Source organism: Solea solea, chromosome 18 (assembly GCF_958295425.1).
Source record: "Solea solea chromosome 18, fSolSol10.1, whole genome shotgun sequence".
Lineage (NCBI taxonomy): Eukaryota > Metazoa > Chordata > Actinopteri > Pleuronectiformes > Soleidae > Solea > Solea solea.
In genome coordinates this window covers 20,887,819-21,009,714 of record NC_081151.1, presented here as the reverse complement: position 1 = coordinate 21,009,714, position 121,896 = coordinate 20,887,819, and the positions used below count along the sequence as shown (strand labels likewise).

General features: G+C 41.1%; 9 protein-coding genes, 1 long non-coding RNA gene and 7 other non-coding genes across 24 annotated transcripts; 4 read left to right on the top strand and 13 right to left on the bottom strand.

The window, feature by feature from the left end:
• Positions 1 to 22,895: 22,895 nt before the first annotated feature.
• rpl13a (ribosomal protein L13a) lies at positions 22,896 to 26,399 on the bottom strand. Its single transcript, XM_058615610.1, has 8 exons — positions 26,373 to 26,399; positions 25,700 to 25,807; positions 25,070 to 25,142; positions 24,765 to 24,830; positions 24,449 to 24,550; positions 23,770 to 23,855; positions 23,481 to 23,540; positions 22,896 to 23,150 (listed from the first exon to the last, which is right to left on the bottom strand). The coding sequence occupies exons 1-8, from the start codon at positions 26,397 to 26,399 to the stop codon at positions 22,941 to 22,943; spliced, it is 732 nt and encodes a 243-aa protein (XP_058471593.1). The 3' UTR covers positions 22,896 to 22,940.
• On the bottom strand, positions 23,277 to 23,344 carry LOC131445370 (small nucleolar RNA SNORD50). Its single transcript, XR_009233840.1, has one exon. It is a non-coding gene; the product is annotated as a small nucleolar RNA SNORD50 (small nucleolar RNA).
• LOC131445369 (small nucleolar RNA SNORD34) lies at positions 23,615 to 23,696 on the bottom strand. Its single transcript, XR_009233839.1, has one exon. It is a non-coding gene; the product is annotated as a small nucleolar RNA SNORD34 (small nucleolar RNA).
• Positions 23,956 to 24,033, bottom strand: LOC131445371 (small nucleolar RNA SNORD50). Its single transcript, XR_009233841.1, has one exon. It is a non-coding gene; the product is annotated as a small nucleolar RNA SNORD50 (small nucleolar RNA).
• Positions 24,639 to 24,721, bottom strand: LOC131445376 (small nucleolar RNA Z195/SNORD33/SNORD32 family). Its single transcript, XR_009233844.1, has one exon. It is a non-coding gene; the product is annotated as a small nucleolar RNA Z195/SNORD33/SNORD32 family (small nucleolar RNA).
• Positions 24,902 to 24,977, bottom strand: LOC131445378 (small nucleolar RNA Z195/SNORD33/SNORD32 family). The gene has a single exon (XR_009233846.1). It is a non-coding gene; the product is annotated as a small nucleolar RNA Z195/SNORD33/SNORD32 family (small nucleolar RNA).
• A 360-nt stretch (positions 26,400 to 26,759) lies between the features above and the next one.
• On the bottom strand, positions 26,760 to 28,760 carry LOC131445194 (uncharacterized). Its single transcript, XR_009233819.1, has 6 exons — positions 28,696 to 28,760; positions 28,351 to 28,416; positions 28,052 to 28,139; positions 27,620 to 27,705; positions 27,224 to 27,393; positions 26,760 to 27,113 (listed from the first exon to the last, which is right to left on the bottom strand). It is a non-coding gene; the product is annotated as an uncharacterized LOC131445194 (long non-coding RNA).
• LOC131445368 (small nucleolar RNA SNORD34) lies at positions 27,465 to 27,546 on the bottom strand. Its single transcript, XR_009233838.1, has one exon. It is a non-coding gene; the product is annotated as a small nucleolar RNA SNORD34 (small nucleolar RNA).
• On the bottom strand, positions 28,219 to 28,301 carry LOC131445377 (small nucleolar RNA Z195/SNORD33/SNORD32 family). The gene has a single exon (XR_009233845.1). It is a non-coding gene; the product is annotated as a small nucleolar RNA Z195/SNORD33/SNORD32 family (small nucleolar RNA).
• Positions 28,761 to 29,737: 977 nt separating the features above from the next.
• atp5if1b (ATP synthase inhibitory factor subunit 1b) lies at positions 29,738 to 31,327 on the bottom strand. Its single transcript, XM_058615951.1, has 3 exons — positions 31,181 to 31,327; positions 30,374 to 30,486; positions 29,738 to 30,199 (listed from the first exon to the last, which is right to left on the bottom strand). Exons 1-3 carry the CDS (start codon positions 31,247 to 31,249, stop codon positions 30,058 to 30,060), a joined length of 324 nt encoding a protein of 107 aa, XP_058471934.1. The 5' UTR covers positions 31,250 to 31,327; the 3' UTR covers positions 29,738 to 30,057.
• Positions 31,328 to 32,080: 753 nt separating this feature from the next.
• On the bottom strand, positions 32,081 to 36,535 carry zmpste24 (zinc metallopeptidase, STE24 homolog). The gene is made up of 9 exons (XM_058615950.1): positions 36,094 to 36,535; positions 35,427 to 35,573; positions 35,126 to 35,329; positions 34,700 to 34,852; positions 34,471 to 34,612; positions 34,185 to 34,360; positions 33,982 to 34,086; positions 33,665 to 33,808; positions 32,081 to 33,567 (listed from the first exon to the last, which is right to left on the bottom strand). The coding sequence occupies exons 1-9, from the start codon at positions 36,199 to 36,201 to the stop codon at positions 33,343 to 33,345; spliced, it is 1,404 nt and encodes a 467-aa protein (XP_058471933.1). The 5' UTR covers positions 36,202 to 36,535; the 3' UTR covers positions 32,081 to 33,342.
• A 1,616-nt stretch (positions 36,536 to 38,151) lies between these two features.
• Positions 38,152 to 51,015, bottom strand: rlf (RLF zinc finger). Of its 2 annotated transcripts, none has more exons than XM_058615329.1 (8): positions 50,537 to 51,015; positions 47,490 to 47,644; positions 46,022 to 46,103; positions 44,752 to 44,890; positions 44,452 to 44,654; positions 43,766 to 43,902; positions 43,502 to 43,643; positions 38,152 to 43,203 (listed from the first exon to the last, which is right to left on the bottom strand). In XM_058615329.1, exons 1-8 carry the CDS (start codon positions 50,714 to 50,716, stop codon positions 38,644 to 38,646), a joined length of 5,598 nt encoding a protein of 1,865 aa, XP_058471312.1. In that variant the 5' UTR covers positions 50,717 to 51,015; the 3' UTR covers positions 38,152 to 38,643. The 2 variants fall into 2 exon arrangements, with proteins under 2 accessions (XP_058471312.1, XP_058471313.1); XM_058615330.1 differs by having other exon boundaries at positions 44,755 to 44,890; positions 50,537 to 51,014.
• Positions 51,016 to 52,292: 1,277 nt separating this feature from the next.
• Positions 52,293 to 54,232, top strand: znf593 (zinc finger protein 593). The gene is made up of 4 exons (XM_058615523.1): positions 52,293 to 52,383; positions 52,532 to 52,755; positions 53,554 to 53,616; positions 53,754 to 54,232. The coding sequence occupies exons 1-4, from the start codon at positions 52,318 to 52,320 to the stop codon at positions 53,878 to 53,880; spliced, it is 480 nt and encodes a 159-aa protein (XP_058471506.1). The 5' UTR covers positions 52,293 to 52,317; the 3' UTR covers positions 53,881 to 54,232.
• Positions 54,233 to 55,391: 1,159 nt separating this feature from the next.
• Positions 55,392 to 58,929, top strand: selenon (selenoprotein N). The gene is made up of 12 exons (XM_058614725.1): positions 55,392 to 55,580; positions 56,266 to 56,383; positions 56,479 to 56,609; positions 56,716 to 56,928; positions 57,016 to 57,140; positions 57,279 to 57,416; positions 57,505 to 57,586; positions 57,664 to 57,852; positions 57,950 to 58,055; positions 58,253 to 58,365; positions 58,438 to 58,539; positions 58,762 to 58,929. The coding sequence occupies exons 1-12, from the start codon at positions 55,392 to 55,394 to the stop codon at positions 58,927 to 58,929; spliced, it is 1,674 nt and encodes a 557-aa protein (XP_058470708.1).
• Positions 58,930 to 59,378: 449 nt separating this feature from the next.
• si:ch211-15d5.11 (nuclear receptor coactivator 7) lies at positions 59,379 to 74,569 on the bottom strand. Of its 4 annotated transcripts, XR_009233727.1 has the most exons (17): positions 74,413 to 74,569; positions 73,026 to 73,251; positions 71,510 to 71,691; positions 70,613 to 70,683; positions 68,724 to 68,852; positions 68,176 to 68,346; positions 67,410 to 67,541; positions 67,134 to 67,318; positions 66,192 to 66,562; positions 65,936 to 66,098; positions 64,761 to 64,962; positions 64,534 to 64,650; positions 62,728 to 62,880; positions 62,447 to 62,542; positions 61,909 to 61,982; positions 60,599 to 60,854; positions 59,379 to 59,478 (listed from the first exon to the last, which is right to left on the bottom strand). XR_009233727.1 is itself a non-coding variant. In XM_058614722.1 (16 exons), exons 2-16 carry the CDS (start codon positions 73,124 to 73,126, stop codon positions 60,719 to 60,721), a joined length of 2,283 nt encoding a protein of 760 aa, XP_058470705.1. In that variant the 5' UTR covers positions 73,127 to 73,251; positions 74,413 to 74,569; the 3' UTR covers positions 59,911 to 60,718. The 4 variants fall into 4 exon arrangements, 3 of the variants coding, with proteins under 3 accessions (XP_058470705.1, XP_058470706.1, XP_058470707.1); XM_058614722.1 differs by lacking the exon at positions 59,379 to 59,478 and having other exon boundaries at positions 59,911 to 60,854; XM_058614723.1 differs by lacking the exon at positions 59,379 to 59,478 and having other exon boundaries at positions 59,911 to 60,854; positions 68,176 to 68,343.
• A 239-nt stretch (positions 74,570 to 74,808) lies between these two features.
• mtfr1l (mitochondrial fission regulator 1-like) lies at positions 74,809 to 79,894 on the top strand. 3 transcript variants are annotated; one of them, XM_058614726.1, is made up of 8 exons: positions 74,809 to 74,946; positions 75,786 to 75,947; positions 76,043 to 76,150; positions 76,235 to 76,344; positions 76,665 to 76,876; positions 77,221 to 77,593; positions 77,833 to 77,980; positions 78,166 to 79,894. In XM_058614726.1, exons 2-7 carry the CDS (start codon positions 75,933 to 75,935, stop codon positions 77,948 to 77,950), a joined length of 936 nt encoding a protein of 311 aa, XP_058470709.1. In that variant the 5' UTR covers positions 74,809 to 74,946; positions 75,786 to 75,932; the 3' UTR covers positions 77,951 to 77,980; positions 78,166 to 79,894. The 3 variants fall into 3 exon arrangements, with proteins under 3 accessions (XP_058470709.1, XP_058470711.1, XP_058470710.1); XM_058614727.1 differs by having other exon boundaries at positions 74,810 to 74,929; XM_058614728.1 differs by lacking the exon at positions 78,166 to 79,894 and having other exon boundaries at positions 77,833 to 78,028.
• An 11,107-nt stretch (positions 79,895 to 91,001) lies between these two features.
• stac (SH3 and cysteine rich domain) lies at positions 91,002 to 116,179 on the top strand. Of its 2 annotated transcripts, XM_058616293.1 has the most exons (12): positions 91,002 to 91,446; positions 92,740 to 92,772; positions 95,207 to 95,540; positions 100,453 to 100,586; positions 103,590 to 103,671; positions 103,753 to 103,859; positions 105,313 to 105,394; positions 105,557 to 105,624; positions 108,305 to 108,393; positions 111,989 to 112,040; positions 112,928 to 113,065; positions 114,866 to 116,179. In XM_058616293.1, exons 1-12 carry the CDS (start codon positions 91,321 to 91,323, stop codon positions 114,962 to 114,964), a joined length of 1,344 nt encoding a protein of 447 aa, XP_058472276.1. In that variant the 5' UTR covers positions 91,002 to 91,320; the 3' UTR covers positions 114,965 to 116,179. The 2 variants fall into 2 exon arrangements, with proteins under 2 accessions (XP_058472276.1, XP_058472277.1); XM_058616294.1 differs by lacking the exon at positions 92,740 to 92,772.
• Positions 116,180 to 121,896: the final 5,717 nt, after the last annotated feature.

Below are 121,896 nucleotides of genomic sequence, written 5' to 3'. Positions count from 1 at the left end.
AACACAATATTCTTCCATGCAACTTTTTTTACGTCATGTGTCTGCACGCCATCCATTTCCATTCTGCTGCTTCTCCCCAAACCTCAAAGTGTGTCTTTAACAGGCGGCTGTACCACAGTTAACCCCGTGCACACACACACACACACACACACACACACACACTTTTAATGCTCAACCTTTTCACCTGGTGGAGGAAAGTAACTCACTTCTCCTGAAATTGTTTTAAATATTCTATGAAGCACTTCTCACAAAATGCTCCTCGTTGCGTTACCGTAATTACGCCGGAAAAAACGCCGTTGAATGGTTCCCGAAGGCTGAGACGTTGCACATCGCAGTGTGCCACATGTGGTTATTACGGTAATTTCGCTCATGCTGTTGCAGGGAGCACAAGTGTTATTTTAAATATGTTTTACACTGTTCAACTTTCAAATTTAACACCAAAATCTGGTGTTTTAGGGGGTTTTTTCTCAATCAAACTTCATTTTAAATTGTTAAAACAGTATTTTAACATGCAGTTAATTGTAAATAACTGCCAGATATTGAAAGTTATTCTGGAAAAAATGGGCAAAAGCACTTTTTCTGGCCCTTTTATAGTTAAAATAAGCACAAAAAAAGTGGTTAAGGTTTAAAAGGTTTAGTATATGTATCACATTTAAATAATTTAGTAAATAAAAGTAATATAGAATAGATTTCACTTTGTATTTTCTTTTTTAAATGTGTATATTTTATCTATATATGATATAAATACACAGTACATGTGTTTTCTTCAGCCCCTGTACCGCCTGGTACCCTGGAGCGTTCACCTCATTTCCCTTTAAACGCTTTCAAACGTGGACATTGATTTATTTCCTCTCCGACTCTGTTCTCCATCGTTCCTTCCCTCTTGTGATCCCCATCTCCACTGCTCAACGCTTTCTGTATATTTGTGGGTAATAGATCATATCTGGGTTTGTTTGGGTTTTTGTTTATTTAAGATAAACAATAATTGTTGTAGTGTTTGGTCAAAGTAAAGTAGTTTTTAAGTTGACATTTATTTTCTGTTTTCATTTTGGCAAGAACGAGCTGTGGATGTGACGTCACAGGAGTGTGCTTCTGCGTCCCACAGTTTGCTTCTGCTATCAAACTTAAACGATAAGGACTTTGGAAAGACTGCACTTATCGCCTTATTACACTCAGATTGCGTGCGATTGCCATTTAGCATTTCAGAGTCAGTCTTTAACTTTGAAGGCTGACACGAGCCTGATGTAACGCGGGTGTTTCTCCGCTGCTCTGCTCCCTCCGCACGTACGATCAAGATCCCTTTAATTCAGCCCGATAAAATGTGTGAATACGTTTAAAACGGAAAAAAAGAAAGAAAAGAAATGACTCTTTAAACCTTTTATATTGATCAGTGAGATTAATCACGCAGAGGATCAACAGGAGATCAAACCTCGAAACGGAATTTCCTGCTTTCGTCAGTGAATATCAATCTTTGATACCAATTCCATACATTAGATGTCAATCGTACGGTGGCCCTGAAGTGCAAATCACCGACTATTCATTCATTCATTCATACCTACATGTTCACCACCAGTGTTAAATCCCCTTCGACTGGTCAGAAGTAAAAGAAATCATCAATTTATTGCCGTTTATGTTGTTTTATCCACGTGAACAATGACGACAGAACCAAAGAAAAGTTCTTGTGTGTCTTTGTCTTTATATTTGACTCCAGGACTTTTTCTCATCTTCAGTATTTCTCAGAAAAACAAAAAAACCAAACTCTTCCAGCAAAGATAAGCGTATTATGAGTTTATTATGAGTTGCTGTCTGTCACACGTTTGTTTTGATTCTTTTTGGTTTGTGAAACGTGGCGACAGGTCACCAAAACACTCCAATTAACAAGTTCTACCTAAGTGTAGCTACGTGATGCTGTGTTTTTATTCCTCTGGGTTTGTGCGTTTGTGCGTTTGTGTGTTTGTACACACACTGAACTCTGAACAGTCTGAGACTGAACAAAAACAATGAGTCTGTTTTCTTTCAACTTGTCCTTCGAGGTCCAAACAACAGACTTCCATGTGTGGAACGTTCCGGGGGAAACCAGCGGAAAACCAGACGACGGAAACAAAACAAGAGGCAAAGATCACAATCATTAACAAACGCAAGAGACAAAGGAGACACACAAGACACACAAGATACACAAGATACAATACATGCACACAGGAAGACACCTTTACTGTCCCTCAACGGGGACATTTGGTTGCAGCAGTGGTTAAAAAGACGCAAGACAGAGGACAAAGACATAAGGACACAGGACAGAACACAAAGACTTGAGGACACAAGACAGAAGACATAAGGACACAAGACAGAGGACAAAGACAGAAGGACACAAGACAGAAGACAAAGACAGAAGGACACAAGACAAGAGGACACAAGACAAGAGGACATAAGGACAGAAGACATAAGGACACAAGACAGAGGACAAAGACAGAAGGACACAAGACAGAACACAAAGACATGAGGACACAAGACAAAGACAGAAGGACACAAGATAGAACACAAGACATGAGGACAAAAGACATAAGACAAAGACAGAAGGACACAAGACAGAACACAAGACAAAGACAGAAGGACACAAAATAGAAGGAGACAGGACAGAACACAAGACAAAGACAGAAGGACACAGGACAGAACACAAGACAAAGACATGAGGACACAAGACAGAACACAATACATGAGGACAGAAGACAAAGACAGAAGGACACAAGACAAAGACAGAAGGACACAAGATAGAACACAAGACATGAGGACAGAAGACATAAGGACACAAGAGAGAGGACAAAGACAGAAGGACACAAGACAGAACACAAAGACATGAGGACACAAGACAGAAGACAAAGACAGAAGGACACAAGATAGAACACAAGACATGAGGACACAAGACAGAAGACAAAGACAGAAGGACACAAGACAGAACACAAGACAAAGACAGAAGGACACAGGACAGAACACAAGACAAAGACATGAGGACACAAGACAGAACACAATACATGAGGACACAAGACAGAACACAAAGACAGAAGGACACAAGACAAAGACAGAAGGACACAAGATAAAACACAAGACAGAAGACAAAGACACAAGACAGAACACAAACCTGACAAAATTCAGCCAGAGGATCCAGTAAAAATATCAGCAACAATAAACAAAGAAAATGATATTCCAGTGCTGCTTGTGACCACAGATTAAATGAACACTATAAAAGGTCGTGTTGACTCAAAGAAAAAAAAAAGCAGTTACCTGTGATTTTTGCCCAGTTTTATACATATTTCTCACTATATTGTAATGTTTTGTTAAGGCTTTGCATGATGATTCATTTTAATATGTACTACATACAATTAAATGTGAATTTTGGTGAAAATATTTCAATTTATTAGTGTTTTTTCAACATTTGGAACACATTTTAACAATACAATCATCTTTATCGCTTCTGGTGTTGTATTTCTGGAGGTAAGAGGTTGAACTGAGGTTTTAAAACAGACATTTTCACACTGCACAATTCTGCTGCTCGGGCAAGATCAGCCCCGCTGGTGTGAAAATACCTGAAGGCTTGGGCAATTTAAAGTCATGACATCCTGTTTGGTTGAGCCTATGACATTATTACACGCTAGTAACCAAGGTAATTGCACTTTTTTCATTCATTCACACACTGATTATAGAAGGAATTTGTGCACTCACAGCACAAAGTTTGGGGAAATACTCGTCACACAGTCATCACACAGTCATCACACAGTCCGTAAAGGATAAACTGTTTCCACTTGTGTCGTCGCTCTTCACGTCTCCCTGCTGCCTTTCATACGCGTGGCGCGCGGTTTGATTTTTTAAGTCGTGCTCATTTTCATGTTCAGAGGAGGGATCTGAGCCGCGTGAGCTAATTGGGCCGAGAGGAAATCATTTTCTATTCACATCAGACTCAGAGTCATTCACAGAGTATTTTCTCTCTTGTTTCAAGGCTCACTGAGATTTTCACCTTCGTGGTTTTGTGGGTGTTTTTTTTCAAGTTTCTGAGCTCTGATTTGTTCTTTAAAAAAGGAAGATTATACGCATTAGAATTGGATTTTTCTGTATAGTTATGGTAAACAACTCTCCCTCCTGTGGGGCTTCTCCCCTCCGGTAGAGCGAGATAGAACGCTGACTTACATATATTGTATTGTATCTGTGTCACTGCCTCCGTCATTCAAATTGTCATGTAGGATATAAGGAGCCAATTCCCCGTGAGAGCAGCTGCTGCAGGAGGGTTAATGCAAATGGAAAGCGGTTTCACAGGTGGTGTCCATTTAGCAGGCGCGTATGTACAGTACACACAGTCTTGTGCAACATTTTGTCAAACACGGGGAGCTCAAAAAAATGTTGCCAACCTTTAGCTTTTCTGATTTATTCTCATGTGGAATCATGTTCTCTCTCAGATAAGCAAAAATAATGAGCGTCTTGCTGCTTTACTGACAAGTGCTCAGACTTTAAAAAAAATAATAATATTTACAGCAATGGCATGAGGTGACTGCGTGGAAGGCAGCAACATTATTAGTAGGTATCATTATCTTTTAACCCTTAAGAGTTCCTTTAATATCCTGACTAATTTGTCCCTAGAGGCCGAAAATGTCCCAAAAACTACTGTAAATATATGTTTATATATGTATAGGGCCAGTATGTTTACGCAACTCCACTGTTTATTTACATATATATGTATATATATATACACACATATATATATATATGTATATGTACACACACAAACAGGCCCTGAGATGGGTCAATGATTGGCAGAAACATTTATTTTTAAGCAATGATTTTGTTTTGTTTTTGTTTTTACAGTGTCAGAATGAAAATTTAAAAAAACCTGACTAATTTGTTCCTAGAGGCTGAAAATGTCACCTTCCCAAAAACTCCCAAAAAAAAAAACGGTAGTAGATAGAGAAGCAGGGAGAATGTTTGACGCTCTGACCTCTGACCTCCTAGTCAGAGGGACATATTTTCTAAGGAATCTTTTAACTTTAGTTTTTGTACTTTACTTTCTTTTTTAAAAAACTTTGTAATATAGTATAATTTCTTGCCTGTTTTTGCAAGAAAGAAAAATAAAAAAATGTCTTTCTTTTAGGCCACCAGTCAGCCCCCTGAGGTAAGATCACGCACCCACACCATAGCAGCATGACTGATATAGGGATGAGTCCTATAGTAGTAGACCCGAGTCAAGCTTTTAGTTAAACTATTTATCCTAGGATTAAGCGATGGCACATCGCTTAATCCTAGGACATCAATGCAAATAAGAATAAAGGATTATCAGCTGCAGATGTGCTGCCTCTCTCTCTTTTACCTTGGACATTACAAGTGCAGAAAAAACGAAACAACACCTGTCGTCAGTGTTGCAGCCTCCTGATGCAGCTCGAAGGCCAAGACGTCGCTGCTGAAAGAGCCGTTTTTCTGCAAAACACTCAGTTCATTTAAAAGCTTATTAAAGCTTTGTAGCAGCAACTTGCCAGGAAAAGACGCCCACAGCAACAAACACAACAACAAGAAGCTGCAGGCAGGGCCACATGATCTGTTTGCTTCACTTCAGTCGAGGGCTACTTGCCGATTACCAGGCTGATATGACTCATATCCAGTGTTTGGTTCAGAAAATGACGAGAACAGTAAGTTTAGTCTGTTTCGAGTGTGAAAAATGTTCTTAGCTACTGTTTTCTATACTGTTCTCAGGAGGGGAATCTGTGCATTTGCTTTAAACTGACTTTAAAGAAGGAGATTTTAAAGAAGGAGGGACCTGAAGTGACCCTTTATCAAACCAATCCAGACAAACTAAAGATTCAGATTCAGAAATCTTTATTTAACCCGTGGGAGGATACAGGGGACAAAGAGCGGCACACTGGGGAATAAAAAAATATATAAGATAACGAGAAGGGAAGAGTGTTTTCATGGCTGTGTGGACACAGGAATCCAAATCAAATCTCTGTAGCATGAAGTCCTGCATCAGATATATCCGATATGTGGCTGTGCACCATGAACACAAACGATCATATCAGAGTCACTGCAGCTTTTTTGCCTACATATATATATATATATATATATATATTTTTATATATACATATAAAAAACTGACTAATTTGTTCCTAGAGGCTGAAAATGTCACCTTCCCAAAAACTCTGAAAACGGTAGTAGATAGAGAAGCAGGGAGAATGTTTGACGCTCTGACCTCTGATATATATATGTATATATATATACATAGATGTATATACACACGTGTACATGTGTAGAGCTTTGTTGTCTTCTGCCAGCAGCGTATGAGACGACCGTTGACGTCATCGACCGAGTATCTGTGATGATTACGGAGGATAAACTGACTGAACCCAGATTGTTGTCGGGGGGGAAAAGAGAAGAACTAATTTATATACAAAAACAAACTAAGCCAAAGGAAAAAGCACATTTAAGGTTGCAGAGGCTTTAGGTTATTTTTGGTCGGCAGTGGTTTTCGCCTTGGAACTCTGCCGTGCCATTTTTGCCCAGTCTCTTCCTCATGGTTGAGTCATGAACACTGACCTTAACTGAGGTAAGTGTAGATGTTGTTCTTTTGGATGAGTCGTTGCTGCACTCTTGGGGGTCCGGCCACTCCTGGGAAGGTTCCCCATTCTTCCATGTTTTCTCCATTTGTGAATAAGGGCCAGAAATGAACGTAAATCCAGATTGTTTTTGGGGGGGAAAAAAGGAAGAACTAATTTGTACAACAGTAAACACAAACAAACATACAACTAAGGGGGCAGAGGCGTTGCCGGCATCAGGTGATCACCACATGGAGGAGACTGTGGGTCCAGAAAACCAGAGTCTAAAATAGCAGAAGTAAACAAAGTGATGAGTTGCAGGTGAGTGGCTCAGAAGCTCCGCCTCCACCAATCCGCCGGCCTCCTGAAACAACAAGCAGCACACAACGACACAGGAACACAGGAAACCAGGAACTTTAACAAAATAAAGGACAGGAACTGACCCCGTGACAGTATCGTCTTCGAGCGTTAAATGTGACTTCGCAAATTCACCGCAATAACTTCTTAATTAGAAGTTATCGCCCAGATTTCCCCCCAGATTTCAATAAAAGGTCAAGACAATCATGTCAGTCTCTGTTTGGAATCTTCTGCTGGCTCTTTAAAAGCTGTCAGAAGCTCTTCTAGGGCGATGAAAGGAGCTGACGTGATTTGTCCTTACTCAAGGTCGCCCATCTCCTGATTCTCTTCTTCCTCCTGCCGATAATGTATTCACGTTGTTTGACATGAACTCGCTCTCACTCGCTGAGGCTGCATTTGCGACCGCAGCCAGCTGGAAATGCATCTTCTGTCCCTCACGACGTGCGAGAACTTGTCTTCACGCGTCGAGTCTTGCCTTGATTTCACTTCCTTCCTCGTGTGTAATTGCTTGGTCTAATCTAAATCCCGTCTCGCTGCGGTTCAAATCGATCAAAGCCTCCTCAGCTGCATTTCCATCCCAAATGTTGCAAAGTGAGTGCAATTCCATTTTAAGTGCCGCGTTACCGACAGTGATTTATTGTATTTTCTATCAAGTTGTTGTTGTTTATTTCCTGCTGGAAGATGCCGGTGATCCGGCTCACCGCCCGCCACTGTGGCTGCTTTTCAAATCAAGTCACACACAAGACTAACAAGAGGGACAGAGGGAGACGGCGAGAGCGAAGGACAGACAGACAGACTGTGCTAATGAGAATGTCAGAGACAGGGAAGCAATTTGAGAGGTTTTGGTTTTGCCGTCCAGAGTCAGCTGTCGTTTTTTTTTGTTCCTGTCACTTGATCGTCCCCTAGGTTCTTGTTTACATCTTAAATAAATATCACATAAACAGCTAAAATAATTCAGTGAACAGAAAGTAAGTGCAACTACAATCTCTGTGTGATATTAATTGAGGTTTCTTGAATGCATTTCTGTTGTTCTGTGTGCAAATTTCATATACTGTATGTTATTCACGCCCTTCACATTATGGGATCAATTTTTTCACTTGTACCCAATTAATTAAAGCATGTTCAGAAGACAACGCTAGGGCTTATGCTAGCTTGCTAAATCCAGCGAGACAGTTGTAGCAACTTTATGGCAGAAAAAGCTGCCAACAGCAGGAGTTGGTCGCAAACGAAAGGTCGTTTTTTTGGGGAAAGCGACTGCCAAGAAATTCCGATGCACGGGACGTCATTCCCAAAATGGAAACAGTGTCCGCCATCTTTGCTAACAGTTACGCTAACCGTTTTTCCACGATCTCCAACCCTACCTTTACGCTCCGATTTTAAACCTGCGAAAACTACGCTTAGTTTTACTACTTTATTGTGAAAGTTCATTAACATCTTCTGATTGAACTTAGCTTTTTTTTTGTGGTTCGTTTTTAGACAATAGTACGTTTTCAGCCGATAAGCCACGCCGCCGCCTAACATCGGGTGACAGCTCTGAGGAGTAAAGAAAACTTTCTATTGTCTAAAAGAAATATATATATAAAAGGTTTTACTACCTGCTGAACGTGAGTATTCACACAGTCAGGTATTATTTACAGAAGGGGAAAAAGCTGAGGCGCCATATGTTGCTAAATAATATAAAAAAAAGTATACATTTTCCATCAGATAGGCCATGCAGACAGTTTCAGATTTATTTATTCCCCGCAGATTTCTGCACTCACCCAATTAGACTCCCGACTGCAAGGCCCCCGGTCGACCGGCTGTCAGGTTGCGAGCTCGGATTCGCCTTCTTGCTGAGAGTCAGCAGTTGCTCACCACTGCACAGCAGTCGACAGCCTTAAAGCAACGCAGTGACACGTGCTCCGACACCGTCTGAACGCTCCCTTCTATCTCGTGTTCCCGTCTCATCCCGGGCAGGTGGGTAAATAGGTTTTATAAAATATTTTTAGGATTTATTCAAAAGCCAGTAAATCTAACATGGGGGCAGAAACGAACAAAATTATCATTTTTTACCTGCAGCAGTGGCTCACAAAGCTTTCCCTCATCACTGTGTGTCAGGAGGCTGGAAGAAATAAACCGAGTGACGTGTGTCATTACCTGCACCTGTCACGTATTGTGATCCCAATATTGAATCTATTGATTCCTTACGCCGAGGTGAACAATGGATCCATTCAAGGCCGCCTCTCTGCATTCCTGACCTCACAGCTGATGATGAAAGTCTCTTCTGATGCCCACAGCTCTCTCCTCTCTCCCTTTCCCTTCCCCTGTATACACTGTATCTCCCTCCTGTTGTACTGCTTTCATCAGAGCATTTTCAGGGACCTTTTTTGACACAGAACAGAAGAAAACGACAAGATAAAAATCAGAATCAATCAGCTTTTTATGACTTATATTTCAAGGACCCATAGGAAGTTGTGCGCCTATAACTGAACACTGTATAGCTCTATCTCAGTGCTGTCACTCTCCCCTCGCTGGTTCTCCCACAGCACGACTGCCGACTGCTTTCCTCCGCCTCTTCCTCTCCGACATCTCTCTTCATTAGCTGATATCCCTTCCCTGACCCCGCTGCTGTCACAGCAACAAGGGATGAAGCTCGGAAACATTCAAAACACATTCATCACAGCACACTTTTCCTTTTCCGCTAATGCACTCACTCTTCCTCCGTCTTCTTCTGTCGAGGCCGCTCACAGTTATGTGACGTTATTAGTTTGACGGATTCACACTCACCCGCCACTTTATTAGGAACAGGAACATGCTATATCAAAACGTGAAAGAATTTCCACATACACATGAATGGAACACGGTAAAAAAAAAGTGAAATAATCCCAAAAATCTCTAAACAAACTCTTCTCCTACCCATAATTTCCAACCTACACAGACGATGTTTACATAAAACAGTTGCTATCGCTGTTGTCTAACCTTGTGTTGCAGTTTTTCTTAAAATCATCTTAAAAACGCAGAGTTCTGACCAAACTTCCCATCGACTCCCATGTTAAAACTCAGCTCTGGAGTGTTTTTAAAAACTGAAGACGAGGGTGATTTTAAAGCTGTCATTTCTCTGCCAATTCACACCCCGTTCTTCACAAATTTAAATGTGGGAGCTTCGGAAAGCCTCCTGACGCTCCCAAACCAAAAATGTATTCTGTATCATCAACCGTTCTTGAAATACAACAACTTTAAAACACTTTGCTTTCTCTGTTTTTCACCTGTGTTGGACAGTTAGAAACAGGTGTTTGGAAGGGGGAGGGGCTTGTGCAACCAGCTGCAAGTTTTAAAGATTAATGCAAGTAAAAATACTACTTTGTCTCAATACATAAAGGTTCAATCCACCCAAATCAAAAGTTCGATTGCTGCTTACTGGATAATGTATTTGGTTTATTTTTGAAAGAATTTTCTGTAAATTCTACATACGATCGATATAATCCTTCCAGGTTCAAAGCTTGGCTTGATGACGTCTACATGGCAGGTGTACCTAATATAGTGGCCCTGAGTGTTTTACTCTGACGCAGTAGCATCATCATATAAATCATCATATATATACATATATATATATAGAGAGAGAGAGAGAGAGATTCTGCATCGTTACAGTGGAAACTCTTTGAGTTCATACATCACACTTACATTCAAACGAGGGGGGGGGGGGATAAAGTATCTTTGCCTGCGTGATCTCACATATATTATTAAATGACTCACGGTCGGCTGACGCGCTTGTACTCTGCTGAGCTGTTGTCTTTTCCAAGGCTTTTTTTATTTGTCTCTGACCTCAGACGCTGCCGGGGCCTACAGGGAGCCCCGGGCCCCGGCACGCTCTCCCCATCTCCGTGCTCGTTAGAGTCGAGCGTCAGCGCGTCTCGGTAGGAAATCCAAACGGGAAAGACTGACAGCACAGGAACCCACTCATATACCGACAAGCGGGAGGAACAAAGCTGAATTATGAGCAGAGTTGGTGTTCCTGACACATGTTTCTAAGAAGAATCTGTTTTTTTTCCACATGATATTTTTAGATCTTACTCACGTGGCAACTGAGAGGGTAGAGTTACAGAGTAAAGAGATGAGACAAGGCCACATACATACATGCTTTTATCTCCTTAAAAACCCCTTTTCCTGTCTTTATTACTGTCTGTCTGTCTGTCACCTACAATCTGTGTTTAAAAAAAAGCTCCAGCTCCCTGTTCCTGTGTTGTAATTGGATCCAGCACAGGGCCCGGACAGACGAGACAGTCCCACGATGGTTTTTAACACACTTAATAATGCATTTCTTTGTTCTCCTAATTGGCTTTCAGTGGTATTTACAGAATGACAGTGATGGGTCAAGGAGAAGGGGTTCGGCCTAAGTCACTCAGACACCCTCGGAACCTTTGCACCTCCCCCCCAGGTGGAGGCGCAGAGAGCTTTGATGTGACATAAACCTTTAAATGGGCTCCTCAGTTCCCTTTGGCTTTGCATACTCTAATGAACACGGAGGGGCCCAGTGTCCAGGAATCAGTGCTGAAAGGTGGGAAATACATGAAGCGAGTTCTTTTACTTTCAAAGATTCACTCACATAATTAAAGGGAAATAACACTACAACAGTCAAATCGGTCACTGTTTACATTGCAGTAAAGTAAAGTAACAATATGGTAGAATGTATTGTTATCCTTCCATGCTTATTAGTTTATTAGATATTTCTATTAGTTTTTTAGATATTTTAGTTAATAAAATATCAGACCAATGCCTTCAAATGCAATCTCGTGATGACCGAGTTTTTTTTTAAAATGAAGACGAGGGTGATTTTAAATCTGTCATTTCTCTGTCAATTCACACCCGTTCTTCACAATTTTTAAATGCGGGAGCTCCTGAACGCCTCCTGACACTCACAAACCAAACATTTAATCTGTATCGTCAACCATTCTTGAAATAGGACAACTTTAAAACATGCTGCTTTCGCTGTTTTTCACCTGTTCGTGACAGTTAGAAACAGGTGTTTGGAAGGGGGCGGGGGATCAGGGAGGGGGGAGGAGTTCTTAAAGGGTCAATATACCCAAACGTTACTCCATTTGCAGACACAATCAAAAGTTGGCAGTAGTTTCTAATGCAATTTCGAACACCATCGATAATAGGGTGATAATAACTGTCTCTTGCTCCCCACAGCACACTTCTCACCTTCTGTATTGATTACTGTAACTCTCTCCTCATTGGTCTACGTCTCACACTCGTCCATAAACCCCAGTCGCTCCATAACCCATAAACCTGTCCTCCAACATCTGCGCTGCCTCCCCGGTAAAAAAGTCTCTCCAATAATCTCACACCTCCTCCAGCCTCCTCACGACACTTCCTGCCAGATCAACATCAGTGGGCTCCAGAGCTTTTGGACGCGGGGCCCGTCTCCCACAATTCATCTGTGACGCTGACTTTCTTCCGCTTTCAAATCCCATCTTGCATATTCACATGACTGTATTTGTAAGATAAACAGGCACCTGATAAATACAATATACTGCAATTATTCTACTGTACTATAGTAATATTATGCAGGTACTCGTTTGGTAATGAGACATGCTATGGTCTACTGTGAGTGAACATTACTATATTATACTATACTATACTACTATTACTATATTATAGGGCAGCCTGTGGCCAAGTGGAAAGGGAACTTGGCTTGTAACCTGGAAGGTCGCTGGTTCAAGTCCCCACCAGATCAAGGGCTGGGGTACCCCTGAGCAAGGTACCCAACCCCCATTGCTCCCCAGGCGCTACTCAGTGTGGCAGCCCACTGCTCCTAATTCTAGGATGGGTCAAAATGCAGAGAATAATTTCCCTAAGGGGATTAATAAAGTATCTAAAATTAAAGTTGAAATTCAACCTCCCATACAGACTAATTATTACTATAATATTACATGTTAAATATGAGAGAAATAAGAAATTATTATAACTTACAAACTCACATTTTCAAACCAAGAAATCTAGCTGAGCCATCCAAAAAAGTGCATTAAAAATATAATAAGAGAACTGGAAATACAATGATATACACCTGTTTGTTTCTCTTTGAAATAAGGGAAACACGCGTCGTACCGCACAGGCTGGGCCGCTATGAAGTTGGTTATGGGCCACACATGGCCCACGGGCCGCCATTTGAACCGTCAGCAGATCAATGACACTCTTATATTAGCTTTGATATGAACTGAAGGAAACATGATTTTATACATTTTATAGGTTCTTTGCCTTTGTTTTCTTTTTGTTTTGTGTTATGCAGCGCCTGTCAATGCACCTGCGTGCAAACCTACTGTACTTTGCACTTTAATAAGTTATTCCTCCTCCCAGCACTCATTTATTTTCTCTCCCCTGCCCCCCCCCTTTTCTCCCTCTCTCTTTCTCTCTTGCTCTGAGGTAAAACTCCAGAGAGAAATGAAGAGGGATGGGGGGGGGGGGGGCAAAAGGAGAAAAGGTTTCTGGGAAAGAAGTGATTTATTCTCAGGCACTTCCATGGGAACATCATGAATAAATTCAGACTTAGGTAAGCATTCATACACGGCTCTCTGATTGTTTCATCATGTCCCCATGGAGGGGAGAGAGGAGCGGGTGTTGCTGGTTATAGTGTCTGCATGTTTTATTATCTCAAGGCATGTATTCTTTTTTATTTTTTAGTATTTCGCAGAAACCCGATATCCAATCACAGCTGATTTTATATTATTATTATTATAATAATTATTATTATAAGGATCCATAGGCACCGCTTGAGATCTAATTTACCACATTTCAGTCACAATGGAAGAACGAAAAAAAAAAGAGAGGTCATTCCGTGTACAGACAGCCTCGTTGAATCGCTCGCGGCAGTTTATCCCTTCACACGGCTGAACTCGGCCACAGTTAAATAGCACGCGGCTAAATTACCATATCAAAAAGTAATGGAGAAGACACGTATAGGCCGTTCTAATTGTTAGATAGAGGCAGTGAAGAACTGGAGAAGACGTTAACATTTCATTTAAGTGTGGTTTTACAAATTTGATTAATTGAAAATATTAAAAACCCTTTTTAACAGGTCAGTAATAGGTGAATAAATAATGAGATCTTAGGATAACATAGTGTTAGTCGTGATCGCACACAGATATAAAACCTGTCTGTCAGTACTAGGCATTTATCGAGTTATTATATAAAATAATATGATGTAACTAGAAAATTCTTAGAGAGAGACTCTTGCAGCTGCTTGCACAAGCCCCTCCCCCTTCCAAACACCTGTTGCTAACTGTCCAATACACACTCATTATAAAATCTGAAAAAAGTAGAAAACTTAAACTGCGATTGTTTAAAAAGTGTAATAGGTATGAAAACGTTGATTTAGGAGAAAAGAGTCTCAAGTCTTGTGACCCGTTTAAAGTTTCAACCACATCTCTACGTTAAAGTGTGACGACACTGTGAGGCTCCACAGTGGGCTGTGTTGTGATGAATTTTTCGACCATATATAATTAGTGTGTATGTGGAAATTCTTTGCAGTTTTTTGGAATTTTTGTCACCATGGTTACTGGAAAAGCTTAGAAAAGTCTTAACACACCATTTGTTATATTTTTGATGTAGGGTGTGTGGGGGGGTTTCTCTGCGGGACGAGTTTTGCGGCACAATTTGCTATAGGAAAAATAAAGCAGTACAATAACAACAGATGCTTGCTCTGCATTGCTGAGCAGGCACTCTGGAAAACAAGTAAAGGATGAAGAATTAAGAAATTTATAAAAAAAAACATCACAAATGGGAATTGTTTTGATATTATTATGATATTATGAAGAAACTGTTTATTATCCATTATTAAAGCCATTCATTACAACCTATTACAATAAAGCATTCCTTATGGGAAAAGTGTTATTTTGTATTTTAAAAACTTTGGCTCTGCTGTGTAAGGCACGAACACTAGATACGAGCCAGAGGATCATTTACCAAGACGACCCACTGTGTCCTGTGTCTCTTTGCCCACCAGTGCCATGAAGACACAGACAGTACGTCGGTCCACGGATCACCCACAGGTCAGTGCTGAGGCCCACACTGGTTTTTTTGATTGAACAGTGCATGATCAAAAGAGTAGCGTTTGTTTTCAGCCTGTGGAAGGAACTACAACCCCCGGCATGAATCAGAATCAAAACTTCTAATCATTATAAAAGTAAGGTAAAGCACAATAAAAAGAACAACGAGGAGGATACGAGGGAAAAAGTGGCGGAGCTCGAAGGCCGCCGCAAGACCAACGCGGTGCTTATTGCAGGATTGATTAATGGAGCTACTGCGAGAACACAGGAAAGGTAGAAGGTCCCGACAGGGACGCGGCACAAGCAATCCGCGATTGTCAACGAGAGGCTTAAATATGACTGGAGACGAGTGCGTGCGCCATGTTACAGGAGAGGAAATCAATGGCACTCGCTGAGTTTCATTACTGCGTATCGTGATCCGTTTACAGGGAGGACTCCTTCATTCCTCCTTGTGTTTGTCAAACAAACACATGTGAACAGTACACATATATATATATATATATATATATAGTATGTGGGAGTGCAGCATGTTGGTCCAAGAAATGCAGTTTTTTTCTTTTTGAAAGCCTCATTAAAGATGTTCAGCAGAGTGTGGGCTTTTCTGTGGGCACAGATCTCTCTCTCACTGTTTTCTCAGACTCCCTGACAAGCTTTATCCGACTGAACAGGAATGAAAACCCAGATTTTCTCCAGCTTGAAGTCAGTTTAACTTTTCTCATTAAAGTGTAAAAGCCCGGCGAAGGCTCTCGGAGCTTTATTTGGTTGGCTAATGAAATGTGTCTCTGCTCCTCCGGTGCCTCGGTGTCTAGTCTAATTGAAACCCTACACAGCTTCTGCATACAAATTCATTCCACTGACTGCTGGGACTCCTTTTTAAAATACCATAAATAGGGAACAGAAAAAAAAGCTCACGTCATTTTTTTTTTTTTTTACCATACATAACATCCGAAAACATCCTTGTTATTCATGTCACTGCTGACGGAAATGAACATTAACAGGAGTTTACAGCAGCCAGTCACTCGGGGGTGATCCGGGTAATTTGAGTCATTTTGGAGCCGTCAATATTCTGTTGCTATCACTCCAACTAACGATTACTTCCACAATCGATTAATCGCTTGGTCCATTAAATATCGGTGTTTGTCAAACCAGGAAATGATGAAATGATTCACTTTGAATGATTTCTCTTTTTTTTTTTTATCCGGAGCAAAGAAATGGAGAAAATATTCACACTTAAGAAGCTTAAACAATCGTAAATCTTGATTTAATCATGAAAAAAAGCTTCAAACCGATGAATTGATTGCAGTAAATTGTAAATTACTGCCAGATATGGGAAGTTCTTCTGGAAAAAGGACATTTTTCTTTGACTTTTATGGTTAAAATAAGCAAAAATCAATTGCAATCGTTCAAAAAGAAGAAGAATCGACTCACGTTTTCTTTCAGTACGTTTAAATAGTTGAATAATCTCCGTAAGCCGAGTCACGCTCTGTGCTTTCCTGTAGTATCTCACTTCACCATCGGGGGGCGGTACCAGTCTGGATGCCAGGAATAGGACGCATTCCTACCCAAGTCCCGAAGTTTTTACTACAATCGAGGATTTTGAGAGAAAAGAAGTGAGGTTAGGGTTATAGTGCAGAAGACGAGTAACCTCAGTGTCTTACATATACACTATTACTCTGGAATCTTCACTCAATATACAGGCGAAAAAAGGAGAGACAAGAACATAATCTGGGATTATCCACGTCCGAGTTGCAGGGTTGAGATTGATTCAGCGGAGACGGCGTTGGTTCTGGGTGAGCCGGCTCATGCGTGACCGCGCTTGGACGGCGCCGCGTTCATTTGAATGGTTTACATGCGGCTGACTGACAAACACGCACCTCGGGACTTGTTCAAATGCCAGTTTTTAATCCGCGTTCAGACCGTGGAAAAAAATGCCCTCAGAGTTACATTTGGCAAACGCATTATCTCACCGTGAAATATGTTTGTTTGGGGGAGGGGTTACGGCCTTTGTGTAAATCTGCGGCTCAGCGAATAAAGGTGCAGGTTTGCAGCAACAAAACCTGGTTGTGCGTTTACAAATCAATACGCACGGTTCCCCAGAGACCCGGGTCCAAACACGGCTTCTGTCCTCTAGCTTTTGTTAATCCTGCGTAGTTACTGCTCGTTATCCTCCTGAGTAAAGTCCAGTGGCTTCACACATACAATAATAATGAATAGTACTTCAATACATCAATACTTCAATACTTCAATACTTCAATACTTCAATACTTCAATACTTCAAAAATGAAATCAAATGGACGTTGACCTTTGCGTCCTGATTTGATACGATCCCATTCTGGCTGAAACAACACAAAGTGTGTGCTTTTAATGTAGAATAAAACTGTTTAACTGTAGTAGTGGTCGTTTAAATAGTTAGTTTAATAGTTATAAACCTAAAGATAACGCATGAATGGTTGAAAAAAAATGTCAAGGTTCAAGCTGCCCCCTTTGGCTTCTTATGATCTATATTCCGCCCTGGATTATAACCCCAGTTGACTCTGAATCTAAGGTTAAAGGATGGATCTGCTCAGGAAGATAACGCATGCATTATTTATCACGTTCAACAAAGGTCAAATCCCCCTCTCTCATTAAAATCACTTTTAACTTTGACTTTAAATGATTAAAATGGTCATCTATACTTATAATAATAATGACAAAAACTACAAAAAGCATCGTTCCACCTTCTGTGCATCAAAAATCTGAGCGACTGGGCAACCAGTAACTGTATAATTACACACAAAACTGCTTGAAATGGGACTTAAATGGTTGTAAATACTGGGCTTATGTCAGCTAAACACTGAACATAATTAATCACACAAAAGACCTGAGAGATTATTGGAGGGATTCGTCAATATTTCTGTGAGAGTCAACAACAACAAAGCTGGTGAAAGCTCCCACATCCTGTATCAGCATCATCATCATTTACAGTAAAAAAAAAAGATGAATACAGATACAGTTGAGGACGAGATTAGGGATTATTGACCACCCCTGTGACTATTTCATTGCTTTAAAGGTATTTCACAAGTGCAAAGACTTTTTAACACAGCGTATTATTATTCAAACATCCTAGTGTTATTTTGGATACTTCCCTTATCTGACTTTGCAGATTCCGCCTAAAGAACTGACGTTTTTATTGAGCCGTAGCACAAACCACTGTTGTGCACTGATGTACTAACACCGAGCGTATCGCAGACGACACGAGTCGGGACGTTGCACGTAAAAGCCAACGTGTGGTTATTACGGTAATTTCCCTCGTGCTGTTGCAGGAAGCCTGCGAATCATACTGTACAACTACAGTGTTTTTCTCAATAAAACGTTTTGTTTTTCTTCATTTTAAATTGTTAATGCACCATTGAAAGTTATTGTTAAATGTCACAGGACATTTTCAGTCACACACACAAAAAGTCTGGATAGACTCTGAGGCGTAGGGGATAAGGGGTGAATTTTGTGATGCTGAAAACATTTAAAATCAACTTATTGAGGGTGATCTTCCTATTTACACACAAAAACAAATTCCGGTAAGGGTTTGAGGCTGTCTCTTGAGAAAGCATCGCGCCAAAAACCAAAGAAATCAGTTCCAGACTTGAGGAAAAGTGATTGTTGATGCTCACAAAGCAGGAGAAGGATATAAAGTTATCACAGCGTTTCCAAGTGTCAAAAACTTTCATCAAGAAAGCAAGGTCATTTCCCTTATCCTCAACACTGGTGTACCACAGGGCTGCGTGCTGGGCCCGCTCCTTTACTCCCTCTATTAACTATTAACTATACTGCTGTACATACATAACACTGCTCTTTGCACTTGTGATTGGATGCTAAACTGCATTTTGTTACCCTGTACTTGTACATGTGTAATGGCAATAAAGTAGAATGTAATCTAATCTAAAATACACAGGGAGTCTCCACTGCAACAAACCCGACGGTGACTCAACACACACGGCTAAACGAGTGGTATTTATTTATTTATGGGGGGTTTTTTGTTTCCCCAAACACTTCGTCCCATGTCCTTTTTTGTCCCGTTTTTTCAGCCGTCGTGAAGCTCCAGATTGTATTTACCGACAAATCTGGACACAGCTTGTCTTTTTTGTCATGTTTCATGTCTCTCAGAGAGAGAGAGCAGAGCATTCTGGGTCTCCTTCTCTTTACTTTACGTGTGTGTGTGTGTGTGTGTGTGTGTGTGTTTCCCGGGCCCTGACCACGTTAAATAATAGAGAAGTGGTTAACGCGCGCATGCAGCCGGCCACACAGCGTGTTATTGATTAGTCGTTATAAATAAGCACAGGAGGTATCCACAGCCAAGTCTGTGGGAATGATGTTTATTAGAAAATCTGCTCGCTGGTGGTTGCTTCCTTATACACACATTTTTTTTGCTTTTCCCAGAAGACACTTGTGCATGTTTGTCTCAGCAGAGAGAGGAAACGCTGGGTCGACCATCTGCACTTTTATTCCGCTCAAGGACACTTGACATTGGACGAGAAAGCCAAGTTGACTCGTCGTCGTGACGTGATTATAGTGCGGTCAATACAGGTTTCTGCATTTTCTAAATTCAATTTCAGGCTCTACACGCGCGGCAGTAACCTCTCACCACTCTCTCACGTCGGAAATGTGCTTGCTGCTCTTGTCAGTAAACAGATATAATGACTTCAAGTTGCGCCGCTGAATCGTCGCAATTCCACTCAGAGGTCAGTGAATATAAACAGTGGCGAGGACACGCCTCCGCCTCATGTTAATTATAATGAATCACACGCTGGAACGTAAAGCACATTTGAAAAGGTCTGTGTGATTAACAGCTTTGTAGGCGTGTTCATGTATGTTCAACCGACACAGTTATACTTGTGCATCGGAATGAAACTGATGTGTTTGCATATCTATTAAATAAAATGCGGGAAAACATTATATATACTCATTATATTATTATATATATATATACTTAAAAACATAGATAAATACTGTTGATAACTAAAAGCAATTACGTGTACAGTTAAAATACTGTAGATACAAAAAGGGTCATAAATAAACAGTTGAAAATGAATGACAAAATAATGCATCGGGTGTGTTTAATAACTAGTAAGTTTAAATTGTAATTTAAATAGTTGGTCAAACTTAACACATGTTAGTTTAATGGCCGTAGTGGTGATTTAAATAGTTATATAGCTAAAGATAATGTATGAATGGGTGAAAAAATAAAGAAAGAGATAGTTTAATAGTAGTAGTGGTGGTGGTTTAAATAGTCAGTTTAACAGTTATAAACCTAAAGATAATGCATGAATGAGTGAAAAAATATGGAACAAGTTAGTTTAATGGCAGTCGTGGTAGTTTAAATAACTATTTAGCTAAAGATAATGCATGAATGGTTGAAAAGAAATGCGGAATGAGTTATTTTAATGGTAGTAGTGGTAGTTAAAATAGTTAGTTTCACAGTTAAAAACCTAAAGATAATGCATGAATAGTTTAACAGTAGTAGTGGTAGTTTAACTAGTTAGTTTCACAGTTAAAAACCTAAAGATAATGCATGAATGGTTCAAAATATACAAAAAAAGAGTTAGTTTAACGGTAGTAGTGGTAGTTTAACTAGTTAGTTTCACAGTTAAAAACCTAAAGATAATTCATGAATGGTTCAAAAAATACAAAAAAAGAGTGAGTTTAACGGTAGTAGTGGTAGTTTAACTAGTTAGTTTCACAGTTAAAAACCTAAAGATAATGCATGAATAGTTTAACAGTAGTAGTGGTAGTTTAACTAGTTAGTTTCACAGTTAAAAACCTAAAGATAATGCATGAATGGTTCAAAAAATACAAAAAAAGAGTTAGTTTAACGGTAGTAGTGATAGTGTAATTAGTTATAAACCTAAAGATAATGCATGAATGGGTGAAAAAATATGGAAAGAGTTACTTTAATGGTAGTAGTAGTTAGTTTAATAGTTGAGCGACTCACAAAAGATAGAGTATATAGTGTGAACTATATACTCATCCTGTCACTGTATAATAGTTATTTTGGGGTTGGTTATAACATTATCACATCAAGTGGGAATCAAGAGGACACTCTGGACTGTGTGTGTGTGAAAGCACTGTGCATCAATAGCATAAATAAGTCATATAGATTTCCAGAAAGCAATTGTGAGGTGCAGAATGGGAACTATTAATCTGACTGTCAACATGGACACGTAATAACTCACATTCAATTATGGTGGCAGTTGTGTAAACGCGATAGATCTGCGGGCGCGTGGTGCTTTTTCTCCATCAGGTCCAAGTGTTTCTGATTTTTTATTTATTTTTTTATTTGGTGGGGTTGATGTTAAATGACGTACTTTTTTTTCACGCGGACTGTACAGACGTATCAAATAATAATCGGCTCCTTACTGTTGTCATTACTCAAACATTGAGACTTTTCTGAGTGAACACTGTGGTAAAAACATCTGTGTTCACCACACTGTGGTGAGACAGAAGCTGTAAGAGATGACGACTGTGGTGGAACCATTGCAGGTGTCGCCCCCTTCAGGATCAGCCAGATAAGTCTGATTCGGTTGAATATAACACAACAAAAAAATTACTTTTTAACTTCTCCAAAGAGAGTTTAAATAGTTATAGGGTAGTAGTGGTAGTTTAAATAGTTATATACCTAAAGATAATTAGAGCTGCAACTAACGATTATTTTTCATGACCGATTAATCTGTCGATTATTTTCTCGATTAATCGTTTGGTCCATATTAGAAAACCTTAAAAAAATGATGTTCTCAAATGTCTTGTTTTGTCCACAAAGCAAAATTATTCACTTTAACTGATTTATTTGTTATCCAGAGCAAAGAAATGGAGAAAATATTCACATTTAAGAAGCTTAAACAATCGGAAATCTTGTTTTAATCATGAAAAAAGCTTCAAACTGATGAAACGATTATCAAAATAGCTGTCGATTCATTTATTTTCATTTATAATTAATAGGCCAGGCCTGCAGGAGCAATTTCAGATGTTCATCGTCTTTTTTTTCAAACAGGTCTCAGATGCTGTGATTAGAGAGAAACCAACTGCAGGCAGAATAATCCAAAATGTCCTGTTTTCGAGCCGTCACAGTGATTTCTCCATCTGTTTGTTGGTGGAAGGACATCCCACCCTAACATGGGTGGACAGGCATCAGATAGGCCTCCTGCTGGATTTTCAGTTGGCCCCGGTTTCAGGGAGAAAGGGCTTCTGTGTTTACAACGCTATATAGACAGGGCGAGTGGGAAAAGACGGACAGAAAGTGTGGGGTTTCTTGGTGGTTTTTGGCATGAAGAAGTCAAATGTTTGCCTCAGTCCTAACTCATGACAAATCTGGAGTGACAAAGAGAACCCATATGTGCACAATTGATGACCTCTTAAGATTATTTCTGATAAGCATAGAAATACTGATTTATTATCTACTGTGCATGCAAACCCTTTGCCACAGTCCGATAAAATATTTGCAGTTGCAGGATTTTGATTATTTTTCCAGGTATAACTACTAAAATAAAATTAGTGACCCGAGGGCCGAGAAGTCACTGTTCCCCATATAAACCTACAGGACTATTACGGTAAGTCTTCTACAAAGTATGTTCAGTGAGCTTGAGCTAATGATGCCATTTCAAAACAACCCAACAGTAGGTGGAGCCAATACAAGTGAAGCCCAGAAGTATGGAGAGTTCCATAAGTTTCCATGTCAATCATTACCAGATATTTTCATCCTCCTCATACAAATTAAGTGTGATACTGCTCTCTGCTGGTAGAAAGCTTTAACTGCAGTATAATACAAAGGGAGATTTTTTTTTTAACATGGATCTTTGAACACCATTTAAATTGACCCATTACTGCTCAGTAACTGTATAGCACTGGAAATAACTATGCCTACTTTTCAACACAAGCACGTTTGCATCAGTAAATTGTCCTGTACCAAATAAAATAATTACACTTTCTATAAACATGTATTTATCTTTATTGGCTAGAGAAAATCAGCTCAGACAAGGACACCATATTGTTTCAGAACGTCTGTGTACTTTGCAATCTTGGCCTCGACATTCTTCTCTGCCAGCTTTGTCAGCTTGATCGTGGTCTTTTTCTTGGAGTATCGGAGCTTAGCCTTTTCCTTTCTCTTCTCCTCCAAGGTGGCTGTGATGGCCTGGTACTTCCAGCCAACCTCATGTGCCAGACGGCCCAGGAGGGCAAACTAAAGAGGGATAAATGATTCGGGGAGATGACATTCAGTTATTTTATACTCAAGATGTTGCCTTCCAGTTATCGGGGGGTTTTAATGTCCAAAGCTTTGGTTTATCACACAACTTGCTCCCGACTCAACTCAGCAATCAGATCCGTTCTGTCTCATCAGTAGATCAGTTTTGGGATAAAGGCTCATCACTGTTAAGAAGGAACTGTTGTGGTAGCAAAACCGAAACCTTTTGATTTGATTCTCATTTACCAATTTTACAGTCAAGTCAGCGCTACAATAGAAGTCAGAAGCACCTCAAATCTTAAGTTTGATCAAATATTTGGGGCTCACCTTGCGAGTGGGCTTCAGACGCACAACCTTAAGAGCAGCTGGGACAACCATGCGCTTCCTCTGTGAAAACAAAAAGTCAGTGTCAGACAAAGAATAAATCGACACTTTTGTGACCACTAAACACGTCAGTGACGGCATGTCTCAGTTGTTAGATTGTTGTTTTCAGAGGTCATTCAAACAAGGTAGGTAAGGAAGTTTATGACATCACAGACAGCCAAATTGAAACCACATGTAGGAGCTGCAGGGGAACATGGATTTGCAGCCCATTGTTAACAACCAAGATCATCACCTTGTCATAGGGTGGGGGGATGCCATCAAACACCTTCAGCCTCTCCAGCGCAGCCTGGCCTCTCTTGGTTTTATGGGGCAACATGCCTGGTTGGCAAAGAAAAGATTAAGTTCAAAACACTGCAAAACAACCACTATGGCTCACTCATTGTTTTCTTGTCCAAGCACAAGTGTCCACACGCTAATCGACTCAGCAAACAGATCCGATAAAGGTTTGTCTCATCAAAAGATGATCAGCTTCGGGATAAAGTGCTCATCACTGTCAAGTGTGGAACAAATTATGCTGGAGCAAATAAATCAACTGAACTATACAGGTGGAGCTTGCATGATGCAGTTACAAGATCACTAAACCTTTTAAAGCCTCTGAATTAAAGTCAAAAATCAAATAACCTCCAATTAAGCCGTTGGCTCTTAATACAGATCACTGGTTTCCCCCAATAACCATGGAGTAAAATAAGTGCAACCAAACAAGCATACTGTTGCCAGTAGTACGCTTTAATATTAATTTTAAGGAGCAAGTTTTAACAGCCATCAAATCCTCATATTGATGTTTATTAAGTTAATTTAAGCAGCCATGTCATTCTAAATATCTAAAATAAACCTAGACTATATGCAAGCACTTGATGAATTTTGTATTTTAGCCAGACTAGTATGTTTATCAAGAGATAAGCAACATTCACCTCTGACGGTCCTCCAGAAGATCCTGCTGGGAGCTCTGAAGTGGAACGGTCCACGAGAGGGGTTGGTGTTCATCCTTTTACGCAGGAAAGCAAGATACTTCACTGTAGACAGGGACATGACGGAAGAACGTATGAGCGAGTTGAATACCACCAAGACACTTAAGCAGTGCCCATTACTTCAGTATGTAATGATGTCTCAGATGGTAGTGCATGTACAGTATTCTCATGGTCAGTCAAACTCAAAAAAAATAGTGTGGAATCATCATTGACAACAAACCCTTTGAAATAAAAGCCACAGTGAAAACGCCATACTTACGCTTGTTGCGATAGAAGTTGCCAGAGATGTTGATACCTTCACATCTTACAACCACCACTTTGTGTCCTGCAAGTTATAAAAGAGATATATTAGTTTACACATTACAAAAGTGTTCTTATTTATGCATTCACTTGAATCTCGTCTCAGATGGTAGTGCATGTAAGTTTTCTCATGGTTGTTAAACTCAAGCATAGAAACAGCATCATAGACAAATAGCAGGCTACAGTTATGTTTCTGTATGACACTGAGCACATGTAGCCAATAGACAGTTTTACTATAGTAAAAAAGTATATACACCAACTCACCGAGGAGGACCTGTTTAGCCACAAGGGCAGCAAGCCGACCGAGTAGATGGCCCCTGCCATCAAGCAGCAGAACCTAGATAGAACATAAATGTTGCTTAAGACAAATATCCGCTTGCAAAACATCATTAGTTTATACAGAGTGGTGCAATAACAAACGTCTCGAGAGCCACCGCGTATTACGGCCGCATGGACTTCGGTAACTTACCGGTTATGCTAACACGTTAGCTTAGCTTCAACGCATGCCAACACGTTACGTGTGAGTTACAGCGGGGGTAACGCGGACAGGCTGTCAACTTACGGGACACGCGTGTTAACAACTTACAGGTACATACAATTTAAACAAATGTCACTGCGCCCGTCGGAAGTAGACTAGTGTGGGTGAGAACTAAAGCTAGTGCGCTAACAACGTTGATTTGGTGAGGAAGCTGCCATGATGAAGACATGCCTCAACAGCTAGTGTTAGCCGTCTCAAACGTCTTTAAAATCCAGCCGTAAATCAAACGACAAACAAAACGACGATAACACAACGTACACCAGTGGGTATCACCGACACAATGTGCGTTAAAACGGGCTCTTTAATCGCATTAGATAGCAAAAATGTGAATGTATGATTCCGGAGCAGTTGCCCACCTTATTGAACCGGTCCGCCATGATGCGCGAAAAGAAAGAGGCACGGGGCTGCTCGCAGTAAGAGGCAGGGGCAGGCGGAAGTGACGACACATACTCTACTTTCTTTGTCTCGCGAGATGTGTACGTAGTTTGAACAAGCAAGATGAGTCAGAATGTACAGATGTTATATTGATAATATGATGTTTATTGTGGGTAAATAAAACAATATAATTCAGAAAATTACTGTTATTTTTGGAATATAATCCCTTTATTTTCAGTGCATGTGAGATAAAACAAACAATTTGGCATCTCACTGAACAAGAACTGCATATATACACACACAAACAGATTATAAATATGTATAAACAAGTACATATATCAAACACATTGAAAGTGACATGGTGCCTGTTATTGTATTTCCATGTTGTACCCTTCTTTGATAGTATTTTATAAACACTGAAATCTTTCTAATCCAAAGGGTATATATACACACCTGTACACTTGCATTTAGTGTATGTTTCTATTTGTATGTTAGTCCTTTGTCCCAATTACAGCAACGCTGACTGTTGCGTGAAAGAAAATGGTAAGGTGCAGTTAAGGTTTTAATTTAAATATTTACACATTTACAAAATCATTGTCATTCATGTCAGCAAACAGCTCAGGACCCCAGAACATCTGTTGTATCCAACTTCACCATCAGCTCCTTATGATCCTGTGGCATGTTCAATGTGAGCTGTAGGGCAAGTTTGAGTACAACCATAGATACATTTAACCAAGGTCTGTGTGACCATTTCCTTAGGGTGCATATTTTTTGATAAAATCTCCATTTTAGGGCCACTGAGTCATATGTTGCTTTATTATTCAAGTCCATACCCATTTGATAATATAGGCATTATAACATTTGAAGTTTTACCAGGGAAAGCACAGGTGTTACTCATGACATTAACGATGCTCCAGCAAAACTCAATTACACCTGTGCTTTTACAACTGTGACCTAACAAAATGTCTGCCATGACAAGGGTGCATGGGCTATTAACAAGTACTCCAATCCATTCAAGTAATTAACAAAACACAAAAAATGTTCATTTAACAGCACTTTATTTATACAAGCAGGAAAGTATGTTGTTGACATTTAAAGCACACAAGTGTTTAGGTTATGCCACTTTGCCTGCTACATACACTTCAAATTGCCTACTACAAAATGGGATACATTTGAAATCGTTGTACAAGTTGGATCACAATGTGCAAGGGAAACCAATAGACTCATAGCTTTAATAACTTTCAAGTGCTCATAGCACAATCAGCCACATATTAAAAAACTGGAAGTTTTAACTCCGCCGTCGTGCTTCAGCTTCCTGGTCTTTCCTTTGTGCCCGTCGATCTCGCGCAGTAGACGTTCAATCTACTTGCGCCGTTCAATTTGTTCATGGTGGTGCTGTCAAGAGAGCACAAAAAGTGACGTCATGAAGTCAAACTTTACAACAGCATTCTTCAGTGATTCACACATAGTATTTCTTTTAATCAAGTTTAATGACTGCGTTTTACCTGGTCGGATGAATTTCTCATGTGGTGATGAAAGTCCTGATGTGAGGTCTCAATTGTGTCTCTCACATTAGCTGTGACTGAAGGCACGGCTGAGAATTGTCCTTGTCCTCAAGGAAAGCCCACAGGATGGACTTCAACCTTAAGGGCAGCTGGGACAACATGCCCTTCCCCTGTGAAACAAATATTCAGTGTCAGACAATAAATCGACACTTTTGTGTGACCACTAAACACTTCAGTGACGGCATGTCTCAGTTGTTAGATTGTTGTTTTCAGAGGTCATTCAAACAAGGTAGGTAAGGAAGTTTAAGACATCACAGACAGCCAAATTGAAACCACATGTAGGAGCTGCAGGGGAACATGGATTTGCAGCCCACTGTTAACAACCAAGATCATCACCTTGTCATAGGGTGGGGGGATGCCATCAAACACCTTCAGCCTCTCCAGCGCAGCCTGGCCTCTCTTGGTTTTATGGGGCAACATGCCTGGTTGGCAAAGAAAAGATTAAGTTCAAAACACTGCAAAACAACCACTACGGCTCACTCAGTTTTCTTGTCCAAGCACAAGTGTCCACACGCTAATCGACTCAGCAATCAGATCCGATGTTTGTCTCATCAAAGATGATCAGCTTTAGGATAAAGTGCTCATCACTGTCAAGTGTGGAACAAATTGTGCTGGAGCAAATAAATCAACTGAACGCCACCATTTCAATACAGGTGGAGCTTGCATGTTGCAGTTAGAAGATCACTAATTTTTTTAAAGCCTCTGAATTAAAGCCAAAAATGAAAAACAATTAAGCAGACATATGTTTAAGAGATAAGCAACATTCACCTCTGATGGTCCTCCAGAAGACCCTGCTGGGAGCTCTGAAGTGGTATGGTGGTGCTCATCCTCTTATGCAGAAAAGCATGATACTTCACTGTAAACAGGGACATGATAGACATGAGCAAGGAGGCTATCTCCAAGGCACATAGCAGTAATGCCCATTACTTCATGTTAATGTCTCAGATGGTAGTGCATGTACAGTATTCTCATGGTCAGTTAAACTCAAAAAGAAACGTGAGGAATCATCATTGACAACAAGCACTTAATAAAATAAATAAAAGGCACAGTGAAAAGGCCCTACTTACGTTTGTTGCGGTATTAGTCGGCGGAGATGTTGATACCTTCACATCTCGCAACCGCCACGTTGTGTCCTGCAAGTTATAAACAAAATTAAAGTTTCCCACATTACAAAACATTTACTTAGTTTATGCACTAATTCGTGAGGAAGTTGCTATGCTAGCCACATGCCTCCATAGCTAGTGTTAGCCGCCTCAAACGTTTTTAAAATGCAGCTGTAAATCAAACGCCGAAAAAAATGACGATTACACAACGTAGACCCGTGGGTATTACCAACACATGGGCGTTAAACGTACTCTTTACTCGCTTTAATAGCAAAAATAACAAAGTATGACTCCGGGACAGAAGCTCACCTTATTGATCCGGTCAGCCATGATGTGCGAAGGGGGAGAGAGAGAGAGACACGAGGCTGCCCTTTTTAAGAGGCAGGAGCAGGCGGAAGTGACGACACAGGCAGTGCACTACTTTCTTTGTCTCGCGAGATGTGTACGTAGCGATGCAGAAACAAATTGAGCAGAATGTAAACATTGATAGAAAAAAGATAAAAGATTGATAATATGACGTTTATTGCTGGTAAATAAAAGTATATCATTTACAAATAAGTTGTTATTTTTGGAATATTATCCATTTATTTTCATTGCCATATAACGAAAGTTGGTGTCTCACTGAACGAGAACTGCATATATTCACATGCGCACACACAAACAGTAGATTATAAATATGTATAAACAAGTAAATACAGATTAAAAGTGGCATGGTGCCTGTTATTGCATTTCCATGTTTTACCTTTTTTTGGATAATATTTTATAAACACTGAAATCATTCTAAATGATAAAAAGGTATATATACACCTGCACACTATTTGTATTTTATTACATTTTAGTGTCATTGTCCTTTTATTTTTTATTTTTCCATTCATCATTATTTCCATTATGTCAACACTCAGGCCGTGAGGGGGAAAAAAGCAAAAGGCTGTTGCTTTTGTGTGAAGGAAAATGGCAAGGTATGGCATTTTGATGCAGTTTTTTTTTTACTAAAATGTTTAGAATTAGACATTTATAAAAAGGTATATAATTTATGTTGCTTTAATATTTAAGTCCTTTATCAAAAGGGCACTGACTTGATGATTTAAAGTAATATATAGATATTTTAACAGCAGCAACACTTGAGGTTGAGGTTTTACCAGGGAAAGCACAGGTGTTCCTCATGACATTAACGTTGACTCTGTCAAAACTGAATTCATTCATTTAATTGATTGGATTGCTTACACCTGTGCTTCTACAACTATGACCTAATAAAATGTCTGCCATGACAAGGGTCCATGGGCTGTGATTAGTTTAATCAGAAATCAAATCCATTTGAGAAGTTTCATAAAGTCACTCACAAAAGACTAAATACTTTCATGCAACAACACTGAAGCACTTTATTTAAACAAGAAAGTATGCTGACATTTGAAGCATGCAAGTGTTTAGATTGTCCTACTTTTTGCCTGCTACACACAGCACACTTGCAGTTGCCTACTACAAAATGGGATAAAGTTGAAAACAGTGTACAACTTAGATCACAATGTGCAATGGAATCGTTTCATAGCTTTAATAACTTTTGAGTTGACTGTATATAGCACAATCAACCACACATTCACGAATGGCCCAAAGACACAGTGCATGCAACAATCTCAGTCGTTCTCAGAACTGTGAGGGAAAGAGAGTTTTAACTCAGTCGTCGTGCTTCAGCTTCCTGATCTTTCCCTTGTGCCGGTCGATGTCGCGCTGTAGACGTTCAATCTCCTTCTTGTGGTGTTCAATTTCATCTTGGTGGTGCTGCCTCAACGCAGCCAGCTGCTCCTGTTCTAAGCGCCTTGTGTGCAGATGAACACAAATGTCAGCAGGTGGCAACAGAAAGGACGGGAGCATAAATAGGGGGAAAGGGGACAAGTAAATGGATAAAGACACACAAGTGGAGAGAAATGGGGACAGTAAGAAAGTCAAGATACAAATAAAATCAGTTGGGGTTAGAAAAATAAATACACACTTAAAGTGCCTCTCCTCCTCGGCAGCTTGTTTTTTCCCAAAGGCTCCACCTGCCTGTCTGATGGCTCCTCCACCTCCACCACCTTTTCCTGCACCTCCACCCAGCTCACCCAGCTAAGCCATCCAAAAAAAGGAAATGTTTAGTTCAGAATATTCAGCATTAAAATCAAAGCCTACTCTGTGAAGACTTCTTAAAAAAAGGGGGCGTGCACTTCAAAGTATAACTGTAAAGTTAATAGTCGATCCCTTTTTGTTATGGAGACGTGTCTATGTGCTCCTCAAAAGGTCAAATGACCTGAATGCCACATACACATGTTTGTGATATTTGCATAGTTGGACCAGGTTAGTTGTGAAAAGCAGCAAACCCTGAAGGTCAACTGTCAAGTTTATTGTGGTGGGGACAGACAGACAGGGAGGGTTTCTTTTGTTTGTCAAGAGAGTACAGAAAAAGTCACTAGAACAGTCTGGACACAATACTACCAAACCAAACCTTTTTAATGCTAAATAGCATGACTGTTTTGGTTAAAATGACCTGAGAGGCAGCTACAGGTGAATTCATTGAGAAAGAAAAACAATGTTGTGACAAAAAAAAAAGACAATATTTCATGGACATTGTTTTAAATTCACCAGACTGACCTTTAATTACATACTGGCACAAATATCTGGCCACAAAACATTTGTTTATGTGTGCTCACAAAGTCAAACGTCACAATGACAGCATTAGCCGACACCATTCTTCAATGATTCACACGTACGCTCAATTGTGTGGATTTTAATCAAGTGACATGATAGTAGGAAGGTGTTTTACCTGGTCGGACGAGTTTCTCATGTGCGTGGTGATGAAAGTCCTGATGTGAGGTCTCAGAAGCCTCGCCATGTTCGTGTCGTGTCACGTTCGCTGTGACTGACAGCACCGCTGAGCGTCGTCCTTGTCCTCAACCAAAATACCACCGGACGGCACCATTAGCGCAACACCGGGGGGGTGACGACACGAGCAACGCAGCGGTTTTATGGGGAAACCCGAGTTGAATAATAATTCACGTCATGTTTAAGTTGCGTATTTAACACCCTGCTAATGTACCATGTACACGTAAAGTGGCATAGATTAAAATAACAATAATAATAATAACAATAATAATAATAAAGAAGCCCAGTGTCCCTTTTAAGAATGGTACAATCTCAAAAATGGCCTGACCGCGATACCGCACGATCATAACGGAAGCTCCTGACCTTGTTATTGGACGTCAACTTATTAGGTGTATTATGTTGTTTCTTTAAAAAAAAACACTTATACACCTGGAATTAAGCATCATAATAAATATAATTTAAAACACCAAACTATCACGTGTTATGGGGTATTACTAGAATTTTTCACATTACAATGAATGCCATGAAATCCACACTTTTCATACGCAACATAGTTGAGTTTCCGTTTGTGATATAATTGTATTCACTCAGGGGACAGTGCACAATAAAACATAAACCTTGTTAACCCATTAACCATGTTCTGTTGTTTTCCTCAATAAAAGAACTACTGTATGTACCATGTTTTTATCAAAACTGCCATTCTGCATTTTTAGTCTCTGGGCAGGAAATATGCATTTACATGACGTACATTATATCTCATGTATTATTTGCCCATATGGTTTTCACATGTATTCCAATTCATTTTCCCCTCTACTACAAAAACAAGTGCCTGGAATTAGAGTAATGCTTTTAAGGAATTTATTCAACGCTGCAAAGGAAGTATACAATCCCCTCTTTGAACAAACCAATCACTGCGAAAGGACCCCCCCCCCCCCAGTCTCGTTATTTATACTTTGCTTTCCAGGACACTCTGCATTCACACCGGCCCAAAATCTGAGAGAAAAAACTAAAAAAAACAAAACACCATATCAACTTAAAATGTCAATCCACAGTCAACAGTTTTTTACAATTCACTTGATACGTCAATACTCTACTAGGCAAAGTTACATATATACAGATATGGTTGCACCGTTGGTGGCAAGCAAGTGCTTTAGAAAAAGTAAAACAACCCCCCCCCCTCCCCATGCATGTAAAACTGAAGTGTAACCTAATCTCAAATAAACATTATCTGCACTGCCATTCATTAACATTTCAATTACCTGGAAAAAAAAACAGCAATATTTTGAGGCACTCACTTTTTTTTTTCCAGTGTAATAAAGCATCTACATTGCCCCTCTGGCAAAACTGGGAATTGGACGACTGACAAAACGTGTGTTCTCATGAGCTTGCCCAGGGGTAATGCATAAAAAAAGTGACAAATCAAATTTTGGCCAGTTAATCTGCAAAAAGTATTGTCAGGAGTTTTTTTTTTTAATGAGTCATCTGTCTTCCTACCCATTACGTCTGCATCTGTTTAGTGCTTCTCTTGATTCACAACATATTAAGTGTGCATTACGCTGGAGGATCCATCTAGTATGCTCTGAACAATTAGATGTCACGTCTACATCACAACAGGACTACGTAGCCGTGGTAAAGTGGCGGTTTCGTAAAGAACAAAATAGACTTACTCTTCCCTTTTAAATAAAAAAAAAAATCCATTAATTTATAGGTACTACTTAAAAACTAAATTAACCGCAAATGATCCGTGTTCTGACAATAGCTTTTTGAAAATACACAATGCCCAGATGTGTTCCCTCTCAACATGTGCATATAAAGAGTCTCCAAAGAAAGAGCAGAGACTTCAGGAAAGGCTTTTGATTTCCTCGGCTGCCTTGTGTTGATATGTTTTGGTTTTGTTAAAAAAAACAAAGTGTAAAGGTGTGTGTGTGTGGGGGGGGGGAACGATGGAAAGATCGGCAAAAGAAGAAAAGACTACAATCAAGATAAAATAATAAGAGGGGCTGCAGGTGGGTAAAGAAAGACCACGGTGCGTTACAGGGCCAGGAGCGGTTTGCGGAGGCCCTTTGGAGGAGCCGGCGATCGCTTCTGCCCCTTCCAGCGCCGTCAGTCCTGCTTGACGTTGCCAAGCGCTCTGAGGCGTTCCAGGAGGGGAGGGTGGGAATAGTGCCACATGGAGAACAACCAGTCAGCCACGGGGAAGCCAAGGTTGTCCTTGTTAAGCTTGATGAGGGCAGAGTAGAGCTCAGAGGCTTTGCCCATACGCTGAGCAAACGCGTCCGCCTGGAACTCAAACCTGCGACTCAGAACCGTTAGACAGAAGGACAGGAGCTGCAACGAAACACAGAAATAAAAGTTTGTGAGTGTAAGACACACGAGAAAACAGTGTAGTTTCTAGGATTTAGTGTTTATGGAAACTCATAGCCACCTCATTGTACGGGGAGAAGATGAACTGGAAGATAATCATCAAGCCTATTAATGTGGGTTGGCTTTCATTGAAGCCAAAAGCTACAAACAGCTCCTTGCGTCCAATCAGGACAGCAAACAGGAAGAAGCACAGGAAGGAATTCATCTGGAGAAACAAGAGTTGGCCAAAGGTTATTTGCATATAAGGAAAATACGATCGGTCAAAGGAATTACGTCTGCCTTTATTTTCCAGCAAGATCAATGTTATGCTCTCGATCCAGTCGATCAAAAGAAAAATACTCAAAAGCAAACGTTTCTGAAACGTTATGACGTCCTAACCTGACTGATGATCATATTCTTCACAGTGTGGCCAAGCTTCCAGTGGCCGAGCTCATGGCCGAGGACAGCGAGAATCTCTGGGTTGTTGCAGCCTTGTTTCTTGTTCTGTAGGAAAAATAAGATGAGAAAAAAACCTATTATTATGACACATAACACATCAGTTAAATATGAACTTCTCTGTGTTATATTCATGGCGATATGACCTTTGGCTTGGCTTTGGCCTCGTCCGACGTCTCGTCGCACTCTGGCTGCTCAGCCGGTGGCTCTCCGGCCTTGTTGAGTGGCGAGTAGTCTTCCAGCAACGTGTCAAACAGCACAATGCGCTTGTTCTTAAAGAACCCATAGAAGTATGCGTTGCTGTGCGATGAGCGCTTGGAACCTGAAAATATGGAGGACATTCAAGACGGGTTAAAGACCTGCTGTGACTACAACCATCCGATGAGAACTTAAATCCATGAACCGATGCGCTGAGGTCAGCCAATACTTTACCTTCCACAACATAAACTTTTGTGAGGGGGAAGCTTATACTCTGGGCCATAGCCTCAATGTCAGTCTTTAACTCTCCTTCAGGCAACAGGGTGAACTTGTCAAACAGTGGAGCTATGTAATCAGCATAGATGGTGACAAGTATCTGTAAGAGAAGAGGAGATGTATCGTGGTTAATGAGTACTGGATAACCACAGCATAACTATGCAGTGATGTGTAGACATGCACTAACCAGAGAGACAGCCAGAGTAAAGAGCCAGGCGTAGATAAAAAAGTAGTCTCCTCCAATCTTGATGATGTACAGGAGCAGCGAGGTCACGGGCAGCAGGATACACTGGGTCACAACAAACTTCTTGACAGCATCTCTGAGGAAGAACCCCAACGTCTGAGAGGGAGAGCAGACAATAATGTAAACAAAGACAACTGTGAACGACGGAGGGAGCGCAATCTGCCAGGAATAGGCTTTTAATAAGTATCAGATAATCACACTAGACTGCAGATGTGGCTGTGAGGGTTTAGTTTTTGCCGTGAGTCAGAACAAGTCAAAGTTACCACAGTGGAAAACATTAAATTATTTATGGAAACAAGTCACTGTATGTCCAAATTGGTCAAATTACAATATCGTCTACAGAGGGCGAGGGTTGGCGTGTGAGTGTACCTGCTGATTAAAGCCGTGCTTCTCCTCAATGACAAACGTGTTGTACAAACTCCATGGAAGTCCCGTGAAGGCACTGAACAGGGTGGCGAGTGTCAGAAACACAAGGGACTGGGTGATCTCGTAATCCGACCCAAATCCAAAGCGCGTCGTCACCGTGCCAGCGACGCCCCACAGGAACGGTATTCCACCACAGAGTAAGATCAACTGAGACGTGAGCAAAAACATTTAGAGGACGATTTTGACACAAACATGCTCAATCTATGATTTCACATGAGAAATACACACAATTACAATCACGTACCGTGCCCTCAGATTCAGAGTAGAGTCCAGACCAAAAGCTGAAGTTGCTTTTGTCCAGCTGATAGAGACGCGACTTCTCAAACGTTGTAGAATCGATGATCTTGCCCAGCTCCTGCGGTACATGACTTGTTGATCTGTATATCCTTCTCTGCACAACAGAAAAATCAGCAACAATGTTACTCGAGATTTGGTCATCAACACAGTGCAGAATTCAAAGGTCAAATCGCCACCTTTTGGATATTTATCACACATTAAGTAATATTTTTACTTTTTATATGAATATAACCAATGATATTCATTCATTCAAGTTTATACATCTTCTTACTCCTTTTCAAACATGTGACGAGACGTACATAAATGTAAATGCTGCAAATATGTTTGAAATAAAAACTATCTAGGCTTGTTTTTCAAACTTATTTCACAAATAGAATTGCAATCATAGAATAACCTAAAGTAATTATCCTCCGGAAAATGTACACTCATCTTATTCAGCAGATAAAATGATAAAAATGCACTTACATTACCATAATATCTGATAAATAAAAACAAAATATTTGTTCATGTTGTATGCGCCATTAAAGTTATTTCTACAACTGCTCTTCATCGCGTTAAAAACTGTAAATCCCTTGTACAAATCAATATATTTCGAAATGTAACGGTTGTCTTACCTGTCTGTAAGAAAGGTACGCCTCCCATACATACACTGTCCATGAAAACACCAAAACAGCATAAAAGATCTGCTTTTCCACCGGGAGATCCAATATACTTTCAATCATGTTTGCTCTGTTGTTGGTCTACGTCAACTTAAACAGGCACGGCCGGCTAACGACAACGGTAACGTTACCCTAGCCGCACTGGTAGCCTGAGGCTAGCAGCTACTTAGCTTATGCTCTACACACTTTACAGAAAACACACTGTAGATTAAATTACGGGGAAAGGTGTTAAAAGCGTTAAATCGTCGGACACGAAATTGCGTTAACTCTGAAGTCCCTGCATCCAATTTCCATTCCCGCGTCGAGGCTTTTATCGCTAATATCTTTCCATTCATGTGAGGATATGCGAGCCCTGTCGGCGCAGTGTGGCAACGAATTCCACCCCTAATGAAACATCGACTATAAAGTTAAAGTTCCGCTTTCCGGGAACTCACTCAAGTCGAAGGTCGAAGTGTACGTCATAACACACAGACCTTTAATCCCCCCCCCCCCCACAATATACACGTTTAAAAATAAATTCGGTGGCGTAAAAATAAAAGAACGAACCTACCGACAAATGCGTTTTGGTGAAAACAAATGCAGAATTGTTGCGAGCACACGAAGAGTGGTGTTAGAGAAACACTTCCTTGTTTTCAATGAATGGGGCAGTTAATGTTACACACATAAAAAAAAACAGAAGCTACAATAACAGACACTGAGCTCACACAAAGGTTATAATAGTTTGGGATTTTTCATTAGTTTTAGTTTTTAATTTTTGTTTTTAAAATTAGTTTTAATTTGTAGTTAGTTGTTTTTTTGTAAATGCTTAGTTTTAGTTTGAATTAGTTTTAGTGTTCATAAGTATTGTGTTTTGTAAAAACTCAACAAAAAATGAGTAATTTATCAGTCCCATAAGTCCCAAAAGGTGCCATATTAAAAATATATTAGAACAAATGAACATCCATCTCTTAATCAAATATTACCATCTACAAGAAATTAGCCTGACGTGCAAAATGTGCATCACACTGCTGAGGTTGGATGCAGTTAGTGTGTCAGGTGAAAATCAAATAGCCTAACAGACTACAGACCCTAATGAACATAACATTAATAATAAAAAATAAATAACCCTCATGAGACACATCACATTGCTTGTGAGTGCAGTCTCAGGGGCTCAATCTCAAAAATAACCTCAATAAAAGACTAGAGGCTTGATTCACTTAGATGAACCAACTCAACCCAATAACAAATGTTGTTTAACTTGCATAGCCTTGTGTCCCACGACTGAAAACCATCTTATTATGAATGTAATTACAACCAGAGAAAAAAGAAACACACTTCATATGAACCCAAAAGGACTAGGTATGAAATACATTTACAAAGACGAAAACTAAGCACATTTTCAACTACAATTGTAGTTAGTTTTGTAAACACACAATTCAGTTTGACTTGTTCGTTTTTACCTATAATAACCTTGGCTCACGTGTGATGAAAATGTGCCACGCTGTTTATTATCAGTATCAGTTAACTGTGTGTATACATTTGAAGTATGAGTTAAGATGATAAATCAGTCTTGGGAAAAAATCAGCTGTAGTACAAAGAGCTTCATCTGATGACGTGATGAGAAAATTATAATTTTATATACTTCATAACCTGTGCTGTCAGTAAAACTAGTGTATTTAAGTGAAAAACACATAAACCTGGAGCCTTTTGGACTTTCTTTGGAACCTGGGTAGCTATTGAATACGAGAGATCAAGTTATGCAACTTTCACTATTAATGAGTGATAATCCTCCATCATATTAAATACAAATCTTTTAACAGCAAAGTTTTAGCCCGTAAAATGACATTGATTGCACAACTTATATCACATAAATCATGTTTTATTGAGTCTACCTTTGCTCTGCCACAATGTTGTGTTTATAGAGGACATGCACCTAATATAGCGAAACATAGCCAAAAGATTTAATTTCACAGTGCCTTTATGAACATGAAAAAGAAAAAGAAAATCAATTACAGAACTCAAAAAGACAGCAGCTTTCAGAACCTAAGTTGTTTTATTAGAAAGTGTTACATACATGTCTGCCAACACATGTCTACTGCATCCCAACACTGATTAAATATAAACTGAAATGAAAAAACATCTGTACATATCCTTTTTTAAGACCTTTGCAGTGAGGGAATTGTTTTCAGTCACATTTTCACACAAGTAGTCTTGCAATATGCTGCAGTCCATTCCTAACAATGTGAAAATCTGTACATTTCAATATATACACATGCCATTTTGAGTTAAACGGGTGTTATCTGAATACCTTCATTAAAAAAACAAAACAATTATCCTCAGGGATGTGACGTGTACTTGTTTTGTGTATTAGGCTAGTTTTGATAATGTTTCAGTTTGGCAACTTAAAAAACAAACCACAACAAAACCATAATACTATCATTTTGGGACAAAGAAAAATACTGTTGCACAGTCTTTGAAAATACAGCATGATTTGTAAATGGCATGTTAAAAAGGTGCTCACTTTAACTAACTTCCAAGAAGCAGTTTGCTGTTGTCTGACGGGAAGAGTTCAGGCAAGGTGGTGGTGGCGCATACAGGTCTCCCCAGGACCACCACAGGTCTGAGGTACTGAAGCTGTTTAATGGCCAGGTCCCCACACCCAGCCAGAGCTTTGTCCAGGATGGACTTCAAGTTTTGGACCGAAGTGAAGTTTCCAGTTATCATGTGGGGCTCCAGCGGTGGAGAATGAGTGCTTCTGCTGCGTGTGTGAGAGATCCCGAGCTGGTTGTTCTCCTTAACCGAACAACTGTGTCTGTAAGTGTCTCTCCGCTTAGCTACCTCAGTGCTTTTGTCTTTTGGAGTTGTGTCTTGGATGAACTTGAGAAACGAGGACTCAAATCCCATAGGCTTATAACCCCCAATGTCAAAAGAGCGTGGCGAGGGGTTACAAGGCTGTGGGTCTTTGACGTTTGACGGCTGCTCAGAGAGTTCGTTTTTCCGTTTCAGTGGCTGGCGAAAAGAAGGAGCGGGTGTTGTTGCGGACCCTTTTAAATTCTTGCCGCCGTCCTTGTTACTCGACGCGTCTTGGAAGCCCTCTTCAGCGGTAAAGCGCAGCGAGCATGGTGGCGAGAGGTCAACGGTGACAGTACGAAGCAGAGGTTTGATTTTATCTAAGCTTAGTCTCTCCTCCGGTTTGTGATTGACGTGTGTTGCTGCAGCGGCGTCTCCGGCGTGTCCACCTGTGTTCAGTTCACCGTACAGAACCTCATCTGCGCCAACAAGGACGCCGTTTCTCTCAACCAGTGGCAGCTCCTCCTCTGGAAATCCCAGGGGATCCCGAGTATCCTCGTCCTGTGTTTCAGATTTGATAGAGTGCAGGCTCACAGGTGCAGACTGTCCCCCCGTGTTGTCTGGCTCGGCCTGATACTCCATCTTTCTAACCCCATTAGGATTAGATGCTCCTGCCACAGTTGGTCTGGTGGACTTCCTCTGTATCAGTTCCTCTAGCTGCTCAGCATTAAAAACAAGGTTTTTCTTAAAAATGTCCTCCTGACGCATGCGATGAACTGTCTTATAGTGGCGCTGCAGACTCTTAATGTAAGAGACAACAGAATCGCAGTCCTGAATCATACATGGGTAGGCCTCTGGGAGGCTGCGATCTTGGCACATCTGTAGCGCTTCTTCATGAGATCTGAAGACAAAATGGCTATAACTATATCTTTTCGGTTGCTTTTCTTCTTCCACCGACGTGTTCTTTTCCTCCGGGTTTTCTTCTGACTGGGGGGTCAGATCAGACTCAGACCCCGACCCCTCAGCCTCTGCAGTGGGTGAACCAGGTTCTTCTTTCTCGGGACTCTGTGGTGTAACGATTAGCTTCTTTTGGCATCCAGTCGGGGACTTCTTGTGAGTGCTCTGCAGCCGTACCACCAGTGAATCGTAGTAATCGCTGTGACTGTAGAGTGTGTGTTTTTTTAACGCATCGTCATGGCTAAATACTTTTGTGCATCCTTCATACCTGCACTTTACTAGCTCTGGTGGCTGAGAGTGGTGGTCTCGTGTGTGACGCACTAAGCTGCTCTTAAGGTGGTATGAAGCCAAACAGTGTGCAAAGTGACATTTGTACTGGGGCTGAGGCTCATCGGAGTTTGGGAGAGGCCTTTTCTTGGCAGGCTCTTTCTTCACTTCTGGACTGTGATGCACCTCGATTTCTTTTTCTAACAAGAGCTGAGAGCGATTGTAATGATGCACCAACTGGAGATGGCGCACAAGGCCTCCCTGGGTTGAAAAAGCTGCATCACAGCTTTTTGCTACACAATGAAAGGGCTTACTGAATTTATCCAATATATAGCAGAGATTACCTTTGGCTACCAGGCGTCTTGTTCTGACCTGTTGCGTTGACTTATCCACACCTTGTTCTTCTTTCAGCTCGCCCTCTTCTTTTTTACATTCTGCTTTGTCTTCTCTTTTCTCTTGATTATCACAGTTTTGTCCATTTTCACTGATCGTCGTCGTTTTTTTTCTTCCCGGTTGGCGTAGGAAATTAGGCCTCACTTTCTTCCAAATGTTTCCCGCAGACCGACAGCCTAATTTGTCGACTAAACTCTTAGACAAACTATGTACTTGAAGATAGTGTGCCCGCAACACATTTTTTTGCCTATGACTCTTGGAACAAAGGTGGCAAACGTAGGGCTTAAAAGACGTCGTTTTCAAAGACGTCATTCTTTTGGCCTGTTCCATGGTGCGGCCGTGTTTGGTGCTGTAGTGCCGCTGTAAGCTGTAACTCTGAGCAGTTCTGAAGTCACAGCCCTTTAACTCGCAGACATATGGCTTTGCATTGGCTAATGATTCCAAACTAACGTCTTCGTCACCTGCTGACACTTGTTCGGCTTTGACGGTGACTTTTTCATCAGGCAGATGTAGAGGTCTCTTATGAATCAACACAACGGGAGTCTTTGACATGATTGCCTGATGAAGAGATGTTTGCGACGTATTAGCCTCCGAGGTGGACTGAGGGGACTCGTTCAGGGGTTCAGGGTCACCGTTAGGGGATGAGGAATTAAGGTTCAGTTTACTGAGTCCAATAAGAATCTCCTTTAAAGCATCATTTTTTGTTTGAAGACTCGAAGAGTTTGCTTCATCGTTTGTGGGAGGAGTGGATGCTTCCTCTTCGTCACCAGCCTCTGTAGGTGTAGACGGGGTTGAGAGTTGACTCTCCTCCTTCTCCTCGTTGTCCGGCTCAGGTTCCGTCTTGAATCCTTTGGGCTTTGTGCCCTGCTCTTTGTCGTGTTTGTGTTCTTTGTTCTCCAGTTTAAGATGTTCTGCGTGGGCACACTTGAGATGCCTCTGAACATCCCTGGCTCTGGAGAAAGTCATGCCACATCTCTCAAACCCACAGGTGAACTTACTGCCGTCAAAACACACAGCCACCAAGGTCATCGTTCCTTTTGGTTCTTTGCCATCAGATGCTTGAGAAAGAGAGGCATCGGCCACTGCTGAAGCTTTTAGGACACTTCCATTCACGACCTCTTCAGAAGTAACGCACTTACTAAGGCGGACTGGCCCTTCAGTCGAAGTCTTAAGAAGCTTACGCTTTGCCTTCCTCTGAGCCTCAAAGTCCTTTTCAGAGAAGGTTACGTTGTGTGTGGCTAAATGCTTAATGAATTCCTTTTTGGATAAATAAAACTTCCTACATTCAGCGGTGCAGCAGGTATACGCCGCGTCTCTGAAATGCTGCGCTTCGTGGTGATAGACTTGTCCCAAGTCGGAGCACGTGACGTAACAGTCTTTGAGCTCACACTGGAAGCTGAGCTGATAGCCGTGCGTCTGTTTGTGTGTGACGAGTTCATTGGAAGTTCTAAACTGAGCGCCGCAGCCCATCACTACACACATGTACGGCAGATCACCGTAGTGAATCTTCCGATGTTTGCGGTGATGGTAATTTGAGGCAAAATGGCGCCGACAGAACAGACATTTCTCACGCTTGTCCCTCATCTGGTGAAAATGTTTGACATTGTCGTCCCCTTTATGCTCGGACTTTAAGTGGACATACAAGTACTTGGAATGTTTAAAGATTCGTTTACACCCAGTTCCCGGACAAGGATACTCGTCCCGGTTCTGGAGCTTGAAGTGTTGGTTGATGTAATCGAACGTTATGTGTTCGTCATCATCCACGTGCTTCTCCTTCACAGTCGTGGCTTGCTGTACAATGTGTTGCAGCACATCGGGGTCGTTTGTGGATTTGTAATAGAGCATTAGAGAAGGGTCAACCGTGATCTCGCCCGGTTCAACTTCGTCGTCCTCGTCTATCGGATTCTGCACGTTCTCTTTCTTCACGTCAACGACGGGAAGATGCGTTTCGCTGTGCACATGTTCTTTCAAATGAGGAACGAGCTTCTTTCTGCTGTCAAACTTCTCCGAGCACAACGGGCAGGGGTGGCGTTCGTCCGTTGCGTGTCGCTTGGAGTGGTGAACAATCTGGGAGTCGGAGAAAGACCTCTTACAAATGCGACAGCGAAACTTGCGGTTCTCTGCCTCCGATTCCCCTTGAGGTTCCGACACGTTAGAAAGCTGCTCTTTATTCTGCCTCTCAAGACCATCCACACTTCCATTTATCTTCTCCTGATGCTCAACTTCTACTTTCATTGCCACCTCCTGCTGTTCAAGTTTAACAGTTTCTTGCTTGCTTGCCACCTCATTGTCTTCCCCTTCTGACTCTGGCATTAGTCCAAGAAAGGAGGCGCAGTGATACTTCAGAGTTTTCCAGTCCCAGAATTCAGGGTCAAAAGGCCAATATGCTTTCAGTGCTAGTAACAACTCACAGCGTAGTGAGTTGGGAATTACTTCATTTTCTTGGTCATTCTTTTGGTCTGGACGTGAATAGAGCTCCTCGAGACTGGCAAAGACCTCCTGACTGGGGCCGAGCAGGAACTCGGTGAGTTGGCAGGCACGCAAAACTTCAAGGTCATTGGGTAGAAGACAGGACACCGTCTTACAGACAGACGTCCTAGTGTCCGAGTCTTCCTGCTTTGGAAGTTGAAGAGCTTTTACGCACAGTTCCACTGAGGCAGGTACGCTCAGGTCCTCTGCCTAAAGAGAGAATAACATGTCATTACCCATGTGTTAGATCTCCAAGATGTATTTACATAAGATCATTTTTATCTTATTTTATTCTATATTGTATGGTGTTTGGTACCTGGGGTGATTCTCTTTCCGGTCTCCTGTAAAGTGTGACTCTAATTTTAACAGTGCTGTGTGTGGATGTTGGAGCTGTTAATTTCCCCGAGGGAACCTCCCAAAGGGTTTAATAAAGTTGTCTGTCTGTCTGTCTGTACAAAAATCACAAATACAGCACCACAAGTTGGAGAGTAAGGCCGTTGACACTCACCTCTGCCTGAATCACGCGGACCAGGTAAAGCAAATGGTGGACAGTTTTGGCAATGGCACCGAGCTGAAGGCATCGTTCCAGAAGAGAGAGCAACGAGGGGTCGAGCCTCCTCTGGAGTTTACTCCACAACAGAGTCAACTCCCTTTAATGAGAGAGAGAGAGAGAGAGAGAGAGAAAAAAAATAAAATAAAATTGAACAGTACTAACAATGTGTTAGCATCCATCATTTACATTTGACTGTAGTTTCACATGGGGACAACTCACCAGGAGGAGTGAAGACTCTGCTGCTGAAGCTGATGAGTCAGGAAGGTTGTGCACAAGATGAAGGCCGTATTCTCCTCGCCCTCCGTCTCCAAGTTAGATGTGATCTCCAATACGTCTTTGCAGTCAAGTCTGGATATCTGTTTGGACAGATGATCAAAATGATCAAAGAAACCAGTAAAACATCGTTTAATGTGAGAAAGAGAAGGTGTGGGGTCGTATTCTTCCATTCCTGTGACATTTGAAAGATGGATCGTTCCAAATGAATCATCAGGATTATGTCATCGGCAACAAAATTATATTCCTGATATGGATGGATTCTGTCTCTTCGCTAAACCTAAAAAATAATGATGCATATGAAACTGAAAGGTGTGATATATGTACTTTATCGAATACTAGAGAGGGTAACAGCTTCTTTTAATGTTTACTTAATAGATGAACCGTTAAAGTGGGTCGAAATTCATAGGTATGTGCTCCTTTTTTAAGATTGTGTTTTGTTTCTTTATATTTTATATGCTGATGTGTTTTCCCATATGTTCAAAATAAAGTCATTCATTCATGTGCATCTAGATCTATGGCCTACTGACAACATAAGATGTGATCTGATAAACAATTTTAAATTGTACCACTGTACCAACAGCTTGACCAACGGGACACAAAAATATCATAAATAACCAGGGTTGTAATACCTCCATGATGGCTTCTTCACTGGGCAGCAGGTGACAAAGCAGGGAAACGTATGTTTGTCGAAATGTAGCTTGGTTGGAGATGGCGCTGCATTCGCAGCAAGCTTTGGCCAGCACCACAGCCTTGGCAACTTCGCCCATCTTTTCCAGATGTTTCACTCGCATCTCCATGAAGCCCTCTCCTTCCAGGATGATGTAAGCATTTACTGGAGACATTAATCAAACAATTAGCAATCAATGACATGGAACATCAATGTGGAGGTAAGCGCTTTAATGAAAGTCGGATAAGTTAAGTGGACTCACAACCTTCATCTGGGTTGGTAAGCTGACCAGTGAGAAGGGACGTAAGGACCGGGTTGCTCCATGCACCTCCCTCTCCTGTGATCTGGAGTAAAGCTTGGAGGTCTGTGCTTCCATACTGTAACAAGGTATCATGGGCATTCTGCAACAAACGCATATAATAAAACACATAAGCATGGCATCAAAAAAAAAACCATGTAGACACCAAATATCTATTTGTTTAAATAGATGAAAATGTAATTAGGCCATGTTTTTCCTTAAAGGAGGCAGCAGTGGTAAACGACACGATTATTCACATTGTTTTACAGAAGAGCAACTCAAAAAAAAGAAATTTGGTTCATTCGACCTCATTCACAACTTTAACTTTTCTCTCACTTCCTGTGCGGAGCAACTTCCAAAAGGACGACAGACTGTATAAGCAGCATTTGTGCAGGAATAATGCCAAACAATTCAGTCTGGGTTTTATCAGACCGGCAAAGCTTCTCTTTTCATGTGGTTTCTGCAGGGCCACGCTGCCACTCGGCTCAGAACAATACCGAAATGCTGGTTGATCATTAGCCAGTTGTTAATTATTACACTGGTCATCGCCTTGGTACTGAGTGTGGCTAGATGAACAAATTATACCCATAGGCCTGCAACATAACAAAACCTGATAAGATTTTGAAGGGGTGTAAATATTTTCTATTAAAAAAAAAAAAAGCATTGTATTGTATATCCCAGTTCTGCTGAGCTTGGACATTTATGAACCTTTGACAACTTGACATCTGCAGCGTGTGTTAAACAATAATTAAAATAGAACTGTATACAGTCAACTGTATACAACATTAAAAAAGATGACTTTCTAAGATGCATTAGATCTACACATATACATACGTGTGTGTGTGTGTGTGTGTATATACACACACATATATATATATATATATATATATATATATATATATATATATATATATATATATATATATACATATACATACACACACATATATACACACATACATACACACATACATATATACACACATACATATATAAAAATACTGGGGGTTTAGACTCAAAGTGCAAATAGAAACACAACACAAGACAACCTCCTATCATAAAATACACACACACACACACACACACAACATAACCTTAATAATCCAATCAAATACCTATCACAAACCTGAATCAAAATGTGTCCAAACATATCATAATTGTTAAGTCCAGATCACCTTATTTTACCCTCTTAAACGTGAACCCCGTCAGAACCTGGTATGTAGCCCCTCCTCACCTGAACAGAGTCGTGGAACTGAACCCAGGCTTCATATGGGATTTCATTCTCAGGCACTGACAACAGCAGCTCAAAACAGCTCCTTTGGAAAAAAAATGAAAACAACAACAACGCCCTCTGTTAATTGCGACAATAACACTGACATTAAAACATCTAAAACTTGAGCAGACTAAGATACGTCCTAAACACATTATGTAGTAGTGATTGTTGCGATGGTGAGAAAAAATCTCTCTGAAGCTCTACATTGTTTTTTTACTTTTTTTGGAGTCGACCTACATCTTGATACATTAAACATGTCAAACATTCTTGTTTGAAAATGAAACGTGGTGAAATGTGCATGTATTTTAAAATTTTTTTAGATAGAGCCTATCACATGTGCCAGTGGTTAATTTTAAACACTAGTGTCACTATTTATAGACACCTCACGTTAGATTTTCTGCTTGTTGAATACACGGCTTCCTTTTCTTGGGAGCACAGCTAAAGAATAATAATGTGTAATAATAACAACACCAGGATATTTTCATACTGTGAAAATACCCTTTGACACATTTTGTGGATGTATCCTAACAAGGATCCCTTTTGGTGATACAGAAATCAAAGCCAAGAAAATACCATCCGAAAAGGGTCACGTTCTTGTCAAATAAGGACAGTGTCACTCATGACCCTCGGTCAACTCTTGGTTGGTGTTATTAAATAAAATAGAATTGTATTTAAATAGGGACAACACAGTTAGCATAGTACCAAAACAAATAATGCAACTGAGGTGTTGTATGTAGAGTTTATAGCTATTGCTAGTTTGCAACTCTTGTTCCAAGTTGGGCTTTTACATGAACAGTGTAATAACATAAAATAACACATAAACGAACATAATCAGTACAATAAAGTATGATAAACTTGCTAAAACTACACTGGGTAGGGCACTAAAACACATTCCAGAGTTGACAGCCCTTAATGGAGAATGAGGATTATCCAAATGTGGTCTTCACGATATGGTACGTTACAGTTACGATTCACCTGACTCTGTTCATCATATCATAAACATAAAGCTGTTGCTAATTGTAGTCCGGTGGTTACAGGCCACAGGTTTTTCAACAGCTCTCAGTACGACAGTGATAGTGATAGTTCATGGCTCAGCGTTGGCAGGGGGTGAATTAGACAAAACACTCATTAACTAATCCAAGGTTGAAGCCAGGGCTAAATCGTTGTGTTCATTCCTTGCCAGGAAGGAGCAAATCAGTGCCTGGCACCACCCCTATGCATAAATGATATAACTAAGAGAGGATTATTCCAAACAGGATTTATGTCTTCCTAACACGTGTCAATCTTTGAGGAATAATCTTCACACTACGTCTCCTCTAGAGTCTTCTTCATTGTCCTTCAAAAACCTTGATACCATAGATGTTTGGATTTGTCTTGAACTTATGTCTCTCGTGTTTATCTCCTCACAGATAGACGTTGGGTTACTTACAAAGCTAGTCTCTTCAAAACAAGGGCCACTTTGTCCGAATCTGCGGTGAGGTGGGATCGCGCAGCAGCAAAGCAGTTGATGGACAGGCAGTAGACCTCCAGAAGAGGTAGACCATGCTCCATGGAGTTCCTGTTCCCCGCATAGTGAATCAGTGCCTGGAAACATAGAAATTTCACAATGTAAAAAAAAAAAATGAAGATTAAAAAATAGGCTGTGAGTATAAAAACTTGTGATCAGAGAAGATCAGATGAAAACATTTGTCTGGAGAAAAAGGGGTTTTCCACCTGGGAAAGACCAAAAGTCTAGACCTGACTGTCCCAGCTGACACTCCATCTGGTGTGAGAAACTCTTGATTGGGCCCGAGGGGACGTCATTGTACTACATATGACAACCGTGAACCTTTAATAGCGAGTCAACACAGATTTAAAGCAAAGAGGACGACAAGATCCAAATATGTTCTCATGACGGCAAGTTTGAGTCGGTTCTTTCATTCAACAAATGACACCACCATTAAGTAAAAGATGTATCTAATTCCCAGTCTTTCATGCATCTAATATTGTCTTAATGTCAAACCATTTTAAAACAGCGTGTCACCTGTGTGCAACTAGATGGTGCACATGCACAACAGTTTAGGGCGATCAACATCCCAGGAGTCTTATTTGTCAGGCAGGAGGAGCCTTGCTGCTTTGTGCTCGTGTCTACAAACGGCACTAAATTAATTCCCCGCAGTCCTAAAAATAAGGTATACTCTCAGAGGAAGTCAAGAATAAGACCTAAACCCTAGAGTCTCCTATCAGTGCACTAATTACAACTGAACTACTTCCGATTGATTGAAACAGAAAGTCAAAGCCTAGCCCATACAGGTTTTTTAAATTTTTTATATCATCCAAAAAATAAATTACCCAGAGAGGACTTGGACTGGTTTACATTTTTCAGCACGTATGCTGCTGAGGTGTATAATATTCAGTTCACAGTCCTGTGTGTGTACAAGTAAATGACCCATAAGAAGGCTAAAATCAGGATGGTTAAAAAAAACTCCACAAACAACAAAAAAAAGGAATTCTAGACTAGACATAAAGAAAAAAAGAGATTAATTTACGGCCATGTGACTAGTGCCTTAAGAAAATTGGGGTTATTTTAAGAGGTGAATTATTGTAAGAACAACTATATGTTAGACTTTGCTAATGAAATACTCTCCTCTACAATCCACTTTGGTCTTTGGTGTACGAAGACTTAAAGGAGACATATTATACCCTATTTCCCCAAGTTAAAATAGTCCCCTGGTGTCCTAATGAACATGTCTGTGACATGCTTTGGTCAAAATACCATAAGGATGAAGCACCATAGCAGTTCAATAACCCTGCCAAAACCGCCCCTTTCAGGAGGGTGGAGCTAAGGTGGAGCTCCCAAGTAAACTTACTGGGGGGGTGGTAACATTCGCGGTGAAATGCGCATGCTGCCGTCATAATGCGCAGGGAATTCAACATTGCGTGTTTTATCGCCTATACTTACACTAAGGGGGACCACGAAAAAAGGACTGAGTATTCTTTTTCCACACTTTGGCGACTGGTAGGGCCTCCAGAGTCCCAAATATAAGTATTAAAATGACTAAAAAGTTGATTTTGCATAATATGTCCCCTTTAAGTATTTTCATTCAAAGCTTTATTTAGTAAGTTATTTTTTATTTCCCTGTTCATGCATTTATTTTGAGTTTAAGCTTCTTTTTTTATTCGGGGGAAAGTGTAAGTGCACAGCGGCACAGACATAAAATGCTGTTTGGGGAGATACACCAACAGCGCTGTTCTGTAAATTCTAATTAGATTATGCAAATACATTTGTAATTATTAAAATGGCACATTTTATCAGATGTAGGCCCAAGACTACATATACACCAAACATGTCCCAAAGAATTTGGCATCACATAATCAGCGCAATTTCTAATAATTCTACGTGTCTTTCGATATTTGGTTTTATTTTGGAGTTGAAGATTTGCTCATTTGGTGCACATTTGCACATCTGTTCCAAGTTTCAAAAACCAAAGCCATTAAACTGGTTTACTTGGTTAATTCAAGTTCAGTATCACCGCACTTAGCAAATGAATAGTTTGGTGCAAATAACACAACTGTAATTAATGCAATTGTTAGTGTTAACACAGCACGGCTCGACTCGGTTAATCAGTTAATTTAAAAGATTTTCTCAGTATTTCCTGTATGACTCGGGACCATGTAGTGGAAAAGCGCCAATAGTCTACTCTGAGGTGGTGGGAGTGGGGACTCTGCTTAGGGCCCCATAAAGGTTTGGGCCAACCCTGGGTGGAACTCGGCTGGAAAGTCCAGTGGAAAGCTCCCCTGACAGTTTAATGCGGTTTGGTACAGGAAAAAAATGAAAAAGTTGAAGTGAAATCTACAATACTTGCACCATTGTGATTCCTTGATACACTCACTGTATTTGTTTATTTCATATCCACTTAAGTCTGCACCTACACCAATAGTGACAGATACTACAATAAAAAAAATACATAGTTTGAAAGGTACAACACATGCATCTATATGCAAATGCACATGACAGTTTATAGTCGCACCAGCTGGGGCCAACAACCCAAGGTAAACACACAGCGAAGCCGCCCCGCCCCACACACATGCAATCCTGCATGATATGCAAAATGTGGCACAGTCGTGGGCATGTAATCACAGTATGGGTCATTTGGCATTTTTTAAATTTAAACAGAAGATTTGGATCTAATAATTACAGCAACGGCGACGCGAGATTACTGTGCAACTTCAGGCAATAAAGGGTGGACATTTCACTCAGCCAGTGTAATAAATACAGACTCTGACACAAAATAATGTGCATACGCTCATAATAAGAGATACACAACAAACTTGGGCAGGTACGACGCGGGGCCGACAGCAACAGCTGCGTTTTATCTCATCGGGGAAAAACAATTTTGGGGTTGGCTAAGGCTGGGTAAGCTAACATTAGCTTCGATGTGTCATGTACACATACACACGCGCGCGCGCGCGCGCACGCACACACGTACACATTACCTGACAGAAGTTGTCGCAGTACTCCGCGGAAGACGTTAGGGATATTTGTTGTTGCTTCAGCACGTCCTCGAAGGCTCTCAGTGTGGCAAGCAGGGTTTCGATTGCCACCAGAGTGTCCTCGGCTGTGTCCAGGGCCCGGTCGCTCCATTCGTGCTCTGGTTCGACATCGTTCGCCGCCATCTTCGCTCTCCACCACGGCGCGTATGCACTGTAGCCTGTAACGCTGCCTTATAGTGACGTGCCGTTCGCGAACGAGCCGACTCGGAGAAACCGATTCTTTGTGGTGAGCGTACGAGAAGAGTCGACTCCCGTAGCGGAGAGCCGAATCTTCTGACTGCCGCTCCTGATCAGCTTCGCTAAGACTCCATGTAGGCAGGGGGCGGGACTTAATTTTGATGGACACACCATGCGGCCAATGACATGACAGGGGTCTGCTACCTGCAGCTCAAGAGCCACTCTTTGGCCCCTCTGCAGTGGCTCCTTGTAGCTTTGAATAAAAAAACTTTACTTGGGCCTTTGATATTATCTTTAAAGGCCACCGTTGACTTTTGTACCTTTGATGATTATCATAGCTATGATAGTATATTGTATGTTATTTGACTCCAGATGTGGAAAGAAAGGCAATTTTTGGTTACATTTCCATTTAAAAAAGATAATTGTGACAATGAAAATTAATTTTTTTTATAAAACAGTGCATTTGTATGTAAATGTTACTGTTAAAAAAAAAGAGGACCATTAGTAAGGGTCTCTGGGATGGGTGGAGTGGGTGTGGGTTGTACAGAAAAATGAAAATGTGACTCTAGATGTATTATTTACTACAACTGTGAATCAATTAAAAATATATACAAAATAAATAAAAAAGGACCATTGGCACCTGGAAATCTTCACATTATCAAATATGGCCCTTGTGGGGCCATATATGGTCTCTTGCTTCGTGGATCCAAGTTACTACATTTAGAGGTGAAGGTGATAAATAAAAGTGTTTTAATATTTTGTGTCACATCCAATGTCTACGTCAAACGTGATATTGAAAACCAACCCAAATCCCAATAAAACTTGTGTTTGAAAGCCAATTTGGAGTCCTGTCCATCTTTGCATCCACATACTTATGCCAGGCAGGTTTTCTCAAGCATTGTGTTACTTTTAATTTCATTAATTTTCCTCAAACAAAGGAAGGACTAGGTTCGCATAATGCTGTGTGGGTTTGTTTTTCTATTCTTCTTTGTAAGAGGTTGGGTATAAACAGCAATGAAATGACCACAGTTATCTTTTTGTATTTCTTAAATTTCATTAATGCAACAAACCATCGTCATTGTTGTATATACAGTATATGTATGTATAGTATATCTGTGCATATAAAAAACCTTAACATGTAATATTATCTTAATGTTATGGGTCAAATGGGTTTTGTGGCTCCAGGTTAATTTTATTTGGGTGGAGAGGGGACAAAAATGGCTCTTCTCATTCAAGGTTGCAGACCTCTGGACTAGGATCATACCATTATATAAAATAATTTAAGAAATGAGCAAAAACCGAAAAAGAAGCAGCATCTGGCTGCATTTCAAAGACAGGGTTAGGTCGGTTGGTTAGTTTCGGTGCAGGTTCTGTGTTCAGTTTTATTTGTATTTGTACTTCGTTACATTACAACACTGTGTAAAAACACGGAACATCCCAGAAATATAATGAAGTGAGGGTGAAAAGAGGGTTCAGTGCCGCTTATACACTGACAGATGAGTGTACCCTTTTTGTAAACACAGATATTTGGCGCCCTCTATAGGTGAATGGGTGTATGTAATGTTTGGTTTTTGACCCGGAAATACATTCTTTTCTCTCGGCTACACGTGAAGGTAAGCAGCAGCATCCTAAAACGGACCTTGTTTGGGGTTTTTTTATGCTGTAAAACTGTAAATAGAAAGACTATAAAAGCTCCTGTCAACGACTTATTTCTGTATATGTTCGCTAACTCATAACTTTACACGGTGGTGACCCCTGCAGTCCAGCTTCGTCCGGTTCCGTGGTGTCAAAAACATGGGGAAGTCCAAGCAGACAGGGAGCCACAAGAAGAAGAATCCCGGGAAGCTGTGGAAGACAAAGCGCAGGACTAAAGACCTGGACCAGATCCACACAGACATGAAGGCTGAGACCGCGTCCAAGCTGCTGAACCAGGAGGTGGATTTCGACGTGACAGGATGTGCGCAACACTATTGTTTACACTGCGCGTAAGTTTGTCCCTGGACACTGGACCACTGGACCACATGAATACATTTGAGACACAGTTTTGTGTAACAGCAAAACTTACTTATATTTTCTCTTACCTTTTTATAATTAATTTAAATTGGTTTATTTGGCATTACTGTGTGCATTCATAAGCATTTATGTAAATGTATCAGAGTTAGCCAGATATATATCATGAAATATCAGATGTATACAAACAACAATGTAGATAAGATAAGTTTACACACAAAAAGACAGGTGATGAATATACAGAATAAAATATGATACATTTTAAAAATATTCAAACATCTAACCATTGAGACAGCAAGATACATACTGATGATATTAATGTTTATCACTTGTAATTGTTTATCAGGCATGTGGGTGTGTCAGGTTTAGAACCACTGACCACTTTCGTTATTATAGTTAACGAAAACTAACGAAAATTTAAATAGTAAAAATAAAAACTAGAGTTTAAAGTAAAATGATAACTAACTGAATTGTGTTTATCAAACAAACTAAAAGTGTAGTTTTAATCTTTGTAAATGAATTTCATACATAATCCTTTTTTGGGTTCATATGAAGTGTGTTTTATTTTCTCTGCCAGCAATTTTAAAAGGTTGTATTTGAGACACAATACTTAATTATCACCTTTTTGAATCTTGCACCTGGCAAATACTAAAACTAAGCCTTTACAAAAACCAAAAACTAATAACAACGAGCAAACCCGCTCTAAAAAAAATGGAAAAATCCAAAACTATTATAACCACTGACCAAATGCTTGTTCACTCTCTGTCTTGCAGGAGATATTTCGTGGACATGAAAGCCTTGAAGGAGCACTTTAAAACTAAAGTGCACAAGAAACGGTAAGGCACCGGCAAATCTGTTTATTCTGTGATGTATAAAACACGCATTGTACATTAATTCCATAGGATTTTGTCGTTTCATTAAGGCATCGTTATGATGTTATGTTTCATAGCTCATCTCTTCTTTCTCTGTCCAGGCTGAAAGAGCTCAGAGAGGAGCCTTACTCCCAGGCAGAGGCAGACAGAGCAGCCGGAATGGGATCCTACATCGCTCCAAAAGTTGTTGAAGTGAAGACCCAGCAGGTGGAAGAGGACATGGTTTGACGAGCTGTGCACACAACATATTATGAACCGATTATCTCCGAGTCACGGAATCCAAATCCCCCGCTGTCTCAGTCTTCAGGCGCATTTTTAAATGCGTCCTTTTTGTGACGAGACACGTTTCTTTCTGGAACTGGCTGTGAAACCTCTGGGTATCACCAGTATCAGGAAAACGTTACTCTACCTACACTGGGTGCTGCGACGCAAACAAAACACCTGTGTAAATAGTAATTGTCTATGTCACCGTGTGGATTTAGTCAGATTGTATTTATACAACACACCACACAGTGGTTGGAGAGATGTTTTGAGGAGGTTATGATTAATAAAAGTGCAACAAAATGGCTTTCACAGAAAATCATGTGCATTTTCTTCTCTTTTTACCCTTTTAAAACACTTCATATGTTCTTTACCTTTTACTTTGTCTGTGAGTAGCATAGCAAAACATTTCAAGGGCAGGTTTTTAATTAAATAAAAATCTGGGGATGTAGGTTATGGCCTCGGGAAGAAACAATTACATTACATTCGGGATATTTTAAAAATCCGTTTTTTGCTATCAACACCAAACTGTAAAACACAGTAAGTGGTTCACATTAATGACGAGCCATCAAAATAAAATGAAAATGTGTGTCTTCTCAGCAAAACAAACATGTGAGCTACATATTATCTTTGCAGGCATAAAAACTAAAGATGATGTGTTTATAAGCAGCCTCCCTTAAGGTCTAGAGATAATTAAATAATTGTGAATTTAACATCCTGAAATCCTACGGTGCAGTCCAGCAGAAACAACCTTCACTATCACATGAAAAGTTAGAAAAAAGAAAAAAAAAAAAACACTTTTAATGAGACGCCTCTGGCAAGGAAACGTATAATTGAAGGTTGTTAGCAGACATTCCTGGGATGAACAATAACGACCCTGCCCCTTTAAATGTGAATCCTGAGCCAAGTTCTGACCCCTGCCAAGCTGGAAATAGTGTTACGAAGGTTATCCGGTCAGGATTTTCATAATAAAGGCCCTGACAGCAAACTATGGGGATTTGAATGTGCTGTGTGTGGCATTCAGGGATTTTTAAAATCTCGTAAAAGCAGGGCCTTTGAAAAGTGATTTTAGATTAATGCTTCTGTATGGAACAGAAAAAATGTCTCGTCGTTTCATACAGGTACATACCACCAGAGAACACTTTTATTTTGACACTATAAACTCTCCACATCCTGTTTTTGTCGCGTCTCTAATTCGCTAACTTTGACGCTTATTAACCACATCCTTATGGCTCCAGACTGGATGTGGGAAATAAGAAATCTGTTGCCTCAGCCAATCTTCCACATCTGTCGCCAGCGATCGTCACGGCCGAAAAAAATACACGCGGTCCCGGCCACCGGACAGCAAAACGCCTCGGTACATCTTTGGGACTTAAAAGAGGAAGTTTCCACTTACGTTACGTGTTCTGTAGCTCTGTGGTTGTCACGCACGACCACCATGTCCTCGTCATAAATAGCCGCCGCGGTGGAGAGCGAGGATGGCCGCAGACGTGAATAACAGAATCCCCGAGGATGAGAGCAGAGTCTCCCCGCAGAACGGACACCAGGCTCCGGGCTCCGGGCGCTGGATGTACCGGGGCGTGTGGACCCTGCTGATGGTCGCTGCTGTCCCTCTCCTCGCCTTTGGGATCAAGTATTATCAGGACAGCCGGCTCTTCAGGCGTCACGTAAGACCCACATCTGCAACACTGTGACACACATTCCCAGAAATGAGTTTTACTTTTATTTCTTTTTTAATTATGAACACAGAAAATGTGTAAAAATGTACAGTATCATTCATAAACCCAGTATATTTAAGACTTTAATGATTGATGTAACATTGTTGTGTTCATGGTGATTATTTGTCACATTTGCAGGGTTTTTTTTCCAGCACATACTGTTTTATTAGGGGAGGTTGCTGTTTGGTTCCAGCTGTTTAAACCTCGACCTCCTGTGTAAATTCACACTTGTGATTAGGCTACAGAGGGTCTCTGAGTTGTTCCTGTGCCTCCTCCCCTTTGTACCTCCATTGTGCACAGGCTTGTAAGCACGCATCTGTCTGGCAGAGACAGGGAGAGGGTGGTCTGGGTCTGACATTCACAAACACTTGCCAGGAATCTGTGGCCTCTGGGCTGATGTCTGTCCAGACCAGGCCTGCTGAGGCTGAAGAGAAATGCTTTCACTTACTCTCTTGTGCTGTTGTCATAAGGGAACGTAAAACACATCTGCAGGAGTGATTATTATGTCTGTACAGTATTTCCATGTGTGTTTTTTGCTGCATGTAGACTCCCTGCCCTCATTTTGCATTGAAAATTCCTGAAGCGTGAGAAATGACGTGGAAAAATCTCTCCAATTCTTTTGGCCTCCTAACAGGAGGAGAGTGTTCGTGCTCTGGGCGCAGAGGGACTCTTCCTCTTCTCCTCCCTAGACACCGATCATGACCTCTATCTCAGTCCGGAGGAGTTTAAACCGATTGCTGAGAAACTCACAGGTAAATCATATATTTATTTTGTCTCTCTCTCTCTCTCTCACACACACATATACCCAACTGTATGATAAAATACTAGATTCATTCTAATCTCACAGGCATTTCACCTCCTGTGGACTTTGAGGAAGAAGTGATCCATGACCCTAATGGAGAGACTCTGACATTGGCGGCCACAATGCAGCCTCTGCTGCTCAACTCTATGACAAAAAGCAAGGATGGTTTCCTGGGGGTAAGACATGACACGACACGACAAGACACGGCTGCATTTTCTAGGCTTGTTTTTGTTTTGATCAGATCTGACATTAACGTAAACCCCTGCGTCGCATCACTCACAGGTCTCTCACGGCTCCCTGAGTGGACTGCGGTCCTGGAAGAGCCCAGTGGCGCCTTCCTCCTCCTTCTCTGCCAGCCAGTTCAGGGTCTTCCTGCCGCCAAAGAACAAGGGGGAAGTGGGAGACGCGTGGTGGCTGATTCCGAGCGAGCTCAACATTTTTACTGGATACCTGCCCAACAACCGTTACCACCCGCCCACCCCGAAAGGCAAAGAGGTATCCTCAGAAATGCCACTCGCGTGCAGTAATGTTTGAGGGTGTATTTTTGTTTGAAAACTGACTCCTCCTCCTCGCCTTTCACAGGTGCTCATCCACTCCCTGCTCGGTATGTTTCATCCTCGACCCTTCGTCAAATCCCGTTTCGCTCCTCAGGGCACGGTCGCCTGCATCCGTGCCAGCAACGACTTTTACTACGACATTGTCTTCAGGTGAGGAAGTGATGCTGAATTATGTCTTTTATATTTTTATATATATATATATATATATATATATATATATATATATATATATATATACAGAGACCTCTGTGTTCGCTTTCCCGGAGACTCACTCGCCTTCCTCTGCAGGATCCACGCCGAGTTCCAGCTGAACGACGTCCCAGACTTTCCCTTCTGGTTCACGCCGGGTCAGTTCGCGGGCAACGTCGTCCTCTCCAAAGACGCGTCTCACGTGCGCCACTTCCACCTCTACGTCCCTAACGACAGGTGAGGCGTTTGAACTGTCCCCACTGCTGCTGCTGCTTTAATGAGCTCGCCGTTGCACCGATGTGACGTGTCGCTGCTGTGCCCCCAGGTCTCTGAATGTCGACATGGAGTGGCTGTACGGTGCCAGCGAGAGCAGCAACATGGAGGTGGACATCGGATACCTGCCGCAGGTAACGGCTGCAGTGATTAAAAGAGCAGTACCCTTCACACCACCATAAAACTGACTTCAAAGTGTTTTCCTGCACAGTTAGAGCTGCAATCCACAGGCCCGTCCACTCCGTCTATCATCACGGACGAGGAGGGGAACATCATCGACAGCAGAGACGGCGCCACTGAGCCCATCCAGTTCATCTTTGAGGACATCCACTGGACGTCGGAGATCAGTCGGCAGGAAGCTGCCCGGCGTATGGAGGTCACACTGTACCCGTTCAAGAAGGTAAACGTCCACACGACTGATGTTTCTTTCCCCTGTATTTAAACGTGAAGAATCATCAGCAGCACACCCAGTTGTCTCTCGCTGTGCACGACCCCAGGTGCCCTACCTGAAGTTTTCGGAGGCCTTTGAACGAGCCGAAGTGGAGAAGAAGCTGGTGCATTCCATACTGCTGTGGGGAGCATTAGACGACCAGTCCTGCTGAGGTATAATTCATCATAAATGAAAATGTGTCTTAACGTAGGGGAAATTCTTACCTTCAAAAGTGGAATAAAATCAAGATTTTACACTGAAGCTGAACTGTAACTTATAGCCACGGTGGGCAGTTTATCCAAAGTATTGTTTTAAAAGGCAAACTTTTACATTATTGTGTGTTTTTATGGCGTCTCAATCTCCCCTGTAGGTTCCGGGCGGACTCTCCGGGAGACAGTCCTGGAAAGTTCGCCCGTCCTGGCCCTGCTCAACCAGAGCTTCATCAGCAGCTGGTCTCTGGTCAAAGAGCTGGAGAACATGCAGGTGAGCTGACACACTTTTACATTGTGCTGCTCCTGTTGCCGCGGTTACTGTGATGAGCGTCTTCTTTCACAGGCTGACGAGCAGAACTCTGTGCTGAGTGAGAAGGCTCGCCTACATCTGGAGAATTACAACTTCCCCGTGGAGATGATGGTGGCTCTGCCAAATGGAACCATTGTGAGTCACCAAATGAGGCATAAAATCCTTGAATTAAATCCATAATATTAATTAAATCATTCACAGCTTGTATTTGCTTAACTGCTATTGAACGGAGCCTCAAACATGGGGGAAAAAAACTCTTAGATTTGAATTAATCCCACGAAATGAATAATATTAATAACATAATAACTCCCTCTTTTTTCATGTCTGTCATGTCATTTACCTTGTGTGTGGTTTCAGGTCCACCACATCAATGCCAACTACTTCCTGGACATGACAGCCATGAAGCCGGAGGAGGAAGGAGCAGCGTTTAGCTTCTCTTCAGGGTTCGAGGACCCGTCCACGTCCACGTACATCAACTTCCTGAAAGAAGGGTTGGAGAAAGCAAAGGAGTACCTGGCACAGTAGTGCGTGTGTGTGTGTGTGTGTGTGTCGGAGTCAGAGACTAAACTCAGTGTCGACAGCTGAGAAACATCTTTGCCTTAACTCCCGTTTGTTACCGTTCCCTCTCATGGTCACACATGAGGTTTTTATGATAGTATTTGTATACTGCACTGTTCTTTTAATGAAACACAAAGGCCTTGCACTGAGCAGTAACAAGTACAATTTAAACGTACTCCGTCTGCTTGTAGCTGCTGATGAATGTCGGTATGAAATAGAGGCAAAAGGTCTGCCAAGTTGTTATTGAGCGCAACAGTGGCCAGTGTCCTGCTAAATGTAAATCAGGAGTGCATCACAACACGGCAGATCGTTAAATATTCTCTTAAATGCAATATTTAACAGCAGAGGGCGTTGTTTTTTTTGTTGTTGTTGTTTTTTTCACTGCTGCCGAGTGAACCAGAGACGGCGCCGCCAGTTGTGTTTTCGACAGTTTGTGAAGTCTTTGCTTGAAAGCTCCGTCTGGGCCGGGTAACGTCTGATGTTCCTGCCGAGGGCCGCTGGAGGGAACACGCCTCTCTGACTCACGGGACAAAAGGCAGCAGGGAAAAACAAATAACAAACTCTGTTATTTTTTGTGTACTTTTGAGTTTGAAACCAAATGTTTAAAACATTGTGCACATTCTGCGTTTGATTTTGAAGATGTGACCGCACCAAAGAACCTTGTTTTGTAACGGGCCTGCAGGTTGAACACAACGTTATTCAATATGCCAACTTCACACTTCCTATTTAAGTCCTTGATGAAAAATGCTGGAAAACCTTGAAATAATGTCCTCAAATGTCAAAGATATTCTTATATCAATTATCAAAGTCATGGGTGGTCAATTATGGGTGGTCGCAATCCTAATCAGAATCCTGTTTCAAACTGAAATTGAAGGTCCCATCAACGAGTGATGCATTTGAAATTCTGTTGAAATAAATGTGTTTTTTAAACAAATCAAATGGCAAATGTTCTGTCCCGACCTTTTCACATTGTGCTGATATTTATTTAGTAATCTACAGTGTGATACTGTCCAATTATTAGAGCATGTCACAGATACAGTTAAATGACAGCACTGACTGCAGGTGTTTTGACAGCAGTGGCGTATGAGTCAAGTATATAGGCGTTAATGAGATTTTCAAGACTGATTGCAAGTACAAATGTGTTATTTTTCCCCCCCCCCTCAAACTCAAAAGCTTTTCGTGAAGCTTCCTGTTCTCATGATTATGTTCAGCGTCATGACAAACACCCATAGAAACTAATCGGTGAGTCTGCCGTCTGTACACACGTGCGGCATTTCAATCTAGTCACATGGCGATAAATGTGTGTTTGCATGCAAGAACCTATGGAGAAGTCGGAAGTCGGACGTGCCCGTCATGTTCACGTCGGAAACAACAGCATCTCAAAGTTACCTATTCACATTAAGAGCAAAGTGCATATTCTGAGATGTGTTCACTATTCAACCACACACGGTTTCAGAGAATCCTCGCAGTTAAGCTCTACACACACACACTTCAGTGTGGTTACTGAAACCACAGGAATGAGTCGGCATGAAACACTGTCCTCAGGTCAGTTCATGAGAATCCACAGCACTCCATCCCACGGACACATCCAGTTTCCAGATGTAATTGCTTTTTCTTTTAAATAAATGGATGCTACCGTGAAATGCGCGCAGCAGCGGATTGTCTCCTTGCCCGGTGATAAACGTCGTCTTGGTAAAGCTGATTGGCGGCGACATGGTGACTCTCAAGCGGAAGCGAAACGTTCTACCCAGCTCGCTCAGTTAAATGTCCACACCTCCAGTTCCATGATGCGGAAGTCGTCCGTTTCGGAGAGGCAACAGTTATTAAACGTGTAGCAGGGGCTGCTGCGGCCCAGGTACAGATTCTCATCCACCCACAGCCCAAAGTGACCGCTGCAGAAAAACAAACAGACAAGGCGGAAAAGACAAATTCAAAATCACACCGCACATGATTTTATCTGTCGTTGTTGTTCTTTCCTACTTTATTGTTTTTATTTTGTGAGTGTGAAAGTGCCTTAAGAGTGTTGAATGTGTTGTATTTTATTGTTTTGCTTTGAGAGTGTTGAATGTTCTGTATTTTATTGTTGCAGCCGTGTCAAAGAAAATATCTATCTATCTATCTATCTATCTATGCTAAAAAGCCATCTCTATCTATCTATGCTAAATAGCTAACTAGCCATCTCTATCTATGCTAAATAGCTAACTATCTATGCTAAATTGCCAACTAGCCAGCTAACTAACTAGCTAACTAATTTAGCCAGCTAATAATAATTTCCTTCGATATCAAAATAACAATAGTTAAATACGTAAATACAGTGCTTAGAAATGTATTAGACCACCACCTCATGTAAGGCTCATGCCACAGTTATGTCCTAAATTAACAGCATTGATAATTATCAAAATCATTTTTTATGTTTCTGTAATGGTTAATACACCACTATGTAGAAGCTCTTTAACTGAAACCATACTTTTGATTATTATTTTTAATCAATTCATTTTCAAATGTATTGTTTTACATAAGAAAGAAGAACAATTTACTTGCATTTCCTGAATTGAAAATGTTATGTTTGATTAATTTCTGACTTCTCACAGAATTAGTCCAGTGAGCTGGCTCAAATGTGGGTATAAAAAGGTGAATTCAGTTTGTTATTTGCCATATAAATAACAATTAAATAACATTTTTATTTTTAAACAAAATGTTCCCTGAGTTTTATGACAGGTGGTCTAATAAATGTATTAAGCACTGTACACGTACAGTATAATGTTCATGAACTGACCAGAGGCACAAAACATAACTGCTATTGAACATTTTACTTCAAATTTCTGAGATGTTTCTGTTTCCGTCCATAAATAAAACCAGAATTATTATTATATATTATTAATATTTATTTACCTGGCATTTTAATGTGCTAATTTATGATGTTAAGGAATTAAAAAATGACATTACCTGCCTCCACCAATGGCAAAGGAGTCCATGTCTCCTTTAATGAAGAAAGAGTTTTCTCCTGTCCATCTGAAGCACTGTGAGACAGAGCACACGCACAAACATCACAAATACTGCAAATGTGGAAAATACTGCATCTCCTCCATTCTTTCGAGTATGAATTTACTTTTTTAAAACATTAGTGAGTATTTTATTGTATTGTATTTTTATTTGTAACGTTGCATCTTCAAAATGCCTCTTGTGGTGTTATATAAGGCATTTTACAGCATAAATTAGGTTGATTATTCTTTAAATTGTTATTTAATGCATGCAATTCACAGGACTGTTTCACCCATTTTTTCCCTACTTGGTCAAATGAAGAATAAACTTAAAATCTTAACAGAAACACAGTAGAGCAGTGCAGTGCAACACATCCATCTCTGGAAATTAGTAAAAAACTGTATATGTTTGGGGTGAAGTGGCCCTTTAAGTTAAATATGGCTCTCTGACGTCTCCCGTTTTGACTGCACACAAAATGCAAATGCTCGAGATACAGACTCACCTTGAAGCGAGGGTGCAACATGAAGAGAAATGTCTCTCCTGTGCCATAAAATGTCTCACTGGGCCTCAGAGGATGAGAGAGGAACGCCCCGAATATCTGACGAAAGAAAAGTCACATCAGACATCAACAAAAGCATACAATAAATAAAAAAGAAATCACTTTAAAATAGACATTTCAAAGTGTTTTACAGGCAAAAGCAAAAGGGGCAGCAGTCCTTTTCCTTTCAAGGATGTTTTGGGACACGTGTTAGTGACATGAGGGATGCATGAGTGTGTTTGTACCTCGTCGAGAGCGTCCTTTATGACGATAAGCACGGGGGAGTCTGTCCTGCTGAGTTTTCTGTAGAGAGACTTAAGGCTGGCGCCGTGACGGGACACGCTGAAAGCCAGCTGCCAGGTGCGGCTGACTGTCCGAGCGGGAAGTTCCTTACATAACTGTAACAAAAAAATGAAATCATATTTTCCCACGTCAGACTCTACGCACCATAAGAATAACACAAAAATGAAACGATTAAACTGGAAAATATGAAACAGGACCATGTCATTAACTTTCTCCTGTACTCTGGATATAGGGCTATCTATGCTAAATAGCCAACTAGCCAGCTAACTAGCTAGCTAATGATCTAATATCAAAATAACAATAGTTAAATACATAGATACATAAAAAAATAGGGAAAAAAAAATTAAATAACATTATTATTTATTGATTAACACGCCAAATTATAGTTATTTACTTGAATTCTTGAACAGAAAAATTAGTTTTAGTGTTTGAATGTTATGCCTGATTCATTTCTGACTCAAATGTGTCAAAATTCAGTTTGTTATTAGCCAAATAAATAAAGCAATACAAGTTTTTTATGACAGTTGGTCATAAAAATAAATGTATTCAGCACTGTACATGTATCATGTTTCTGCACTGACCAAACACACTTTCTAGAGGCACTAGATTATTTATTAATGATCTATTGAGGGGAGTTAACTTTCCCTAAAGTAAAAACAGGCTGCACTGCACTAACTGACAATCTGACTGATAACATCCCACCATTAAATGACTTATGGTATATATATATATAACCTGCTGCTTTAGCACTTTTAGCACCGCAATGTATTATATTATTGCTATCTCACTGTTTGCATATTTCAAGTAGACCGTCCCTGGGTGTGCCGCTCTCTGCCCTCTCAGTTGCCCCACGGGGATAAATTAGGTTTCCTGAATCTGAATACCACTTGTCCTTTGAGGGAGCGAGACGAGACTGGGACCCATGCCCAACATTTATCCACATGTTTTTGGACTGAGAGAGGGAGCGGGAGTATGCAGAGCAAATCCATGCACACATGCAAAGAACATGCAAATGCATAAAAGGCTCTGGACAGAGAGTCGAGCCACTAAACTTCTTTTGCTGCAAGTCACCAGTGCTGAACACAACAACGCCAAGTAATTAACTCTGTATCTCGGCCATGTTGTGTAAGCATCAGGAAGTACAGGACGTACTTGAGTAAAAAAAAAGTGGCTGTAGTCTCCCGATTTGTTGGTTTAAACTTGTTTTTGTTTAAACCCAAATTTGGTTTAAACAAATTTTAAACCAAACTTGTTTTAAACAAACAAATTTTAAATTGTTTGTTTGGTTTTTGAAATTTTTGAAAAACCAAAATCTGTTTTTCAAAGGTCTATGGGAAAATAGTGTCGTCACAGCATATCCGTTTTGTAAATTATGTTCCAATGTTGAGGAAAATAAGATGATAAAACGTGGCATGTGAGTGAACAGTGTGATGCTCTGGTTGCAGACGGTGGACGTCTGTGAACTCCTGGCTGCAAAACGTCAACATGGAGCCAGTCAAATTGCAAATCTCAAGGCTTAAAAATGTGAGATTAGACTCTTATGAGGGGACGTCACCACCAGTTGCCACTTGGTTCAGGCCCAGTAAGGAAATAGTTACATTTTAGTGCTGGAATGGAAACTTTTAATTTCCTTCTGTCAGCTTGTAAACAAAGCCTGTGTCCTTCATCTCACCCTTAACCGAAACCAACTAAGACCCACTTTAATTGTACTTTGATTTGAAGCCTTAAAATGCCCCAGAGTTGCTCACCTCTCTCACATGTGAGGCTTCCAGTATGTGGCTGCTCTCTACTATACCACTGAGTCCTTCAGGGTCCCTGTCAATGACCAGGGTCGCCTTGTCCATGTTCTCTTCCATCAAAACCATCTGCGAACGAAACGCGCATATATCAGTTTGTTCTGGGACAGCAGAGCATGTTGTTTCACTTCAGCCTCTTCACTCACTGCTCTCCTGTTAAGACCACAAAACCCACTCACCTCCCAGTCCTCCCCAGAGCCGCGGTGCCTCTGGAACACTTCCTCCTCCTCATCCACGTCATCCTCCCTTTCCTCTTTGTCCTCGATCAGCACAAACTCCTCTTCTTCACGGTCTGCCTCCCCCTGCTCCTCCTCCTTTTCTCCCTCAAGAACACACAGGTCTGGCCGACAGTGTGTCAGGTAGGCATGCAGCTCATCAGCACTGCGGGAGGAGGAGACTTTTAATGTGCTGCTATTAACATGATCATGTTGATAATATGTTGATGATGCTGATGATGAATTCAGTTTTTTTTTTCTTTAATCTCAGAATTCTTAATTTAATCTCAGAATTCTAATTTTCTTTTCTTTAATCTGAGAATTCTGATTTAAATATCAAAACTCAGACCTTTTTCTTTAATCTGGGAATTCTCACTGTAATCTCATAATATGATTTTTTTTCTTTAATCACAGAATTCCAAGAAAAAAACGCAAAGGTCAGAATTCTGACTTTAATCCCAGAATTCATGCTGGTTTATTTTATTTTATTTTTTTCTTTCAATTATTATTATTATTATTTATATATGTGGCCCTAATACTCTTTCATATTTTAACAATAATATTTTGATTTGAAGTAAAATCTGTTCCTATCAATAACAGTTAAGTAGGAAACAGATACTGAAATGCCTAAAATTGTACAGTACTACAGTAGAGTAGCTGAATGTTGATACTTCCCCCACCACTGTTTAAAGGTTCCTAACTAACTAACTCACACAATTACATGACTGTCAGGATGATGTTAATGTTTTCATAATGTTGAGGAAAGAGTGGATGTGTGGGTTAATGAACAACAACGGCTCAGTCTGTAGGTTACAGTGTCGGACAAGAGAATTGTTTATTTCCCAGTTTTGTTCTTTCTTACACGTATGTTATCATTTTCTTCACCGTTATATAATAACAGGACATAAATAACGACGACAGAGACCAATTTTCAAGCATCGCATGTAGAAAACGTCATGTACGGACGTTGTTTTTAAGTTTGCCATTATTTACATGCACAAAAGCTGAAGCTAAACAAATAGAGGTTCACTCCATCTGTTTACTCAGAGTGCGGCTCCACGATTCATGTCAGATTCATGTTTGTGCTTGAGAAAACATGGATGGAATTAGTTTAATTGTAATATTATTATTATTATTACCTTTCTCGTGAGAGGGCGAGCCAGGCGTCCCGTTGAGACGAGGTTCTGGTGGATCCCAGGTGAGGTCCTTGTCCAACCTGCCTCTTCCCTGCAGACGACTGAACCCGTAGACGAACAAACATCAGCTTCCCGGCACTTCCTGCTGCTGCTGATGTCTGAGGCTCTGGGACGTGAAACACACACACACGCACTTTGAGTCACGCTGTAGAAAATCAAACCAAAACAAATATGATAACAGACCGACTCATATGTGTACCTGTGGTCTGACTCTTCACGTGAAGCGGCCCCTTGTCGTCACCGGGCTTTACTGCACTCGTCACCTCTTGACCTACGCAGCAGAAGGAGGCGGCGCTGCTCAGGACGGCCACTCCCACGCCGCCGACGGACGAATCGGACAGCAGCTCCAGCAGGCTGCTGTCGAGCATGCGCTCTGCCTCCGCCATGTCTCTGCTCTCCGCCTCCGCATCACCACCTGCCGCCTCTCTGGTCGGACCCAGAGCCAGGCTGGACAACTCCGAGGAGGCCGCAGACACCAGAGCGGGAAGCGACTCCCCCTTGGGGTTCGGGAGACCGCCGGCTCGGCTTTTGGTGGCTTTTAATTTCTGCAAAAATGTCTTTCCTTTTCTCCTAAAAAGGAAGCATAGATATGTGATTCTCATTACTTGCAAGTACTTCTGCATTGTCTCAATGAAATAAAATCACGCATGGCGACAAACTTCCTTAGTTTTAATGAGAAGAAGACTGAGGTTAGTCTCCGCGTCACAAACCTGGGAGTCAAATTCGACAGTGACCTCAATTTTGACGGACAAGTCACTGCAGCAAGTCAATTTTATCACGATCATGATCTTAAAAACTGGTCATCCATGATTCTGTCTTCCCTGCATGCCTCCCTGTGCGTTACCGATTAAAACAATTATTTTATTTGCCTTTAAATGCCTTCATAATCTTGCCCCCACTCTATCTCTGTGATGTGCTCCAGCCTTCAGTTCCCTCACGGTCACTAAGATCTGCGATCAGCTCCTCTTAGTTGTCCCAAAAACGAGGCTGAAGCTCGGGGGAAGGACCGAGAAGTCTCTGTTTCAGCTGCTAAATTCCACATCAGGCATTGGCTTTTAGCCCAGAGTGAGTTGTTTCTTACACAGATGGATCGATGGATTGGATTGGAGTGCATGTGAGAAGAAAGTGACTTTTTGCTGACCTCTGCTGGGAGGTGCTGAAGTGAACGTGGGAGATATCAGAGAAGAAGGCGACGGACGCCAGGCTGTCGACAGAGCACGACAGGAGATACTCCTCGCAGCCGTGTTCCTTCACCACCGCCAGCGTCTTACACGGGTCGAAGAAGATCTTTTTCGACGTGACCAACAGGATCCCGGACACGACGCCCTGCTCGGGGACAAGAAAACGTCACCGTTAGCCAACCGATGTCCACCCACCGGGGCGGGGACGATCAAACACAGACGTTCTTACTTCCCACCTTACGGTCGGTTATGTAGCGGCAGAAGAGTTTGAGGTACGGCATGGCCTCCGGTCCCTCCCCCTGACAGCACTCGGGCGGGAGAGCCAACAAGCAGAGCTGTCCATCAGGCAAAGGAAACGCCTCCACGTCCTGTCAACATCACACACCAAGTCAGTGTTTAGAAATACGTCAAACAGAATAAGTGATGTTTACGTAACAGTTTACAGTTTCTATGCAAATATTCCGACAAAAAAAATACTGGGTTTAACCTTCAGTAAATAGAAATAGTTTAAGTCAATAACCTGACTTCAACCTGACCTTGAAAAGCTCATTTATTATCTAAAACATTGCCAAAACATTTTTATTTCAACGTGAAAAACGTGACTTCTACCGCCTCAGATTCTGTTCACGTACAATTTATTATATTATTTGTTATTGTTTAACGTCGTTGAATAGTTCAGTGGTCCCTGACCAGAAGACAATACACACAATATGAGCGTCACAATTTGAAGCTGAGAGGTTATTGAGGTCATTAATGAGGTCAAAAAGACCAAGTTAATCTACACAAATATTATCTAATCATTAAAGATATTGTAAAATAAACCGTTTTTAAGCTTTAACTAAAATGTACATACCATTAAATCACAATTCTGATGTGAAATCTTACAAAAAGTTTAAAAACAATTGAATAAAAACATAATGAAATGCTCAAAATTGGCCTTTAAACTTCAGAAAATACACTTAAATGCACCATGTAAATATTTTTTTCCCACCATCTCCTTACCAGCAGTTTGTCATATTCTGCCTCAGGTGAGGGGGACAGCGGCGGAGCAGGGACGGTGTCCACGCAGTCTCGGTCCGTCTCCGCCTCCGACGTCTCTCTGGGACCAGAGTCTGGGTTCTGCGCTGATCCCAGTCCGCTCGGGGTGCTTCTCCTCTTCGGCACGAGCAGCTGCTTCAGAATGGAGGCCATGATAAGAATAGCTCTGACATTGAAATAGATACACTTTGGTGACAGGACTGACTACTTCCTGTTTCTGCAGCACCTGCGTCTCTCCCACTTCTCTTTGTTTGTCGTCACATCTGAGCTCTAAATGAGGGTTGTGGCCGAGGGGGTTAAAAGCTGCTAGAAAATAACACTTCAGTACATTAAACTACGGCAACAGAGAGCATATTTTCTATCCTGAGTCTGTGTTTGCTCACAAAACTGGTTGAGGTACTGTGTGAGACTGGAAAATTAAACAAACTTCCCGCTTCAAAACTCAATATTTTGGAACTTTCTCACTCTTAATGCAAACCCTTAAAAATGTAAATCAGGTGTCAGACTTTTACCTCTCTGGAAACGAGGGCGGCGGAGGATATATTTGCAGAGTTATGACCCATTTTGCCGCCTCCAGCAGACGACGGGTCAGCGATGTGGAACTGAGATGAGACGCTGAACACCGTGTCCCCATGGAGACCCTAAAACACACACATATACACACACAAATGGTCAGATTTCAACACACAACAAACCCTGACAGTTGCTATTGGATGTCCAGTGCTCAGATACCACAACAGTGACTTATTATAACTGCATTTTTGCATTAATAAGTCACTTCTAGGTCCATATTCATGTGCAAAGAGGCACAGGATTCAAGAGGAGATGTAGCTTCTCTCTTTGCCATGGGAACAATACACAACTCCATATATGGACATGCTGGAGGGTCATTATCTTCACCTATAAACTTTACAAAATGGCCTTTTTTATGTCTTATGTGTTATCAAAGTTATGATTCGTTTTATATCGCATAATCATACCAATTGTGCAAAAGTCACAATTAGGCTTTTAAACGTGAATCAAATTTAAAAAAAAAGTTGGTGAAAATGAAAAAAATATAAACTTTTCATCAGCATGTGTATAGGTTGTGCTGAAAAAAGGGGATATAAGATGTAAATGTAAACATAGTCAACAAGTGTAACCACCGAGCTGAATATTTCAATAATAATAGGGACGAATAATCGGCTCTATGACATTTTGTTGACCAACAGACGGAACCATTGACTTTAATCAGATTACGGGCGCCTGACAGATTAGGTGATAGCTGAAAAACTGTGTGTGGCTGTGTTTGCTGTGAGCATTTGTGCTGGTTGTGTGTCTGCGTGCACATAAATAGTGTGTACAACATATTATTATCTTTCAAAAACACTAAAAAAAAACACAACGTATAATATCAACATCCAGGTTTAGAGACGTTTCTTAAGACTTTATCTCTATATTATCATTCAACAGCTGCGACAAACACTGTTTCATCTACAGCTGAAACAATTACTCCATTAATCCATTTTTTAATTGACAATTGATCAACTAATTTGATGCTTTTTTCATGATTAAAACAAGATTTCTGACTGCTTCCGCTTCTTAAATGTGAATATTGTCTGGTTTCCTTGCTCCATATCACAAAGAAATCATTTCCTGGACCAAACAATTAATCGATTATGAAAATAATCATAAGTTGCAGCCCTATTTCATCTAATAAACTGATTCACACACATTCATCTGAGGCTTTAAAACCGTTAATGGTTTGAATAAAAGTAATGCATTCAGGCAAAGTAAGCATTTATTCACCATTTATACTACTTTCCTTTCCCCCTTATATTAGCCGAGTGGTAATAACTAGTAACACTATACACACCGAGTTGTATTTTTTTTATAAAATGTGGATATCGCGGTCGAAGAATTCCAATTGATTAAAGCCACTAAAAAGAAATAAACAGGCAGTGGTGAGGAAGAATAAAAGATGAGAAACGCGGAGGAGGAGAGGAGAGAAACGAAGGACACGGCGTTGTAAATTATTAAACAGAGATCAAACAAACACACTTTTTCCCAGATTCATGACAATACAGAACGGCGACGGCATAAATCTGACAAAATACCTCGGAGTAAACGTGATCGGGTACATTCCTCCTGCTGTATTTGGTGAAGAGGCCCTGGAACAGACGCTGTTTCCCCATGGCACTCGGCGGCCGCACAACACTCGTCCCTGAACCTTGAGCGCTCTGAGTCGCACTCATCGCTGACCATAAACTGCGCTGACATAACTAATCAGACGGTATAATGGAGATACGCACGCAGCAGTAAAGACAGCACTTCCCTTCCCATCCCATCTCCACGCGAGCAAACCGCGTAAAAAAAAGAAAAGAAGGAAGGATCGAGGTCCAAACAAAAACATGTGACTCACCCTGTTGCTCACGCTGTCATCTGACATAGGTTCTTGCTTCACTGCGGCATTGTTCAGATCCCATGAGGTCCCTGTGTATTATAGAAGAAGAAAAACACACAACATCTTTACTCAACACCGTGTGACAGAACAGCCACAGCACTTCCTGCGTATGAGGAAGCAGTGTGTCAGCAACACACGATATCTCTTCACTCACTGGTCACTTTATTGTATTATTATTTATAATAATAAATGGCAAATCTAATAAAGTGGCAGGAATCCTCTGCTGCTGCTGTAACTTTGGTTCTATACTAGTAGGTATTTAAAGGGGCGTGTTAGGACCAAGGTTATAATAGTTTGGGGAGTTTTTATTAGCTTTAGTTTAGTTTTTATTAGTTTGAGTTTTTTTGTGGGGTTTTAATGAATGTGACGTTTAACTTGCAGAGCCTTGTGTCGCACATTATGAACAAAAACAAATGAAAAACATTCAATGATGAACGAAAATACAACCTTCATATAAGCCCAGAAGGATTATGTATGAAATAAATGTACAAAGAGAATTTTAGTTAATAAAGAACACAATTCAGTTTCAGTTAGTCATCATGTTTTTTTTTTCATTTTATTTTCATTTCAGTTCATTATTTCGTTAGTTTTCACTAACTATAATAACGAGAATTGTAGCTCACTGTGTATTTTCTCTTTTTCTGCCCATTTTCAGTAAAACCCTAGAAATGATTGATTGTATGATACAGTCCCAGTGGATCAAACCAACCGCAATGTTCAAATTCACTTAAATCACCAGTATTGTGATGCTTGGTTTGAGCCTAAATGCATTCAGTTCATTCAGTGTCACTAATAAACCGCATCTACGTCTTTCAGTCCTCATCTTTACACAGAGACATGAGACTCTCGGCGTACCTTGCAGGTAGTACTGCCGCAGCTTGGGGTTCCTGATGTGGGGGATGTGGTCCAGAGGCCGGTGCTGATTCTGACCGCCGGCTGTCGCCTCCTGCACGACTCGGGCCTGAGGCTGAGTCTCCCAGGGCCGCTTAGCGAACTGCGGAGGCTGAGAGACGCCTGGAGGAAGCTTCGAACCCAGCCTGAAAGACACCACGAGAAGGTGTTTTTTTCTTTTCTATAAAGTTAAAGTATACCACTTACAGTATATATTAAAGCACAATAGAAATTGATTCTCATAGTATGTCCTTACCACACCATCAGCTGGGCTACATTTCCTGTAGCCAGTAAGCTACAGGAAATAGGAATACTTCAGAGATTAGCATTTAGCTTTGTATTACTAGAATAGGGCTAGTATTTTTGAAAACCTCAGTTTCCCCAGAGTTGAGAAATATCTTCGTTCTTTTCTTTAACTTAATTAAAGTTAAAGACTTTAATTAACTTAATTAAGAATTAAACTTTAACTTTAAACTTAACTTTAACTTTGTTACGTGCCCACCAGTGACACTTCCTGTTAGCGTAACTGTTAGCAAAGATGGCGGACACTGTTTACGTCATTCCCAGAGTGTACACAGCGTCCGCCTTCTTTGCTAACAGTTACGCTAACAGGACCGAAAGTGTCACTGGTGGGCACGTAACAACGAAAAGAATGAAGATATAATAAAAGAACTGGTAATAAAAATATTTTGTCACAGCTGTAACTAATTTACACTGAAAATAAACTAGTTTATTCAAAAAGGTGCACGATATTAGCATTAAATAAGATAAACATACGACGTATACGACCCACAAACATCTCAATGTGCCTTTAACAGAATACAATAGAACTAACACTGCTATAAAACCAATCAGACTACCGTAGGAATCTTTGAGGGACAGTAAAAAAGTGTTTCTCTCGTTATTTCTTCAGTTATTTTTGGCAGAACCACAACCACCTGCATTTGAATAGACCGGTTTTAGGCTAGTCCAGCATTACAATACAAGGACATTCAATTTTGTGATTTTTCTTGTGTCTTTATGACAGTATATGTGCTTCTATTTCATGTCATTTTTTATTATCAATAAATAAGCTAAAAAAAAATTTACTTTTTGCGATATCATAGAAACCTGTGGTATCTGATTCAGATTTTCTGTCAATAACAATTTAGCTGCAAATGCGTCAGATGACTCCTTGAAAAACAGCCCTGCTTCAGTTGAAGACATTTTTGAGACAGCACAGTCTGATCAGAGTTATTTATGGGGGAGTGGGAGGTGTCTGCGTGATGTGCTGAGGAAGTGTGTGTTCCTGGCAAGACGCTGTAGCTCTCCCCCACAGGAGGAGGCTCTGTGATGGAGCGATGCACGTGGATGAATCCTGCCAGTGGAGAACGAGTACTCTGTGTCGTGTCATGACACAGACTTCCCCTCACGTCTTAAAATGAAACAGCCAGACATGTTTCCCCTTAACCAGTAATCCACGTATTCAAAAGAACCTGACCTGCTCTTGACGTTGCCAAAGTAGCCAATCCTGACTTTGTCCCTCTTGTTCTCGTGGTCCATGGCTCCTAAAGCCTCCGGCCTCCTCACAGACTGAGCCATTTTCCTGTCGTCTTTAGTGCGAAGCTGGCAGTGGTGGCAGACACGGAGGGGCGAGGCGCTCAGCTGGCATCCTTCCTCCTCCTTTTATTCCCCATGCCTTTTTCCCTTGTCCCAGTTTATCGCACCTACACAGGAGAGAAAGTCATGAAGTACTAGTGGCTGATTTTATAAATCAGCAACCAGGGAGAATGAGGGAGGGAGGGAGGGAGAGAAAAAGGGATGGTAAAAAGCTGTACTGTACCTGCAGCAACATGACCCCGTACACAAGTGAGCCGGACACTCAGCGGCGTAATGGAGTCGGCTTTCTGTTTCAATCAATTCTGTCAGTCAGTGAATATAAATGGGGGGCAAATGGAGTACATTTTGCCCTCCTGGACAGTTTCACGTTCCATTTTTCCCTTTGTGCACACTTAAGTTAAGGGACTTAACGAAGACTGGCGGGTTTAGAGAGACACAAACTTCTACTGATTTCTTTTGGTTGGGTGATGAAAAAAAAACTGAAAACTGTTGTAGCTTTTGGAATGAAATAAAATATTAGAGGAGTAATGCTCTGTGTGATCGTCCACTATTTTGATATCGATTAATCCGTTTGAAGCTTTTTTACATGATTAAAAGATTTCAGCTTCTTAAATGTGAATATATTCTTCATTTCTTTGCTCCATGTAACAAAGAAACCATTAAAAGCTAAATCATTTTGGTTTGTGGACAAAAACAAGACACTGATCAACATGTTTCTGACATTTTATGGACCAAACGATTACTTCATCGAGAAAACAATCGCCAGATGAATCTATTATTAAAAGAATGGTTAGTTGGCAGCTCTACACACCAGTTAACCTCTTCTTATTGTGACTGACTGAGCACTTTCTGTGTACGCAGCATAAACAAATCTGTTAAATACAAATGAACAATGATGCCTCTGACACTTTTACTTCCTGACTTTGTAAACATCACCATAAACTGTGACATAGGAAGTTGAATAATGGCTCCATTCTGTGTGTGTGATGCTGGTGTCATCTTTGAATGAACAACAAGAGGATTAGCTTCATATTTGCACTGCAACATCATTCAAACATGACAACAGTCTGCCTCCTCCTGCTAAAGCAGCTGACGGTGAAACGGGTGAAGCAACATAGCTGCACTCGACATTACAGAGAGAAACGTCGAGATAACGGCTATGGCAGGCAGGCAAAACGAACATTACATCAGCGGCCGAGCAGAAATGATAAATGAACACATGAGCAGGGACAGCAGAGGCAAACGGGCGGAGCAGTGTCTTTACTGACCTGTGTCCTGTCCAGGGATGGAGATGGAGATGGGTGGCGCTCACATGGACGCATCTTCATGTTGCAGTGTTATGATATCACTGCAGACAACAACCGTCGGCGCCGACGCGTCAACTGGAAAGATAGTTCCTGTCCGGGCGGGACGGAATGGGAACGTTCAGCGAAAGCGGAAGTAGGTGGGGGTAAGACATCTTGTCCTTTTTTTTCCCCCCACCTTTGATGCTTATAGTTCCAGTGCAGGAGTCTGCAATCTATAAAATATACACACACATACACACATTGATTTTATCACAATTAAACATGGTGCAAATCAAGATGTTCATCCAGCGTGAAGTCGTCGCTGTTGACCTCCACCTCTAGGGGGAGCTCTCGGACAGGCTGTGATAAAGTGACGTCATCATGCTCCAGCCAATCACGTCACAGTAAGGAGTGACACAGGTTTCCGGCCTGATAAACGACAACATAGCTGAAAGACGAAGAGGAGAACTCGCAAAGGATACGACACTGCGGCGTTTCCGTGAGTCTTCATCTAGTGTGCGTTTTTCTCTTGCGATTAATAAGTGTATTTCGTACAGAATACGTGAAAAAGTGTGTAAAATGGCGGTGTAGGGTTGAGGGTCATGCCGGGGGCCGTTGTCCCGGTGATGCTAAAGCTAATTTACGCTTCCTGTGTGTTTGATGCCCGTAGCAACCGGCTAAAGATGCGCAGAGAGACACTGTACAAACATCACAACTGTGGAGTATTGTCGTTATCTGTCATGCACGGTAACATTAGACAAGAGTAGCGTTTAACAGTGGCTTTAACCTAGCTGTGGTTAGCTGTGTTAGTTAGCACAGGTTCACCTACTCACGACTAGGTGAGATTTATGTCACTATAGTTAGCTCTGTTCATCTTTTATCATTACAGTTTGCAATGCGTGACAACCTATCAACACCCTTTTTTGTTTGTGTACCTTTTTAAAACCGTCAATCTCAGACTGTCTTTTCTAATGTGTATGATTAGATATTTGAAATATCAATTAAGCCAGGAACGTTACAGTATGCACGAATTCTGTCACAATTGTGAATTGGGTTGCAGTAGTTTTTCACTTTCTGAGATCTGAGAAACTGCCTTAGAAAGTAGGTAAAAGCATTCACTGTGAACGGTTATCAGAATTGATTGAAACACGTCTTTACTAATCTCTTGTGGAGACAAAGAAACCAATGTTTGCAAACATTGTAAACAGAGGGCCGTTCATTAAGTCAGAGGCTGTCTGACAACATGCATTGTTTTATCAAATAACAGTAAATGAATATTTAACAATTTCATCAGTTATCTTTTACTTTTCATTGTTATTGATGTATTTAGTTGCCCTGTTTGTTACTTTGGACAGATGCTCTACGTAATCGCCAAATAATATCCCAAGAGCTGACATCAGACTGACATGGAATCTGTTTGTTGAACTGCTCCATCCTAAGCCACTATTTGCACCAACACCGGTGTGCATCTCCGCATTGAATGAGATTGACCTGCTATCATTATGGACACTGAAACTGTAAGTTTTTTGGGTACTTTAAAAAAAACTGATAATTCCATGTTTGCATTGATATTTAAATATTGCCTAGACTGACTGTGTTTTATATTTTGCAGGAAGTAATTCCCATCTGGCAGAATAAGCCTCACGGATCCACACGTAGTGTTGTGAGAAGAATAGGATCTACTCTCCCACTCAAACCTCCACAAAGGGCATGTTTTCAGGTGCATATCAAATCCTATGTGACCTTTTTTTTTTTATCAAGCAATATTGTGGCCCATGTTAAGCATTGTGTCCTTGTGTTACAGGAACTACCAGGTATACCTTCTCTGCGACCAATGGATGGGCCCATTGTTCCTACCTTGGCAGATATAGCCTGGATTGCTGCAGATGAAGAGGAAACGTATGCCAGAGTGCGGTAAGTGTGTCTTTTAGTAACTTCTCATTGTTTAAGCGCCAAGTCACTACTCCCTCATAGCATAATCCAAATGGGTGGATGTGAAAACTGGATTATTCGGTCCAGTTTTTGCTCTAACAGTTATATTAGGGAGCCAGTGATTCAGCTCTGTAAACTTTTTAGCTGTAATGAATGGTTAAGACTGGTATAAACTTAATAAAGACAGGAATATTTTGCTTTACACACACTTAATAAAGTGTTGGCACTAGGTGTAGAATAGTGATATGACCCTTTCTGGACAGTAAGTAGAAATAAAGAAACATCACACCCTGTGTTTCCAGGAGTGACACACGTCCTCTGAAGCACGAATGGCGGCCCACGCCCCTGCTGGTGCTCCACAGGAACTCATCCGTGCCCAATTTCCGCCGTGAAGGCAAAAGGATGGAGGGCCTAAGGAAGCCTGGCGTCACGGCACTGAATCGCACAACGGCCCTGCAGGACGAGCTCAGCAGACTCCGTGCACAGATTGCCAAGATTGTGTCAAATGACACTGGTAAGTAGTAGAAAGTACCATGTTAACATAAGAGTCTGGTTCATGAAGCAGAGTTAATGTTTTCATGTGATTGTTTTGTTGCCAAGTCAGCAGTTTAATTCTCTTAAAGCACTTTTATACTAAGATGTCTTGGCGTCAATGACAAAAGGATTATTCATTGAATGTTTTACCATGGATGCCCTAAACAAATATCAGCTTATCACATGAATTGCACTGATTTGAAGACTTGACTTTTTCTGTGAAGAACTGTAGTAAACAACAGGCGGTTACCCGTACTTGTGCTCTAAATTTACTTTCCTCTCATCCTCTCATTTTTCTCCTGTGCCTCACTTCTTTCCCTTCAGGCTCCAACCCACTGACACCTGATCTCCTTTCCCCCGATGACACAAGCATGACTTTCTCCATGGCGCCTTTTGAGACGGCACCCTACCAGCCGGCTGCCGCTGCTGCTGCTTCCTTTGTCATCAGTGACGTCACGGAGGAGGAGGAAGAGGAGCTGGAGGATGAGAAAGATGTTGTTTCTGTGGTGTCAGAGCTGGCCCCTGACCCTCTGCCGCCTGTTTCAATGACGGCATCGGCAACATTTGACCTGGACAGGCCCAGCATGGACTTCCGGGAAGCGGAGGAGGATACAGTGTCACTGTCCAAGTCCACCAGCTTTGCTGATGTTATGGACATCCTGAAGGACATGAACCGCATGAAGATGAGCAAAGACAGGTGAGGGGTGACAGCGGCTCAAAGTTCAGTGACTGTGCTGCGGCCAGGGAGGAAGTTCTGAACAAATAGTTTAAATTAACTGATTCTATTGATTCCGGTTGCCTTTTTCCCAAATCTGCATGTGGGAGGAAACTAGAGAAGATGGGGAGAACATGCAGAAAGGCCTTTGTCATACTGGAGTTGTTTTTATTTGAAATAATGGTGTTGTTGCTGAACATTTCCGCTGCTTGTCCTTGCAGATACAACAGAGGCTGCACGTCCCTGAGAGAAGAGGACTCGGCCTCTCTTATTTCGGAGGCTTTGAGGAAAAAGTTTGTTTTGAAGGAAGAAGATACTGCCGCTGTGAATTGGAAGTAGCCCAGTCGCCACCCAAACCTGCTGTTCAATGTAAGTCGGGACAGACTAATAAAGTTTTTGTATTGCTTTTGAATCTTTTCTAACTGTTTGTGTAATTATTCTTATGTCATTAGGGTCATTTTATTTCCATTATCAGATGGAATTGTTTTAGCTGACTTGTGGGTTCTTAGTTGTCTTTCTGCTCCCCCCCCCCCTCTCCTTTGTTGTTTTTTTAGGCCTTTGCCTGTGGAGAATGTACCCATGGATCCACAAACGTTGCTCCTCAATATCAAGGCAATAGTTGTTTCTCAGAGGTAAAAGCATACAAACAAAAAGAAAGAAAAAAAGGCTCCCACTCCCAGGCATTTATGAACAAACGTGAACCTCGCAGTGCCAGTGGAAACAGCCAGCTGTTGTAGTCAGTTCCTGCATTCAGTGCGTTCAACTCTGGGAGAAAAATGTTCAAAAAAAATTATTTTCATATTTTCAATAATGACTCAATGACAGTAAGACGGCCCATCATGCGCAACATTTGGAACATTAGAAACATTCGACCCATCCTGCTATGAAAAGAGTTGCTGTATCTTTTGAATTTTTCCATAGAACAAATGTTTTAAGTTTTTTTTCAGATGTGTAAAAACAGTTCTCTTATCATACTTGAAGATAATGGGGTTTTTTTTCAGATGAAACTGATTTAGTGCACACACACAGATGTAGTGAAGCTTGTGTGTGTGTGTGTGTGTGTGTGTGTGCACTGGGGAGAATAGTACGTTCATATCTGTGCTGTTAATATTTGCATGACAGTATGGAGTCTGCAGATGCATCGTGACCTCGCTCCACTGCACCTCTTATGCCTGTCCACTTTTCTTTTTTTCTTTTTTTTTGAGAAAAGCCTAAAAGGAAGTGGTCATCACTGAGCCTCAGGGCAGTGGTTTAGTTGTTTTTTTATTATTATTATTATTATTATTATTATTCTTTAATTTCAAAACTGAAATATGGTAATAGATGCAAGACTGAACTTTGAAGGATCTGTGTGCGGGAAACTCTTCAGTGAGGGCAGAGACAGAGTATGCAGGATGTTTGACGAAACTATAGGTTAAAAAATACATTTTGTGTGCGTGTGTGTGTTAAAATGAATATTGTTGATGTTTAACCACATGTCTGTGGCCTGTTCCTATGCCTGGTTTTATTCCCCTTATGAGCTCAAAAGTGCCATAGGTTTGTTTTAATTGGCCTGCCTTCTGTTTTTCCTGAACGTGCCACTCCGTCCAAGGTTATTATAGTTTTGGGTTTTTCATTAGTTTTCAGTTTTTTTATTGAGTTCTGACTGTTTGTTTTTAAAATAACTTGGGTTTTAATTAGTTTTTAGAGCGGGTTTGCTAGTTTTTATACGTTTTGGCTGTTTGTAAAATGGAGTATTTGTCCCTGAATCTAATGTAACGGTCTACAAGAAATGAGTCTGAAATGCAAAATGCAGATAGTGTGTCAGGGAAAATTCGAATAGCCAACAGACTAAAGACACATAAATAAATAATAATAATAAATAACCCTCATGAGACGCATCGTATTATTTGTGAGTCAGGAGTATCAGGGGGCTTAATCTGAGGGAAAACATGAGCAAAATTTAACAAACAATAAACCCAATAAAAGACTAGAGGTTTGATTCACCTACAGTAGATTCATGCATTCATCTCATATTATGTTATTTGACTCCAGATGTGAGTGAAAGGGCCGATTTCACTCGTGCGTGGTTTTGATTAGATTACGTTGCCATTTAAATACGACAATTGTGACAATAAATATTCAATTATTGCATTTGTGTGTAACTTTTACAGCCAGTTTCCGTTAACTATAATAACCTTGCCTCCGCCCCAGGTTATTATAGTCATTAATGATAATAATAAGTAGGCCGCCAACATCTTCATCACCTCAAACGTGCAATAAACGACTGTGTTCAGAACCAGATGTGAGTGTAACACACGTGCTTCTTTTTTGTGCCACCCTTGCCTCCACTCATGTCACTCCTCTAATATTTCATCTTCATGACTAGGACTAGTTAAGTTTTGCCACGTAGAAAAGACACGACCGCCTTCTGTGTTTGCGTGCGTGCAGTGAAGGTAGACGTGTGTTCAGTTTGGCTTGAATTGGCCCTCGAGTCGTTCAAAGTAACACTAAGGAAGTGAAACTCTCAATGTATATATGCTCGTTGTATGGCGGTCCTTGCAAAACAGACCCACCCCAAATGCATCGTTTGACTTTAAATGATTCTTTTCCACAGATTTTATTTTGTGTGTGTTAAGTTTGAGCCATCACCACCTGTATATTCTTTGTTTGTTTGTTTGTTTTTTGTTAATCGTGTATGGACTTGTAAATAAAGACGGGCTGATGTTTTGAAAGAACAACTGTGCTCAGCGACTCTTTCACACCACCGCCATCATGCATTATCAAATGTCACCACTGTGGGGCAGTGCAGGAGAATAAGACGATGTGTTGATGAATAGTGATTAGTGCCTTTAATTCTCCACTTTAAGCTTTCTTGAGGTGTCAAATTTGTCAATATTATGCTGCTTTATACTTTTAAAAGACGGTATATAACAATACATGACTCATCAGCCTTAATGTCAGTGATTCAAGTGTTTACAAAACATGTCAATGCTTCTACTGTTCTACTTAAACCTAGATATGAGCAGTTTGTGCACATTTAATTTGCAGTCCCTTACCAGATTTTATCATTTTACTTAAATCTATAAAATTCACACTTGCAGAACGAGTGGTATAAATGGAAAATACACATTGAATACTTGAGTAAAATGTTCTCTGACATTTAGCTTAAGGCCAGCCATTATGTGCCTGAAATAACCCGTAGTAACTATCGCGTCACAATCCCTAATTTCGAGGATTATTGTTAACCCACATCATTTTTTTTTCTTCCCATTTCCTGTTCCCAAGACAATGTGTCCCCTCAGTGAGTCACAGTCTATTTTCTGTGAGAGTCCTTGGCCTAGTTGTCCCTCTGCACCTCCACAATGGATTTACTACCTATTTTAGATACAGGGAAATGTCTGCCGAGAGCTCGGTTAATAGAGCTAAGTGTCAAAAATGAGGCTCTGTTGAACCTATAAATACAGTTACTCAGTTCAAAGTGACATTGAGACTTTTTTTTTTTTTTTTTTTTTAATCAGGGTGAGTGAGCACTTTCAAAGCAGTTTGTACACGTTTGAATAGGCAGCTCCCTGGTGCCACTGAAAGGTGAAATCACCATTTTATAGAGCAGCGTTTAAGTGTAAGTGTGAGTCAGACTGGAGTTGCAATTATTTTGTAGTTCTGAAAATAATCGTTATAAAAAATATATATATATATATATATTTGATTTTAATCTCAGTGTCTTGGCCAAACCTTTCAATATGACTATTTTCTGATGTAGTACATCAAGCATTTCTGACAGAAGCCAATCAAACAAAGACAGATACTAAATTATGAAATTTGAAAGTAACATCTGCACTGTATGGAGGAATATTAGAGCCACATGTAAAAAAAACAAACAATTGAAAGAAATCAAAAAAAAATAATTCTGAGATAAAAAGTCAGAATTCTGACTTTAATCTCAGAATTTTGATTTTTTTCCTCCAGAATTCTAACTTTTTTTTCTCAGAATTTTGACTTTAATCTCAGAATTCTGACTTTAATCTCAGAATTTTGATTTTAATCTCAGAATTTTGACTTTTCTCTCAGAATTCTGACTTTAATCTCAGAATTTTGACTTTAATCTCAGAATTTTGACTTTTTTCCTCCAGAATTCTAACTTTTTTTTCTCAGAATTTTGACTTTAATCTCAGAATTTTGACTTTAATCTCAGAATTGTGGCTTTTTTTCCTCATAATTCTGACAGTTTCAAGGAAAACACAAAATAACCCAAAATAGATAGTCGAACGAAAAGCCTGCATCGGGCAGCAGCCGCCACGTTTCCCACTCTGTGATAAGTAGCAGTGAAGCAACAATCTGTCATCCTGACTGACTGAGTGCTGCTGCTGCTGCTGCTGCTGCTGAACCTCAGAGCTTTCCACCACTGTCTGCTTATGTGGCTGAAAGCTCTTCATGAATAAGCATTTCAAAAATGCTAAATTAGCATTCTGAGGCGTGAAAATAAAAGTTGCAGGGAAATTTTTTTGTGACGTTTTATTGTCGTTTAATGAGGGTTTTTTTCATGATTCATCTTCATGTTATCATGTTACGTTGAGAAGAGAAGCGGCGAAATATGTCTATATGCAAGATGTTAGTTATTTCTAAAGTATTTTCATGTTCTTCTTGTTTCTATGTGTTATTTTGTTGTGATAAAATGGAGGTTGCTGCTTTTTCAACTTTCTTTTCCTCCACATTAACATTATTTTTAAATTGTTTAACAACAATCTTTAGATGTTTGCAACGCTGCTACTTAAGTGCTACTTATTTCTGCAGTCTGAGTTAAATTAGAGCTGAAAAGTTGAATCGATTATTAATCGATTACTAAATTAATCGACAACTATCGATTAATCGTTTTGAAGCTATTTTTCATGATGAAAACAAGATTTCCGATTGTTTCAGCTTCTTAAATGTGAGTATTTTCTCCATTTCTTTGCTCTGGAATAACAAAGAAATCATTCAAAGTGAATCACTTTGGACCGATGATCACCGATCAACATTGTTTAAGGTTTTCTGATGTTTTATGGACCAAACGATTAATCGAGAAAGTAATTGACAGATTCATCGATTATGAAAATAAGCGTTAGTTGCAGCTCTAATTTGAATAGATTTGAGTTCTTAAACTTTAAGTGTGTCCATGTACCTTTTTTTCACATGACAGACAAACAATATTTGTGTCGACAATGACATTTGAAATGGAGTCTTAAATGTCACAGCTCGTGCACGTCGGTCTGAGTTTGAGTGTCGTCTCCCATGTCGTATCATAGCAACAACGGGGCTGAATGAAGCCGAGGCTCGAGTGGACGACTGAGGTCTTTGTTAACACGAGCGTCGCATCTGCCGCTCCCCACCCGCCCCCTCCTCCCCCCGATCCACCCATCCACCCATCCACCCCCTCTCCCCCCACCCCCCGGTGTCACCCACGCATCCGCCCGCGTCATCAAGACACAAAACTAACACTTATGAGTCACAACATGAGTGGATGCTTCTATTTCTGGGGGTCTTTGTGCGCGTTGTGATGCAAATTTAAAAAACACACACTCATGAGTGGAACTCTTGCAGACACACAAGTGTGTTAACACCGGGGGGGTATAAACACTGGGATACAGTAGTTTTGTACATGTGTGTAGTTCATATTTTATCCTCTGGTCATCAGGGCCTTGTTTTATACCAATCTCTGGTGGGCCAGTTCTGGCCTTCGGGCCATATGTTTGACACCCCTGATGTAAACATTAAGACATTTTACAGATGAATCAGTATTTCATTTAGTCAATGAACCCAAATAATTTATCCCACCTCTATTATCTCACTCATCCGTTGCTGGCACAAGCATCAGGAGCAACTTCAGAGGCTTCAGCGTCTCGGGACACAACCACAACCTTCCAGTCGAAAGACGACCTGCTGTACCACTGATACACCGCCACCACCCCAGTACAGTGGGCAGGAATGTGACCATCACCAGTGCCGACTTACTAACTCACCAGTGGGTGGGCCCATTTAAACCATCTATAAACACATAGGAACACAACGTGGCACGGATTGGTAATTTGCCATGGGAATAATGCACAACTCCTTATATGGACATCCAGGGTGTCAGATTAAACGACACATGGGATATTGCATACAGTAATGAGACTAGTGTAAACACACAGGAATCAAAGTGACGCCGGAATAGCCAATGCTTTCTGGGGATTAGCGGCACAAATTGGAGCTCGTCTTGAATAAATCAGATTGCTTGGCTGAACAAAAACCCTCATGGTATAAATAAAACATCTCACTTCAGGCCAAACGGGTGAATAATAAAAGAAACCTGTTCATTCTACATGAGTTGACCCGCAATGGCACGCAGTGGACGGCACCAACCTTCACCGAGTCCAAACAGGTCTACACACGACAGCTATGGTTTAAGAATGTGGTCTGATGATGTTAATTATTTGTCATAAAGACATTAATTATTCAGATATTCAGCTGTGTTCAGCCAAGAAGTAGAGCTGGGCAATAATTAAATAAAAATGTGTATCGCGATGTTATTTTCTTCAATATCAATCGCTACGTATGAGACACAAGAAATAATTGCCAATTCTTATCAAAACTGGCCAATTTTGACAGTTTACTAGTAACTAGTTTTTTACTTTAGACTTTTCCTTTTCGTTCCACCCTGTGTTGTGTTTTATTGTAGTATTTGCTTTTGAAACGTTATTTCCCTTTTATTGTGAAGCACTTTGAGCTGCAATCCTTGTATGAAAGTCTGCACTGCTATACACTTGTACACTTGTATATAAGTATGTATTCTATTAACTGATAGGAATACTTATTTATATATATATATATATATATATATATATATATATATTTATTTATTTATTTTTTAAACGGCAAAGACGGCAAAAGTCTACAAACTGAAAAACTGAATTAAATGTAAACAAACAAGCCAATTATATATATAAATAATATTATATATAATGTATATAAGACTAATAACAGTAACAGTATGCACCGGTGTGACTCTTCCTCACAGTGAGGCAGAGGATCAGCTGCTGTTCCGGGCTGTTTTTAGCCTCCGCTGTCTCATTAGCTTTGATTGGCACACACCACGACTAATGACCAGCTGGAGACCAGTTACATGGTCGCGGGGGGTTCAGCCGTGAATCACTGGCTCAAATGAAAGAGATACAGCAGCAGCAGCAGCAGCAGCAGCATCTCACGTCACACTCCGCAAGCCACTGAGGACCAGACTGAAGAGCGTTCAGCGTCTATTTCAGTGAAGCTCGGCCCTGGAAGTGGTGACAGATCAGTAGCATCAGTGTATATTCGATATATCTATCTATCTATATATATCTATATATATATATCTATATATATATATCTATATATATAGATATATATATATATATATATATATATCTATATATATATATATATATATATACATAAACCCTTTCTGGAAGTACTGTAAAAAAGTAACTTTTACTCTGAGTACATATTAAACGAGCTACCTTTTTACTTTTACTGAAGTAAAATCTTAACATTTATTATTTCCTGTCTCGATGGTCCTTTTTCGTTTCTTCATGTTTCGTTAAGTCGCTCACTTCCTGTTTTATTTTGTACTCCTCTTTTCCCTCTCTTTTCAGATCCCGACTTCCTTTTCCTTCGTGTGGTTTTCCCTCCGTTTCCCTCCGGACTCCGCCCCTCATTGGTTTCACCTGTGTTCCCCTACCTCATGTATAAATAGTCCTCGTCTGCCTTGTCTTGTGTCAGTTATTTATTTATTTTTTTTTGTCGCTCTTGCTTTTTCAGTCCTGTCGTCCAAGAACCACGTCATCAAGTGTAAGTCAAGTTTTAAGTCTTTTACTTGTGGAATAAATTTCTTTTTGTTTTACTCTACTTTGGAGCATTTGAATGGTGACACACATATATTATGCACAAATTGGCATCTTCTCACAGTTTAGATTGAGAACTGGGTCGTACAGCGTACGGCGTAACTGGTATAGTGGTGGCATTCTGTATCTGTCACATGTCACACATATATATATATATATATATATATATATATATATATACTCCCATGTCTCATTACTTTGCCGTGAACCCTGCTGAGATTATTCCTGGGACGGCTCATGATATTATGAGATAATTAGCTTCGGTTCTTAGGGAATCAATTTGCCAATGACTGTAACACATGCCAGGACATACTGTGTGTGTGTGTGTGTATACTTGTATTTGTTGCCTCTTAAGGACCTTTTTCTGGCATAAACCCTGACCTTGTCAGGACCAGTAGTCCTCATAGAGGCCATAACCTGGCCCTTATGAGGCAGGACCTCAATTGCGTGTTCGGTTTAGTTTGGACCAAAGACTTGAGTTGTGGTTATAGGTTAAATTTTGGCTTATGGTTGAGATTATTATGGTTAAAGGGCGAGTTCATTTGTCGAATCAGATTCAGAGCTGTGCATTTGTGGACGAGGGCTCAAACCAGTGGACTCACCATTTTCACTTCTGTTTTCGGCCCATTAACCGTTTTCAGGTCAGTAGCCACGCCCCCCCACCCCCACCCTGTGGTGTAATTGCAGATATCAGATATGGGTTTTTCCTCCAAAGAAATAAGATATGGGCAACATCAAGACCTGGTACATGCATGTGTGCGGACGTATTCCAGGGCCTTTAGAGAATGTACTGACCTCTTTTGATTTGGGTGAACTGACCCCTTTAAGGTTAGGGATAATGCTTTGTTTCTCATTATAAAGTGTTTTAATTTGGAGTAGAATGTAGATCAATAATAGTTTTGTCGTATACGCTCCGAAACAGTTTCAACTGTTGTGTTCTACAGAGGTTATTTGCAGTGTCTTACTGTATGAGCCACATTAATTACAGCGTGTCACCTTCAGATCAATTTTCCCTCCGTGTTATTAAAACGACGGTGTAGTAATAAATCTCCAGAAGAGCAGTTTAATAACAAAAAAAGGTGCATCATTATTTATCACTAATACAATATGTCAGTGTCTGTCAGCACTTTAACTTCTGCCCTGAATGTGAAAACAGTGAAAACACTGATCGCGGCTTTCCTGGAACTAGAAACTGATTAAAACACCATGTGCATGAGCACGAAACTGCACTCCAAGAATAACTGGTTGACATGTCGAGTTTCCCAGAGGGGCTGAGTTTGGCACATGCGAGTGTGACAGCGTTTTGGAAAAGTTGATTCAAAACCTCCTGGCACGTCAGACTCGATGAGCAGAAATGGCATCAATGAAGCAACTACGTGTGGACGAGGAGGAGAAAAGCAACGCGGCATTGCTCTCCTGTGTTTGTAGCAGTGTGAGAAGTCAGTGTGCAGAAATGAACATTGCTCAACCATGTGGGGTGTCGTCAAATTTGTGATTAAAAAGGGTTCCCAGACATCCACAATCAAACTCGCTCGGTTTTTGGTGAAGTTCCTGGAACATATTACACAACAACAATTAATAGCTTAACTTAACTTTTATTGTAGAATTTTGGTTCCATGGCCTCTTTCGATAACTGTTTTTCACGCCATTCTTCTTAAGCACCTTTCCAATGTGTCCTGGTTTCACTCCTAACTTTCTGACTGGAAACATGTGTCCACCCCCACTCCGGTGTGCCACAAGGTTCCGTCCTTGGCCCCCTCATTCTCCATATACATGCTCCCACTTGGCCAGCTCGTCCACCGCCATGGTTCAAACATCCGCTGCTATGCTGATGATACCCAACTCTATCTGAGTGCATCTCCATCCACTCAGCTCCCTCCACAATCTCTTATCAACTGTTTACAGGAAATAAAATCTTGGTTGACTTCTAACTTGAAACAGCCGGAGGACTGAGTTGATTGCTGTCGCTCCAAAGTCTCTCCTCCACAAGGTTGGAGATCTGGTTTTCTCTGTGGATGACTTCACACCTTCGCTGTCCACGGAGGTTCCGCAACCTGGGTGTCATTAGGGACTCCACTCATTTAATCATTTGACACACACAAATCTGCCTTTTTTCCATTCAGAAATATCTCACAACTCCGGCCGTCACTCCCTGATTCTGTCACGGAGACCCTCGTCCAATCAAGACTTTCATAACATCACGTCTGGACGACTGCAACGCTGTCCTGTTTGGGGTCCCCAAGAAAATGCTTTATAGGCTCCAGCGTGTTCAGAACTCTGCTGCCAGGGTACTCGCTTGGACCAAACCTTGGCAACACATCACCCCTCACGTGGAAACATCTGCAGTGGCTGCCCCTTAAGTTCCGGATCATCTTGAAGCTTCTCCTCCTCTGCTACAACCTGTGGTCTGCTGACCTCGGCCAAAACTTTGGCAGCAACCCTCTGGAACTCACTCCCTCTGGTGACAGTTGAGACATCTGGATCCTTCTGAGCCTTCAGAGACAGACGTTGGGTAAGGTTCCGGTAAGTGACCCACATAACAACCTCAGAGATGTTAAGCAGTTTAAAGGAGGTTCATTGCAGAGCAGAGACAGAAGCAGGGCAGAAAACCAGGCACTGGAACCTGAGAAGAAGCAGACCAAAGTATTTGATTCCTCACTAGAAAAGTCACAGACAAAACTAACAAACTGAAAGGCGGCCAACGCTGGGGGAATCTGAGGAGAAGAGGCGGGTCGTTAATTGGAGTCAGCTGTGCAGGTGGAGGAATTTGCCACGCCCCCCCACACCAAGGGAGCGGGGAACAAGGAGAGCAGGAAACAAGGAGAGGAGGCAGAAGCAGCAGCAGCAGCAGCAGCAGCAACAGCAGGAATTACCAGGAGTGACAACACTTCCATGTGTGAAATCATTAAATGTGCATTAAATATGCAGTGAGTTATTCAGACTGTCGAACAATCATTTACAACTCTGTGGTAGCAACCTGCACAGAGGAAGTGAATGCATTCACACACACACACACACACGCGCGTTTGCAGCATTGTGTAAACTGAAACCGGATCATTAGTCATGTTGTCCGAGAAAATGAATTTCTGAGAAATTGATGATGAAAATGAACAGTTTCTGGGAAGTTTGACCAAAAAAAAAACCTCAGTGGAAATATTGGCTTGGGTGAAAATAAACTGTCGCTGCCATAATCTCTCACATTTTTACTGGCAGTGTTTGGTCAACACGAGGTACGGGCGGCCGCAGCCAGTTGGTATTAAAGATTAAATGACATGGAATTAACAGGAGGAACGCGATAAAGAAGACTCAACTCATGGTCAACTCTGGTGAAACCTTTTATTTGGAATAATAAACCCCTTCCTGTCTCATCCTCCTCCACCGCTGCCTGCGTTCTCCTCACTTATCTTCTCACACCCTCCCTCCACAGCGATGGACGGTCCAGCAGCAGACGACGAGAGAGAGAGGGAGAGAGTAAATTATAATGTTTCCTCTCTTTCACACTCGCTCCTCTCGCCTTCTTGCTCAACTGGTCACACATTTCAGCTGCCGTGATTCACACAGTAACCACACAGAAACACACCACATAGACATATGATATGTACACATGCAGATCCAGCTGACTCACGCTCCTGTTGTCCCTCGGACTAAACTTGAGGGATTATCTCCGAGTTCAGCGTCGAACCCCTGGAACTGGGAGAAATCATTTAGATGAGTGCTTTTAAGGCCTGAACACACGATCAAAGAGTGATTCAAAGAGATGTAAACAATGTACGTAAACACGTGGGCTATAGGTGTATAGTAGTCTAGCAGCATTTAAGCAAATACATATTAAACGTGATGAAGAAGTGATAAAAACACACACAGCTGCCAGCGAGGTGATGGAATTTTGATTTTGATATAAGATTAAATGTATTTGTTATCAATATTTTTTTATCGTAATCATTGCGTTATTAAATGTATTACACTCAACATTAAACTACATGACATTTAAGCTGTTTTAATTCCAGTTATCCTCGTCATTATTTGCTAAATGTTCGTTTCATATCAAAACAAGCACTTTAACTTTGCAATTCTGTCTAATATCATAATGAATATCTCATATTGCCCGCTCGCTAATAAAAAGTTTTTTCTCTCTAGACCGGCCCCCTCTTGACCAGACTAGATGCTCATTGGCCCCCCGAGGTCATTAGAGTTGGACACCCCTGCTTTAAATTGACCGTAGGTAGGAGTGTGAGAGTGGACGGTCTCTGTGTGGCCCTGTGATGGACTGGCAAACCGTCCAGGGTGTGACCACCACCATCATCACTCCCCCGCGACCCTCATGTGGGGGATGCAGTGGTAGAAGCAAAGGCACAGAGGCACAGCAGCCTGGCACCTCCTCCTCCTCCTCCTCCTCCTCCTCCTCCTCCTCGTCACGCTGCTCCCACAAATCAACCCACAAATGCGTTTTCCTTACAAATGTGTCACGCTTTGTTACAACAAAGAAATAATACACCAAACACACATTTCCTCACTAAGTTTATACAGCAGATAAAAGTCATTTAGATCACATGTTTAGAGTAAAAAAAATGAACTAAGTAGACAGTTATTAGTAACTAGACAGTTATTCCCTATGACTGCACATTTCATACATTTGGTTTGATGATTTGTGTCTCGTTTTTTAGAGGATGTCAGAGGACATACATCCACGGTGACGACGACGATGATGATCTCAGAGAAGAAACTGAGCCGGACATGTTGACCCACAGTCTTGTGTGGGAGTTTACATTCCTGTCAGAGTGGAGGGAGGGAGGTAGGCTGCAGTCCTGCAGTCTGCTGTCTGCCTCCCCTCCGTCCTGTAATGAAGCTTCAAGGACATCACATCCCATCACAGGGGGAGCCTGGAGGATGTAGCACCACAGCGAGCATCACACCTCACCTATCCCGAGTGAAGTGGGCGACGGTGATGCTTCATGTCACCTTAACGCGGTGTTTATTCCCTGAGTGGAACAGGAACGTGGAACTATTGTTGTTTTCTTGACTGATTCTGGAGTTTTTCACCCTCCCCATGTGTTCCTGTTCTGTTCCTCTGTAACACGTGGAAGGTCTTGACCTTTACCATTTAAGTGAGATTATGAATTAAAATAAGAGGTGATTTTTTTTCAACTCTCTCCACCCTTTATCCGTCAAGTTATTATAACATCATGTGACTTCTCTCTCAGCCAATCAGCAGCAGGTGAGTGTTAATTAGAGATACAGGTGCTGCCAATTGTGCATTTTTAATGAGAGATTAGATTACGTGTATGCTTTAATCTTTTTTTTATATTTAAAATTTTACATTTTAAGTTAAATGTAAATCTCCTTCTTAAAGCGAGTGTTAATAAGAAAACAGACCACGCATTCCTCCTCCTTTGATTTCTCTGACCCGACGAGATTTCTTTATTTTTTTTTAAAGTGAATCTTGGCAGAAGTTTCTCCTCCCTCCTCCTCCCTCTCCTCCTCCTCCTCCTCCTCCTCCTCCTCTCAGCTCCCCGCCCTCGTCCAGTGTATCGGCGGAGTGGAGGCGCACGGCGCGCACACACAGCGTGGACTTGGACGTGTCTTGGCAGCAGGATTACGCACGACGACGACGACGCGATCCGCGCGAAACACGCGTGTAGCAGGAGCGGACACACTTTCAACTTTATTATCCTGTGAGACTCTGATGTAGAAATCAGCAGCAGCAGAAATCAGCAGCAGAAATCAGCCTCCTCTTCCTCACCGGGTCACGGCGACTATAGAGGAATGGAAACGATGTAAACAGCCGGTGAGGGTGATCGCAGTCTCACAGTTTTTTTTTTCCACTAAGAGAGGATGATCCCGCCGGCCAACATGATCCAGGACGAAAGTGGGGGCAAAGAGGACGAACAGGACCAGGACCAGGACCAGGATGAGACACCGAAATCCCCGACGGCGAACGCGAGCCAGCAGGAAACCAAGGTAAGGATCTTCTTGTCCTGTTGCTGTTTCTCCAAGGTTATGAGTTACAGAGTAAACAAACTTCTAAACGTGACAATAAAATTGGCTCAGCGTGGAGTGGGAGGGGGGGGGAGAAAAGAGAGAAAACAGGCCACACACGTGACCTTTTGAAACTTCAACAACCGCATCCTGATTACAATAATGAGTCTAAACACAGCAGCTGTAAAAATGAACACACACAAACACATGGAATGCCACGAGTGTCAGTGGAGTTTCTTTCATCCACGTGCAATTGCACGCAGGCATCTATAAGGTGTGTTTGAATACTTTGGGCTTTCAAACACTATGTGAGGATGTCAGTGCATGTGTTTCTGGTGAAGAGTAAATAAAGATCTGCTTTGGAATGATGATGATGCAGCTGCAGCGGCTCCAAACTTCTGCCACAGCAGAGGACAACATTGGTTTTATAAACCAAAATGAGAGAGGTTTTAGTACAGAAAGCACAGTCTCTATGAGAAGCTATGAGAGGATAAAGAAGTAAACTTAAAAGAATATTCACTTAAAGTGCTCTTTGGTCGGATTACTTACCGAGATAGTCTTCTGTTTATTCTGATGCTTTTCTTAGGAATATGTCTATAAATCACCTGTTCACCATCCTTAGTGCTCACGTGCCGCAGGTGCACCCTTGGTAAATTGCTGTGGGAATAATACACAATACAACGCCTTATATGGACATCCTGGGGTTGTGTGTTTACGGGTCACATATTCGTCTTATGTGTTGTTGAGTCAAAGTTGTGCTACAGTCGTGATAATTATATCAGAAGTCACAAAATAGTTTTTTTTTCTTTTCTTTTTGTTCATAAAAACGAGCCATTGTTCCCGTGTGTCTCTATAGTTGGTGAAACGCTCTATATTGCACATTCTTATAGCCTCTGTATATACTTTTACACTTTTTAAACATAGTAATGGAAACAAAAAGGCTCGATACAGAACTATTGAGTCCTAAATGAAATGGCTTAATGGTGTTACATGTTTTAATCAGACTTTCCACTCGCAGCTGAAGTAGAGAAGTTGCCTCGGGGGCAGTTTTGCCGTCTATGTGGGTCACATGTTGCCCACACTACTACGACGAGCGAGTGCAGTACTGGAGCAGTCGTCAGTCACTCTCCTCTCGCTTGTGAGAGGAGAGTTGTGTTGTGTCTTCCGAGGCTCGAGCATGAGGGCACTTTCCGGCGGCATGTGTAGCGAACTCCTGGCTCACTATCTTACACTTACGTAAACCTGTGTCTGTGTTTTTCTATCCCTCCCTTAAAGAATTCTGTGAGGCCTGAACATCACAAGCGCAAGGTGAGCCAAACTGTAAGCACGCGGTGGCTGGTACGAGCTCCTCTCACATCGCGGCAGTGACCGCTTGTAATAGAGCACTTACTCGAGCGAATGCCACGCAAGGTTAAGTCCCATCATCACCCTTATTTGTTTCCTTGAACGCTATATTGTTTACAATGATCTGTAAACGTATGCTTCTTTTGTTTATTTTAATTTGCTTGACCCCGTCTCACTCCCATGAACACTCCCTCCCTCCCTCTACAGCTCTTATAGATCTGGTGCCATCGAACACAGCCTGAGCTCCACGATGCATGAGCACATCCACTCACTCTCTTCATTTATTAAGATGATCTGATCTGTTGATCAGTGCAACATCTATGTAGAATGTTGTCATCGTGTTTTACTCAACGAACGATGATTTTCATCATCGATTCATCTGTCGATTCATTTCTCGATGAATCGCTTGGTCCATGAAATGTCAGAAAATGCTGATCAGTGTTTGTCAAACCTAGAAAGGATGATGTTCTCAAATGTCTTGTTTTGTCCAAAAAAAACAAGACTATTCTGTTTTAATGATTTCTTTGTTATATGGAGCAAAGAAACCAGGAAATCCTCACATTTAAGAAGCTGAAAAATCACAGGAAGTAGAAAATATTCACATTTAAGAAGCTGAAAAATCAAAGAAAGTATAAAATATTCACGTTTAAGAAGCTGAAAATTAAAGAAAGTAGAAAATATTCACATTCAAGAAGCTGAAAAATCAAAGAAAGTAGAAAATATTCACGTTTAAGAAGCTGAAAATTAAAGAAAGTAGAAAATATTCACATTCAAGAAGCTGAAAAATCACAGAAAGTAAAAAAATGTTCACATTTAAGAAGCTGAAAATTAAAGAAAGTAGAAAATATTCACATTCAAGAAGCTGAAAAATCACAGAAAGTAGAAAATGTTCACATTTAAGAAACTGAAAATCAAAGAAAGTAGAAAATCCTCACATTTAAGAAGCTGAAAATCACAGAAAGTAGAAAATGTTCACATTTAAGAAGCTGAAAATTAAAGAAAGTAGAAAATATTCACATTCAAGAAGCTGAAAAATCACAGAAAGTAGAAAATGTTCACATTTAAGAAGCTGAAAATCAAAGAAAGTAGAAAATCCTCACATTTAAGAAGCTGAAAATCACAGAAAGTAGAAAAAGTTCACATTTAAGAAACTGAAAAATCACAGAAAGTAGAAAATATTCACATTTAAGAAGCTGAAAAATCAAAGAAAGTAGAAAATATTCACATTCAAGAAGCTGAAAGCTTCAAAACTCAGAGTTCTGGTTCTTGTAGGTCAGGGGTCTGCACCCTGCAGCTCGAGAGTGTCAACCATGTTTATTTTTATTACTCATTTCAAAGTACAACACAACGACAGTCATTACGTCCTGTCCTGTCATGTAGTTACTAATAGGTCTACACAGTTCTGTGTTTTATTTAAGGTAAAATATCAACAGTTTTCCTTTTGCAATTCTTAAACTCCACAAATGCAACAAATTCTACTTTTTTTTTTTATATAATATATCTATATACAACACTTAATACATGCTATTATCTTCATTTTATGGGTCAAATGTGCTCCAGATAAAATGTATTATTATTTAATTAATACTCGAGGTTGCAGACCCACAGTAATAAGACAGTATAAACGCCAATATAAAGACCTATTTCTCATCAACCTAACAAGGTACAACGTGTACAATCTCGCTTTGTTTTCAGCCACTTCTTGACCCATTTGAAGTGACCACAGAGTGAAGACCTACAATTGGTTGGTGTGTGTGTGTGTGTGTGTGGGTGGTAATGGTTGAGAAAGGGCCTCAATTGATCGACCGTCCTCACACCAGCGCTGCAGTGAAAAGCATGGTGAACATTTCTTTTTTTCCCAGGCTCAAAAACATCAAGAGCAAACATCATAAAGTACATAAGAGGAAAAGCTGTACGTTCAGGCCCGTGTACTCACGCGTAATAGCTCATTAGTGAGTCCTTTCGTGCCCATCAGCCGTGTGTTCTCTCCCACTGATAGACCTGCAGCCGGAGACCAGAGCCATAAAATCACATTACAGTAGCTGAGAGCTTTTTTATTAAGTGTGTAAGCCCAGAATTAAGTGGGTCCCTCAGGGGAGGAAGTGCACACTGAGAGGTTAAATGAGGAGTGTGGAGCGTTATGAATAGCAATACCCGTTACAAAAAAAAGAAAAGAAATGAGATTGATGGAGGCTGCGGCCAGAAACGGCGGCACAGCGTGTGAGAAATAGTATTGATATAATGCATCGACCGGACCTGGAAATCTTATTAGAATCTTCAGGGTTTTTATATGAGACATTAAAGGTTTTTAGAGACTTCATTGATTGAGGTTATGCCACTTTTCACTCTCCTCTCATCTCCTTCCCTCCTCTCTCTCTCTCTCTCCCTCTGTGTTCAGCTGCAGAGACTCAAGCGATCCCTGTCCTTCAAGACCAAGAGCATCCGCAGCAAGAGCGCCGACAACTTCTTCCGCACCGGCGGCGACAACAAGACGGAGCTGCTGTCCGACGTGAGCAGCAGCACGGGCCACCTGTGCAACATCGGCATGGCCCCGCCGCACGCCACCCACCTGCCCATCCCGCCGGTGCCCCCGGCCATTCCCTGTGCTCCTCCCCCGACGTCGCGCTCGCAGTCGCGCAACCCGCTGCAGGTGGACTCGGCGGGACACTGCTTCATGGAGCACATCTTCAAGAAGCCGACGTTCTGTGACGTGTGCAACCACATGATCGTAGGTACGGTTACAGATGACGCACCGTGGCTATGAAAGGGGAACATTTATGTAATTATGTACCATGAACTGAGCAGAAACGTGTGTGCAGAGCAATAGAGAACACCTCCTCGCAGGACAACACGTTACAAACTGCCAAATCTGAATGATTTAAACAGTTTCTAAGTGTTAAAACATTTGAAAAATCCTCTGCTCTGAGAGGCTGGGGTGTGTTCACGCTCTGACAAACACACACACACACACACACACAGACACAGACACACACAAAGCAGGTGAACATGGTTGTTTGTCAGTGTTTGTACAGTTGAGTATAAACACAAAACATCTGTTTTAAGAAGCACGCGGAGAAGTGACATTTTCACCTTTTTGGTCGCGGTTTAACGACATACTGTGCACAAACACAGCGCTGGTTCAGCGTCAGTCCTGCTCTCCATCTCCCTCTTTTTCTAACTCTCTTCTCTCTGTTCTTCTTCTTCTTCTCCACGTCGGTTCCCCCTCTTTAGAGAAAGAGGCAGAACTTTTTTGAGGTGTTTTCACAGGTCATAATACGCCATAATCATAGATTTACTTTTCACTAAGCCATGTGGGCCACATGGTGGTGTAGCGGCGAGCGTTGTTGCCTTTCAGCAGGAAAAGTCCCCTAGTTTGGATCCTTTGCATGTTTTTCCTGTGTGTGTGTGTGGGGGGGGGGTTTCTCAGGGTACTCCAGCTTCCTTTTCAGACCGGACACTTTTTTCTTTTTTCTAGCTTTCTTTTTTGAGTGACTCGATCATATTATCTTCCAGCCCAACTGCTGACATGACTGAAGTATCTGCATCCTCCTCCTTCTCTTTACTCATTGACTAGTCAGTCCGTCCGTCCATCTGTCCACTGAGGTAACAGATTTAGACTTAACAACAAAAGTGCCAGCTCCTCTTAGCAGATGTCCTGGTTTCTCTCGCTGTTCCTCTTGTTGTTCGCCATCTGTGCTCAAGTGACCACTCAGACTTCATATCGCTGCACCTCTGCAGCACAATAATGACGAGAGCTGTCTGCACCATCTGCTCAACACACACCTGATGATGATGACATGTCTTGAAGCAGATAAAAGAGCCCACAGATGAGTAGAAATGAAGCTACAGTAGGCCTACGTGTTTGTTGTGTAAATATAAAATGTGTGCTGCACCTATCTATCTATCTATCTATCTATCTATCTATCTATCTATCTATCTATCTATCTATCTATCTAGACAGCTAGCTACCTAGCTAATCTATTTTTCTAGCTTTGTTTGTTTTAGCTAGCTTTTTATCTATCTATCTATCTATCTATCTATCTATCTATCTATCTATCTATCTATCGTTTTAGCTATCTATCTATCTATCTATCTATCTATCTATCTATCTATCGTTTTAGCTAGCTACCTATCTATCGTTTTAGCTATCTATCTATCTATCTATCTATCTATCTATCTATCTATCTATCTATCTATCTATCTATCTAGACAGCTAGCTACCTAGCTTATCTGTCTGTCTATCTATCTATCTATCTATCTATCTATCTATCTATCTATCTATCTATCTATCTATCTATCTATCTAGACAGCTAGCTACCTAGCTTATCTATCTGTCTATCTATCTATCTAGACAGCTAGCTACCTAGCTAATCTATTTTTCTAGCTTTGTTTGTTTTAGCTAGCTTTTTTATCTATCTATCTATCTATCTATCTATCTATCTATCTATCTATCTATCTATCTATCTATCTATCTATCTATCTATCTTTGTTTGTTTTAGCTAGCTACCTATCTAAGCTAACTAGCCAGCTAACTGTCTGTCTCCTGGAATTAACACGACACGTTTGCTCTAATCTGTGCAATGAAATCTCTGAATTACTTATGTCAGGTTTAGTTTACGTCTTCAGAGGAAGACACGGTGTAGCTGTAGGTGTATAGTAACCGTTGTCACTGGTGTTTTGTGGGGTATTTTATTACGCGTTTGCATTGCATACGTTGATTTGCGCCACCATGCACGTCCCTGTTGTCACAGGAAACCGCAGTGTGCTGCAACAACCGCAATTAGAACACTCAATAACTAACATTCAGCCGTATTTTGTTGGACAAAAGTAGCATAAAATGACAGACTGTCATTGGAGGAAATGTTAGTGTGCTAAAAAACTTATGTTCACGTTTTTAATCTCACAGTTAGACAGACTTTTCCAACAGGAAAATTGTAAACCACTCAATCTCTCGCATCAAAGTCCATAGAGAGAATCAGTGATTTTAGCTCGCAGGGACACAGGAGCTGCTGGTCTACTGCTGCCTCGTGTGGTCACTTTGTGTCACTGAGGTTAATCTGAGCGGAGAATTTCAAACACTGAAGTCACAAAATAACACATTTGAACTCACTGATGAAGGCAGTAGTGGATCAACGACTCCTGTATGCTTTGATGTGAAATCACTGATTTTCTCTATGGACTTTGGTGCGGGAGAGTGAGTGGTTTACAAACTTCAGTTTCCTGTTGAAAAAGTCTATTTTACAGTGAGATACAGACGTGAACATATCCCTAAGATATTATAGACTTAAGATGACTGCGATTTTTCTTTTTTTAAGTGGCTAAAATCAGTTTTTCTTAGAACCTCAAGTATTCCTTTAAGTATCCGAGGCCTCATTGCTTAAATTTCCCAGATGGGGAAGCAGTGAGGGCAGAGAGACTAATTAAAGTCTGCAAATAAACAGAAGGAAAGCTGCCCAGGTCAGTGTTTTTGGAAGAGCTCAAGAGAAGGAGGTGGAGGAGTTGTTGTCACAGTAAAGGCTTCTTGCAATGGAAATCAGGAGGCGTGCTGTAAGACGGGCGTCTTAACGGAGCAGTATGTGTCTTTAGGAAGAGAGAGTGTTCAGCGTGAGAGTGAGACGGTAGACGGTAGACGGTCGACGAGGAAATGGAGGAAGAAAGACAAAAGTTGTGAAAATATATCACCATCCCTGCCAAAGATACAGCGGCGTGTACACGGAGGCTGAGTCGGAGGCGTCTCATAATTACTGTCCCATGTTGGAATGAGTCAGCTCAAACATGCACAATCAGCAGCAGCGGCAGCTTCGCGCTCCTGCAGTGTCCACAGAGGCCGAGATGAGCTTTTTCACTTTGGGGATCTTAAAAGATGCCACAGAGACTCTGTGTTCTGTCCCGAACGCGGAGAGAAACAACAACAGACCTCATTTAGAGTGATCTGAAAATTGGTGCGGGTTGAATTCATTGCCTCAGCTCCTGCTGCTGCTGCTGCTGCTGCTGCTGTTGTTGTTGTTGTTGTTGTTATGGTGATCAGCGGCTGGCCTGCGAGGACGCAGCATGGGATCACATTTCTCTCAGGTTCCGTTCTGTGTCAGTGTGACTTAGGAAGGCAACACAAGAGCTTTGCGGTCCAGTTTTCCACCTGCGACTGAGTTTTCTCCAGATACTGTGACGAGAAGAGGTCGCGTTACACAGCGCGTAGAGAGTGAGCGCAGATTTGGTTCTGGACGACTAAACATACATGTTGTACCTGTAAGCAGGGCATGAAATGAACACCCGACCACACGCCAAATGTGGGTAATGCATATACCACATACATATATATATATATATATATATATACATATACGTATATATCTTCCTGTGCTCTCTACGCCCACTGATTGTGTTGCATGTCTACATTTTTGCATGTACACTCAGAGTGTGGGCCAGAGTGAGGATGATCACGTGATCATTGATTAATCAATCAAGAGCGGGAGGCTCATCGCTGCCAAACTAATGCCAGCACAGGGATTCGGTAACACTGTCCTCTCCTGTTAATGGGGAATAGCTGTCAGACGATATAAACCACTGCCAGCTGTGAGTGGTGCGTTTTTTTCCCCCATCCCTGAAACCTCCGCTCTGCTTCCATCTGCTGTGAGGACTCACGAGGAGCACGTTTATCATTCTCCACTTTAAACTGAAACAGTAAATCACATTTTTGTGTATCGGACCGTGGATCACAAGCTTTCACCAACCACGTGGGGTTAATTCTGCAGAGTATACATTTGCTGTCTCAGTGGAGCAGATTAGAGAGTGACAATAAGTGATTCCCCTTCAGGGAATTTATACCCGGCTCCTGAAATGTCATTGGAACATATTTTTTTTTTACTTTCAGAATAAATTTTTTGCCCTGAGCAGAAATACAGTCTTTGACATTTCAAGGTCTCTAGAAAGTACTGCCAGTGTCTTGAGGACATTTAAGGAACCTGATATGTTTAATTTTTACCTGTTCAGTCCAGTTATATATAAATAGATGGATATCTTGAGAAGGAGTCTGCAGAAGTATGAACTTATAGGTACATACCCCCATTCCTATTACACACAACTCAATTTATAGACTATTTTATCCCAAATATCTCAAATATTTACATATTTAGACAGTATTTTATACAAAGTTCTTAATGTCTTAATACGTCATGTACTCAAGGTTACCTTGCATTACTTACCCTCAGTTGAGGATTTTGTCCGATTTTGTCCTCTTAGAATCGGGAAAATGTCCCGTGGACAGCTGCTCTCACATCCAAGTAAATTCTTTCTTGCTTTGAATATTATTTGTGCCTGTTTTAAACTGCCTATTCATCCTATTCATCCATTTTCTTGTTTTTCTTGTAGCGTTACACACGCTCACCGTAACTGCTTTATTTTTCGCCTTCACAACTTTCCTCCACAGCAAGATTCTCAGTTTGTTTTCACAACTTAAATCTCCTCTGTCTGCCCCAGTCGTCATTTATGTGTTACTCATTGACTAAAAGTCTGCAAAAAGTGAACATTATTTTCCCCTCTTCCTTCATGTGCTGTGTGCTGAGGAAAGATGACGCCTCGTTCTAAGACTACAGATTTTAACTTCTTTTCTCTGTGTGTGTGTGTGTGTGTGTGTGTGTGTGTTAGGTACCACGGCCAAACATGTGGTCTTCCTGGCGGGAAACACTGCAAAACACGGCCTCCGCTGCAAAGCCTGCAAGATGAGCCTGCACCACAAATGTGAGAATGGAGTGGGACAGCAGCGCTGCATGGGCAAACTGGTGAGACGTCATAAATCTTGATTTAATAGCACCTCTAAAAACACCGTTACAGACTGCTTAACAAGCTAAAAAAAGGGAAGCGTTCAAGGCAAACAATAGGACATTAAAACAGAGTTTGAGGATCCGATGCTATATAATATGCAGTCATATATAAACATAGGGATAAATGGTAGCAAGAGAGAGAGAGAGAGAGAGCAAACTTTGCTGTCAACACTGTGGGAAAAGCAAAACAGAGATGTCAGAGTCGTTTCTCGCTTGTTCTGCTGATCGTTATACCATCACTCTGTCGCTCTGTGTGTTACATAATATCAATGAAACACTGCATTTGCAAACACACTGACCTCCTGCTCACCTTGAGTCGTCAAATCCGGATCAATATGATCAAACCAGTGATCAGCGGCTCTGAAGTCACCAGTGAGACATTCTGCCACTGTAATTGTCTCATTTTAAACATATGGCGACATTTTTACTTTTCAAAAGCACACTGTTTGTTAAAAAGGCTTAATTCAGCCTGATGGTAATTGTACTGCTGATTACACTCTTGATAAGAGTCAGGGCAGCGGTGGGGCTCATAAGTGGAGGTGGACTGAATAATTAGTTGGATATAATTAATTTTTTCTTTTGTAAAACGTTCAATATCAGCCCATTATTACGTAATTAATCAGCTAATTCAGGTTTTTTTTTTTTCCTAAAGGTTAATTTGACAAAGTTTTGTTTCTTGATATAAAACTAAAATTTAAAAACTTTTTTTTTTTAAATATATATATAACTAACTGAAACTGAATTGTGTTTTTAAAAAACTAACTAAAACAAACTAGAATTGTTGTGAAAAGGTGCAAAAAAACTCAAACTAACGCTAAAACTAAGCATTTACAAAAAATAAAAACTAGCAAACCCGCTCTAAAAACTAAAGAAAATCTAAAACTATTATAACCTTGTACACAAACAAGACTAAAAAACCATGATCCCACGCCGCTTCCCAATATCGTCATACGTAAACCCCCCCTAGTGGCAGAAATGATACACTATGTGTGTAAGTTATGCAGTTTTATGATGTATCATTTGTTATTGATGTATGAAATTCTACAAAATCAGCATTATCTATGATTGGCTATTAGCTCATTTCTAAAGATCAGTAAACGCATATATCGGTCAACCTCCACTCATAAGCCACTCCCACATATCGCACCATATTATATGTCGTTGTTATCTGAAGAACCTGTGACTTATGGTAACATGATGGTAAGTGATACTCAGAGTACAGGGAATATTTTTTATTCCCCTCCGGTGACGTCTTTCCACTGGATGCCTGAGGGATAAGGCCTGGAGTTATGATCGTCTCTCAGGAGTGGAAAATGAGGTCGAGGGGGTCGAGCATAAAACGGGGAAGTTTCCCCCAGTGGAGCACAGCTCTAAATCCCAACTTATTCTAAACTTGGTCTTTTCTGCAGCCCATGCTTGTTTCTGTTGGCCTGAGAACCACTTAGCAAAGAATTCTGGTTACCTCTTCAGATTCACTTTCTTTACACAGGGATCGTGAAGATCAGTGGTATTTCTGTGGAGGCTTTTGTGATAGTAGTAGTAGTTCACGTCAATTTCTTTAAATTTGGTACAAGTACAAGGGTTCAGTTTGGCTTAAGGAAGAACTGATACACTTTTTAATTTAAAAATTGTATTTATCCTTTATTTAGCCAGGAAGTGTCCCATTGAGATACAAGATCTCTTCCTGGTCAAGATAGCGGCACAGAGAGTACAAATGCTTACACAGACACAAGAGACAATTTCGGATATAAAACTCAAAGTAAAAAAGATAAATATAATAAGACTAAAAAACAAACAAACAGGTGAGAACCACTTTTTGATTTGGCAGCGTTGTAGAAATATATGCAACATTAGAGCCTTTCTTTCTGTCTCAGTCCCATGCAGAGTTCGGGCAATATAGCCCATGTACATTTGTACATATATATATATATATATATATATATAAAATGACTCAGTTTGATTCACAACGGTTAAGTCTCATAAAGCCTGGAATCTCCAGGTGAAATAGCTGTACGGCCACTCCTAATGCAGCTTTTAAGAAGCGGTTGCGGCTCTCACCTTGTGACTGAACGCTGAATTTCTTTCTCGGCATGATTCACTTCACTTTTGCTCCTCGTGACTAAGAGTGTGCAAATGTTGACTGATGAATAGAAACATGGATGTTTGTGTTTGTTTGCCGTCAGAAGGACTTTTCCCTTAACGACGTTGCCCCTGAAAGTCTGACGTCTCGCTTCTCGAGAGAGGCCTGAAGAGCTCCGAGGGTTGCTTATTATATCTGCCTCATCATGAGAAGTGTCGAGCGACGGATTATAATCAGGACTGATTTGCAATGCGGATTTCGCCACCTGCGACCTAAGTACTTGAAATGTAAAGTAAACACAAAAAAGAGGCTGTCCTGCGAGATGTAGGCCTCAGACCCTGCAATGACGTTAACCCTTAGAACGCAGAGAATTTAGGCTGCTTTTTTGTCTTCTATCCTTTTTTTCCAACACATCTGATGAAATGATATTGTCACCTGAGCAAAAGAAGTTTCAAACCTTTGAAAATCTAATTGAATTTGTGAAATTTGGAAATTCTATGTTCATGGCGGCTGCTGCCAAGACCCTTAACCCTACTGTTGCTATGCCAGAAATGTGTGAATGGCATAACTGCAGTGTAAAGCAGCTTTGTGCTATATAAACTATATAAAGACAGACCATTTGTTACATCTGTCGACGTTCTAATGACACATAACCTTGTGCGTATTGATTGAATATTTCATTCTTCATTCACACTCTTGTTAATTGCGTCGTGAAAGCAAGAGTCCAGCACTTTGAAAGAAAGGGAACAAACCTCACCCACACATTTATTCAGTATGGCAGTTGTGTTCCAGCGCTGCAGCCAGAGCAGCACGTTGCATTGATTAGTCTCTAATGTCTTGTCACCTCCATTTTGCTCCTCTCTTTGTCGTCCTCTCCTCAGCCCAAAGGCTTCCGGCGGTACTACAGCTCGCCGTTACTGATCCAGGAACAGTACGGCTGCATCAAAGAAGTAATGCCCATTGGTGAGTGGCTCTGAATCTTCGTGAAAAGTTTAGTTGGACTAATAATGCTGTAACCATACACTATTCTTTACTTTTCTAAAGCCTGTGGCAATAAAGTTGACCCCGTCTACGAGGCCTTGAGGTTTGGAACGTCTCTGGCACAGAAAGCCAAGAGGGCTAGTGGCTCCGATTCTCCACAAAGAAACTCGGTAAGAAAAGGAGAGTTCATCAAGTTGGATGGCGTTTGGTTTTTTTTACCGTTCCACATAATATGTCACACATTTTTGAAGAAGGTCCAATTCTATCTTACAATCCTCCTCTTCGCTCCTCCTTGTTCATTTCAGCAATTATACCTACAGTATTGTGCCACTGAAACAGACCCAGCTATGCTGATTGTCTGGATAGATACAGCTGCTTCAGGCCTGTAAACACTACCAATAAAGGCTGTGTGTGGTCCGTCATCATGACGAGCGATATCAGTGCAAACACTCGTGTTACTGCTCTGAAGATGGACTGGACTGATTGCGGGAGCTGCACTCCATTTCCATTCTCCGTTCCATCTGTGTGTAATGCACTAAAGCGAATCTGTTTTTCGTCACGTTTCGCTTTGAATGTAAAATAAACTGCATAATTGGTACGATGACATCTGAGAGCTGCTGGGTTCAGGCCACGCCGTCCTGCCCTGTGCAGCTGTTAGTGAAGCAGTGTTTGCATCAGTGGAGGCAATGTGATCTCAACAAGGGCCACGATAATGCTTTCTATCTATCCATCTTCTAACCTACCAACTGACCGCCCGACCGCCCGACCTGCCAGCCTACCGAAAGACCGACCGACCTACCTGATTATCTAACCTATCGACTCCAATCCAATCCAATCCACTTTATTTATATAGCACAAGTTTAAACAAACACAAGGTTTCCAAAGTACCTGTACAAAGAATAAAACAGGGATAAAATAAATAAATAAATATCTGACCGACTATCCAACCTACCTACCTAACCCAACTGGCGGACCGACCAACTTACCTACCTACCTACCTACCTACCTATCTAACCTACCAACTGACTGACCGACTGACTTGCCTACATACCTACCTACCTTCCTACCTACCTGCCTATCTAATCTATCGACTGACTGGCAAACCAACTTACCTACCTACTTACCTATCTAACCGACCGACCGACTTACTACCTACCTACCTATCTAACCGACCCACCGAATTACCTACCTACCTACCTGCCTATCTAACCTACCAACTGACCGACCCACCGACTTGCCTACCTGCCTACCTACCTATCTAACCGACCCACCGACTTACCTACCTACCTAACTACCTGCCTATCTAACCTATCGACTGACTGACCAACCAACTGACCAACTCTCCAACCAACCGACCGACTTACCTACCTACCTACCTACCTACCTACCTGCCTATCTAACCTATCGACTGACCGACCAACCACTGACCGACTATCCAACCTACCTACCTACCTAATCTACCGACCGACCAACCGATCGACCTACCTGCCTACCGACTGACAGGAATTCAAACCAGGAAACCCTCCGGTTACAAGCCAAGTTCACTTCCCACTAGTCCCACTGCCCTCCTGCTCTCCTTTATTGACAAATACATTTCAAACCTAATGCATGTCATCTTTGCAGAGCAGTGACTTGGACAAGGTTCCAGAGGAAGTGGTGGCTCACAGCAGCAGACAGGAGCTGTCGAGGAAACACAGTGATGACGGTGAGCGTCTGCGTCCACCTGAAACATTAGAGTCTCATTCTGTGAACCAGCAGATCGGGTTCTTTTGCTGTTTTTCAACTGTGATTTCAGTTGATTTTCAGGCTGCAAATGGGGGGTTGGAATACTAATAAACTGAATGGTGTTTGTTGTTTGCTTTCTCAGTTTTCACGGTTATTCAGAACGGCACAGAACTTTACCACCAGCTCGAGAGAAAACCAGACGACATCCCGGTGAGACAAAAATCCACCCGATGAATTCCACCAAAACTTAATCTATGCTTGTGCTGCTGTTGCTGTAAACACATGCATTTTAGTAATCACAACAACTTTAATTATACATTCAGAGCAAATCTGAGCTCACTAACATATTTGCAAGGTATTGTCTCAATTTTTCCAACATGTCTAAAAATACTTGATATTTATTTAAGCATTTAATCCAAACATTCTAATCTCATTAAGTTTTATCCCCTCAAAGAAGAGCAAAACAACTGGTCATTTTGCTGTAGCCTAAACTGCCAGTTTTCACTTACTCTGCAGCCGAGAGCGCTGCAATGTTTAATCGCGGTCGGGTCTCTGAAAACCCCCTGAGAGCTGATTTAATTCAGTCAGGAACTTCTGAACCCTGCATGGTGACTCTGAGAACTGATCCCCAGCCAGTTCATTCAGTATCCATTAAGCATGCTGCACTTGGCTCCTGGCCTCCGTCTTCACCGCTGAATTTCCCAGGGCTTTGAGGGGAAAACTTCTCCTCCTGCTGCAACAAATCATACGCGAGCTGACACAGCCACTGGCCTGCACTGGTATGACAAAGTCCTGACCTTAATGTTGGATCTGCAACACTGGGATCTGTGTGTGAAGATGTGGCAAAATCCATGCCAGGTGTAACCTCTGGGAATATCTTATCACCCGTAATGACGGCTATTTCTGGACCAGATCCTCAGTTTCCATGGTTTTCCATTTGTGCAGCCCTCGCTCCATGTTTACTTTTACAGCGTAACATGTAAATCTCAGTTGTCAACAGTGGAAAAGGACCACAAATACGCGGGCAAATGGACAAAAAAAAGAAAAAAATCAACAAATAACCATACAAGGCAAAACATCCCTACAAGTGCACACACACACACATTCACACACGTGCCTGTCCTCTGCAGTTCAGTTCATTTCAGGGAAGAAGTCTCGCGTCACGTCGCCGGGTGTTATCATGCCGGACCAAGCACAGCTGGCGGGAGGCTGTTTGTCTGTCAGCCGACAGGTCCATTAGCCCCCGCTGTCGGACAGACAGATGGAGGCTCTGCGGGGTAGCGAGCGGCAGAGGCACACACGTGAACACGACTGCTTCCTTGCCGGTGGAGGAGCTTCCAATTTGAAATCAGTGGTCGCACACATAAATACACCGCACTTGCCATCTGTTCCCCACTTTTCACCTTTAGTGTTTGAGGGGTTCGCGCTGTGCAGTTTGTTGATGTGATTGTCTGATCACCTAAGTCCGCGTAAAATTGATCAGCAAATAACTGCTTTTATGCATTTTTGCAGAAAGTTTGACGACACTACACTATTATGGTATTATGGTAAAGTTATTGAATTTTTTTTCAAATTAGTTTTTCGGGTGTTGCACTTTGTGGACGGTCCCTGCGCTCCGGTCTCACTGACGACTGCACATAGAGATCGACGTAGTTTCTCCAGCTCTTTTTGACCGTTGTCTACATTGCTATGATTCAAAATATGTCTTGTATATGTTACAACAGTGTTTTTCGTTTAAATGTTATTGATAACTAACTAACTAATTAGCTGACTTTACTTAACTCGCAACCTTCGCGTCATGTGACTTGCGTTATATGGACTAAACGGGAAACGCTCGTTTTCATTTTATTTTGAAAAGCAAATGAACCAATGATACACGGATTGTTAGAGTTGTTGTTTTACCACGCTGCGCTCAAATATTTATTTTTCCCCCTTTTCCTTATCGGCGCCGTCCTGCAGTTTTCTTCCATGACAACATACAAACAAGGCTGTTATCTCTGCCTGTCCGTCCACTCTTGCCGTTCCAGGCTTCTGCAACATCACGAGGCCAGAGAGAAGCTCTCAGGTCGCTGTCATCTCTTTCAACCCAGTAGCCAAAGAGGCTTAACTCGACTCCATCCATCACTGACATTTTCTGCTCCACGTGGAAACAAAAAAAAAAACACTTCTCAAAGCCTCCATAGTGTTTCTCATCAACTTTCCATCCACCCATCCATCCATCGTCTTCCTCTTTATCCTCCACATGAGGGTGGGAAGGCGAGGTACACCCTGGACATCGTCATCATCCACTCTCACACAATTTAGAGCGTCTAATTTGCCTAATCCCCAAATCTGTGTATGTTTTTGGACTGTGGGAGGAAACCGGAGAACCTGGAGAACCTGGAGAAATCCCACGCACACACGAGGAGAACATCTCCACGCAGAAAGACCCTTGTTCCCAACTCGTTTTGTGTGTTTTGTGGCGTACGACAGGGATTCAGTAAACATATTGAAGGTACAGGTGACGATGCAGGGACAATGTACCACCCACCGGTTTCTCTGAGCAGGTGTGAAGAGCGCACGTGTCCCTGCTAATTGTTCCAACACCTCCCCGAGAACTTCCTCTCCGCCCACCGCATCGTCCGCTTTTAACTTTGTTGACGTTGGATTTCGACGGAAAACAGATTGCGGAGCAACTCGAGCCGCTCCTCAGTCTATCAGTTAACTGTAAACAAGGATGATAACCGCCAGAAGACTATTTTAGGAGGCAGCAGAGGACGGGAGAGGGGTGGTGGTGGTGCTGGTGGTGCCGGTGCTCGTGTGTGCCTTAGCTTTGTTCAACAAAGCGACACTTTTTTCCTTTTTTGAGCTTTTGAAAAAAAATCACGTGTTTGTGTTTTTTGGTTTTCAGAACCAGCTCCAGAAAGACATCCTGGAGCTCAACACCTACGTGGCCTTGTTCAGTTTCACTCCCCAGGAGAGCCATGACTTGGAGATGAGGTCAGTTTGCACAACATGTAAATACACTTGTCATTGGAGCAGAAGAAAGCCCACGACACCAGTCACTGTCATTACTCACTTTAACTCAATTTCTCTCTGTTTACTTGTCCCTTTATTTACATTTTAGCCTGTTTTGTTTTGTTTACTTCAAACATGGACTAAGGCATTCATTTTTTTTTTTTTTTTTTTTCAATTTGTACTCCCTCTACCATCTATTCTCAGTCCAAGGTTATAATAGTTTTGGATTTTCATTTTGACTTTAGTTTTATTTAGTTTCTGCAGAGGTTTTGCTGGTTTCTATTACTTTAGTTTTTTGTAAAGTGGAGTATTTGCCAGGTGTAACATTCACAAAGGTCATAATAAGTATCGTGTCATAAAAACCCAAACAAAAGATGCCCTTGCAACCCTCAGTGCTCACGCGCCTCAGATCCGTGCCGCAGGTGCACCCTTGGTAATAAATCACAACTCCTTAAATTCTAAAAAATAAATACACTTCATATGAACCCCAAAGATTATGTATGAAATTAATTTACAATTTCAGTTAGTTTTGTAAACACACAATTCAGTTTCAGTTAGTCATCTGTTTTTTTTGGGGATTTTTTTAAACTCTAGTTTTTATTTGTTATTTGTTATTTCATTAGTTTTCGTTTAATAACCTTGTCGCAATCCCAGGGCTGTTTGCTGCAAGGCGACAGTGCTCGCCACTACTCCGCCATGTGGCCTTGTTTCAAAACTTTGTAACTGTGCAACTAGATTTTAGACTTTTGAAATGTAACCGGTTCATTTGTGCACACCAGAGGTTTCCTGCTCCTGAAAATGAAACATCTGTAGAATTATATATGATTATCTGCATCTTTTATTAACATTCAGATTTACATCAAGTACATCTTAATCTCTAATCTCTCTTGTTTTTATTCTCTTAAAGTCCCAAAGTGTCTGTGTGGAATCTCATTTTATTGTAAACAGTGGATAATCTCTCTCTCACACACACGCACACACACACACACAGGTGTGCAGTGTCAAGTGTTATCCCTAACCTTAACTATAACTAGTCAATGACCAAATCCAGTTGTCCAGTTCCTCAGAAAATGAAAAACGTCTGCCTCATTAGGACCAGGATTTAGTCTTCATATAGGACGACTGGTCCTGACAAGTTTGGTGTTTATGCCAGAAAAGAAAAGAACATACACACACACACATAGAGCGGCGACAGGTGACAAATATAAAAGAATGAATGTAGGAAAGAAATTAATTAGCTGCCTCTTCTTACATAACAGTCTTCAAAGGCCTAGTTCTCTCAAGAGTGTGTGTGTGTGTGGTGATGCTCTATTAATACCAGTCTATCTCATGTCTTATTAAATGTATTCAGAGGGAAGGACAGTCGTCATGAAGTCTTTTCATCCATCCGTCACGTTACATCAAGCGTATTTCATAGATGAAATGAATTTTTTTTATTTAGTCTGAAGTCATGACGGGATCACATCGTCCCAAACTAGTACAAAAACATTTTTATTACAGGTCTCTTTCCATGAATGACTCCCTTGTTCTCCCTCATCCCAAATTAAGCCAGAGTATTCACTCATTCACTGTCGCCCATATACTGTGTATAAAAAGAGCCAGTCATGCATACTCGGTGCTAAATGTAGTCTGAGACAGTGATAGATGAGACGATCTGTTCCACAATTAAACGTGTGAGGGGCAAAAAGGATTATCACCAGAAACTAGAGCTTTACTGTGAGAAAAAAGCAGCCGAAATGCTCTGTGTTCTAAGGATTAAAGAGCTAAAAATAGAATGAGTGACAAAAAGAACTGTGTATTGTTTATAGCCGACCTTTTATAGCGGAGAAATAACGACTCATTATAAAACCCAGTTATGTAGACCTAGTGCTTCTATCGTTTGTTTCAATTAATTGAATTAAAAGGAAGTTATTTAAAATAAACCAAGCAATATCTGGATTTCATGGAGTTCACGCTTGTGAAAACATAAACCGTAAATATGTTTTGCACAAAATATTAAAAAATACTTTTATATATCACCATGATCTCTAAATAAGAAAATGAAAATGAAATAAGAAGAAGGAGCCACTGCAGAAGGCCTGAAGAGACACATGTGGCTCTAGAGCCGCAGGTTGCAGACCCCTGGCTTAGTCAATCAATAAATCAAATTAACAGACAAATTCTGATTTGATTCCGTCCGAGTAAATCACTTTTGTTATTCATTTCACGCTCATGCATTTCACAGTACAGATTTTTACTGTAATAGATAAAAACTTAATCTACCAAAGTCTTCCTCACTTTTCATGCACAGCACTGGAAGGAAATGCTGATTCTCTCTTGTTCTGATGGAATCAACATGTGTCTACTTAGTTTTTTTATCACCTTACAAGAGTTTTACAGCGCTGGGTGCTGTGCTGCTGACTCTCAGCCACAATTAACCGTGTTTTCTGAGTCACGGTCGTTATTAGCGAGCAAACAACGGCCAGTGTTTCAACTGAGCCGCGAGAGGAAGAAAAAGGGGGAAATTACGTAAACTTAACATTTGGCTCAACTGTGGTGGTTCTTTTGATTTTGAGGCCAAAGGCTTTGAGCAGATGCTAGTAATTGTGGCGCACACTGCACTGGGTTACAATTATTCATGCATTTCCTGAGCAATAAGAATCACTAAGAATACTGAGGACCTACCGCAAACAGGATGACGGCGTATCACATGTCACTGAGTATGCAGCTGATGTTGGAGGGGCCTCCAGCTGGAAACTGGGATTTTAGCTGCAGTCAGAGGGGGAAAGAGTACTCAAGTATTCCACTACACAAGTAAAAGTACTTGAGGTTCTTTCTTTCTTGTGTTGTGCAAAAAGGACAAGGAAACACAAATCTCCAATGAATTGTTTTTAATTAAAGGCAAACCTTTACAAATTAAAGTGCTCAGTCAATATGGGTCAAAGGTCACAAATGCTTCAACTTTCTCACTCACTCAGGGACCTTAATTAACGCCAATCCACCTGTCCTCATCATTCATTCACCTGTCCTCATCATTTACTCATCCTCATCATCCACCTGTCCTCATCATTCATCCACCTGTCCTCATCATTCATCCACTTGTCCTCATCAATCATTCACTTGTCCTCATCATTCATTCACCTCTCCTCATCATTCACCTGTCCTCATCATGTATTCACCTGTCATCATCATTTGTTCACCTGTCCTCATCATTCATTCACTTGTCATTATCATTCACCTGTCCTCATCATTCATTCATCTCTCCTCATCATTCATTAACCTCTCCTCATCATTCAGCTGTCCTCATCATCTCTTCACCTGTCATCATCATTCCTTCACCTGTCCTCATCATTTATTCACCTGTCCTCATCATTCCTTCACCTGCCCTCATCATTCATTCACCTGTCCAAAATGACTAACATTTCTGTTGCATGATTTCTTTTTTATTATTATTGTTTTCAATGATAATTATGATAATTTTTATGATAATTATTAATCCAGAATGATCATTTTGTTAATTTTTACGTTTTTGTGTTGTTATTTCCCCACACAACTCAGTTAAAGGCTGATCATTGTTATTTTTGCTTGGTCACGACAGAGCGGGAGACCGGATCTTATTGGCTGATGACTCCAACGAAGACTGGTGGAAGGTAAGAATAAAAAAACAGCACATTATTCCCGAGTTCCGACGAGTCTCTTGTTGTATAATTAGCCTACACAATGCTAAATTTAAAGCCAGTTTATAAAATTGTGGCTCCAATTTGTGCGTTTTCAAACCAAGCCACAAAAAGGAAACCATTAAAAATATTATAAATTACAGGACGTCTTTCTGTAAATTATAGGAGCGAGTAAAGAGTGCACGACAGATAAATTATGGAGATAAAAGGGCCAAAACGTGACTGTGCAGAGGCAGCCTGTCGCCACCAGACCATGAAGAAACTCATTTTGTTCTTCTTTGTAGCCTCTGGACAAACATCTGTCCTGTTTGCTCTTTGAACAATGGACAGTTTAGCAAAGCGAAAAGCAATCGTTAGCACCTGACATATACACTCGACGGCCACTTTATTAGGTACATAGGACAACCAATAAAGTATGTGTCTTCTTCATAACCTGGTGACAACAATTAGGGCCCAGACACCAGGGGCCGATTGAGCAGTCTGACAGGGTAAATGCTGTTGGTGCTGCTGCTGTATACACATGAACGCTCCCTCACTCAGGTCTGATGCGGTGTACAAATAATGTTCTATAGTTTCTGTTCACAAAGGCAAGTTTATTTGTACTGCACTATTCATACACAGGACAACTCATTTTAGCACTTAATATGAGATTGTGGAAGAGGAAGTTTTTTTTCCGTGTAGATTAATCTAGATTAAAACATTACGCAGAACCTCTGTTATTGTTTTTTTTCCCACAGTGCTTTTAACTAATAATTTACAAAAACACATATGTTTTGTAATCCTCTTAGGCTCTTTGCAGTCTTTCCACACATCAGCTGTTTTAATGTTTGTTTGATTAATTCATTCATTCATTTTCCCAGGGGGTGATTGAGGACAGGATCGGTTTCTTCCCGGCAGCCTATGCTCACCAGGTGCAGGCCGAGGACCGAGTATTCAGATGTAACAGGACGTTCATTGGCTGTAAGGAGCAAGGGCAGATCACCTTGAAGGAGGGACAGGTAATAATGATTATTATATATTATATATTATAATGGTTTGGTTGTTAGTTAGTTGTTTTTCCACAGAATATGAGCAATATTTTTATCCCAGTGCAAAAAAAATAGCAATGCACCAATATCAATGTTTCTGCCAATCATTGACCCTTTCAAATTCTCCTTGAAATGTATTTTAATGTATTTTAGTTTATTTGTGTTTTTTCGATAATTTTTTGGGAAGGTGGCATTTTCTGCCACTAGGAACAAATTTGTAAGTTTTAAAAAGGACCTCTTAACACTTATCGCAGACGACACGTTTGCACAAGCACACTTTGCATTACCGTAATTGAGCGACAGTTTGTGCTATGGAAAAAATTCCAACAGTATCTGAAAGCTGAGAAGTTGCTATGTGTGGTTATTACGGTAATTTCAACTGCACCTTTGCAGGAAGCCAGCGAATTAGCAACTTTGTCACCAGAGAGGAAAACGCCTGTACATAGTTTCCATTTTTTTGGCCTGTTTTTGCACATTGAGACAAAAACTCAAACATTATAAATAGGTTTTATACCGTTCAAATTTCAAATCTGGCACAAAATCTGGTGTTCATGTGTTTCTCTTCATTTTAAATTGTTAATACACTATTTTAACATGCAGTAAATTGTAAATAATTGCCAGATATTAAAAGTTATTCTTGGAAAATGGGCAAAAGCACTGACTCACCAGAGGTTTTCTGGCCCTTTTATGGTTAAAATAAGTAAAAAGAAAACATGGCTTAGGTGTTAAAGGATTAATTATTATTATTACCTCCAGTGGCTCTACCCTCACACACGTACTCACTGAAAAGTTCAACAGTGCAGTTGTCTGGCACAGGGTCTCTCAAGAGTTTACTCTTAAAGTATCATCTTATTTTAATGGCTGTACTTAGATGAGACTTGTTTGTTCCCACACTGCCTTCCAGAGCACATGAGGTCTCTTAAGTCCCAACATCCCTTTAAGATTTAGAAGCCCCCAGTGGAGATGAAACCATCGAACACAAGGCGAGCTTGTGACCCCGTGCTCCCTCTTTTCCAGTCGCTCAAACCCAGGAATAGATGTTAAGTCAAAGGAGGGCGAGAGAAAGTAACCATGACATACAAGCGTGGACCAAACTCATTATTTGTCCTTATTACTGTAAGAGCTTGTCCAACATTAATATATAAACCATCCATATTCTACCGCTTAATCCTCCACATGAGGTTCACAGGGTGGCGGGTGCCAATCCCAACAGGCATAGGGTGAAAGGTCCAACCGAGACAGGTTGTTAGTCCATCACGGGGCCATATAGAGACAAACAACCATCCACTCTCACACTCATGGTCAATTAGTGTCCAATTTACCTAATCCCCAAATCCAAATATAATTGTGTTTATAATATATGTTTGTCATTGTTTTTAGCATTGCTGCTGACACCGAGGTTATGATAGAGTCGTAATATTATGAGAATACTATACTATGACATTTTTGACTGATTTTGGACGACATACTATACTATGACGTTTTTGACTGATTTTGGACGACATACTATACTATGACCTTTTTAGTTGATTTTGGACGACATACTATACTATAAATTTTCAGTGTCGTGTTATATCATAGTTTAGTAAGGTGTCAAAAATCCTACAAAAATGTCATAGGGTTAGGTGTCCAAAATGTCACGAAAAAATTGGCAAACCTGCTCTAAAAACTAATTAAAACAAAGTAATTTTAAGAACAACATGTCAAAACTATTATAACCTTCCTGCTAATGACACACATGGGTAAAAATGTTCTTTCGTCCTCTCTCAGGTCTGTGTGAGCAGCGAGGACGAGCACAGTGGCTTCATCAGAGTGGCGAGCGGGAAGAAGAGCGGCTTCGTGCCCTGTGACGTGCTGGAGATCATCTGAGAGAAACTGTCACAGAGATGAAGAGGGACAGAAAAGAAACGAGAGAAGGAAGGACGTTGGACATTGACCGCCTGGAGGTCAGAGGAGATGGAACCTGCACCTGAGACCAGTGAGGGACATGGAATTATTAGTGATGCTGGTGTCTGTTTGCAGGTCACAGTCTTTGCACCTTCCTCACCTTCTCTCAGACAGTCACTGAGATGAATGAACACAGGAGATGAACACTGGATCTGATTTAATTTATAGAACCAGTGTCTTTGTTTTTATTCTGCTACAAGCTGTTTATTTTCCGAAATTAGACCGTTTACGCTTGAGAAGCATCAACGAAACAGTTTTTCCAATTTCATGATTTCATGAAATTCTTCCCCTCAAATCATTTTATTTCCACTTGGCTCTGAAAGATGCCAAAAATCTGCCCCCTTTCAAACGTAACCCTTTAACACAGGGCATTTTGTTGGCCTGTTTTTGCACATTGGGAGACAAATATACAAAATTAAAATGCAAAATCTCATCTTTTTTTTGTTTTTCTTGACATTAAACTGTCAATACACTCTTTTAATATGCAGCAAATTGTAAATAACAGTGTTAGTGGACAAAAGCACTCATTCACGAGACACAGACATTTTGAGGCTTGGGTGTTAAAGGGTTAATGATAAAATAAGACTTTTTCTTAAATTCCCCAGTCATATGTTAGAGGTACTTACTTGTTTCTCCTCTAATATACAGTTACACTCCTAAATAAAGGTTTACCATATGTTTTTCTTAGCGCAGGCGAGACTTTTCACAGTCTGACACTCCAAAAATATATGAAATATCACCTTCAGCATCTGAAACAATGTCCCACTCACTGCGATCCAGGATTTGACGACTTCATGTTAAAGGGAAAAATAAAAATTGCCAGTTTCTCACAAGCTGCAGAATCTATTTCTTTTTCTGACGATGGGTTTAATGTCGTCTTTAAATGTTACCAAAAAAAAACGGGAGAAAAGTGAAGGACAGAGGCTTTTATTTTTTATTCTTTTCAAAATAAGACAGTGATTAAATCAGAATCCCGCGTGATCTCGAGGTTTCATGAGATGTGAGGCCTCTCTTGTCGTGTGTATAATAATATGTCTCATTAAAGGTTGTCCTGCACTGAAACTTGGCTTTAGTGAATGTCCAAGAATGCTGTATTGTAAATAATGTAATGTACGAGATTAAAAGATTCTGTCTTTATCACAATAACTGTCACGGAGTGTTTTCTTTTCTCCCGCTGAAATAACACTCAACTGATTCTCACACGGGGGTCTGAATAATAATAATAACAATCATAATAATACTGTTTTCCTTCCCGTTAGCCGCAGATAATAAGCTCATCATTTGCTCAAGTGGGCCTCCAAATATTATGCATTACGCACTTAATTGTGAATGACGTGATTATGGGCTGATGAATTAATGAGGATTTTTCATTCATTCATTTGTGCAAGAATAAATAAGACGAAAAAAAAGACGAAAAAAATTAATTTTTAAAGGCTGAAGATGTCCATTTCAGGAGTCTTATATATCTTTAACTTCTCAGAATCAGAAATAGTTTATTGATGCCCAAGGGGGAGATTTGAATCCCCTCCCCTCCGTCTCATCCACACATTTCACATTTCTGAGGTTTAACTGCAGCTCCGTTAAGTCGAGTCAGTCCCACAATCCCAGACACACAGTACTATTTCACTGTCTCCCTATTTGGCTGTTGTGTATCTGTATAATGACGACTGACACACAGCAGGCCATCACTGGGCCAAACCAGCAGGTCTCACATACTTGATTAAGGCACCATCTGCTGGTGTATTAGTGTAAGTGCACTCATTGTTGTACATATTGCATATAGTGTAAATAAGAGTGTATGAACAATGTGGATAAATATATGCTTTGGCAAAGACACTTTAGATTTGATTTGACGTCCAGTCCAGCAGGTGGCAGCATTTCCTACAGGTGGTATTTTTGTTTTTTCTCTGTTTTAGCAAAAATGTTTTGAAATAACAACAATTTCAGCTGCCATTTTTCTTTTATTTGTTTATTTGAGGACATGAACATTGATTCATTACAGGTGGAGCTGCTCCTGCACAAAGACACACTGATTTAAAAGCCTTTGTTTACTTTCCATGCCTTGGTACATTCCACTCCTCCCCTCTGAGTCGATCTATTTGGAATGTTCCACTTTTTTTGTCGGAGGCGGAGCTTCTTCTGCGCAGAGACAGAAACGGGGCGTTTCTTAGATTCTCTGTTCACACCTGCTGTTCACATCTGACCTGAGGGATCCGATCACAGGTGCTCAGATTATATAGACGTCACTGCTCCACATGTAAACACACACACCTTTCCTTTCATTTCTCTTCACATACAAATGATGTTGAAAATGTTGCCATTTAAGAAGCTCTAAAATCAGAAAGCTTGATTTCATTCTTAAAAAAAACAATAGTTTGTTGTTAGTTTCCACCTGACATGGAAATGTGTCGGGATGCAGGATATTATCGATATGGGCAGATGGCAGGTGTGAACAGAGCGTCAACAGAGAATCTGAGAAATGTGCGGATCATTTAGGCAGCAGTGACCACATGTTTGTCTCCGCTGTCCTCGTCCTGCTTCTGTCTCCCTGTAGAAGAAGAAGAAGCTCCGACTGATAAACACAAAGTGGAACATTGCAAATATATCGAAACAGAGGGGAACTGCCGAATTTAAAATAATAATGGATGAGAAACTTAAGAAACACCAAGAATGTATAGTTCACCTCAGGATCGTCAGCACATATAGCTCAGTCCATCAGAAGATGACTTGTGTCTCTGAGGTTGTGAGTTCAACTCTTACTGTCAACTGAACTTCTGCACTACTTTCAAACTTCAGACCAAAATAAGAAGTTAAAAATACCAGCAACATGTTAGTGAAAATAGCTTCTGCTGGAGGAACAAGACTTCCATGTCTGAGGTTGTCAGTTCAAGTCTTATGAAGAACACAAGTTATTGAGTTCATTGTTCAAAGTAAACAGTCAAGATCTCTAAGAGAATATGAAGAGCTGTGAAGAGCAGGTAGCTCAGTGGACAAGAACCCTGCTTTGAGCTCCTGTGATCGTAGGTTCAGTTCTTGTGAGGAGCAGAAGCTTTTAAAGCTCCACATCCAAACTCAAGATTAAAAGCAGACAGCAATCTTAGACGAAGGCGGCCTTTGTGGCGTGGTGGCTTTGTTCCAAGCCAGCAAGTTCTGCCTCAACAGTGAGGTGGCAGGTTCACTTCCCAACCATGCACTGGAACAGATCCCAACCCAACCTAACCTCTTGCTGACTGACACGACCAATCCCCAGTGCGTCGTACCCCCCAGTCACCAAGTGTCCTGCAGGGTGCGAGTGAGTCGTACCCCCCCAGTCAGGCTTACTGGAGTAGAGTCTGGCTTACTAGAGTCCAGCAAGCAAAACAGTTGGAAGGGTGGTGGGGGCCAAAGGCCCCCACCCCCATCCAACTGTCTTAAATCCGCATTAAGACAGTGGGTGGTGGAGGCCGAAGGCCTCCACCACCTAAGTGTCTTAATGCGGTTACCTTTTGCTGCACAGTGTAATATAAAGTATTTGACCTTTGACCTTTCCCACCCCTCACTACCTGCCCTGTCCTGTCCCTCCTCTCCTCTCACTACCTGCCCTGCCCCTCCTCTCCTCTCACCACCTGCCCTGTCCTGCCCCTCCTCTCCTCTCACTACCTGCCCTGCCCCTCCTCTCCTCTCACCACCTGCCCTGTCCTGCCCCTCCTCTCCTCTCACTACCTGCCCTGTCCTGCCCCTCCTCTCCTCTCACTACCTGCCCTGTCCTGCCCCTCCTCTCCTCTCACTACCTGCCCTGCCCCTCCTCTCGCTACCTGCCCTACCCCACCCCTGCAAGGCTGTGGTTTGGAACCTGCAAGGATCTGGGATTGAACCGGTCACCTTGTAACACACACTCTCATGGTTATGAACAAAACCACTGCACCACCAATTCCTACTCTATTTGGGACCTTTGGTCTCCTTTCAATCGTCACTTTGGTTGTTGACCTTTAAAATAATGTGCTCCTCACAAGAACTGAACTTATGAGCTCTGGACTTCAAAGCAGCATTCTTGTGCACTGAGCTATCGGCAACTTCTCTTCTTCAGGTTCTCTTAGAGCTTTTGACTGTTTACTTTGAACATCGTACTCAAACAGTTGACCATAAGAATTGAACTCATAACCTTTGACATAGAAGTCTTACTCTTCTAGCACGAGCTATACTTACTGACCTGCAGAACAACACGTTGCTGGTATTTTTAAATTCTTATGTTGGTCTGAAGTTCTAAAGTTGGACGAAGTTAAGTTGATTGCAAGATTTGAACTGACAACCTCAGAGATCCAAGACTCTATCTGATGGTGTGAGCTATTCATTCTGATGAAAAATTACTTTCTTGTGTTCTTGAGTTTTTAAAATTCTCAGTCTTTCAAACATTAGAATAACTTTAATCAACTGATCTACTTCATAAGAACATGACGTTGTGTTGTTCAAGTCCTCAAGGTGTCAGACTCACTGCCTCATATTTCCTCAAGTCAGTAAGGTTTAGGATCTTATCCTCTTTTAGTTTTGGCCACCAGTGTGAAGCTCAGACAGACTGACAAAAGCTCATAGTGCATAGTATAGTATGTCGTCCAAAATCGGTCAAAAACGTCACAGTATAGCATGTCGTCCAAAATCGGTCAAAAACGTCACAGTATAGTATGTCGTCCAAAATCACCTGAAACAGTATCGTTGTGCTCCCCCAGCCTCCCAAAAAGATAACGATACCATTTTATTTTATATTTTTCCCCAAAAAAATCCTAAAAAAAGCCATAAAAAAACAATAATAATAATTGATAGGGGTCCACTCCCTGGACTGTTGAGCACACAGTTGGGTCCAGGTGTCCAGTAAATGCTGCTTGAAAATGATGAGCACATGAATTAGACTAAATGTGTGTGATTAATGTGTTCACATCATTTTTACATTGTTAACAAGTGAAAACTATGGACGAGTCAAAGTGGCAACATTCAATCAATAAATACACTAAATGTGTCTCACATTCATTCATTCATTCACATTGGAATTAAATACATAAATGTCTCATGCTTAAATGTGAACAGAACAATTAAGAAGCTTAATTTCATTCTTTCAAACACAATAGTTTGTTATTAGTTTAACAAACTGAAATACGGATATCATGTTGATGTGTTTCCATATTTTATTTTGTCAGCACTTTCATTTGTAAAGGTTTGCACAACCTTGTTAAAAAGTAAACTAAGTAACTTTGACTGCATTTTTTTTACTTTAACTTGAGTAGAATTTTCGACCAGTAGAATATTTCCGTACTCTTTCCACCTCTGAATGTCACGTCCTGTTGTTTCATGTCTCACTGGGAGAATATTTTATTTTGAAATGCTGCAGCACCTGATGAAAATGACTCCATGTTATAATTAGTTTGTTGTTTGCACGTCGACTCAGTTCTGTGGAACGCCGTGTCACAGTGGAGCCCACAGGTGTTTCTGGTCACTCTCACCTCTCACACGGTGTCATTTGTGTTTCCACTGACAAGGCGTCACAACTCCCACTGCACCCAGGTGGACAGAAACACTGTGGACGACAGGGTGTCGAGCGACCCATCAGTGTTCGGTTCTGTTTAACGTGGACAATCCAGCAGGTACGGCAATGCAAACGTGACACACATAAGCATCGGGGCCCCCAGCACAAAAGCCGGGGGGGGGGCCCAAATGGCTCCCAAATGTGTCTGGGAAACGGCACGCTATGTGAAATGTGGGTGTGAAGAGTGTGTTAGACAGGAAGGGGGTAAGGTGAGGAACTGCCACTGGTGGTCTCAACATCTGAACCTGTGAAGAAGAAAATGTCCCCGTGATCATGTGGTAAGTCTTTGTCGACCGGTGTGATGAGTCAGAGTGAGAGTAACACAGAAGCTGTGTCGATAAAACAATTCCATACATATTTGGAAGCGGCAGTCGTCCTCAGAGATATTGATTATTGTCTATTGTCTATTGTCGTTCAGATAAGTGGTCCAGCTCCTCCTGAGTCTACTCCCGTCCAGTTGCTATTTTAAATATGAAAAAGAAAAAGAGTACTTTAAAATGACCCTCGTTTTAAATTCTATTCACTCTGTTATAAGCAACTCTTTCTCTAACTCGTTTCTATTTCCTCGTATTGTGTGAACTTTATACCTGGCAATAAACCTGATCCTGACTCTTAGAAGGAAACTTTCTGCAACATCTAACACAGCAAATGTAACATAGTAAAGAGTAAAGCATTTTTTTTACTTCTGTTTTAACTTGTAATATATAAATAAAATAATCTGCAAAAAGTAAATGCAGCACAGACACTAAATCGATCAGTTTGCCGTACAAAGTGTGTCAAAGGGCAACAGCAGACCAGGTCCGGACCCCCATTCAGAACCTGGGTTTTAATGACTTAAATGAATGCAGGAGTTAAGATAAGATGTTTTTTTCCCCTGTATTGTCCGTGATATTGAGTGAAGCACAAAACACTTCCCCGACCTGTGACTGAAACTATACAAACCCGAGGAGGAAGAGGAGGAGGTGGTGGAGGATGGTGTGAGAGAGTTTGCTGTGAACCATATAGAGGGGGCTGAGCTGTGAACATCCATACGTGCTGTGGTTTCAATGTCTATCGTGGTGGCGGTGGTGGTGTTGGTGTTGTGGTCTCGCAGCAGCGTCACCAACCAGCCCCTTCACTCTCGCCGGGTATAAAACTGTGAGTGGATGAGCCGACGTGCACCGGTCACAGAACACAGATCAAGAATGGACACCCGCTCACTCATCCTCGCCTGCATCCTGGTGACCCTCTCAGGTGTTTTACCTTCTTCTTCTTCTTCTTCTTCTCCTTCTCTTCATTGTGTTGAGTGCAGAGTGTCTAA

What these genes read in the sequence shown, in the direction of transcription:
- atp5if1b (XM_058615951.1), bottom strand. Translation starts at nt 31,249, where the DNA reads ATGGCGAGGCTTCTGAGACCTCACATCAGGACTTTCATCACCACGCAC. An exon ending in TGAGAAACTCGTCCGACCAG is followed by an intron (nt 30,487 to 31,180) that starts GTAAAACACCTT and finishes TGGATGGCTTAG; the next exon opens with CTGGGTGAGCTGGGTGGAGG. An exon ending in GAGGAGGAGAGGCACTTTAA is followed by an intron (nt 30,200 to 30,373) that starts GTGTGTATTTAT and finishes TCTGCACACAAG; the next exon opens with GCGCTTAGAACAGGAGCAGC.
- znf593 (XM_058615523.1), top strand. Translation starts at nt 52,318, where the DNA reads ATGGGTGTATGTAATGTTTGGTTTTTGACCCGGAAATACATTCTTTTC. An exon ending in TCTCTCGGCTACACGTGAAG is followed by an intron (nt 52,384 to 52,531) that starts GTAAGCAGCAGC and finishes TGACCCCTGCAG; the next exon opens with TCCAGCTTCGTCCGGTTCCG. An exon ending in ACTAAAGTGCACAAGAAACG is followed by an intron (nt 53,617 to 53,753) that starts GTAAGGCACCGG and finishes TTCTCTGTCCAG; the next exon opens with GCTGAAAGAGCTCAGAGAGG.
- rpl13a (XM_058615610.1), bottom strand. Translation starts at nt 26,399, where the DNA reads ATGCCACAGGATCATAAGGAGCTGATG. An exon ending in GGCTAAACAGGTCCTCCTCG is followed by an intron (nt 24,831 to 25,069) that starts GTGAGTTGGTGT and finishes TATAACTTGCAG; the next exon opens with GACACAAAGTGGTGGTTGTA. An exon ending in CAACTTCTATCGCAACAAGC is followed by an intron (nt 24,551 to 24,764) that starts GTAAGTATGGCG and finishes CCCTGTCTACAG; the next exon opens with TGAAGTATCTTGCTTTCCTG.
- mtfr1l (XM_058614726.1), top strand. An exon ending in GATTGTGTCAAATGACACTG is followed by an intron (nt 76,877 to 77,220) that starts GTAAGTAGTAGA and finishes CTTTCCCTTCAG; the next exon opens with GCTCCAACCCACTGACACCT. An exon ending in ATGAAGATGAGCAAAGACAG is followed by an intron (nt 77,594 to 77,832) that starts GTGAGGGGTGAC and finishes TTGTCCTTGCAG; the next exon opens with ATACAACAGAGGCTGCACGT.
- stac (XM_058616293.1), top strand. Translation starts at nt 91,321, where the DNA reads ATGATCCCGCCGGCCAACATGATCCAGGACGAAAGTGGGGGCAAAGAG. An exon ending in CAAAGAAGTAATGCCCATTG is followed by an intron (nt 103,672 to 103,752) that starts GTGAGTGGCTCT and finishes ACTTTTCTAAAG; the next exon opens with CCTGTGGCAATAAAGTTGAC. An exon ending in GAGGAAACACAGTGATGACG is followed by an intron (nt 105,395 to 105,556) that starts GTGAGCGTCTGC and finishes TTGCTTTCTCAG; the next exon opens with TTTTCACGGTTATTCAGAAC.
- zmpste24 (XM_058615950.1), bottom strand. Translation starts at nt 36,201, where the DNA reads ATGATTGAAAGTATATTGGATCTCCCGGTGGAAAAGCAGATCTTTTAT. An exon ending in CGTACCTTTCTTACAGACAG is followed by an intron (nt 35,574 to 36,093) that starts GTAAGACAACCG and finishes TCTGTTGTGCAG; the next exon opens with AGAAGGATATACAGATCAAC. An exon ending in TTACTCTGGCTGTCTCTCTG is followed by an intron (nt 34,613 to 34,699) that starts GTTAGTGCATGT and finishes CTTCTCTTACAG; the next exon opens with ATACTTGTCACCATCTATGC.
- rlf (XM_058615329.1), bottom strand. Translation starts at nt 50,716, where the DNA reads ATGGCGGCGAACGATGTCGAACCAGAGCACGAATGGAGCGACCGGGCC. An exon ending in AGTTCCACGACTCTGTTCAG is followed by an intron (nt 44,891 to 46,021) that starts GTGAGGAGGGGC and finishes CGTTTGTTGCAG; the next exon opens with AATGCCCATGATACCTTGTT. An exon ending in TACCAACCCAGATGAAGGTT is followed by an intron (nt 44,655 to 44,751) that starts GTGAGTCCACTT and finishes TAATGTCTCCAG; the next exon opens with TAAATGCTTACATCATCCTG.
- si:ch211-15d5.11 (XM_058614722.1), bottom strand. Translation starts at nt 73,126, where the DNA reads ATGGCTCAGTCTGTGAGGAGGCCGGAGGCTTTAGGAGCCATGGACCAC. An exon ending in GCGGCAGTACTACCTGCAAG is followed by an intron (nt 70,684 to 71,509) that starts GTACGCCGAGAG and finishes TATAATACACAG; the next exon opens with GGACCTCATGGGATCTGAAC. An exon ending in TGTTGCACCCTCGCTTCAAG is followed by an intron (nt 61,983 to 62,446) that starts GTGAGTCTGTAT and finishes TCTGTCTCACAG; the next exon opens with TGCTTCAGATGGACAGGAGA.